General features: G+C 37.5%; 1 protein-coding gene across 2 annotated transcripts; it reads left to right on the top strand.

Moving 5' to 3' along the window:
* The first annotated feature begins 42,540 nt into the window (after positions 1-42,540).
* Positions 42,541-131,167, top strand: ATG4C (autophagy related 4C cysteine peptidase). Of its 2 annotated transcripts, XR_004302133.1 has the most exons (12): positions 42,541-42,845; positions 67,246-67,385; positions 75,892-75,975; positions 88,497-88,730; positions 90,624-90,954; positions 93,191-93,261; positions 97,186-97,322; positions 103,330-103,408; positions 104,067-104,143; positions 112,075-112,194; positions 127,248-129,008; positions 129,767-131,167. XR_004302133.1 is itself a non-coding variant. In XM_032427377.1 (11 exons), exons 2-11 carry the CDS (start codon positions 67,310-67,312, stop codon positions 127,413-127,415), a joined length of 1,377 nt encoding a protein of 458 aa, XP_032283268.1. In that variant the 5' UTR covers positions 42,541-42,845; positions 67,246-67,309; the 3' UTR covers positions 127,416-129,605. The 2 variants fall into 2 exon arrangements, 1 of the variants encoding a protein (XP_032283268.1); XM_032427377.1 differs by lacking the exon at positions 129,767-131,167 and having other exon boundaries at positions 127,248-129,605.
* Positions 131,168-144,179: the final 13,012 nt, after the last annotated feature.

The raw sequence follows: 144,179 nt of genomic DNA, 5'->3' as shown, positions 1-144,179 counted from the left end.
GTCAGAAGGCCTCAGAACCAAGAAAGCTGATGGTATAGTTCTAGTCTGAAGGCCAGGAAACTCAAGGTCCAAAAGAGCCAATATTTCAATTTGAGTCGTCTGAAGGTAGGAAACAACTTATATCCAGGTCAAAGGCCATTCAACAGGAGGAATTCCCTCTTATTCAGGGGCAGGTCAGACTTTTTGTTTGATTCAGGCCTTCAACTGATTGGACAAGGCCCACCCATGTTATGGAGGGCAATCTGCTTCACTCAGTCTATCAGTTTAAATATTAGACTTGGGGCACCTCGGTGGCTCAGTCGGTTAAGTGTCTGCCTTTGGCTCAGTTCATGATCCCAGGGTCCTGGGACTGAGCCCCTCATCGGGATCCCTGCTCAGCAGGGAGCCTGCTTCTCACTCTCCTTCTGCCCCTCTGCCCTGCTCATGCTCTCTCTGATTGGCTCTCTCTCAAATAAATAAATAAAATCTTTAGAAAAAAATAAATATTAAACTCATCCAGAAACACCCAGAACAGTGTTTGATCAACTATGTGGGCACCATCTGGCCCAGTGAAATTGACACATAAAGTTAGCCATCACACATTCCAACCCAAATACAATGTGTGAAGTTTTGGGAATTAAAGAAAAAAAAAACTAACTATAAAATAAAAGACATTGTGAGACAGCAAATTCTGATCACTGGGTTTTAAATGACATTAAGAATTGTTATTTTGATATTTTCCATTTGTTCCTCTAGATCCACTCTCTAGCCTGCTCTCTCCTCTGGAGGGCTGGCCCTGCGTGTCAACTATATCTCCTCCCTGCCTTTAACTATTAGATGGACTTGGCCAGTGAAAAATAGTGGTAAGAACTCTAGGGAGGGAGGAGAGTAATATCAGGGTATTATTCCCCAGCTTCCTTCCCTGCAAGGTCACATTTTGCTTACTGTGTCTCTTGGACAAAGTTATTTATTTCTCTCAGAGCAGCCAACTCTATAGACTCTTTTTAAAAATATTTTTAAATTTAAATTCAATTTAATCAACATATACTGTATTATTAGTTTCAGAGGTAAAATTCAGTGATTCATCAGTTGCATACAATACCCAGTGCACATTTCTTCAAGTGCCCTCCTTAATGTTACCCCACTCCCCCACCCACCACCCCTCCAGCTACCCTCAGTTTGTTTCCTATAGTTAAGTGTCTCTTATGGTTTATATGAGTGCACTATACCTGTGGGTCCCCTATACCCTCTCTGTTTTCCTCGTATTTCTCCTTCCCTTTCCCCATGTTCATCTGTTTTGTTTCTTAATTCCACATATGAGTGAACTCATATTATAATTTTCTTTCTCTGACTGACTTATTTCGCTTAGCATAATATCCTCTAGTTCCATCCATGTTGTTGCAAATGGCAAGATTTCAATCTTTTTGATGGCTGAGTAATATTCATGTGGGGGGGGGGCGTGTGTGTACACCACCTCTTCTTTATCCATTCATCTGTCGATGGACATCTGGGGTCTTTCCATAGTTTGACTATTGTGGACATTGCTGCTACAAACATTGGGGTGCCTGTGCCCCCCTTGAATCACTATGTTTATATCCTTTGGATAAATACCTAATAGTGCAATTGCTGGGTCATAGGGTAGCTCTATTTTTAACTTTCTGGGGAACTTCCCTACTGTTTTCCAGAGTGGCTGCACCAGTTTGCATTCCCACCAACAGTGTAAGAGGGTTGCCCTTTTTCTGCATCCTCACCAACCTCTGTTGTTTCCTAAGTTGTTAATTTTAGCCATTCTGACGGGTGTGAGGTGGTATCCCATTGTGGTTTTGATTTGTATTTCCCTGATGCTGAGTGATGTTGAGCATTTTTTCATGTGTCTATTGGCCATTTGTATGTCTTCTTTGGAGAAATGCCTGTTCATCTCTTGTGCCCATTTCTTGACTCTTCTACATTCTAGTTATGCTGAGGTAGGAAACCTCATGCTGAGGTAGGAAACCTCAAAGAAAGGTTATGCTGGGTAGGAAACCACTCCCTCCCCTTATCCATATGGCATTGTAGGAAGTACCAACTTAGTCACTTACTTTGGGTTAGTGCACCAAACCTGTGATTCCCCTATACACACCACCTTTAAATAAACCCTCCTAAAGTTATCTTATTTTGAATGTGTCATCTGTTTCCTGTTGAAACCTTGATTTAAGTGTCATAAGGGTTTTGTGGTTGTAAAAAAAAGAGAGAGAGAGAGGGAGAGGGAGTCCTTTATTCCTTGAAAATACACACTGGAGTGTTTATGAATGAAATTATATAAGGTCTGGGATTTGCTTTAAAAATAATTCAAGGGACGTCTGGGTACCTCAGTTGGTTAAGTGTCTGCCTTCAGCTCAGATCGTGATCCCAGGGTCCTGGGATCGAGTCCCACATCGGGCTTCCTGCTCAGTGGGGAGTCTGCTCCTCCCTCTGCCTACCACTCCCCCTGCTTGTCCTCTCTCTTTCTCTGGTAAATAAATAAATAAAATCTTTAAAAATAAATAAATAAAATTCAACATGATTAGGGGCTCCTGAGTGACTAAGTAGACTAAGGGTCCGACTCTTGATTTCAGCTCAGGTCGGGATCTCAGGGTCATGGGATGGAGCCCTGCATCGGGCTCTGCACTCAGCACAGTCTGCTTGAGATTCTCTCCCTCTGCCTCCCCCTAAGCCCCTCCCCCCACTCACCAACATGCTCTCTTTCTCAAATAAATAAGTAAATAAATAAATGAGATTTTTTTTAATTCAACATGATTAATATTTAGTGAGTATAGAGTTTCAGTATTAAAAGGTGAAAAAGTTCCAGAGATCTGTTGCACAATGATATGAATATATTTAACCCTATTGAACTTCACACTTAAAAATGGTTAACATGGGGGGTGCCTGGATGGCCCAGTCGGTGAAGCATCTGCCTTCAACTCAGGTCATGATCTCAGGGTCCTGGGATCGAGACCTACATCAGGCTCCCTGCTTGGTGAGGAGTCTGCTTCTCCCTCTCCCTCTGCCTCTCCCCACCACTCTTGCTCTCATTTGCCCGTTCTCTTTCTCAAATAAGTAAATAAAATTTTTTAAAAAATGGTTTAGAGGGTACATTTAATCTATGTACAACATAAACACACACAAAATCATAATCCAACATGGGTTTATGTTGATGATCGTTGAAGCTGGGTGATGGGGACATGGGGTTCATTGCATCATTCTTTCTAAGTTGGAAAAAAGTCTCAAATTAGCATGATGTCAGACAGGAGAAGACAACCTGCTGATTAGAGAAAAAAGAAAGAGTTGAAAGCTCAGAGAATGAATCTATCGTGTAGCGAGACTGGAAGGTTTAAGCAGCCAGGTTAAGAAAAGAAAGCAAGTAGAGGCAATGTAGGATCAAGGGCCAGCTCAGAACCAGTATCTGTGGTGCCCTACTGTGTTGTTCTTATTTCACTTAACTAAGCTAGGATCTGAAACCTGCTGGGTATTATTTATTCTGGATCTGGGCCCAGCTGAGCCCAGTGTTCTTTAGGAACAGTACGGTAGATCTGAAACAAGCAGGTTTGACACAGAGAAAGGAAGGAGAAGCACCAGAGTTAAAAAGAGTTGGAGTCATGGAAAGGTTATGCTGCGGGGTGCCTGGCTGGCTCAGTCAGCGGAGCATCTGACTCTTGATCTTGGGATTGTAAATTCAAGCCCCACATTGGGTCTAGAGATTATTTAAAAATAAAGTCTTTTTTAAAAAGAAAAGAAAGGTTATGCTGGGTAGGAAACCCTACACGTTTGCAGGTTGTGGGGAATGACTAAGAGGAGAAAGAAAATTAGGTAATATGAGAGAGACACTTTTAGTAACATTGAGAGAAAGAGGTATCTTTCATCTGCTACCTCAGGAGGAAAGAGAAGGATGGAAAGCCATGTAGCATTTCAGAAGTAGAAATCAGGGAAACTGAGACAGCAACATTCTGGTTGCATTCCATTTTCTTAGTAAATATAACCATGTAATGCTAATATATTTGTTTTCTATCACTGCGTAACCAAAGGTGACCATCATACATTTGTCGTATAATGTAACCTGTCAAGGGAGCAACTACTTCGTCATATACATGGGTCCTGCCCACCCCCTGAAGGAGGGCTTATACAGAACATGGACACCAGAGGCGGGCGGTTGGGAGGCCCTCTTAGAATTCTGCCTACCACAGCTAGGAAACTGGTTCAATCTGTTAACCAAGAGATAAGGCCTTGGCTGGGGAGCCAGGGTCCATATTAAAAATTTACCAAGAGACGCAGAGAGTGAAATGGGGAAGGTGCTGAAAGTCACAGGCTCTCTTGATACGGTTGGAGCAGGGAGCTGGAAATCAGAAAGACTGGAGTTTATTTATTTATTTTATTTTTTTTTTTTTAAGATTTATTTATTTACCTATTTGACAGAGAGAGAGAGAGAGCACAAGCGGGAGGAGCGGCAGGCAGAGGGAGAGGGAGAAGCAGGCTCCCCGCAGGGTAGGGAGCCCAATGTGGGGCTCGATCCCAGGACCCCGGGATCATGACCTGAGTCAAAGGCAGACACTTAACCGACTGAGCCACCCAGATGCCCCAAGACTGGAGTTTAGTTCTGGCTCTGCCGTAATCTTACTATGTGACTTCGACCAAATCACAACCATCTGGAACCTCTTTTTCCTCAGCTATAAAATAAAAATGATGAAACTAGATGAGTGTTAAGGTAAATAAAAATCCTCTGTTATCAGTATCATATGGCACTGGGACAAGTATGAAAAAGAGTTGTAGAGTATTCTTTTTCCAAACATTTTAAAGAATTGCACAACTTGCTCTGTTTAGGGACTACTGGGAGTAGCCTTGCTTAATGGTAGCGGAAGAGTAGATGATTACCCCTGAAGAATGCTGCCAGAACCCATAATTATGTGATTCGAAAATAGAATGTTATCTCATACCTTAGCTCTGGTATTTGCTGTTTTCATCTATCTGCAATTTGTTTTAAAATTCATTGCTTTCTTTACTGGTTTAACTCTATAATATCACTAGTTTGTTTTACAATAGGTAGGATATTCTATCAAGACAATTCTGAATCAGATTCTGACTCTGCTTCTCTCTCTGCTACTGCCTCTAAAAACTTACCTACTATCACTGAATTTAATAATCTCTACTGCTCAGAGATTATGATAGATATTTCTGAAAGATTTCATGAAAATAATTGATAGTACAAACATAGTTTAAAAGCTATAAGTAAAAGGCGGAAGATTTATGTGATCTGAAGAGAAACCAGAGTAGAAAGAACTTAAATATGGCTATAAAAGTTTGCTTCTATTTGGCATATTTCTTCAAAGTACATTTTTAAGTACAAGAATTACTTAGGCAGCCCCTTATGGTTGTCAGCTCTGTAAGCTTGTATACTGTTACTTTTCCCTCTATAATGTATTTGTAAATCACAGACCTGGGAGGAATCTGAGAGTTTATCTGGCTCAGTTGAAGTGGAATGAAATGATTTCAACTAAAACCATCCAAGAAGTGGCAGAACCAGGGACAAAACGCAGGTCTCTATATTCCATTCAAATATTACTTTCATGACTCCATGGTATCCATTCATTCATTGACTTATTCACTCACTGAATAAATATCTTTTGAGTGCTACTCTGTGCCAAGGTTTGTGCCGGGACATAGTGATACACTCTGAATGAGAAAATAATCCTTGCTTTCCAGGAAGTTGATAAGGGAGAGGTGGGGAGGGAAGTAGGCAAGCAAACAGGAAATTCTTTGACAAAAGTATGCACAGAGTACTTTGGGAATACATAAGAAAGGACTCTAACCAATGCTTAGGTGGGCAAGAAAAGCTTCCAAGAAGAGGTGACCTGAATCCTAAAGGACAAGTAGAAATGAGCCAGACAGAGAAACCAGTGAGTGTGGGGAATGAGCGTTCCAAGCAGAAAAAACGATATGTACAGATAGAGCTTTGGCTTATTCTGTGAGACTGCAAATGGTTCTATGTAATTCGAGCTTGGCATACGAAGTTGGGAATGATAAGAAGTGAGACTGGAGAGATAAAGCAGAGGCCAGTTTATGAAGGGGTTGGTATGCCAGGCTGAGGTATAATGTACTCCCTGAAAGAAATGGCTTGGGAAGTGGAGGAGGACAGGGAATGAGCTGATCAAATTTGAATTCTATGATTACTCTGACTTTACTGGAGAAGTTAAAAGTGAGGATGGGAAGAGTAATCAAAGGTTGTTGTGTTAATCCAAGGGTATTACTCCATAGATCTGGTTAGTATAACAGAAACCCTCCCTGCCAAAGAAGTGGTATACGTGAGATAAAAGTTTTTTCTTCCCTAAGTCTGGGCAGAAGCAATCCAGAGCTGGTAGACAGCAGTTCCAGGCCATGGAGTCTCAATTGTTGCCCTCATCTGTATGTTGCAAGATAGTTCACCATTACCACAGATGCATTACAGCCTGAGATACAGAAAAATGAAGAAGGGGATGTATTTCCCTTTAAGTTTATGACCTGGAATTTCCACATCACTTCAGCTCCTATCCCATTAGCCAGAATTCAGACACATGACCATTGCCTCGTGCAAAGTTAGCTACAAAATGTAGTTTTTATTTTGTGAGGCCATGTGTCCAATTAAAAAACAGGGGTTTACTTTACTTATTTTCTTATTTTTAAGTAGGCTCCATGAAAAGCATGGAGCCCAACACGGGGCTTGAGCCTACAACCCTGAGATCAAGACCTGAGCTGAGATCAAGAGTCGAACACTTAACCAACTGAGCCACCCTGGCACCTCAACAGGTGTATGTTACCCTAAATAAAGGGGAGAATAAATTTTCTGGGAAACAATACACAGTTTCTATCATCTAAGTACAAAATATAAAGGACCCAAAGCCATCTATAGATTCAATGCAATCCCCATCAAAATACCAATGTCATTCTTCATAAAAATGAAAAAAAAAATCCTAAAATGTGTGTGGAACCACAAAAGACCCAGAATAGCCAAAGAAAAAATCCTGAGGAAAAAGAACAAAGGTAGAGGTATCACACTTCTTGGTTTCAAACTCTACTATGAAGTTATAGTAATAAAAACGGTATGGTATCGGCACAAAAATAGACATACAGCCCAGTGGAACAGAATAGAGAGCCCAGAATCAAACCCTTGTTTATATGGTCAACTAATATTTGACAAGGTAGCCAATGAGGTAAGGATAGTTGCTTCAACAAATGGTGCTGAGAAAACTAGGAAAACATATACAGCAAGGAAATTGGAACCCTATTTCACACCACCCACAAAAATTAACTTGAAGTGGATCAAGGACTTAAACATAATACCAGATGCTATAAAACTCCTAGAAGAAAATGTAGGGAAGAAGCTCCTTGACATTGGTCTTGGCAATGATTTTTTTTTAAAGATTTATTTATTTATTTATTTATTTGACAGAAAGAGAGAGAGCAGAAGGAAGAGGAGCAGAAGAGGGAGAAGCAGGCTCCCCGCAGTGAGTCCGACGTGGGGCTTCATCCCAGGACTCTGAGATCACAACCTGAGCTGAAGGTAGATGCCCAATCGACTGAGCCACCCAGGAGCCCTGGCATTGATTGTTTGGATATGACACCAAAAGAACAAAAAAATAAAAGCAAAAATAAAAAAATGAGACTACATCAAGATTAAAAGCTTTTGTATAGCAAAAGAAACAACAAAATGAAAAGGCAACCTATAGAATGTGAGAAAATTTGTGGAAACCATATATTGGATAAGGAGTTAATGTCCAAAATATATAAAGAACTCACACAATTCAGTAACAAAAAGACAATCCAATTAAAAAAAAAATAGGTAGAAGAAAAAAATGGACTTTTTCCCAAAGAAGTCATCCAAATGACCAACAGGTACCTGAAAAGACACTCAACATCACTAATTATTAGGCAAGTGCAAATTAAAACCACACTGAGATATTACCTCACATCTGTTAGAATGGTTATAATCAAGAAGACAAGAGATAACAAGTGTTGGCAAGAATTTGGAGAAAGGGGAACTCTTGTGTACTGTTGGTGGGAATGTAAATTGGTGCAGTCGCTATGAAAAACAGTATGGAGGTTCCTCAAAAAATTAAAAATAGAACTACCATGTGATCCAGAAATTTCACTTCTGGGTATTTATCTGAAGAAAATGAAAACACTAACTTGAAGAGATGTCTGCCCCACCATGTTCATTTCAGCATTATTTACAGTAGCCAAGATATGGAAACAACCTAGGTGTCCACTGATGGATGGATAAAGAAAACGCAGTAAACATTTACAATGGAGTATTATTCAATCATGGGTAAGAAGGACATTCTGCCATTTGGAACAACATGGATGGAATTTGAGCACTTTATGCTAAGTGAAATAAGTCAGAGAAAGACAAGTACTCTATGATATCACATATATACGGAATTTTAGAAAGCCGAACTTGTAAAAACAGAGAATAAAATGATTACCAGGGGATAGGGGGTGAGGGGACAGGACAGAGGTTGCTTAAGGGTACATAATTATCTGTTGTTCAAGAGTACAGTAAGTAGCAAAATAGCCCCAGAGATATGACGCACAGTACAGTGAATATAGACAATAATATTGTTTTTTAATCATCAAACTTGCTAAAAGACTAGAACTTCATTATTCCAGCTACTGAAAACAAAAGATCACTATGTAACACGATAGAGGTGCTAATTATTGCTACAATGGCAATCATATTACAATATATAAATGTATCAAAGGAACATGTTACACCCCTGGAATTTATACAATGTTACATGTCAAATATATTTCAGTAAAAAAGAAAAGGACCTGAACTAAGGTAGTGGCAGTGAAAATGAAAAGAAGTGTACCAGTTTGGGGCACCTGGGTGGCTCAGTTGTTGAGCGTCTGCCTTCGGCTCGGGTCATGATCCCGCGGTCCTGGGATCGAGCCCCGCATCTGGCTCCCTGCTCGGCGGGAAGCCTGCTTCTCTCTCTCCCACTCCCCCTGCTTGTGTTCCCTCTCTCGGTATCTCTTTCTCTCTGTCAAATAAATAAAATCTTAAAAAAAAAAAGAAGTGTACCAGTTTGAGAGGTAATTAGGAGGTAGAGTTGACTCAGATTGGCTATGAAAAGTGAGGGACAGGACGATGCCAGAAATAATACCCAGGTTTCTGAGTTGGGAACCTGGATGGATGATGGTGAATAACATTTACTAAGTAAAAACACAAAAGAAGAGATTTAGGGAGGAAGTAAAGAATTCAGTTTTGCACAAAACCTAGAGACACAGCAGTCTGAAAAACCTGATTCCCTAAGAGCCAATATGAAAGAACATTTTATTTAGGCCATATCGCTTAAGAGTAGAAAAAAGAAATCATTTGATTTTATTATGTCAGTGCCAGAACTCAAACAATTCAGTTATTAAAGAATCCTTGGTTGTCTGGATAGACCATATATATGTATTTTTAGTCATTTATTTGACGCACTTGATGTATCCTCCTGACTTCCACTGCGGGTGAGCATGCGAGTCCAAAAGAGCTCCCGTCTCTGCTCAGGCAACTCTTTTTATGAACTTTCCATAATAAAATGCTGAAGCCTGGAGTTCTTAAAATCTACAAACTGCTCATTAGTGCTTTGCAAAAACACATTGTTTCCACTTACCAGCACAAAAGAATTGTTTTGGTTTTCTTTCTTTAATTCTAGTTTTATTTGTGTTGTTGCTATTGGATATGTTTTGTTTAAGAATGGTATAAACCATGAGAGTGCTAACCGACAAAAAGGTGAGTCTAACCTGCTTTACACTAAAAAGTCTCTTTGCAGAGAAAATCACCTTTATTACGGATCAATGTTAGGTTGGAGGGCTGATGTCTGAGCAAGTGGGCTTCCTAATACTGAGTCCAGAGTTATTCAGACCTACATACCCAGTTGCAGGCAGGGCAGGAACCAGGGAGACCCCTCCTCTAGCCCCAGCATGGGCGGGGCCTGACCCTGGAGAAGCAGAGAGATAATACATGGCTCCTCTCTTCAGTTATATTCCAAGAAGAAGCTGAGCTGTTCATGCCCAATTTCTTTTTTCAAACATTACCCCCAGGTGGAATGAGTGCAGAGTTGGCAGAAGATCAGAAGCACTATACTAATATATACGCTAATGGGCTCCTGTCAAATGGAAGAAACATCCGCAGCAGGAAAGAAGTATCTTCAATAACTCTGATAGCATACTCACAGGTTAAATACATCTATTTGTCTACCTAGAAGGTCCCAATTGTTTGATTTATAGCTCTTTCTAATATTCTTGATAAAAATTTATTTTTTCCTTTGCCTTATAAAGTTCGAGAAATTACCTGCCTATACTTAGAGTTTTAATAGTACCATCACTTTATCATTACAAAGCAATTATACTAAGCACCTACCTGTATGTAACCTTGGGATAGACACTTTAATCTCATATTTTATCACTGCTATGATTTCAAGAGAGGACATTTATTTTAACAGATTATGAACCATGAGGGTATAGATGAGCTCAATGCTAATGACAGCTCCCAAAGGCCTTTATCTATCTTATTCAGCACTGCTCCCAAGCTTAGTGCCTGGCACATAAAGGGTCGCAATAAATATGTGTTGGATAAATGAATATACTTTCCCCAAATCTCACATTTATTTGGATGGTCCGTATCTAAGTTAGTGTTTATAGAAGAGCCTTCATATTTGCCAAGAAATATGTTCTGGAAGACTTTTCTTTCTTTCTTTTTTTTTTTTTTTTATGTTTTATTTATTTATTTGACAGAAAGAGAGCGAGACAGGAGAGAGGGAACACAAGTGGGGGTGGGAGAGGGAGAAGCAGGCTTCCTGCTGAGCAGGGAGCCCAATGCAGGGCTCCATCCCAGGACCCTGGGATCATGACCTGAGCTGAAGGCAGAGGCTTAACGGCAGACACTTAAAGACTGAGCCACCCAGGCGCCCCTCTGGAAGACTTTTCAATTGGGAAAATCCTCAGTACTGTAGAGATGTTTTTGAGGGAGAGGAAAGCCAAGAAGAGAGAGTTAAAAGAAAAAGTGTGATGCTCCTTTTTCAAGTGGGTATTTGCATATATTCTCTCCCCAGCATTTTCTCCTCTCTACATAGTCCCCCCCCTTTCCTTTCTTTGTATTCTTTTGCTGCTGCTTCCCCCCGCTCCCATCCTTCTCCTCCTCTTCTTCCTCATGGAGAGGACAGGCAGCACCCAGGAAGGAGGAATACCAATTTAGAAGAGCCTGGTCTACACTAGAGGAGTCAGGGACTCTCCGGACTGGGGGGATGGAGCACATTGGAGAAGATGAAAGTCTGCAGCTTTCTAAACCAATTGTGATGTTGGTATTTCTCAGCACATACCTCGCTTGTTAAAGATAAAATAAGAATCACTTCATTTTTCAATTAAAAAAAAAAGATTCCAAGTAACAGATAAGCTGATCAAATTTGCATTTTAAATCAACTGGCTGGTGGATGGAAGATGGATGTGAAAGGGTCAACGCCGGAGACCTGGAGAATGTAGATTGTTGGCAGTCATCCAGCCAAGAAATTTTGAGGGCCTGAGTGGTGGTAGTGATTTTAGGAATGGAAAGGAGGAGACTTGGCTAATTAATGATACAAACTTGGTCTTGAAGAGTGACTAGGAAATTAACCTGGCAGAGAAGTGAAAAAATGATATTCCTAGGCAGGAGGAGAGGCAGGGAGATGTGGAAAAGCAAGAAATGTTCTGAGAAGTAATTAACAAATAAGTCAGCGTGACAGGCACACAGTATCACTATGAGAATGTGTCAAACAAAAACAAGAGCTGGACAGTAAGTAGTTAAAATGGTGAAAACAGGGGTGCCTGTGTGGCTCAGTCGTTAAGCGTCTGCCTTCAGCTCAGGTCCTGGGATCGAGCTCCGAGTTCCGCATGGGGCTCCCTGCTCCACGGGAGGCCTGTCTCTCCCTCTCCCATTCCCCTTGCCTGTGTTCCCTCTCTCGCTGTGTCTTTCTCTGTCAAATAAATAAATAAAATCTTTAAAAAAATAAAAAAATAAAAAAATAAAATGGTGAAAACAGATTTAATTCAGGAACTATTACAATAGGAGAAAAGAGACCTCAGTATAGAATTGGGCTCAATTTAGAATTAAAAAAAAAGTGGGGATTTGTGGCCAAGGATGGGGTGGGTGGGTGGGGATGTCAGTCAGTGGATGGAAAATTACTAAAAGGGTAGAATAATCTTGCTAAAATGACCGAATAGGATTCTTGCTGAAAGCAGGCCAGAATCATCAGGTATCACCTGGGAGATGGTGGGGAATGGCAAATTTGACCAGATATTGAGGGTGATCAGATACCTAAGGTGAGGGATTCCCTCTACGCTGACTTAGCAGGATTCTTGCTACAACTGGTCCATGTGAGCCCAACAAAAATTGAAACTGAAGCCCAAGGTCAAAGCCTAGTTGAGAAGAGAGTTTAGAGGAATCTGAATAAAGTTTGATCAAAAAAAGCATCTTTGTCAGGTTGAGGCCAAAGAAAGAGATGGTTGCGTAGTCAAAATCTAATTCATGAAGGGTCTCCCATGTTTTCTCAGGAGTTTGGTCTCTTTGATAGCTTATGCTTGCAAACTACCCACATCCTCCTTCTTCTCCTTTTGTAAGAAAGAGGCTCTGAACTCCAGCAGATGCCATAAAATCGAGGAGTCCTTGGTAGGAGGGCCAGAGCCCCTCCAGAAATATTCAGAACCATCATCAAGAATCCTCACACAGGGAGGGCCTATAGTTCCTTTGTGAATGACCTTTCAATACTGCAAACCTCATAGCCTAAATCACCACTGAGTGTTATCTGAATATAGGCTGCCCTTTTAGTCTCTAATTTCATTGCATTGACTGAGGCTTTAGTAAGTCTATTGTTGGAAAAGGAAGCATTTGTGCCTCAAGTACAGGAAATCACCAAACAATTAACTTCCATGGACTCGTGCAGCCTGGGTCAAATGCCTCAGTGTGATCGTCTTTGTTTCATGTCAGGCTATTGAGGAAATGTTTTGCAGGTCAGAATCTTGGCTTTAATGTGTTGTTTTGAGTCAATGGGGTCAGCTGTGAGACCTCTAACAGTGATAATTGTCTATAGTAAAATGTGAATATAGCTGTCAGAGGTCTGCCATGAGGAAGGGAAGATTTCAGGGGGGAAGAGAATTTTCTCTAAAATACATTGTAATTTGGATATTTGGAGGTGGGAAGGGCCACCTACAGAGACCAGGGAGAAAATAGCGTGGGAAGAAGGCAAAAGGAGAATAGTTATTACATTTTGTGGGCAGGGAAACATTAACCCCTCGGAGACAAAGAAGTTGGTGTGTGGGGGATAGTTTAAAGGGATGGTTAGAATTTGGGCTTATATAGCATCTTAACAAAAGACAAATTTTTCGAGAAGTGACAAGACAAAGGAAAAGGGGTTTGAATTTCAATTGGGTGGCAGACTGTGGGAAGGCAAACATGGGGGAAATAATGGACGGTAAGCGCTAGTTACTAAAGTTTGTTATGTAGATTCCTTGGGGCTAATAAGGGTCTAGAGTTTTCTCCCATGATTAACCTTTGTCCTGCCGGCAGAGATAGGAAGGGAAATACCTTTACAAATTTAGGTCCTGCTTTTAGGCAAATAAGGGGAGGGCAAAGAGTTTATCTTTTCTTTCTTTCTTTCTTTTTTTAAAGATTTTATTTATTTATTTATTTGACAGAGAGAGAGAGAGAGATCACAAGTAGGCAGACAAGCAGGCAGAGGGAGAGGGAGAAACAGGCTTCCTGCTGAGCAGGGAGCCCGATGCGGGGCTCGATCCCAGGATGCTGGGATCATGACCTGCGCCGAAGGCAGACACCCAACTGACTGAGCCACCCAAGCGCCCCAAAGAGTTTTTCTTATATCTGCTTCTTCTCAGTTACCTTAAGTTTAAAATAAGTGTCTTATTCTGGGCTGGCATATTCTGCCACCCTTCAGCAGCTACTATGTGAACGGGACAAATAAGATCCCTCCTTTTGAGATGCTTACATGCCAGGTGGGAGTGTAGAAGGAGAGAAAAACAATAAATATATAAATGAATGAATGAATGAATGAATGAATAATGAGATAAGGGGTACCTGGATGGCTCAGTCAGTTAAGCGTCCAACACTTGGTTTTGGCTCAGGTCATGATCTTAGGGTTGTGAGATCAAGTCCTGTGTTGGGTTCCATGCTGGGCATGGAGACTGCTTAATATTCTCTCCCTCTCGCTTTGCTCCCCCTTCCTTCCCTCTCAAACAAACAAACAAACAAACAAATAAAAAAAAAACCCAGATGATTTTAGAATGTGATAAACACTGTAGAGGAAATACAGTTTTAAGGTGTGGACTCTGGAATAGTCTGCCTGGGTTCAAGTATTGGCTCTGCTATTTACTAGCTATTGGCTCTGCTATTTACTAGCTATGTGATCTTTGCAAGTTACTCAGTCTCTGGGTTTCCATTTCCTCATTTTTTTTTTTTTTTAAGATTTTATTTATTTATTTGACACAGAGAGAGAGAGCATTCGAGAATGCTCACAAGCAGGGGGAGCGGCTGGCAGAGGAAGAGGGAAAAGCGGGCTCCACACAGAGCGGGGAGCCTGAAGCAGGGCTAGCTCCCAGGACCCTGGGATCATGACCTGAGCTGAAGGCAGACACTTAACCAACTGAGCCACCCAGGTGCCCCTCCATTTCCTCATTTGTAAATGGGGATAGTAATAGTACCTATTTCATAACTTTATGGGGATATGGGATGTGGTGTCTAAATGGGGTTTCTTTTGATCAGATGGGGGCCTGCCAAATGTGGGGCGACAGTTGGGTGCAAGCCGTGGTGCAGGGGGTGAAAGAATTCACCTGAGGCAGAACAAAGGAGATAGAAGCTTATGGAACACACCACAAGGCGGGTCAGGACCGCAGAGGACAGGCTGTCTGCCACGAGGCAGTGGGTGGGGGCTCTTTCTAAAGGGGGAAGATAAGGAGGTACAGTGACATGTGGAATCTTCCCTTTTTTGGTAACTGTGCCTAGTTGTAAGTAGCCCACTGGTCAGTTAGGGCCCATGGATATTTTGAGATGGGTCGCCAGATGGGCCTGTTTGTATTCAGCCAGATGGTCTCTGTGGGTCCTTTCTACATTCTATTGCTCAAGCCTCTTTGCCTAAAAGCAGCCTCTACATTGGGGAGATTAAATGAATGAATGAATTAAATAAATGAATGAATCCATGTGAAGTGCTTAGAAATGTGTGTGCCCCATAGGAAGTGCATACTAAGAGCTACCTACCAGTACTATGAAGAAGACAGTGATATATAACAATAAATGGGGAGGGTGGTGCTTAAGATAGTCAGTGAAGGACTTACTGAGATTGTGGTGATTAAGCTGTTACCCAAAGTATGAGCAGGAGCCTGTCATGATTAGAGTATTTCAGGAGGAGGGAAATCTAAACGTAAAGATCCTACAGCAGAAGAAGCTTAGCATATTTGAAGAAGAGAAATGTGGCCTGTGTGGTAAGACAGTGAGCAAGAGAGAAAGTTGAATTCTATTAGTTTTCTACTGCTGTGCAACGAATTGCAACAAACTCAATGCCCGTTTATTAGCTCACAGTTCTGTCGGTCAGAAGCCTGGGTGGGCTCAGCTGCATTCTCCGCTTAGAGTCTCACAAGGCTGAAGTCAAGGTGTTGGCCAAACAGGACTCTTATTTTTTATCTTATTATTATTATTTTTTTAAGTAAGCTCTATGCCCAGTGTGGGGCTTGAACTCACAACCCTGAGATCAAGAGTCACACACTGTACCAACTGAACCAGCCAGGTGCCCCAGACAGACAGGACTCTTACATGGAGGCTCTGGAGGAGAATTCACTTACAGAGCCATTCAGGTTATTGGCAGAGTTCAGTTCCTGGTGGTTGTAGGCTGGGGGTACTCTCAGCTTCTAGAGGTTGCCTGTACTCTTTGGCTCATGGGCTCTTCCTCCATCTTCAAAGCCAGCAAAGGTGAGTCGAGTCTTTCTCCTGTTTTGAAGTTCTCTGACTTCTGCTTCTGCCTCTGCTTGCACAGGCTCAGGTAATCTGCCCTTTGCCATGTAACAGAACACAGTCACAGGAATAATACAGGGGATGGGGATCATGGGGGCCAAAATTCTGCCTACCATAGGCATGAAATGAATTAGAGATGTAGTCTTAAGCCGGCTTATGAAAAGACTGACAAGAAGTGTTGATGTTACTGTTGTTTTTTTTTTAAGATTTTATTTATTTATTTATTTATTTATTTATTTATTTATTTATTTGGAGCACAGGGGGAGGGGCAGAGGGAGAGAGAGAATCTCAAGCAGACTCCATGCTGAGCAAGGAATCCAACATGGGGCTCAATCCCAGGAACCTGAGATCATGACCTGAGGGGAAATCAAAAGTTGGACACTTAACCAACTAAGCCACCCAGACGCTCCAAGAGTCGATGTTATTCTAAATGCTAAATGAAAACCTTCAGGTTTCAAGCTGACAAGTGTCACGATCTGATTTATATTTTCCACAGATCATCTGGCTGCTGGTGAAGAATGGATTGTAGAGGTTGTAAGCAAAGGCAGCGAGGATACGGCTGTCCCGGTGTGAGATGAAAATAGCTGGGACTAAGAGTGATAGCGGACATGGAAAGAGAGGACAGATACTGGCATTCTTTAGATAAGGTCAGAGGAACTTACTGATCAAAGTAGGTTCGTAAGAGATATGGGAAAAGAAGTGATCAACTTGGAGGATCGTAGTGCCATTGCTGAGATGGGAAAGAATGGGGAATGGTCTGTTAAGGGTGGAGGATGGGCTTGGGAATCAAGAGTTCTCTTTCACATGCGTAATAGGAACCAAGTCTTTTCATTGGTTTCTGTTTCCACTGTTGCCCAGTTCCTCTCCATCACCCACTCCCCTTAGCAACCACAGTAATTCTTATAACACTTCGGTCCTATAATATCACTTTCCTGCTCCACCCCCAAATGGCCTCGGTTCACAGAACGAAAAACAGTTTTTATCATGGTCCACAGAGCCCTCCCCAGTCTGACCCGTGGCTGCCTCTCCAACTTCGTTTCCCATCATTCTTCTCCTTGCTCACTGTGCTTCAGCCACTCTGGCTTTCTTCTATTTCCTCAAATTTTGCAAACCTGTTCCCATTTCTGAGCTTTTACAATTGCTTTTTCTGTAGATCCCGGAAGGTCCACTTCTTCACTTCATTCCAGTTTCTGCCCAAATGTCTCCTTCTCAGATAGGCCATCTTGACCAATCTATAGAAAATAGCAACACTGTTGCTCTAATTCTTTGTCCTACTTTAATTTTCTTTCTAGCATCTATCAACATCTAACATTGTAACTTAAGTTTGTTTCTTACCTGTTTCTCCCACAAGCCTCACCAACAGAGTGTTCAAATTTTTGCCAATCTGACCTACAAAAATTTGTATATCAGTGAGTTTTAATATGCCTTTCTCTTACTATGAATGAAGTTGAAAAGTTTTTCATATTTATTTTATGCAGATTTGTCCTCATTTTAGTAAATATTACATATATATTTTAGGACCTATCTTCCCCTTTAATAAAGTGGGTACTTCTTTATTAAATATGTGTCCTAGTCCATTTGGGCTGCTATAATGAAAATACCATAGAATGAGTGGTTCAAACAACAAACATTTATCATCAAATTTCTCGAGGCTGGGAAATCCAAGGTCAAGGCATGGGCAGATTCAGTGTCTGATGAGAGCTACTTCCTGGTTCATAGATGTCCATCTTCTCTCTGATTCACACACAGAAGAGGTGAGGAAGTCTCTGGAGTGTCTTTTATAAGGGCACTAATCCCATTCCTGAAGGCTCTGCCCTCATGACTTAACACCTCCAAAAGCCCAACCTCCAGATAGTATCACATTTGGGATTAGGTTTTAATGTATGAATTTTCAGGGGTACATGAGCATTTAGTCTATATTAGTATGTTAAGTATGTTTATTTATATACACACCTTTCCACAAAGTATTTGAGAAAGTTTTTAAAAGGCACATATAATAAAGTAGTATATCATAAATAAAAGAAGAAAATAAAGACTAAGAGAAAGAAGAATGCTAATATGACAACCATTGGGGTAAATGTAAATTACTGTGCTTAAATTATACACTTTTCCATGAACATCTTAAATAACAGGTTTAAAATTGTTCTATAATTTGTGTTATAGACACAAAGATGGCCCCAAATTATCCTCACTTCCTGGTATTCATGCCTTTGTGTAAATCCTTCTCCTTGAGTGTAGGCAGGACCTGTGACTTGCTTCTAACCAATAGAATATGTCAAAGGTGATGGAAGGTAACCTCTGTCATTGCATTACAGAAGATTGTAACTTTGATCTTGCTGGCAGATGTTCTCTATGGACTCTCTGACTTACTGGCTTTGATGAAGTAAGTCACCTTATGGAAAGGCCCATGCGGCAAGGAACTGAGGACAGCTTCTCCTGAACAGCACAGGGGCTGAGGCCCTCAGTCCAAAAGACTACAAGGTGTTGAATGCTGCTAACAATGATGTGAACTTGGAAGAAGATCCTTCCCCAGTCAAACCCCAGATGAGAGCCCAGCCCAGCCCTGGCTAACACTTGATTGCAGCCTTGTAAGAGACCCTGAAGCAGAGGACTGAGCTAAGCCATCCCAGATTTATGACCAAGAGAAACTACGACCTAATAAATGAATAGTTTTTTTTTAAGATTTTATTTATTTATTGAGAGACTGAGAGAGAGAGAGAGAGAGCACAGAGGGACGGGCAAAGGGAGAAGGAGAGAGAGAATCTCAAGCGTGGCTTGATCTCATGACCCTGAAATCATAACCTGAGCCAAAATCAAGAGTCAGACACTTAACCGACTGAGCCACCCAGGCTCCCCTATAAATGAATGATGTTTTAAGCCTTTAACAAATGAGTGATATTTTAAGCCACTCAGTTGGTGGCAATATTGTTACACAACAATAAATAACTTATAAAACTATGGTGTAAGAAATACCACATTTCATTATTTTTCCTCAATTAAATTAAATCCTTTGGGCTCTTATCTATCAGGGTTGGTAATTCAGTCATAGTTATTTTTAGAGGGCCCTACCTCATTCTTTATAAAAGAACCCAAGTCTTATGTAACTTAGGAAAAGTGATGGAGAGAAGAGATGTATAGGGAGTCCTCAATCCACTGATTTGCTGCTGAAACACATATTGTCAGTCTTTACACTCTAGTCAAAGGTGGTTGCCTCTGCTGAAGATAGCATCTACTCCCTCTGCCAAATTTGGCAACTGGAATGTTCACCGCAGGGATGATTACAGCTTAGTGCTCAGTCCCCAGGTACACAGAAAGCCATGCCCAACAACATTCCTGCCACGTCCAGGCCACTGTGAGGAAGCAGAAGGAGGAGCCCCACAGCCAGAGGACCTAGCACAGCCTAACTGCCTACTCTGGATATAATCCATCTTTGCTCCGGCCCCTTCTCTCTTAATACCGGAAGCCCTCCTCTTTTTTTTTTTTTTTTTAAAGATTTTATTTATTTATTTGACAGAGAGAGACACAGCGAGAGAGGGAACACAAGCAGGGGGAGCGGGAGAGGGAGAAGCAGGCTTCCCGCCGAGCAGGGAGCCCGATGTGGGGCTCCATCCCAGGACCCTGGGACCATGACCTAAGCCGAAGGCAGACGCTTAACCGACTGAGCCACCCAGGCGCCCCAGAAGCTCGCCTCTTTTAGGCCAGTCCAACAAGTCTCCAAAAACAATGTTTTCTTAACTAGGTGAAGGAAGCCTAGACTGTACCAAATAGAACACAAAGTCCTGGCTACCCTCCCCTTTCCTACCCCTAGACTCTTTCCCAGGAAGGGAGGAACAATAATGTCTAATTTTTTTGTGAAGATTCTATAGCAACTGGAAATTATTTAATTTACATAATTTAATGTAAATAAAAATTAATTTAATTTAAATAATTATTTAATTATGAAATTTGTCATTTAGGTTGCTAGCCACACCATCAGGGCAAGATGAACACTTTTTTTTTTTTCAAAGATGAAAACTTAATTGTGAAGTCCTCATTATTGTGAAAGATTCTGTTTCCTCAAGGGGTGCCTTGGTGGCTCAGTTGTGAAGTGTCTGCCTTCAGCTCAGGTCATGATCCCAGGGTCCTGGGATCGAGCCCTGCATCGGGCTCCCTGCTCAGTGGGAAGCCTGCTTCTCCCTCTCCCACTCCCCCTGCTTGTGTTCCCTCTCTTGCTGTGTCTCTCTCTGTCAAATAAATGAAATCTTAAAAAAAAAAAAAAGATTCTGTTTCCTCAAAACAAAACAAAACAAAACAAAATAAAACAAAACAGTACTCTTCCTAGCTCTAAATTCTACGGGGGATTTTCTTTTTGAGAATAAAAAGGAAACAAAAGGAGAAAAAAAAAGAAATAAAAGGGACACAGTACTACGATTTGTAAGTTCTGGTCTACTTAAAGTCCAGAGGTAGGTGAAACCCTCATGTCAGTGACCCTGGGCCTGGGCTCAGGTATAGGACCCAAATATGTTTGAGGTAAGAAGACTGAATATATGGTAAAAACCATATTGTGGAGGGACTTGCAGGCACCATAAAGAGATAGATTAAAACTGAACCAAATTAGACATTTATATTTCACAAACTTTAAAAAAATATCTGTACTATTTACCACGGTGGTCTTGGCTGCTCTAGTTTCTGATGCTCCTTTAAGTTTTTTTTTTTTTGTCTTTGAAATGCATTGGACATTACAAATGATCTACTTCGCCAAATCTGGGTTCTTCCACAGAGATATGAATTTAGTTTTTCAGCAGTTCAAATATTTTTCCCCCTTTTTCCTTTTGTCATTATCTCTGATAATGCCATATTATTCCTCCCACTCAAAAGCCAAGAAAGACAATCCAACTACTTCCTCCTCCAACTTACTTACAGGAAAGACTAGAAACAATTCTATCAAGTCCAGCTGGGGCAGCAAAATGCCAAGAAGCTTTTCTTAGATTTTTGAATTCTGTGTGACTGTCTCTGTAGGTGCTTTCCAACAATTTGGTTTTATTTTTCTTGAATTCTGTTTTTGCTGCAGAAACCTTCAATTGTCTAACAGTGGTGGCATTTAGTAATCTTTGCCAAGTTTAATTCCAATTCAGTTGCCTGGAAGGTTTCAGTGACCCTGGAATAAGCTTTTGTAAAGCTTGTTTTGTGCAATGGGAAATTGCTCAAGGAAGTACGAGTCAGGGTCTCCCCCTCCCTTCCAGTAAACAGATTGATTTCTTTCTTTTTATTTCAAGATGGAAACAGAAAGCAAACCAAAAAATACGACTATCACCTTTGCTCCTACTCAAGTACAAGTTAGATCTGCAGCATCGTAAGAAGCAGTGCTTGCCTCAGGGAAGTGTATGTGTCTGTATACCCAAGGTCATTGTAGGTGGTAAGCCGGCAAATCTTTTATTTTAATAATCATGTATTGCTGGGCGCCTGGGTGGCTCAGTTGGTTAATCGTCTGCCTTCCGATCAGGTCATGATTCCGGGGTCCTGGGATCGAGCCCCATGTCAGGCTCCCTGCTCAGTGGAGAGCCTGCTTCTCCCTCTCCCTCTGCCTGCTGCTCTGCCTACTTGTGCTCTCTCTCTATCTCTCTGTCAAATAAATAAATAAAATCTTAAAAAAAAAAATCATGTATTCCTGTTAATATGTATTAGAAAAGTATGACAACATTATAAACCATCATTTCATGGATATTATTATTTCAGATTAGGCTAAACAAAAAAGCTCCAAGAAAAATATGAAATAAATAATATGATTGGCATGCGAATCCTGGAAGTGGTACATGAATAATGCTGTACAAACAGTTGATGGTTAAGAAATATTGTCCGATTAAAATATACTGGGATTTGTCTTAAGACAAAACTGTTCTGGGGGCATCTGGGTGGCTCAGACTCTTGGTTTCGGCTCAGGTAGTGATCTCATGGTCATGAGATTGAACCCCATGTTGGGTTCCATGCTCTGCTTAAGACTCTCTCTCCCTCTGTCCCTCCTCTCTTCTCTCCAAAATAAATAAATAAGTCTTAAAAAAGAAAAAAAAAAAAAGACAAAACTTTTGAATCCCAGTATTGCTGCGAAGCAGCTGTGAGCTTTAGGCAAGTTCACAAACCTCTCTGAAACTCAGTGTCTTCACCTGTAACGTAAAGATAGTTCCTACCTTACAGTGTTTTTGAGAGAAACCAGCTACTGGATTTATTTATTTATTTATTTATTAAGATTTTATTTATTTATTTGACAGAGAGCAACACAGCGAGAGAGGAAATACAAGCAGGGGGAGGGGGAGACGGAGAAGCAGGCTTCCCGCTGAGCAGGGAGCCCCATGCGGGATTGATCGCAGGACCCTGGGACCATGACCTGAGCCAAAGGCAGACACTTAACGACTGAGCCACCCAGGCGCCCCCAGCTACTAGATTTATTATTATTATTATTATTATTTTTATTTTTTTAAGATTTTATTCATTTATTTGACAGAGAGAGACACAGCGAGAGAGGGAACATAAGCAGGGAGAGTGCAAGAGGGAGAAGCAGGCGCCACGCAGAGCAGGGAGCCTGATGTGGGGCTCAGACCCAGGACCCTGGGATCGTGACTTGAGCCGAAGGCAGATGCTTAACGACTGAGCCACCCAGGCGCCCCCAGCTACTAGATTTAAAGCAGAGTTTTATAGTGAGCATAGTGTGTACTCATCAAATGGTAGACATCTTTATCTGATTCCTCCTGACTCTGTTTATTGTCGTTTATCTTAAGTAAAAATCTTGTAGCCACAAAGCAAGTAACCAGCTCTCCTGCCCAACATTAGTGTCAGAAAATACTGGTGCCCCTGAGAAACAGGGAACCTAATGAATAGGGCACTGTTTCAGCAATCAGGAGATCTGGCTTTCATCCTGGACTTACTGCAGCCAGTGACTTAACTTACAAAGCAACTATGAAAACAAGCCTTGTGCCTGAAAAAATAAACCATCTCGCTCTTTTTCTTGATGTTTGATTGCCATGGGATTGTTTTCAGAATTAGGAGAATATGACCCAAGTTCAGTTCAGGTCAGCAAACATTTTTTTTTCAGGATTTGATCTGTGTCCGGCACTGTGCTAGCTCTTGGATATAAGAATGAATAAGGCAAGATTCTTGAGCTTTCATCCACTCATTCAGTAAATGTTTATGGAGTACCTAGCAGGGAACAGAAACCTTATAAGGCCTGGGGAATTAAAAAAACGAGTTACTGCACTGATGGAATTTATAATCTAGAGAAAGTTATAGACAGTGATGCATGTTACATGTTTAAGAACTAGCTCTCTACAAAATAAATCAAAGTGTGTGTGTATTAAATTTTATTAAGATAAAGAATGTGTAGCCAGAATTTATAAATAATAATATACACTTTATTGGAAGTCATTATACACAGTTGGTTCTCACTAAACGATTTTGTTGATTTTGCAGAACTCTTAAATCCATGGCAGACCTATGGTTGTAATCGACAAATGAGTGTGGTTCCACCTGAATGTTGGTTGATATTTTAAGTTAAAGATTAAGATGAAGTGAAACAAGGAAGAAGAATGTCAAAACTTCACTTGTTTCTCAATGACTGAGTGATTTCTTCTTGAATGAGATAATAGTTTTCAAAAATTTCAAAAATTACAAAAAATTTTTGGTGCTATTCACAATCTAACTGCTACAGACAAAACACATTTAATTTTAATTTGTATTATTTTTAAAAGATTTTATTTATTTATTTGAGACAGAGAGTGAATGAGAGTGAGTAGAGCACAAGCGGGGGAGAAGCAGAAGGAAAGGGAGGAGCAGATTCACCACTGAGCAGGGAGCCCGATGCGGGGCTCAATCCCAGGACCCTGGGATCATGACCCGAGCCGAAGGCAGACGGCCGACAGACTGAGCCACCCAGGCGCCCCTCCAATAAATTCTTAATGCCTTAATTTACAGTTACCATAATTGCAGATACTTGAAAATCATCCCAATTAAATGAAAAAAATATACAAAAAATTATCTTTCTTTTACCTTTATAATTCAAAGTATATTCAAAATAACGTGTTTTTTGTTTTTTTTGACAGAGAGAGAGAGAGACCGTGCCTGTGAGCAGAGGAAGAGAGAGAATCTTAAGCAGGCTCCAGGCTCAGCACAGAACCCAACCCGGTGCTCGATCTCATGACCCTGAGATCATGACCTGAGCTGAAACCAAGAGTTCCACCCTCAAAGGACTGAGCCACCCAGTTGCCCCTATTGTAACCTTTAACCAAAAATTCAGTGCCAGTTTTGTTAAGTTTAACAAAATGGCCACATTCTTAAGTGTAATTCCGTTGGTAACACGGATTCTTTATACTAGTCTGATTGAACTAAGAAGTTACAGCTGCTAGGCAATTAAAGACAAGCTAAAGGAACTCTAGCCCTGTTTCCAACTATTATCCAGGGCTCTCTAGTCTTACTTCAGTCTGGCTCTTCATTCAGATTCCTTCTCCAGCAGCTTCTGGCCTTTGTCTCCTCTTTCTGGCCATATGTTTCATTGCCTCCTGGACTTGATGATGAAATCTGCCTTCCTTAGGTTGAACCGTGGCCTGGAATTTCACTTAGCCCAGCCCCAGGGAACCATGGCAAAAGACTTCATTCTGTTCAACCAGTCACCTGCTCAAGTTTGTTTGAAGTTAATCTTTAGGGTTTGGAAAAATATTGTCCATCCACAGTTCTCTATGTTGGGGAATTGTGATTCTTACTCTTTTTTTTTTCCTTGTTCTTATTTTTCCCTAGTAAACATGGGGAGGAGCAACAGTAACATTTTATATTTGTATGATGGGCTTCTGTCCTTCACATCCTCTTCAACCAGGGCAACTCAACTTTTCTGTGTTTTATTTCTTAACATCCATAGTAAGATTTTAACAAAGGACTCCTTGGCAAAAACAATGTTTTTAGATCACTTGTGCATTGAGTATTTCATTTAATCCTCAAAACAACCCAGCGAGGCTGATAGCTCATTTTTTAAAATTCTACTTGAGAGATGAGGATATGAAAGCAACAAAATTTTGACTGAGTCTCTTTTATACAGCTAGTTAGCTTTATATCTGGGATTATAATTTAGGGCAGAAGTAGTTATGGTGCAAATTGGGAATTCACGTGGTAGTTTCTTGTGGTTACCAAAGTGTGAACGGATTTTTAATATCCACAATATTCATATCTCTCCCCGATCCTGCTGGGGTCATCAATACCACATTACCCTACCTGAGGATCTGTTGTTTCAACCCTGATGCTTTGGTAATTTTTTTAAGATTAATAATTGGGATTTGTAAACTAGCAAAAGATTTTTTTAATTTAAATGCATGAATTCACGGGCACCTGGGCAGCTCAGTCGTTAAGCGTCTGCCTTCGGCTCAGGTCATAATCCCAGGGTCCTGGGATCGAGCCCCGCATCGGGCCCCCTGCTCGGCGGGAAGCCTGCTTCTCCCTCTCCCACTCCCTCTGCTTGTGTTCCCTCTCTCGCTGTGTCTTTCTCTGTCAAATAAATAAAATCTTTTAAAAAAAAATAAATGCATGAATTCATTTATAGGAAAAATCTTCCAGAGACATGAAAGCTAAAATCCAATGAAGGAATGACCTTTGTTGTGGAAAAACAAAAGAAAGGAAGAAATCAGGTCTTTTCTGGAAAATCTGGGACATCAAATTATTAGGTGTAATATGCTTCCCCCTAGGGATATAGGTCACTTTCAATATTTGCCAAAGCATTAGATCAGCCAGGCACTGGGAAACATTTGTAAGCTTTAATAACTGAGCTGCTTCAATGCGTTTTGGTAGAAGTTTAAAACCTCTCTGGCCCCATTTTATTAAACATATACCTTTGACTATACAACATCTCTCTCCTAGGATATTATTGAGAGAATAACCATCTACTTAACAGTTTTTATTGTGCCTGCAGTGTGTGTACATTGTGTACAGCTGTCATGTTGCACAAATGCAGTGATTAGAGCTCTGGAAAAGGAGTTGGAGATAGAGGAGGAATTTGGAATCTGAGCAGGAAAGGACTTATTTAACTGGCTAAAAGTGTGTCAATCTCCTCTGCTTTGCAAATAAACTGGAACTCAGAGGTAAACTTTAGATCAAAAACAAAAACTCTGGGGTCAACTAAGGAGACGGGTATTAAAAACTAAGAGTTGAAACAAATTTGTTGTAGAATAATCAGAATATACAGATACTTTTTTAAAAAAGATTTATTTATTTTATTTTAGAGAGAGAGTGAGAGCAGGGGGAGAGGGAGAGAGAACCTCAAGGAGACTCTGCACTGAGCATGGAGTTGGACAGGCTCAATCCCATGACCCTGAGATCATGACCTGAGCCGAAATCAAGAGTCGATGCTTAACTGACTGAGTTAACCTGGTGTCCCTGTACAGATACTTTAAAAAAAAGAGAAAATAAAAACTACCTGAAGTCTGACAGCCAGAGATAAGAATTATTAACATTTTAAGATAAATCCACACTTTATATGTATATATACATCTGTACAATAAAAAGCTATACATGCTGGTTTATAACTTGCCTTTTAAAATTCATCAATATATCATAAACATATTTCTATGTCAAATAAGAAACTAAAATGTCATGTTAGTTACTACGTAGTATTTTATTAGGCTATTTTACCAAAATTTGCATAGAAAAATCTTTGTTTTGTTTCTCATTTTTGATATTTATTTATTTATATTTTTAAAAGATTTTATTTATTTACTTTTTTAATATTTTGAATTGTATTTTTTTAAGACTTTTATTTATTTATTTGACACAGAGAGAGAGGGAGACACAGCAAGAGAGGGAACACAAGCAGGGGGAGTGGGAGAGGGAGAAGCAGGCTTCCTGCTGAGCAGGGAGCCCGATGCAGGGCTCGATCCCAGGACCCTGGGATCATGACCTGAGCCGAAGGCAGACGCTTAATGACTGAGCCACCCAGGCGCCCCAAAAGATTTTATTTATTTATTCAAGAGAGAAAGAGAGAGGGAGTGGAGGGAGGAGCAGAGGTGGAGGGAGAGGGAAAGATAATCTTGAGCAGACTCCCTGCTGAGCATGGAGCCCCACATGGGGCTTGATCTCATGACCCTGAGATCATGACATGAGCCAAAATCAAGAGTTGGATATTTAACCGACTGAGCCACCCAGGCACTCCTCATTTCTGAGATTTATAGACATTAAAATGATAGACATTCTTTAATTTTTTTTTAAATGATAGACATTCTTGGGGCGCCTGCGTGGCTCAGTCAGTTAAGCGACTGCCTTCGGCTCCGGTCATGATCCTGGAGTCCTGGGATCGAGCCCCATGTTGGGCTCCCTGCTCAGCGGGGAGTCTGCTTCTCCCTCTGCCTCTCCCCCTGCTCCTTCTCTCTCTCTCTCTCTCACTCACTCTCTCTCAAATAAATAATCTTTAAAAAAATAAAATAAAATGATAGACATTCTTTTTTTTTTTAGATTTATTGATTGATTTATTTATTTGAGAGAGAGAGAGCACATGAGAGGGGGGAGGGTCAGAGGGAGAAGCAGACTCCCTGCTGAGCAGGGAGCCCGATGCGGGACTCGATCCTGGGACTCCAGGATCATGACCTGAGCCAAAGGCAGTCGCTTAACCAACTGAGCCACCCAGGCGCCCTGATAGACATTCTTATAACCAAAATCTTTCGAATCCTTTGTTGGTTCCTAAAGATAAACTCCGGGAAGTGGAATTATAAGGTGTATTGGTTAAGATTCTTTGGTTGTAAGCAAGAGAAATCTGGCCACAACTAGCTTAAGGAACAGGGAAGAATTGACTGATCCACATTCATCCAATAATTGTTTAAAAACCATTAGAGGTTTTGTTCATTGGAAACTATAAGGATTCATTTATCATTTATTTCTCAAGTTGGAATACAGATTGCTCAAAGAAAATTATAAAGATTTTTTTTTTCTTAGTTTCCACCTTAGTTCCTTATATCCATACTCTGATCAATACTCAGCTAAGCAATAGAGGCAGACCCTCTGCAGATCGTCCCAGCACACTCTCTGTGCAGCAATCTCCTCTCTGGTATGCTGCCCTGAAAACTCTAGCTGTCTTGTCCTCTCACGACCCCAGCTCTATCTTCTCAACTCAGAGAGACCATAGACTCCACCTGGGCTCCCCCTCTGTGCAGTGCAGTATGGAAACTCTCTCCAGACAGTAAGTAGGGGTATTCATAGGGCTCACTTTGTTTGTTTCCTCCCTTTAGAAATCATACTATGTTTTTTTTTTTGTTTTTAAGATTTATTCATGTATTTTAGGGCGCCTGGGTGGCTCAGATGGTTAAGCGTCTGCCTTCGGCTCAGGTCATGATCCCAGGGTCCTGGGATAGAGCCTCTCACATAGAGCTCCCTGCTCAGCAGGGAGCCTGCTTCTCTCTCTCCTTCTGCAGCTCCCCCTGCTGTGCTCTTTTGCTCTCTCTGTCGAATAAATAAATAAAATCTTAAAAAAATATATTTATTTATTTATTTTAGAGAGAAAGAGAAAGAAGGGGGAGAAAGCAGAGGGAGAAGGAGAGGTAGAGGATTTCAAGCAGACTCCCCACTGAGCACGGAGCATGACATGGCTCAATCTCACGACTTGGAGATCATGACCTGAGCGGAAATCAAAAGTCAGATGCCCAACAGAATGAAGGACCCAGGCACCCCCCCCCTTTTTTTTAAAGTAAGCTCTACCCCCAACATGGGGCTTGAACTCATGACCTGAGATCAAGAGTTGTATGCTCTACCAACTGAGCCAGCCAGGTACCCTGAAATCATACTGTCCTGTATTGCCTGATGTCCAATGTCTAAAAACCATTTTTCTTATATTTTGTCTGCTTTTTTCATTGTTTTGGAAGGAAGGGTGAATGTGGTCCCTGTTACTTCATCTTGGTCCAAACTAAAGTCTCTATCTCAACATTTTTAGAGTGCCTGTCATGTGCCGGCACTTGGGATCCCTGCTAGAACATATGAGCAAGCTACAGAAAGGTCAGAATTTGAGCTGGCTCCATGGACAGCAGCATCCAGGGATATAAATGCTACCTGATTTTAAGATCTCTGTCTCTCTACTTTTGTTTCTTTCTCTGTCTCTTTCCATATCTTGTGTCTCTATCTTTTTGCACACTGCTGTCAATTTTTCCTTCTTTAGATGATCTGAATTTATGAAGAGTACACAGGCAAAGAGACTTGAAATTGTATTCTTCCGGGGTGCTGGGTGGCTCAGTCGTTAAGTGCCCTCAGCTCAGGTCATGATCCTGGAGTCCCAGGATCAAGTTCCACATCGGGCTCCCTGCTCAGCGGGAAGCCTGCTTCTCCCTCTCCCACTCCCCCTGCTTGTGTTCCCTCTCTCACCGTCAAATGTATAAATAAAATCTTTTTAAAAAATAAAAAAATTGTATTCTTTCAAGCTTAGTTATTTTAGAAAAAGGTGAATATCTTTTTCTCAGCTTCAGTATAAAAAATCTCTAGGAAGGAAAAATAAGCCCATCCCTTGGATGAGTCATTGTGGCTAGGGAAGTAAGGAACTTAAGCTGACCCAGTCCAGATCATGTGCTTTACATTTGTGACCAGGGATCTGGAATCTATTACAAAATAGAGTCACAGGGGAATCATCAGATGAGTAGCCATCATAATTTATGTTTACAATTTTGGGTATACTAATTTTTTTTTAAGATTTTATTTATTTATTTTAGAGAGAGAGAATATCAAGCAGACTCTGTGCTGAGCAATGAACTGGACACAGGGCTTGATCCCACAACTCTGAGATCGTGACCTGAGCCAAATCAGGAGTCTGCACATTTAACTGACTAAGCCACCTAGGCACCCTAGTGGGTATACTATCTTTTTTTATTTAAAAAAAAAAACTACTTTAAAGTAATTTCTGTGTTGCCCAGGTGGCTCAGTCGGTTAAGCCTTAGGCTCAGGTCATGATCCCAGAGTCCTGGGATCAACTCCCGCATCAGGCTCCTTGCTCTCTGGGGAGCCTGCTTCTCCCTCTGCCTGCTGTTCCCCCTGCTTGTGTTCCCTCTTCCTCTCTCTCTCTCTCTCTCTCTGACAAATAAATAAAATCTTAAAAACATAATGTCCAACTTCAACACATTTGCCAATGGTTAGTATTAAGGGGTCAGATGCTTGTTTGATATAGTGCATAAAGAAGCTAAGGTAGAAGGAGGCTTAACGTTTGAATAATGAGTATGGTTCAGAAAAGCAATACACTATAGAAAATCATATGAGGGTCCAGAAGAACAACCGATAACTCTAAAGGGTTTCTAAAGGGAAACATTTATAAAGATAGTTTAGAAAACATCCAAAAAGAACTTTATGATAAGGTAGGGAAATCTTTTCTCATTCATGGACCCACCCAGGAAATTCTTAAGACATCTAGGCTAACTATGTCAAAGCTGGGCAAGAAAAAACTTTAATCTTGGAGTCATCTTTGAATAGTCTCTCCACTTATTATTCTCTCAGCCAATTAATTATCAAGTCCTATCCATTCTCTCAACCCTCTTTGGCCTCTCCTTATTTAAGTCATCTCTCGCTTGGATTACTGCAAAGGTCTTCTAGCTGGCTTTCTGAATCAAGTCTTGCTGCCTATGATGGGATGCTTGTGCTTACTGCCCAACATCCATTTCCACTTCTTCTCTGTAGCTGCACCCAAAAATCTCCTTTTGGGAAAAATTCCTCTCTTACTCTTAACCATATAATTTTGGAGAGATTAATCTCACCTTCAGTTCCAGAAGTGGATTCTTGTGAGCTTAGCTACTTAGTGAATTTCTATTGAATTAATAAAATTACTGATTCACTTATTGATTAGTGAATTCATCTGTTCTTCTGATCATACTGATTACCTTAGGCCAATGAGACACAGTAAAATGTTGGGGACTTCTGGGAGCTAACTTACATATTCTTCCTTTGAATCTCTGTAGAAATGTCATTTTCTCAGGGACAATTTCCCTAATCTCACAATTAAGGTTATCCTCCCTTGTTATACACTTCCGTAATACAAATACATTTGCAATTGTTTAAAATCTGCCTTCCTTTTTAAGAATATACAGTTCCTGGATGCAGGGCTTTCTATCATACTCATTGCTATATTCCCAGAGTCCAGCACAGCGCCTGAGACCAAATACACAGTGAACAAATCCACAGACCAAGAATGAACATGGAACCCAGAATCAGAGAGAAGGCAAAAAATTGTATTTTAAGAAGAAATGAGCATTCTACCAAACCTAGTTTATTTATTTATTTATTTATTTATTTATTTATTTTAAGATTTTATTTATTTGACAGAGAGACACAGCTAGAGGGGGAACACAAGTAGGGGGAGTGGGAGAAGGAGAAGCAGGCTCCCGGCTGAGCAGGGAGTCCGACGCAGGGTTTGATCCCAGGACCCTGGGATCATGACCTGATCCGAAGGCAGATGCTTAACAACTGAGCCACCCGGGCACCCTCTACCAAACCTAGTTTAAACATCAACCTAAAGCTACCTGATCTTAAAGAATCTGAGTATTTTGGGTTAAATTCCAGTTTAGACTGAACTAAGAGAGGAAATGTGAAATCAGAGAGGACAAATATTATGCCTTTCAAGTAAACTTTTTTTTTAAGTTTGCTTGTTTGTTTATTTATTTAGTTAGTTAGTTCAGTATAAGGAGGCTCCATGCCCAGTGTGGAGTCCATTGTGGGGCTCGAACTCACAACTGTGAGATCAAGATCTTAGCTGAGATCAAGAGTCAGACACTCAACCAACTGAGCCACCCAAGTGCCCCATGCTTATTTATTTTTCTTAGTAATCTCTACACCCAACGAGGGGCTTGAACTCACAACCCTGAGATCAAGAGTTGCACATTTTTCTGACTGAGCCAGCTGGGTGACCCTCAAAGTTTTGACTACACTTTCCTTAATGAGCTCTGTGAACTCATCCATGTCTATGCTTGTGCATTATCTATCATTTTGGTATTTTCTTACTCATTAATTCAATAAATATTTATTCACTATCTCCTTTATGCATTGCTATAGATGCTAGAGATGGATGAATAAAATGTGATCGTATAGGGAATTTACAATCTAATTAGAAAGATAGATGTGTAAACAAATAAATTATAATATAACATTGTGGTAAGTGCTGAAAGAAGAAATTAATGATTATTGCTCTCTTTAAACATATTGTATTATTAGTCAGGGTCTTTCAGTTGCAAGTGACAGAAACCCAATATCAAATGGCCTAAGCAGAAAATGGAATCTATTGACTCTTGTAACTAGGAATTCCAGGGAGGGAGCTAAGCTGAGCTACTCAAATAATACTGTTGGGTCTCTTCATTTCTTTCTGGGTTTATGTCTTGCTGTTTAGGCCTCATTTTCTTTTTCTGAAGATGGCCTCTGAGGTAAATTGTTGTGGTGCACTGCCCAGATGCCACCTTTAGGATGCAAGCACTGATTTCTCCCTGCTTTTTGGGAGTGTTGGCTGCTGATGGCTCAAAGCTGAGTCTTTCTCTGTGAATTACCCTTAGACAAAGGGAGGCACCTCATTCCAGGTTATGCCTCCTTTCTGGGAATAACTTGCCTCCACACTGATCGATGAGGGGTTCCAAGCCCTGGCTTCTTGCCTTGATTCAAGACATGTCTGAAGGGCCATCTCAGCTTTAGAGCTACCCATGGGGTCAGTTGAAGGGTCTGAAGAACTTGAGAAGGTCTGACACTTGGCAGACCTATGAATAACAGGGTTGAATTTATTTTAAAATTCTGGTTATATAGGAAGAAATGGAGAGAAGTAAAGAGGAGGAAATATGAAGTAAAATCAAAAGATTGTCCTAATTAAAGACCAAGAGCCTTGCCCTGTGACTTCTCTTTAGGATTCTGCAGATCTTCATCAAGTGCTTCCATGTAAGTGGGTCTTTTGTGAAAGCAATGAAGAGACTGGCTTCCCCCTGGACTTGCTTAGGATGGCAACTGTAGAGCACAGGTATATTTAGGAGTTTAGAGATATAATCTGAAGATAATCTAGAACTTATGTTCTAGAACTTTGCAGAGACATTGGGTAGAGCTATAAACTCTATATGTTAAAAGGTTTAACTGGTGAATATCTGGATATATCTGTCATAGCAACAAATATCTTGTAGAATAAAATATAGCTTTATTTTCTAAATAGTCAAGGAACTAATAGCAAAACTAATAAATGCCATCAATCACAGTAAAAGAAGGGTAAAATGTCATAGAAATAGAAGGATCTTCACCAAAATCCAAGATGGATTTTTAAAAAAGATTTTACTTATTTATTTGTCCGAGAGAGAGCAGGAGAGCACAAGCAGGGGGAGTGGCAGGCAAAGGGAGAAACAGGCTCCTCACTGAGCAAGGAGCCCAATGTGGGACTCAATCCCAGGACCGATCCCAGGACCAATCCCCTGAGCCAAAAGCAGGCGCTTGCCTGAGTCATCCAGATGTCCCTAGAAAAGATGGATTTTTATAAGTCATTACTTGACTTTGTTATAAAAAAATGAGATAGCAAGAAAAATTAAAAGTTCATTTTCCAAGAAAATTTTAAAAAATAAATTAGGTTCATCCATATATCATTACATGTAAAAATAATCAAAATTTTTGTCTCTGATTAAAACATTACCCAAAGTGTTCCCTGAGGTTTTATTCATTAAACAACAACAAACCGGGCACCTGGGTGAAGCAGTTTGTTGGGCATCAGACTCGGTTTCAGCTCAGGTCCTGATCTCGGGGTTGTGAGACTGAACCCTGTGACAGGCTTTGAGTTTAGCATGGAGTCTGCCTGAGACTCTCCCTCTGCGCCCAGCTCTTGCGCTCTCGCTCAAATAAATAAAAATAAATCTTAAAAAAAAAAAAAAAAAAAAAACCCCACAACTATCCTCTGAAGAGGTACCTCTGCAAATGAATACAACTGTGAATTTTAAGTCCTTCTAGAAAATAGACAAATGGATTAATTTCTGGGGAACCATTTCTACCCCGTTACTGGGGTTTTTTGATGGTTGTGACTTGCCTGGGAAAAGCACAAATTTGAACTGAAAATAAAACAGCAAATTAAGAGAGCCATCTACTGGCAGCTCATTGAAATCTGTTTAATTCACTAGGTTTTTATGCTGAATGTACTTCGTAAGTAATACTATGATACACTTTCTTGGATAAATTTAATGTGACCAACTTTCATGCTATTCTTTGTATGAAGGAGGATATCTTTAATATAATAGTTATAACCTGAAACACAGATACCCATGTTTAGAAGTTATTCTTTAAAATTTAGCCAACTTGGCTATTACACAAAGAATGATGATGATAAGGTATATGATGTTTAGTAAAGTGAGTATAATAAGAGCAGACAATATATGTCTAGCACTGGCCCATGTAATTTCCTTATATTAATTTTTGTAATCTTCACAACAGTCTTATAAAGTAGGTGCTATTATTTTTTTTTTTTTAAAGATTTTGTTTATTTATTTGAGAGAGAGAATGAGAGAGAGAGAGTACATGAGAGGGGGGAGGGTCAGAGGGAGAAGCAGACTCCCTGCTGAGCAGGGAGCCCGATGCGGGACTCGATCCCGGGACTCCAGGATCATGACCTGAGCCGAAGGCAGTCGCTTAACCAACTGAGCCACCCAGGCGCCCTAGTAGGTGCTATTATTATCCTCATTTTGTAGATGAGAAGACTGAGCACAGAGAAGTTAGATATCTTGCCCCTAAGTCAAACAGCTAATAAGTGTCAGCACTTGGATTAAGACTCAAGTAATTTGGCTGCACAGTCCATACTCTTTTTTTTTTTTAAAGATTTTATTTATTTATTTGAGAGAGAGACACAGCAAGAGAGGGAACACAAGCAAGGGGAGCGGGAGAGGGAGAAGCAGGCTTCCCGCTGAGCAGGGAGCCCGATGCGGGGCTCGATCCCAGGACCCTGGGATCATTACCTGAGCCAAAGGCAGACGCTTAACGACTGAGCCACCCAGGCGCCCCAACGCAGTCCATACTCTTAACTATAACCAGATACAAAAATATATTGAGTTCATGTTATGTAATCAGCATTGTTATGGCTTATGGAGAGACTCCTGAAATTGAGCTACAGATATAATGCAATTCCCATAAAAATTCTAGCTGACTTTCTTTTTGCAGAAATTGACAAGATGATCCTAAAATTCTTAAAGAAATGCAAGCAACCGGCAGCAGCAAAAACAATTTTGAAAAAGAACAAAATTGGAAGACTCGCGTTTCCCAATTTTGAAACTTATCACAATGTTACAGTAATGAAAGAAAATATGGTACCAGCATAAGGATAGACATATATTTCAAAAGAATAGAGGGGCACCTGGCTGGCTCAGTCGGTGGAGCATGCAGGGTCGAGCCCCACGTTGGGTGCAGAGATTACTTAAAAGTAAGGTCTTTAAGGGGCGCCTGGGTGGCTCAGTTGTTAAGTGTCTGCCTTCAGCTCAGGTCATGATCCCGGGATCCCGCGATCGAGCTCCACATCGGGCTCCCTGCTCTGTAGGAAGTCTGCTTCTCCCTCTCCCACTCCTCCTGCTTGTGTTCCCTCTCTCGCTGTCTCTCTCTCTGTCAGATAAATAAATAAAATCTTAAAAAAAAAAGTAAGGTCTTTAAAAAAAACAATAGAATTATGACTCCAGAAATACACCTATATATTTACGGGCAATTGATTCTCGACAGGAATGCCAACATAATTTAGTGGTGAAGGAATAGTCTTGTCTTTTTAAAAAATTCTTTATTTAATTCAGTTTAGTTAACATATACTGTATTATTAGTTTTAGGTGTAGGAATAGTCTTTTCAACAAATGGTACTAGGACAACTGGAAATCCACATGCAAAAGAATGAAGCTTTACCTCCTATCATATACCAAAAGGAACTCAAAATGGATCAAAGACCTAAATGTAAAACAAACAAACAAAAACAGAAAAAAAACCCTAAACGTAAGACCTAAAACTATAATGTTCCATCTTCCTACCTTGCCAAAAAATACTTTTATAACAACAAGTTGAAAATTTTGTTTAAGTTTATGGTTTTATATAACTGAATGTCATCCAAATATCAAAGATGATTGAATTTAATTATTATTATACATGTTTGTACATCCTGTTGATGAGCTGGGAATATTTGAATTAGTAATAAAACAAAGATATACATAATTCATAAATTATTGTATGCTGTATTAGCTTGCTAGGGCTGCCATAATAAATAAAGTACCACAAATTTAGTGGCTTCACCTCCTTCACAGTGTCCTTTGATGCATGAAAGCTTTTAAATTTTGATGAAGTCCAACTTATCTATTTTTCCTTTTTTGTGCTTTGGTGTCACATCTAAGAAGCCATGGCTAAAGCCAGGTTATGAAAATTTACCTGTATGTTTTCTTCTAAGAGTTTTATTATTTTAACCTTTATATTTAGATCTTTGATCCATTTTGAGTTAATTTTTAAATATGGCATGGGAATATCATATGGTTAGGGATCCAAATTTATTCTTTTGCATGTGGAAATCCAGTTGTCCCACCACTATTTGTTGAAGAGACTATTCTTTTGCCATTAAATGGCCTTGGCATGTATTGCTTTTTTCTCCCTCTAATTTTTTTTCATTGTGGCAAAATATACATAACATAAAGTTTACTATTTTAACCATTTTTAAGTGCACTGTTCAGTAGCATTAAGTACATTCACATTGTGGTGCTGCCATCACCGCCATCTATCTCTAGAACTCATTTCATCTTTCAAAACTGAAACGCTATACCCATTAAATAATAATTCTTCATTCCCCCCTCCCCCAGCCCCTGGCAACCACCATTCTACTTTCTATCTCTGAATGTGACTACTCTGGGTAGCTCATGTAAGTGGAACCACACAGTATTTGTCTTTTTGTGACTGGATTATTTCACTCAGTATAATGTCCTCAGGGTTCATTCATGTTGTATCATGTATCACAATTTCTTACTTTTTAAAGGCTGAATAATATTACATTGTGTGTCTATATACATTTTGCTTATTCATTCACTTGTTGATGAATACTTGGGCATCTTCCACCTTTAGCTATTGTGAATAATGCTGCTATGACCAGGGTGTACAGCATGAACTGCTTTTTGTTAGCAAAAACCTTTCCCAGAAGCTCCCTAGCAAATTTTCCTTCACATCTCATTGCCTGGAATTGTGCCACATGTTCATGCCTAAACCAAAAGAAATGGGCCACAATGTTTGGTTAGAGTCTAAACTTTAGGCAAATCATAATTTAACCTGCAGGCTTTGGGGAAGGAATATCTCTGCCCAGAAGCTCTGGGCTGTAAGGAGGATGTGGAATCCATTATAAAACAAGGATGTGAGTGTAAGTCAGTTTGCACCTTCTGCTGCCAAGAGTCCTGAAAGCTACACACAGTTAGGGTGAGCCTCAGATTTATATAGAATTTCTGCTTTGAAACCTTGAGGCTGGTGAATATACCTCATATTCCTGTCATCCTTGGTCATCATCTTTCTTTTTGTGCTCTCACCTGTGCTTCCCTTTCCCCTGACCCAATCCTCTTACTACTTTTCTCCCTTAGAAATCTTTCCATTCCTTCTCTCATGCTCTAATTTGCTACAACATGATTCTCCTCACAGAATTCACTTCCTGGACTTTTTAAAAAAAAATATTTTATTTATTTATTTGAGAGAAAGAGAGCAGGAGCAGGGATGGGGGTGGGGAGGGCACAGAGGGAGGGGAGGGGGGCAGCAGAGGGAGAGGGAGAAGCAGACTCCCTGCTGAGCAGGTGAGCAAGGAGCCCGTGGACAACTGGGGCTCTATCCCAGGAACCTGGGATCATGACCCCAGCCTAAGGCAGATGCTTAACCGACTGAGCCACCCAGGTGCCCCTCACCTCCTGGTCTTATTGAATGCTGACTTTTCTCTGGATTTGGTCTCTCTGCAACTTTCTTGAATTTATGTGTTTTTATTTTTGTCTTTTTGTTCTCATTTATTCATGCACACCAGGTTCAGAGATGAGTTCAGCTCTCTCCTCATTCTGTAATCCTCTGATTTTATGTAAAAATCCTGTTCCATGAAGGATTTTGAGACATTTGTATATACCATTCTCTACCTTGCCTCATTCCTGGGTTATGAGCTTACATCCCTATCTACCTGGCTCACAACCTTATCCATGCCCAAGGACACCTGGTGGCTCAGTCGGTTGGGCATCTGCTTTCGGCTCAGGTCATGATCCCAGGGTCTTGGGATCGGGTCCTGCATTGGGCTCCCTGCTCAGTGGGGAGCCTGCTTCTCCCTCTACCTGCCGCTCACCCTCTCTCTCTTTCTCTCTGACAAATAAATAAATAAAATCTTCAAACAAAAAAAATCTTATCCATGCCCATTTCTTCAACCATCATCTAAAGTTGATAACTCCCAAAGGTATATAGTGAGCTCAAATCTTTCTCTTAAACTTCATATCTAACTGCCTCCTGGATATAGCCATCTGGCAATTCTTTAAGCATTTCTTTTTTTTTTTAAAGATTAAAAAAAAAGGTTTTATTTTCAAGTAATTTCTACACCCAATTTGGGGCTCAAACTCACAAGTCTGAGATCAAGGGCCGCAAGCTCTTCTGATTGAGCCAGCCAGGTGCCCCAACCATTCCTAACTCAACATATGGAAAATTGGAAAAGCAGAAACCTGGGGGTCTTTCTTGATTCCTTCTCCCCCTCATACCTCCTTTTGATTCTATTATCCTAATATCTCTGACCAATTCTTTTGTTTTTTTTAAATCACTATTTACTTCAGATTTCCCATTTTTTAATATGAATTATGAAAACAATATCTTAACTGTTCTTTTCAGCCCAAGACATTCTCCATAACACTGCAGCCTAAAATGCAATCTAATTATGTCATTCCCTAAATGGTTCCCTATATAACCAGGTTAAAGTCCAAGATTTTTAACATAGTACACAAGACCCCTTTAGGAAATAGCCCCAGTCTGTCTTTCCAGTTTTGTATCCTACCACTTCCTCACTCTCATGTTCCAGCTGTAATGAATTTATGAGTTATTCTACATTGGTTGAGCCTCCCTCTTCTGCAGTTGGTGAATTATTTTTGCCATTTAAATTATCTCAGGACTTTCTCCTCTAAGGTCCCTCAATTTGAGAGTAACTGACACTCCTTGTTCTCTTAATACCTTGTCCATACCTCTATCATAATGTTTATCACACTGTATTGTGGGACCATAATTTTCCTATCTGAATTCTCTTCATATTTCCAGGATTTAGCACAGTGCTGGGTGTTTGGTAGATATAAGCTGTGGCTAGATCGTGTGCGGCATTTCAAGACTAAGGTTTACTTTGCAGCACTTGCTGAATGTGGCTATGTAATGAAAGGGAGGATGGAATAATATTGCATTTAGGAAGGAAGCTGAATCCACTGAACTCACTTTCAAAATTATGAGGATTCTGTAGCTAGGTTGAGGTACAGAGGGCAGTGGAGAAATAGAAAGAGATTGAAGATGTAGGAGAAGTGATGGAAATAAGGTCACTTGGAAAGGAGGAAAGGTTTTAAGTTTTCCTCAAAATATTTTTTTTAGCTTTTGAAGGCCTACAAGTTATTGGTCTCATCAAGGGCTGAGCTCAATTTATCTCAAGATAATATTCTTGACCAGGGATTCATGTTACACATTTACTTATTAAACAGACCTTTCATCTCTCCTTGGGTTCAGAAGGGAAATGGATAAAGAAGTATTCTTGGTAGAAGTTAAGGATTAAAAGTTTACTAAAAAATCTTGAGTTGTATCACAATCAATGCTACTAGGATGGCTGGTAGGGTTTCAAAGTATATACCTGGGATATGATGACATTTTAGAAAGGTCTTGACACTTAAAATAAATGTTGTTTTATATATATATATATATATATATATATATACACACATACACACACACAGAGCAATAAATGTTCTTTCATGTTTTTGAGTGCATTCTGATTAATGAAATATTCTGGTTTTAATACCTGTTTTATTATATAATCTGAATTACTAATTAAGAAAATGAAGCTCGGATGTTAAAAATAGCTTATATTAAAACTACATAGTATGGTGGCGCCTGGGTGGCTCAGTCATTACGCGTCTGCCTTCGGCTCAGGTCATGATCCCAGGGTCCTGGGATCGAGCCCCGCATCAGGCCCCCTGCTCCGTGGGGAGTCTGCTTCTCCCTCTCCCACTCCCCCTGCTTGTGTTCCCTCTCTCTGTCAAATAAATTAATTAATCAAATATTAAACAAACAAACAAACTGCATAGTATGAGTAAGAAGGGAGTGTCAGGGCTTCAGACATCACTCTGAACTCCCACAAACACTTATGGAGAGCAAGTTACTCTGAACAAAGTACTGTGGTAGAGCTGAGAGGGACACAAATATTTAGGATGTGGTTCCTGCCTCTTAGAAGGTATATTAGCTAGTATAAAGTTCCAATTAACCAAATGCATAAGTGATTATTAGTAGATTATGTTACATATATTTTACTTTCCGTTTTCTATTCAGATAAGGCTCTCTTATCATTTCCCTTTTAAATCTTTCCTAACTATCAAAACTCTCTGTGCTTCAGAAATAGACTGTAGTGGCTAAACAAAGTGCTTTGTCCTTAGCAGGACTAATTGTGTATTTGTTGCACTGAAATGAATATCTTGTCCAGCTTTAACTCTCCTATGCTTGGCAATTGGCTGAATTGGAAAGTCAAAGACACGTTTAAAAATGAGGACAGAATATTGCTGAGTATTGCAGCTGCCAAGAATCTCCTTTTAAAACCTAAAGTCTGTTACATAAATTATGTACTCTTTAAACCCTTTTCCATGTTCATTTACACAATTGATCATTGAAATTACTTTAGAATATGCATATCAATTATTTAGCATATTTTAAAAGCTTCCTTAATAACATCTTTAATAAGTGGATGCAATTATGTATTTATTTACTGCAAACAGTTATGAATAACAGATAACCTAATTATAGTTTATCATTACCTCTAATCATTCCAATGGAAAGGTTTCTCTTACTGCATTCGTATTGTTGGTGCATGAGTATGGAAAGCAGCAGATTGTTTTCTGTGATCATAGATTTTAAATATTTACTCGCTAGTGCTGCATAATTCAGCACACTGTAGTTGGAAAGCAGTTTGTATGGTAGTGGATGCCTTGTCGGTGTTACAGAATAGTTTCCCTCTGTGACTTCTGTGTGAGGTTGTAAAAATGGAAAGTATTCTACTTCGTTTTTCTAACCAGTTAAAATCTGTTTAGCTGTAAATCCATAGAAAACCAATGTTTATGGTATATATCAATTTTATTTTGTATAATTACCATATAGTTTAAGAATTCAAGCATTGTTTCTCATGGGCTACTAGTGCACAATATCAAAAATAAGATATATTCATTCAGGGGTGCCTGGGTGGCTCAGTCGTTAGGCGTCTGCCTTCGGCTCAGGTCATGATCCCAGGGTCCTGGGATCGAGCCCCGCATCGGGCTCCCTGTTCCGCGGGAAGCCTACTTCTCCCTCTCCCACTCCCCCTGTTTGTGTTCCCTCTCTCGCTGTCTCTCTTTCTGTCAAATAAATAAATAAAATTAAAAAAAAAAATTCATTCTTGGTACTCTAAATCTTTATGAAAGTAACAAAAAGGCATCCAGACAGCTTGTTTGATACATGCTATCTGTCCTAAGAAATGAAAACAAAGTTCTGTATTTTAAAATATGGAACCACAGGCTATTTAATGAGGCAAGAAAACAGTTATTTTGTTTTGTTTACTCTAATAAATGTTACATTTATGATCTTGCTATATCCTTTGTGTGATTGGTTACTTGGTTGCCTTACCACATAATAGAAAATAAATAGTTCTAGTTATAATGAAAATAATCCAAACCATTAACACGTTAAAAAAGTGAAAAAATTTTAAAATTTAATTTTGAACTTTCAACTCGGCATTCTGAAAGATTTCCTTTGCCATGTGGGTGCACAGTCCGGCAGTACAGATTGTTAATTTTTCACTCCCAGCTCTTAGTATAATTTCTTACGCAATTCAGGAGCATGTGTGGCAGTCCTTGTTTCAACACAATCTTTCAGTACTGCAAAACGACCTAGGATTACACTTTGCAATAATTTAGTATCATACTCCTTATGAGTGTGGATAAAAATTTCCATTTCATAAAAAGCGTTTATACGGTCCTGAGTTTCAATCCTTGAAAATAATCGGAATGTGGAAAATGCACACATTCCTTAATATTTTATAAGTATTTACCTACAGTCTCAACTATAGCTTGGCTTAGAGAACCTTCACAACAGGATAGCACAGAATAGCGGCATTTTTATCAAAGTGGGTCTACATTTTTCCAAGGAATTTAGTGACTCCTCTGAAATCACATCCCGGGTCTGCGACTGTCAGGAGGAGAGCAAAGAATGAGGGGGCGCAGTGCATGCTGGGTCTTGTAGTTCTGGTGCCAAAGGAGAGGGCGTGGCGTGGCGTGGCACGCTGGGAGTTGAAGTCCAATTGTCCCGCGGGAACAGCAAGCAGGGGTAATGTGGATTGTCTATCAGAGACACCAATTACAGAGAGATACTTTCCCTTGGCTCTGCGCTTGCCGTATTGGTGACCTAGGGGCTGGGGTGGCGAACAGTGGGGAAAAAGGATGAAGTGGAGCATGGCTCTGTGGGCCGTTGATGTTGCTACGACTAATCAAAAGGATTTAGTGCCCCGGAAGTGGCTGACCTACTGGGATCGAAGGGGGAGGCCTTTCCTCTTACTACGGTGGCCGGGGAGCTCGAGTGTCTGTGGCTGCGGCGCTGAGGTCGGAGCGTCTGCGTGTGTACTGGCTGCTTTTGGGGCGGCTGCTGCTAGAGCTGGAACATTTCCCGGGTTGGTGGCTCCTGCACATTTTTTTATACTTCTCCAGTTCTGTTTCGGTGAGGGGCGATTTGAGCCTAGCGGAGTCAGGAGAAGGTTGGGACTTAGTGTTTCTGGTCCCCAAGTGACCGGGTTTTTGGGGGACCCTGCCCTCTGTGGAGATCCTGTGGCCAACTGTTTAGGCTCTCTTTGAGGATTTTGGCGCCTCCCTCATCTACTTTCTAGTGTAATTTGTCTTCTGACCCCTGGCCCTTCCTGGGCTCCAAACCTAACAAACCGTAAGCCTTCCTGTAGGCAGCTGTTCCCCTCTCCTTGTAGCTTTTCTTGGTATTCCAGATACGACCTCTTGTCCCCTAAGCTATCGCATCCGTTTAACTTTTTCCCATTAAAAAAAAAAAAACAAAAACGAGAGAGAGAAATGAAAATCAAAACCAAAAATTAGATTCTGAAGGTCTCAATCTTCTCATTCCTAATACCTTTCCTCCTTTTTGGCCTTTGTTACTTCTGCAGACCTTAACACACTCGCTTGAATATCTTAATGCCTTTCCATCCAGACATTAACGTTCACTCCCTTTATCTGGTTCTCACGCATCCTCAATGCTTCCACCTCCATCCCATCTGAGGGCTTTATAGGTTGGAAGTTCGAATACATTCTTAGGATGACTGGTGAATCTGAGAGACGTCAGTGGTCAACTCGGCATATCTTTGCTTATAGAGTTTCTATTTCTTTAAGATTTCTTTGGCTTCCATTTTCGTTTTGTGTTGATCATTTTCCCACAAGGGGTTTGCTGCTACTCTACAGTTAGAGGAGAATACCTTGTCCTACAGCTCTTTGTATCTGAATTACTTAGGTGGGATATTTCCCCCCTCTATTCTTAGTGGGGACATATGTCCCCTGTGGAATTTGCAATGATTTTGTGTCGGTTAATAGCAGATAGACACAAGGGAATGCTCTTTCCTTCTTGCTTGCTTGTGATCTCTTAATTAGATAATGAGTCATTGAAAGTACCCAGAGGGATTGGAAAAGCTTTAAAAGGTAAAGTCTATGTATGTTCCAGTTTACAAATTAATAAAGCTTCTTTCCTGAAGGAAGAGTTTCTAATTGGTACAATAATCTGATGCTATATTGATTTATCAGTTCATTCTCTGTAAAATTTTGGGAACGGTTTAAAGTTAAAAATTAGCCAATATAAGGAATTGATAATGGAGTAAAAAAAGTTTAAAAACCATTTAACTAATGCTCTTTTTCTGTAAAATGGAATGCAAATATGTTGAAAAATTTATTTGTTGTAATTATTTGTGGTATATATATTTTTTAAGATTTTATTTATTTAGGGGCACCTGGGTGGCTCAGTCGTTAAGCACCTGCCTTCTGCTCGGGTCATGATCCCAGGGTCCAGGGATCGAGTCCCGCATCGGGCTCCCTGCTCCACGGGAAGCCTGCTTCTCTCTCTCCCATTCCCCCTGCTTGTGTTCCCTCTCTTGCTGTGTCTATCTCTATCAAATAAATAAATAAAGTATTAAAAAAAAGATTTTATTTATTTGAGAGGGAGAGAGAGAGATGATAGCGAGAGAGCACAAGCATGGGGAAGAGGGGAAAAGCAGGCTCCCCGCCCAGCAGGAAGCACAATGTGGGGCTTGATCCCAGGACTCTGGGATGATGACCTGAGCTGAAAGCAGACACTTAACTGACTGAGCCACCCAGGCGCCCCATGGTGTATTTTTATATATTTTGATACAGCTGGTAAAACAGCATTGTATACTCTTCACTAATACTTTGTAGACAGAAATTTTTGTACTTCCTGGCTTTATGGGGACTGTGTAACTCAAATAAGTTTGCAGTTTTTCTTTTATTCTGATTATTGCACTATGGAAATCCTAATAGTAAAACTTTCGTTCTTCTTTGAGCAGTCAAATATAATCTATACATGTCAGTAAAATATAAATACTTGTACCCTGTCAAATTGGAATTATTCCTAATTAGTCAGAAATGCTTTCAGCCATGCTTATGATTTGGAGCTAAATATATATTTCAGATTTAATTCACTCATAGAATTCTTGATTGGATAAACGATTAAGAGGCTAGATATTATGCAAACTTTTGATATTTTTCCTGAGATTTTATTCATTTTGTAAGCATTTATTGAATATGTCTTGCTATTTAACTATTGTCAGAAAAATCATCAAGGGCGCCTGGGTGGCTCAGTCGTTAAGCGTCTGTTCCGCTCAGGTCCTGGGATCGAGTCCCGCATTGGGCTCCCTGCTCAGCGGGGTCTGCTTCTCCCTATCCCTCTGCCGCTCCCCCTGCTTGTGCTCTCTCTCAAATAAATAAAATCTTTAAAAGAAAAAAAAATCATCAAAACATTTATTGAGCGCATCCTCTTGTCCTCAGCTCTGTACTAGATGCTGTTAAAGCATTATTGGATTTAATCAATATAACAACTCAGTGAGCTGGTGAACATTATTTACATTTAGCAGATGAAGAAACTGAAGCTCAAACAGTTCAAGTCATTTAGTTAGTCCAGTTCGTTTTGACTCTTCCCACTATACCACAGCTGCAAAGATGTGTTCTCTATCCAGGAATATATAAGGAACATTAATTCAATAAGTATTTTTTGAAGCAGCTGTTATTTGGTACATGATATATATTATCTGTTGCTGGAGATATAACAGTGAACAAAAGAGACAAAAGTCCCTGCTCTTGAAGAAAATTCTAAATTGTAGGGGAGAGGAAAGAGAAGGAGGGACAGATAACTGGACTGCTTTGTATCTTTAGTTCCTTGCACACGCAAGTGCACAGTTTTGGTTGAATTTGAAACAGATGTTTAGGGCGCCTGGGTGGCTCAGTCGTTAAGCGTCTGCCTTCGGCTCAGGTCATGATCCCAGGGTCCTGGGATCGAGTCCCACATCGGGCTCCCTGCTCGGCGGGAAGCCTGCTTCTCCCTCTCCCACTCCCCCTGCTTGTGTTCCTGCTCTCACTATCTCTCTCTCTGTCAAATAAATAAATAAAATCTTAAAAAAAAAAAAAAAAAAGAAACAGATGTTTAAATGAATGAAGCTATGACAAGAGTTCAGATATATAGCAAGGAGGAATTAGATAGATCTAGTGTTATTTTAGTGGGACTGGGAGAAAGGAATAGATTTGATAGCTGTTGGTGAAAGAACCAGTAGGTTCTGTTAATATTCAGTGTTGGGAGTAGCGTGGTGGCCAAAGGAGAAAGGGAGGCTAGATTACCAAGTTTGAACTGAGTGGACCAGGTGTGTTATTGATTTACTTATTTCATCAAATCATGAGATTAAAAAAAAAATTCCAAGATGCACCTTTGTTTTATGAACCAGTATGAAAGAAAAAAATATTGCCAATGTAACAAAGATCGTCAACTATAAGATGTATTCATTTTCAGAGTTAGAATGTAAATGTATGATCTAGAAATGATGAAATAAAGTACTCCTTATGGTTGGTGGACCTTATAACTAATTTTTTTCTGTTTATAAATAAACTTGCAATCTTTGACATGCATTCAATCATTTAGCATTTATTAACTGGGCAGTCTCCTAGGTCACAATGATGAAATGGTGAGTAAATACAATTTCTACCCGCATAGAACATATTGTATAACTGGGGAGGCAGACATAAATCAAATGTTCAAAGAAATTTAAAGTTTGCAGTTATTTAAGTGCTATAAGAAAGGGCTTGATGTTATACAGAGGAAAAACTGCTTACAAGAGGGACAGCAGTGCGGATAGGGAGAGGCCAGATGAAAAGAGGAAAATATCCTGGGCAAGATGGTGGTGAAGATGGAAGTGGGTGGATTTAGAGATATTTAGGAGGTGGAACTAGGTGATAGACTGGATGTGAGGAATGAGGGAGAGGAAGGTGGTGCCTAGCTTTTTGGCTTATGTAACTGGATGGATAGTGGTACAGTTCATTGAGAGAACACTGTGAGATGACCAGGTTTGGGGGGACATGGTTTGTTTGTTAATATTTTTTTATGGTGGCATCAGTTTTCAAGGTTAATTTCTTGTTTTTTTCTTTTATGTCATTGTTTGAATTAAGTATACTTGAGGAATGGTGTACCTGAAATAAATTTTTTCAGTGTTTTTTTTTTTTTTTTCTTGAGTGAGCAGGGATAAAGTTCTAGATGAAAGCATTTGGAAATATGTTGGTATTTGTTCTGAATTTATATGTAACATATTCAACCATATATATGAATAGGTATATGATCTTTATTTTCACGTGGGATTATGGGCAATAAATTGGGCATCTGGTTAAATTCTAACTTCATTCAATTAGTGTGTATGTAAATTTAAATGTGTATTAGGGAAGAAAGACATGCTCTTGATTTTTCCTTGAAATGTCTCCTTTGTGTAACTTTTGATAGATGTTGAATCAATACAGTCAGTTTATTTTTTAAATTTTATGTTTCATAGTAAAGCAGTAGAATGTGTAGAGCAGAGAGCATGGCCTCTGGAGTCAGACTGCCTAGATTCAAGGTGTGTTTTGCTATTTACCAGCAATATGACCTTGTAGAAGTTATTTAGTCTTTCCAAGCCTTTTTCCCCCTTAATCTATAAAATGAGGATAATAATAGTATCTGCATTATAGAGTGGCTCTAAGGATTAAATGAGATGATATATGTGCATAGGTTAACAAAATTCCTGGTACAGAGTTTGTGTTTATTATTGTTACAGATATGGGTCTGAAATTATCTGTGTGTCTGTAACAACATTTTCATTATAGAGATCCTTATAACTAAAAGATCTCAATTGGAGAAAAAATTTGCTTGGTTAGTCATATTTGGATTTGGAGTAAATATTATGTAAGATAGTTTTGCTGATTCATAATTGTCCTAGATGAGTTAACACATGTCCTCTTTTAAGTATTTTCATTAGAGATTATGTTTAGTCTACAGCTATAATAGAAAACTAATGGTGGCTTGGTTTGTAATTACTTATTATTTGTTAGGATTATTACTTTTATTTTTAGCCAAACCTTTCTAAACCTCATACTTGCTTTTAGTGCTTATGGAAAGGATAAAAAAGTAGTTAGACTTAATCAGTCAATTTAATTTCCACCCTACTTTTTTCTCCCAACATTTTTCTTTTGAAAGTTTCAAACCTAGGGCGCCTCGGTGGCTCAGTCAGTTAAACGTCTGCGTTCAGCTTAGGTCACGATCCTGGTGTCCTGGGATCTGAGTCCCTGCTCAGTGGGGAGCCTGCTTCTCCTTCTGCCCCTCCCCCCCCACTTGTGCACGCTCTCTTGCTCGCTCTCTCTTGAAAAAAAAAAAAATCTTAAAAAAAAGAAAGTTTCAAACCTATAAAAAAACTGAAAGAATAGTACAGCGAGTACCTGTATATCTTCTGTTTAGATTCAGTAGTTGTTAACATTATACCTCATTTTGCTTTCTCTCTCTCTAAATACACACACATCGCATGCTTTCTTTTTCTTGCTGAACCATTGGAAACTAAGGTGGAGTCATCCTGACACTTCAATCCTAAGTTCTTCATCATCTATCTCCTATGAACCAGGACATTCACCTACATAGCTGTAATGCTATGTGCACACCCAAGTAATTTAACCCTGATTGATAATACTATCTAATGTATAGGCCATATTAAAAATTTGAATTTACCCAGATGTTTATCTGTAATGTCCCTTAAAGCTTTAAAAAAATACTTAAAAAATACTTCCAATTGGGGCACCTGGGTGGCTCAGTCGGTTAAGCATCCAACTCTTGATTTCTGCTCAGGTCATCATCTCAGGGTCCTGGGCTTAAGCCCCGCATTGGGCTCTGTGCTCAGTGCAGCGTCTGCTTGTCCCTCTCCCTCTGCTCCCCCCCCACTTGCACTCTCGCTCTCAAATAAATAAATAAATAAATAAATCTTTTAAAAAAATCCTTCCAATCAGAGATTATGAATTTTCTTAGTTGTTATGCCTGTTTTCTTTTATCTAGAGCAATTCCCACCTTTTCTTTTTCCTCCTTCCTTTTTTTTGTTTTTGTTTTTGTTTTTTGGTCTTTCAAGACTGACAGTTTTGTTGAAGAGTCCAGGCCATTTTGTTTTGTAGAATGCCTCACAAAATGAATTTGTCTGATTGTTTTCCCACAATTTCAGGTTAAATATTTTTTTAAAAACTGTTACATAGGAGATATTGTAAACTTTCCATTTCACCACTTCAGGAAGAATATAATGGCAGTTTGTCCCATTATTGGTAATGTTAAGATCAGTCATTTACATTAGCCAGATTTCTACATCCTAATGTTATCTTTTCCCTTTTGAACTTAATAATTAATCTATGGGGGAAATACTTTGAGATTGTTGGATATTCTGTTTTCCAACAATTTTTTTTTCTATCCTTGGTTTTAGTAGCCATGGATCTTCCTTACCTGAATCAATCATTGCATTGGTGGTTGCCAGATAGTGGTTTTCCAGTTCTCTCAATCCTGCATGTTTGTTGACTGTCTTCTCTAAAGAAGAGCTATTCTTCCTCTCTTCTATTATTTTAGTATCACTATGTACCCAAGAATTCTTTAAAAAAAAATTTATCGGTTATAAATCTGTACCATTCTTCTTCTTCCCTTTTCTTCCTCTTCTAAGATTTATTTATTTATTTATTTTTAAAAGATTTTATTTATTTATTGGACAGAGACATAGCGAGAGAGGGAACACAAGCAGGGGGACTGGTAGAGGGAGAAGCAGGTTTCCCATGGAGCAGGGAGCCTAATGCAGGACTCAATTCCAGGACCCTGGGATCATGACCCGAGCTGAAGGGTCGGGTCATGATCCCAGGGTCCTGGAATTGAGTCCTGCATTAATTTTGTTAATGATTAAATAATTTAACCCTGTATGTTGCTTCTTATGCAGACTGCTTATTTTACCACTTGCAAAGTTGCATTTTAAAGTATGGAGGCTCCAACCATTCATAGTTACCTTGGACCCATCAGAGGTTACCTGACAGGCAGATGCTTAACTGACTGAGCCACCCAGGTGCCCCTTCTTTTTTTTTTTTTGAAGTAGGCTCCACACCCAGTGTGAGGCTTGAACTCATGACCCTGAGATCAAGAGTCTTATGCTCCACCGACTAAGCCAGCCACATGCCCCACCATTATTCTTTTTGATGATTAAATTATCTCAAATTTGATTAGTCAACTTCAAGCCAGTTGCTGTGGCCTTTGCAAACGTTCACCTTGGTATTTGGGCACACTATTATTTTTTTGTACAATAAGACGTTCTAGGCTCACCTTGTATATTCCCTGCCTAGACCTGGATTAGTCATTCTACCATGGAGTCCTGGTTCAATTTAGTTGCAAATGGTACTCAGAAACCAAGATTTGGGCATTGAATATATTCATCGCTACTGGAGTATCATTGCTTTTAGGTCCTTTAAATGGATACACACATGCACACACCCCACACACACTTATAGGATACCTTTAATTCAAATTCAGAACCACAGAATTCATCTTCACCTTCTGGCAGTTCATATTTGTATCTCCTTTTTCCTACAGGGAAAATTCCGATGCAAAACCATATCAGTATTTTTACTCATCTAATCTCCTGTAAAACACTTAAGATAGTTTTGGTATTACTATACTGATATTCTTTCCAACAACAGATTTACCAGTTAAAGATTTCTTTGCCATTTTATGTCCTTAGACTATATCCTGCTAAAGACCTATAGACAAATTATGTGTTCAAAGTTATTTGTATTATATTTTCTGTGTGATTATGTTATCAGCTTAAAATATAAAGTTCCTACTAAACTACATATTAATAGACTCTTTCTGTAAAATAAGTTATCTGGTAAAATGACTAAAGTAGCCATAATAACTTAAAACTTTATCATAATATGTGTATTGTTATAGGGAACTCTAGAACAGTTATATCAGGTAGAAAATATGCATTTTTTTAATCTTTGTAAAGTTTTAAACCCTTAGCTTTATTTTCAAATTGATATACAATTGTTTAAAATTAGAAATGGGAAAATGACATTCAACAGTTCCATTTGTAAGCCAAAACAGTTGTGTGTGTGAACATTTTAAACAATGCTCTTTTGACTGATGATACAATTCAAGCATTAATCTTTAACAATAGACATAATTGTTGAGGGTACTTTAACTCCTTCCTAAGGATTTTGGCTAGTGTTATCCTTATTTACACCCAAAATAGTAAGATTTATATTATTTGTGTGTCCTTGGTCTTTGTGTTTGAAGAATCCCAGTTGTGACTGTATGTGATATTTTTCTTGTGTGAATATTCTCATTGGAAAGGGGAAAAATATTTCTCAATAATTGTAACATTTTATATTTCATTTCTACTGTGGGACATAACCATATTACATCTTAAGTTCTGGTTAGTTATAAACATCTTGCATTTTAGAATGTAAATTTTATTTACTTATTTTATTTATTTATTTGTCAGAAAGAGAAAGAGCACAAGCAGGGCGAGCGGCAGGCAGAGGGAGAAGCAGGCTCCCCAGTGAGCAAGGAGCCCGATGTGGGACTCGATCGCAGGACCCTGGGATCATGACCTGAGCTGAAGGCAGACACTTAACTGACTGAGCTACCTAGGCGTCCCTAGAATGTAAATTTTATGGGGACAGGAACTGGGTTTCATGGCTCATTGTATCTCCCATAGTACCTTACAAAAGTAACCGCTCAAGTACTCGATGAATGAATAAATGTGATATTTTGTGTTTAAATGAGGTATAATTACTAGTCTCAATAATATGGATGCACCTTTTTGTAGCAGAAGTAACTAGTGGAATGGGACTTGGAAAAGATCTTGTCCATATTTACTTGTTAAACAAACCTCAAAATCAGTGTGTCCCAAACTGAATTGATGTTGCTAGTTCTACAATTCAGCTTGCTATTTATATCTCATTTTTTTTTTTTTGAAGATTTTATTTATTTATTTGACAGAGAGAGACATAGGGAGAGAGGGAACACAAGCAGGGGGAGTGGGAGAGGGAGAAGCAGGCTTCCCGCGGAGCAGGGAGCCCAATGCGGGGCCTGATCCCAGGACTCTGGGATCATGACCTGAGCCGAAGGCAGATGCTTAACGACTGAGCCACCCAGGCGCCCCTATATGTCATTTCTTATCCCCTGATCAGTATCCTGTTTGAGGTCCTCATTACCACTCATATAGCAGTCTTCTGACTAATTGAAGGAATTGAGTGTATTTAATGTGGAGAAGAGATGATGCAGTCTTTACTTTTTTTTACTTTTTTTAAAAAAGATTTTATTCATTCATTTGAGAGGGAGAGCACACACGCATGCGTGCGCACGAGAGAGAGAGAGAGAGAGAGAGAGAGAGAGAGCGCGTGCTTGCGCATGAGTAGGGGGAGGGGCAAAGAGAGAGGGAGAAGCATACTCCCCACTGAGCAAGGAGACCAGTCTCAGGACCCTGGGATCATGACCCCAGCTGAAGGCAGATGCTTAACTCACTGAGCCACCCAGGCGCCCCTGGAGGTCTTTAGATATCTGATGGGTTATCAAATGGAAGACATATTAGTTTCAGAAGGCCCAACCAGGACCAGTTGGTGGAAATTATAAGGTCACAGGACTTTTGGTTCCAAATGTCTTTCAAGCAAGTGAAATTGTTTAAAATTAGCTGGAATAATATAGTTATGTGGATACTCTAGAACAGTTATGTTAGTAAAGAAAAATAGTTTAAATAAAATAGTATCAGGCTTTTAAACTTACAGCTGAATTTTTAGCTCAGTACAGAACTCATTAAGCACTGAACTCTGTTTTGGAGGTGTTCACTCAGAGGCTGGGTGAATGCACTTGGCTAGGATGTTGTAAAGGAGATCTTGCTATTGTATGGGTGGTTGAACCCAATTAATGATTAGTAAGTGAGTTTGAACCAGATAGCAGATTAGATTCCTGGGGATGGGAGTGATATTTTTTTCAATCTTTTAAGTTTACACATTTTCTTTCGCTGCTTTCTTTCACTGTTCACAGGTTAGGGGAGATTAGGGATAGATTGGAATGTATTATATGGGAAAATGGTTAAGACCTGTTATTAATATTACTACTTACTGGTTAACTAAGTACTTTGTAAATTCCCTTTCAGTCCTGAGATTCTGACATCCCTCAGTTCTTGTAGAGGTTAGGTTAATTTTGTTAATGATTAAATAATTTAACCCTGTATGTTGCTTCTTATGCAGACTGCTTATTTTACCACTTGCAAAGTTGCATTTTAAAGTATGGAGGCTCCAACCATTCATAGTTACCTTGGACCCATCAGAGGTTACCTGACATAATTAAAATTTAGTTATCAAACTAGAGTAAATATTATATGCTTCCTAGAGATAAGATCAAGGAGATCAAGGAATGCTTAAAACAGCCCAGATTTCATTAATACTTCTTACTATAATTTTAAGTAAGTGATTGAAGTCATTTAAACTCCTTATATCCCATTTAGATTGTTATGATGACCAACTTTATAGTCTGTGAATGTGTAATATTCCGTGCTGCACAAACGGAGTTTTTTTTTTTTTAATATTTTATTTATTTATTTTGACAGAGAGAGCACAAGCAGGAGGAGTGGGAGAGGGAGAAGCAGGCTCCCTGCTCAGCAGGGAGCCCGATGCGGGGCTCGATCCCAGGACCCTGGGATCATGACCTGAGCCGAAGGCAGATGCTTAACTGACTGAGCCACCCAGGCGCCCCTCAAATGGAGGTTTTTGATTGTAGGACCTTGGTACAAGTCACGTGTGAGGGTAAATGAACGCTCAGTACTTAGTTTCTTCTTTTTAATTTTTAGATTTAAGAGAATAATGCATAAGTAGTACATTTTATTTGTCATTGTAAAGTAGCTGTGCATTGATTTAGTGTTTTTAACTGGAGGGTGTATTCCTGAGGAGTTGTAAGAATGTTTATAAGCTGTATCCTTGAGGCAAAACTATCTTATTAGTCCCTTATTAATCTTTTTGCTATCAGCTCTTTTATCCGTCTTTTATTATTATTTTTTTAAGATTTTATTTATTTATTTGAGAGAGAGTTAGCGAGAGAGAGAGAGAATGAGTGGGGGGTGGAGAGGGAGAAGCAGGCTCCCCAATGAGCAGGGAGCCTGATGTGAGGCTCAATCCCAGGACCTTGGGATCACGACCTGAGCCAAAGGCAGCCGCTTAACCAACTGAGCCACCCAGGTGCCCCTTATCCCTCTTTTAAAAGCCAGTTTCTGGGGCGCCTGGGTGGCTCAGTGGTTAAGCGTCTGCCTTCGGCTCAGGTCACGATCCCAGGGTCCTGGGATCGAGCCCCGCATTGGGCTCTCTGCTCAGCGGGAAAACCTGCTTCTCCCCCTCCCACTCCCCCTGCCTGTGTTCCCTCTCTTGCTGTCTCTCTCTCTGTCAAATAAATAAAATCTTAAAAAAAAAAAAAAGCCAGTTTCCGATTATGTGAGTCCTGCCCTTATTATATTGCTGTTCCTTTGCTCAATCGTTTATCTTTACTTCTTACTGCCATCTACTTTGCCAAACCCCTAGCTCTGAAAGAAGACAATCCAAATAAATGCTACCAGTGTTCTCTCTTTCTTCATATTTGTGACTTTTTAAAAAAAGATTTTATTTATTTATTTGACAGAGAGATAGAGCACAAGTAGGCAGAGCAGCAGGCAGAGGGAGAGGGAGAAGCAGGCTCCCCGCTGAGCAGGGAGCCCGATGTGGGGCTCGATCCCAGGACCCCGGGATGATGACCTGAGCCAAAGGCAGACGCTTAACTGACTGAGCCACCCAGGCGCCCCCGTATTTGTGACTTTTTAAAAGAAATAAACATGCTGGGTTTACAAACAACATTTTTAGACTACACGTTCAGTGTATGAAGATAGGAGATTGGCAAATATAGGAAAAGAGGGAAAAAGAAATGGATACGGTAATTGATGTTTCTGCAAAGAACTGAGATGAAGAGAAATAAGAGAGCACAGATGACACGCCAGCATACTGAGAGACATTCAAGGTCAGACAAGGGATTAATATTTGTTACTAAAAATGCAAGCAGGTAGAAAAGGTTACAGTAGGTGAAAACTTAGAATGGACCTCACAGTTCATTTTATTTGATGGTATAGCTAAAAGCACATAAAAAATTCTAAATCAATATCTATATTTCATCTTGCTGCAGAATACCATTTGGGGAAGATGCCCAAGCATACGCAAATCCTGTAAGTCTGCAGTGTTTTTGTCGGTTGTACTATGTGACTGAGATATATTCTGTAGAGTCAGTCCCTAAAGTTCTGTCAGGAGCTTTTTCTGGGCTTTAAATTCTCAGTGGATAAAATATTCTTCTATCTATTGCCCTATGGGAGAGGCTGATTACCTTCATCTGCCCTTCAAGGACATTGATTTGAGTACCCTTTACATTTATCAGTTAATAATTTATCGACTGTCTTAATGCATGGTTATGGTTAGAAAAGTGACTCTCTAAAAATGACATCTGGGTCTCAATCGATGATTTTCATATCAAGTGTTGCAGCTCTGCATTCCAAAAGAACTCTGCTTAATGTTCACTCTGCTTTTCACATCATTAACAGTAAAGTTGAGGAATAAACCTCATCTGGTAGCTTTATGTTTACTAAGATAAAATAAAATAGAGATTTCTCCTCTTTACTGCTATTTTTTAATTAAAATGGATTTGTCAGAAGGTAAGCAGTGAACAGAAATATGGGAATGGTGGATGGTAAGATTTATTGTAGTATGCATTAATAAAGAAAGTCTACTTGAAAAAATTACTAATTTCTCTAAAGTTTAGGAAATAACCGTAAATCCCTTCTTAAAAAAAAAAAAAGAAAAAACCATAAATCCCCCCCCTCCCCATTTTTTTAACCATAAATCCCTTCTTAAAAGTGTTTGGAGGGATGCCTGGGTGGCTCAGCTGGTTGAGCGTCTGCCTTCAGCTCAGGTCATGATCCCAGGGTCCTGGGATGGAGCCCCGCATCGGGCTCCTTGCTCAGTGGGAGCCTGCTTCTCCCTCTGCCTGCCTCTCTCTCTGTGTGTCAAATGAATAAATACAATCTTAAAAAAAGGTGTGTGGAAATTGTGAAGAATGTTATTTTGATGGTTTTCTAGACTAAGGCTCTGACATTACATAAACTAAACAAGAATTTTGGCCTATCAGTTTGATCACTGGAGCAGTGAAACCAGGTTTTTTTTATTTTATTATTATTATTTTTAAAGATTTTATTTATTTATCTGACAGAGAGAGAGATAGCGAGAGCAGGAACACAAGCAGGGGGAGTGGGAGAGGGAGAAGCAGACTTCCTGCTGAGCAGGGAGCCCGATGCGGGGCTCCATCCCAGGACCCTGGGATCATGACCTGAGCCAAAGGCAGCTGCTTAGCCGACTGAGCCACCCAGGTGCCCTGAAACCAGGTATTTTAGATAACAAAAGAGATTGAAATATACTAGGTAATGGGTAAATCATCACTTTATACCTGATAGAATGAATTTTAATTCATTTCTAATTTTTTAAAAATCAGGAAAGCTTTTGGAAAGGGAATTTGTGGGTGAGGATAGTTTAGAATTTTTAATGGTACTACTGCCCTTAAAGTTCATTGTGGTTTCATTTGTGTTTTTTGCTCATTTGTAGTTAAACTAAAAGTATTGTTTTCTTGCCTTTCCTTGGCTTATCTCACCAACTATAAAAAAGACATTTTAATAGACTGAATGGACTCAATTATTAATTTATTCCTTTTCCTCTTTCTAAATCTTAACTACTATTTTAAGGAGAAAAAAAATTATGAATTAACTAGGGATATCCTCCAAGTCATTTTATTTAGCCAGAGCTGCCCTAGGGGATTGCATTGAGGAAGTTACATTTTCTACATGACTAAATAGCTGAATCTGATGTCTTTAAGAACCGGAAGAATAAAATTGTTTATCTTAAAAAGGAAAAAGCACTGTCTCAGCATTTTATCTTTCTTAGAAGCTGCTTAGGATTTTGTAATAGAATGTCTTCTCTGTAGGTTTCTTAGTCAAGCAGTTTCAGGCGCATTTGTAATTTCCTGTATTCAGTTTTTAATTCAGCAATTTATTTTTGAATATTATTTTAATGTAAACATTCAATGTAAACATTCAATGTAAACAATTTAAATAACGAAAAGTACAAAAAATAAAGAAACGATGACATTTCATCTCTTAGTTCCTCTTTTAGCATGGACTTCTGGACATGGTTTTTGCATATTTGTGTGTGTGTGTGCAACTCTATACACATGTAGAGTATATATGCATATAGGTGTGTAAATTATATTCATGCTATTCTCTCTTCCTTTTCCTCACCCTCTATAAAGTTAGGTAAACTTTTTTATTTTTTATTTTATTTATTTATAAAAGGATTTTATTTATTCATTTGAGAGAGTTACAGAGAGAGAGAGCATGAGCAGGGGGAGAGGGAGAAGCAGACTCCCCGCTGGGCCGGGCGCCCGAGGTGGGGCTCCATCCCAGGACCCAGAGATCATGACCTGAGCTGAAGGCAGATGCTTAACCATCTGAGCCACCCAGGCACCCCTAAACTTTACTTTTTTAGAGCAATTTTAGGTCCATAGCAAGATTGAGCAGACAGAGTTCTATATACCTCCTAACAAAATGTAGAACTTTCCCCACTCTCAACATCTCGCACCAGAGTGGTACATTTGTTACCGTTGAACCTACACTGACACATTGTTATCACTCCAGGTCCGTGGTTTACATTAGGGTTCACTTTTGGTGTAAATAAATGTATAATGACCTGTATCTACAACTGTAGTACTATAGAGAATAGTTTTATTGCCTAAAAATCCTCTGTGTTCTTTCTACTCATTCTTTACCCCTATTGCCCCCATCCCTCACAAACACTGATCATTTTACTATTTCTGTAGTTTTGCCTTTTCCAGAATATCGTACTGATGGAATCATACAGTTTGATATACAGTGGTCTTTTAAGTTTGGCTTCTTTTACTTTGTAATATACATTTAGTTTTCCTTAATATCTTTTTATGGCTTGATAGCTCATTTCTTTTAAGTGCCTGAGTAATAGTCTACTGTCTGGATGTATTACAGTTTATTTATTCATTCACCTACTGAAGGACATCTTAGTTGCTTCCAAGTTTTGGTAATTATGAATAAAACCGCTATAAACATATGTGCAGGTTTTTGTATGGATTGTTTTTATTTCATTTGGGTAAATACCAAGGACCCCAATTGCTGAATCATATGCTAAGAGTATGTTTAGTTTTGTAAGAAGCTGCCGAACTGTCTTCCAAGTAGCTATAAGATCTTGCGTTCCTATCAGCAATGAATGAGAGTACTTACTGCTTGACATCCTTGCCAGCATTTGGTATTATCAGTGTTTTGGATTTTGCGCATTTTAATAGGTGTGTAGTGGTATCTCTGTTTTAATTTGATTTCCCTGATAACATATGTGGAGCATATGTTCGTATGCTTATTTGCCCATCTCTATATCTTTGATAACATATGTGGAGCATATGTTCGTATGCTTATTTGCCCATCTCTATATCTTTGGTGAAGTGAATCTGTTAAGGTCTTTGGCCCATTTTAAAATTAGGTTGTTCATTTTCTTTTCTTTTTTTTAAAGATTTTATTTATTTTTTTGAGAGAGAGAGACACACAGCGAGAGAGGGAACACAAGCAGGGGGAGTGGAAGAGGGGGAAGCAGGCTTCCTGCTGAGCAGGGAGCCCGATGCGGGGCTTGATCCCAGAACTCTGGGATCACGACCTGAGCCGAAGGCAGACGCTTAACGACTGAGCCACCCAGGCACCCCTGTTCATTTTCTTATTGTTGAGTTTTAAATGTTCTTTGTATATTTTGGATAGCAGTCCTTTAGCAGATGTGTCTTTTGCAAATACTTTCTCCTAGTCTGTGGCTTGTCCTTTCATTCTCTTGACATTGTCTTTCACAGAGAAGTTTTTAATTTTAATGAAGTCCAGCTTACCAGTTATTTCTTTCAGGGATTGTGCCTTTGGTGCTGTATCTAAAAAGTCATTGCCATGCTATAGGTCATTTAGGTTTTCTTCCATGTTATCTTCTAGGACATTTATAGTTTTGTGTTCTACATTTAGGTCTACGATCCATTTTGAATTAATTTTTGTGAAGGGTGTATGATCTATTCTACCTCCTTTTTTTTTGTTTTTTTGCATGTGTATGTCCAGTTTTCCAGCACCATTTATTGAAAAGACTGTCTTTGCTCTGTTGTATTGCCTTTGCTTCTTTGTCAAAGATCAGTTGACTATATTTATGTGCATCTATTTCTGGGCTCTCTATTCTGTTCCATCAATCTATTTGTCTATTCCTTTGCCAGTACCAATAATGGCTTTGTCTGATTTTGGTATTAGGGTAATTCTGACCTCATGGAATGAGCTAGGAAGTATTCTATTTGCTTTTATCTTTCGGGAGAGATTGTAGAGAATTGGTATAAATTCTTCCTTAAATGTTTGGTAGAATTCAAGAGTGAAATCATCTGAGCCTGATGCTTTCTTTTTTGGAAGTTTATTAATTATTGATTCAATTTCTTTAATAGATATAGGCCGAATTAAATTGTCTATTTCTTGTGTGAGTTTCGGCAAACTATGTCTTTAAAGGAATTGCTTCATTTCATCTAAATTATCAAATTAGCAAGCATAGAATTGTTCATAATACTCCTTTATCCTCCTTTTAATGTCCATGGGATCTGTGGTGATGTCCCCTGTTTCATTTCTGATGTTAGTCATTTGTATCCTCTCTTTTTCTTAGTTAGCCTGGCTAGAGGCTTATAGATTTCACTGATCTTTTCAAAGAATCAGCTTTGGTTTTGTTGATTTTCTCTACTGATTTCTTTCTTTCTGCCTTAATTTTTATTATTTCTTTTTTTTCTGCTTACTTTAGATTTAATTTGTTCTTTTTTTTTTTTTAAAGATTTTATTTATTTGAGAGAGAGAATGAGAGAGAGAGAGAGCATGAGAGGGGGAGGGTCAGAGGGAGAAGCAGACTCCCCACTGAGCAGGGAGCCCGATGCGGGACTCGATCCTGGGACTCCAGGATCATGACCTGAGCCGAAGGCAGTCGCTTAACCAACTGAGCCACCCAGGCGCCCCTAATTTGTTCTTCTTTTTCTAGTTTCCTAAGGTGGAAGCTTAAATTATTGATTTTAGATCTTTCCTCTTTTCTAATATATGTAACTTTTATGGGAATTTTCTGCATCTCACAAATTTTAAATTGTATTCTTATTTTCATTCAGGTGAAAACATTTCTTAATTTCTCTTGAGGTTTCTTATTTGGCCTTGTCTTATTTGAAGTATTTTGTTTAATGTCCCAGTATTTGGGAAAATATCCAGCTAACTTTCTGTTACTGATTTCTTGTTCAATTCCATTTCAGTGAGAACAAATATTATATGATTTCTGTTCTTTTAAATTTGTTAAGAGGTGTTTTATGGCCCAGAATCTTGTCCATCTTGGTGAATATTTCATGTGAACTTGAGAATAATGTGTAATCTGTTTTTGTTGAGTGAAGTAGTCTGTCAATTATGTCCAGTTGATAGGTGGTGCTATTTAATTCAACACTGTCTTTACTGATTTTCTGCCTGCTGGCCCTGTATTTCTTCTGTTAGAGGGGTATGAAAGCCTCCAGCCTTAATAGAGGAATCATCTGTTTCTTCTCACAGTTTTAGCAAGTTTTGCCTTAAATATTTTGATGCTCCCTGGATATCTTTTAATGGTAATAAATATAGATCTATGTCATAATATGTATATACCATAATATATCAGATATTTGTGTCTATTAGCACACCAGTGTGCCAGGTATAAGGATACAGTAGTGAACGAGACATATTCTCTGTACTCATGGACTTTTTAATTTGAGAAATTATTATGTAAAATGCTTGTTTCTTCAGGATCATTAATTTCATCTCTTATGATGATGAAAAAAGTATGAAATTCATTTAATGTGCATTACTTAGATTTAATAAGTTTGAAAATATTTTCCTATGTTTATTGGTCTTTTTCTTTTAGAGTGCCTGGATTTTTTTTCTATTTGGATGTTTTTTCCCTTATTGATTTATAGGAGCTCTTCGTATATTAGAGACATTCAGTTCAGTTTTGGGGGAATCAAAAGTTACACATGGGTTTTCACTAAACAGGGGGTCAGTGCCCCAACCCCTGCATTGTGCATTATTCAGGGGTCAACTGTATATGAATTATTAAACTAGCAACAGCTTAACTAGTTTGACCTTATAATAATAATTTTATTATTCTTTTTTTTTTTTTTTAAAGATCATTTATTTATTTATTTGAGAGAGTGAGAGAGAATGAGCGGGGTGGGAAAGAGCAGAGGTAAAGGGAGAAGCAGACTCCCCACTGAGTAGAGAGCCCAATGCGGGGCTCGATCCCAGGACCCTGGGATCATGACCTGAGCCGAAGGCAGACGCTTAACAGACTGAGCCACCCAGGCGCCCCTAATTTTATTATTCTGATCTACCCTATGTACAATGGCAATAAAAGTATTCTTAGAGCATAGTCAAGGATATGTTACAAAAACATTTTAAATGTTTCATGTTTGGGGGTATAGTTATTCTGAGTAAATAGTCAATAAGCAGGAATTTTGAGGAAAAATAGTAATAATAAAAGAGTAACCTAACAAATTATTCTACTCTAAGTTCCTTGAGGTTAGAAAATTTTCTTATTAATTTCTGAATCTGTCACAGCATCTTACCTTGGCTATTTATTTATTTATTTATTTAGGAGCCATTTTCTAAGGTACAGACTTTCCCCATACAAAATATCTTACTTTGTCTTTATGTTCTTCCCACCACTTTAAGGGATCATTTTTACATTCTTGCTAAGGACTGTCTAGGGTATTCCTGGTAACCAATGTTGCAAACTGTTTGAACCAAAGTATTCCCCATTACCTACTTTCTTTCTGACTTAGAAAGAAAATACAAGGGGGCACCTGGGTGGCTCAGTTGGTTAGGCGTCTGCCTTCGGCTCAGGTCATGATCCCAGAGTCCTGGGATTGAGCCCTGTGTCGGGCTCCCTGCTCGGTGGGGAGTCTGTTTCTCCTTCTCCCTTTGCCTCTCCTCCTTGTTCTTGCTCTCTCTCTCTCAAATAAATAAATAAAATTAAAAAAAAAAAGAAAATACACGTGTGTATATTCTCTTACTTTAAATATTTTAAATTTAAAAGACTCATGGTTGGTGACTTTTTGGGGGCTATTTTTTTTTTTAAGATTTATTTATTTATTTGAGAGAGAGAGAGAGAAAGCAAGGGGAGGGGCAAAGGGAGAGGGAGAGAGAGCATCTCAAGCAGACTCCCATCTGAGTGCAGAGCCTGATGCGGGACTCAATCCCATGACCTTGAGATCATGACCTGAGCCAAAACCAGAAGTCAGACGCTCAACCAACTGAGCCACCCAGGCACCCTGGTTGGTGGCTTTTTAACAATAAAAATTTTATGTATTTATTTATTTATTTAAGATTTTATTTATTTATTTGAGAGAGAGAGAATGAGAGACAGAGAGCATGAGAGGGAGGAGGGTCAGAGGGAGAAGCAGACTCCCTGTTGAGCAGGGAGCCCAATGCGGGACTCGATCCCGATACTCCAGGATCATGACCTGAGCCGAGGCAGTCGCTTAACCAACCGAGCCACCCAGCTGCCCCAACAATAAAAATTTTAAATTCTAAAAATTACATCTGTTCTTTGTATAAGATTTAGAAAAGGTGGGCAATAGTGGTATAAAAATAACCACACACAATTTTATATCCAGAGAAACTTGTCAATTTTTGATTTCTTTCTAACTCTTCCCCTGCCACTTCTCCAGCTAGTATCATATGATGCATAAAGTTTTAGATTCTGCAGTGTTTCCCCATTATCACAAACTTTCTGGACACTTTATTTATTTATTTGTAATTAATTATGTTTTAAAAAGATTTTATTTATTTGAGAGAGAGAAAGAGCGAGCACAAGCAGGGGGAAGGGGCAGAGGGAGAGAAAGAACCAGACTCCTCTCTGAGCAGGGAGCCCGATGCAGGGCTCGATCCCAGGACTTGGAGATCATGATCTGAGCCAAAGGCAGATGCTTAACTGACTGAGCCACCCAGGTGCCCCTGGAGACATTTTTAAAAAAACATTTATTTATTGGGATGCCTGGGTGGCTCAGTCGGTTAAGCATCTGCCTTTGGCTCAGGTCATGATCCCAGGGTCTTGGAATTGAGTCCCGCATTGGGCTGCTTGCTCAGCAGGGAGCCTGCTTCTCCCTCTGTCTGCCATTCCCCCTACTTGTGCTCTGTCTCTCTCTGACAAATAAATAAATCAAATCTTTAAAATAACCCATTTATTTATTAGAGAGAGAGCAAGAGAGAGCGAGTGCACACAGCAGGGGGAGGAGCAGAAGAAGAGGGAGAGAGAGAATCTCAAGCAGACTCTCTGCTGAGCGTGGAGCTCGATGTGGGGCTCAATCTCATGACTCCAAGATCATGACCTGAGCTGAAATCAAGAGTCAGACACTTAACCAACTGAGCCACCCAGGCACCCCTTTGGAGACATTTTTAATGGATATGTAATCATTCATGTGGATGCACATTTTATAAACCTTTCTCTGTACTTCTCCAAATTTTGTTAAATTACGCAATTTTCTGGAGGAAAATTTCTAGTTGTCAGTGACAAAGTTTCCAATTGATAGACTTTTACAGCTTGTAAAAGTGCTACTAGTGATATACCTTATTAATTTATCTATTCACTGATTCATTTAATAAACATAATTTGAGAACTAATCACATGCCAGGCAGAACTCAAGGACACTCAAAAAGTTGACCATCTAGTTTAAGAGGTAAGAAGTAATTACAGTACAGTATGATGAATGCCATCATAGAGGAGGACATAGGATCCTATGGGAGTTAAGAGCGGGACATCTCTTTTAGTTTGAGGTATGGAGTTGGGTAGAAATCTTACAAGTCTGACCAGAGGAGGTGAAACAAGCTGGGTCTTAGAGACTCATGATAATAAGGTAGTCAAAAAGTGAGGGTGAGCAGGAAGGCCTTCTAGGTTGAGGGAACGGCACATGCAAAGACATGGAAGCATGTCCAGTTTAGGAAGCTTTAATATTAATATTAAAAATGGCTTCAGTGAATGGTGCAGTAAGGGAGTGGCAAGAGAGGAAGCTAAGTAAAAGGGCAGATGTAATTTCTTTTTTTTTTTTTAATGTTTTATTTATTTATTCATGAGAGTCAGAGAGAGAGAGAGAGAGAGAGAGAGGCAGAGGCAGAGGGAGAAGCAGGCTACCCGCCTAGCAGGGAGCCCGATGCGGGACTCGATCCCAGGACCCTGGGATCATGACCTGAGCCAAAGGCAGACGCTTAACCATCTGAGCCACCCAGGCGCCCCAGATGTAATTTCTTGAAGGGCCTTGAATATTCTCAAGGCTGAAGGTGTAAACGTAAGGCAAAGTCCTTGAAGAACATGTTTGTAGCTCTAATTCTCATTTATACATCAGCAGTTCTCAAATGAATAGCTCCCGCTCAGACCTCACCTTTAAGCTCCAGATCTATATATCCAACTGCCTAGTTGGCCTCTCTAGAATATATCTAGAATCTAAGCTCCATGAGAGGAAGTATTTCACTGCTTTTGTCCTAAGCTGTATCTGCATTGCCTTGTACCTGGCAATAACATATTGAATAATTAAATAAATGGATGATTCTTTAATATATCTCTCAGAGACATCTCAAACTATATATAAATTAAATTCATGATCTTCCTTCTCTAACCTGAACCTCTTCTGATGCTCCCTATTTCAATGGTTGGCACCTTTTATTTAGTTTCACAAGCCAGGAACATGGGTGTATCTTTGGCATATCTATCTTTCTTGCCTTCTGTATTCATTTAATCACCAAGACATTGAATTTTTGACACATTTCCTTATAATGTCTATTTATCTCCCTCTCTGTTGCTCCATTCCAAGGTATTATCATCTCTCTTCTAGTCCTGTAAAGTACTGGTGAACTCTATAATCATGTACTCTTCTCCTTTGCAATCTATTCTTTGTGCTGCTCTGGGAGTCAGACCCACAGAATCAGATTCTAATATTCCTGTTTGAAACCAATTGTTCTTAGGATAAACAACAAGATTCTTAGCATGGTGTACAAGGCCGTGTGTGCTCTGGCCCAGGTCAAACCTATAGCCACATCTCAAGCCCCCTTTTTGGATTTTTTTGTGCTCTAGTCACATTGACTTTTAATATTTTTCCAGTGGACCATGCTTTCTCCTGCCTCAACTGTACTGTATCATTAGTAGCTTTTAGTACATATTATAAAATGGAATGTCTATTGTTAGAGAAATAAATGTATCAGTACTTTTGAGTAGATATTTATAACCCTAAAAGGGCAGTGTTCTGTGCAGCATTCTTTTTTTTCTGTGCAGCATTCTTTTCTTGATAAGTAAACTATCTGAATTATTGCAAATAAGCACAAGCATTTTAAGGTATAATTTGTTCCTTTTTCAGATTATATTGCACATCTCAATTTTCCCTCAAGTCAGTTATAAAACAAATATCTGTAAGCTACATTTATTTTTATTTTAAAGTAAGAAAACATCTTCTGTTGTAGATTTAAGCCATTCTATTTTTTTAATAAGATTTATTTATTTGACAATGGAATATTATGCAGCCATCAAAAGGAATAAGATCTTGCCATTTGCAACGACGTGGATGGAACTGGAGGGTATTATGCTGAGCGAAATAAGTCAAACAGAGAAAGACATGTATCATATGACCTCAATGATATGAGGAATTCTTAATCTCAGGAAACAAACTGAGGGTTGCTGGAGTGGGGGGTGGGGTGGGAGGGATGGGGTGACTGGGTGATGGACACTGGGGAGGGTATGTGTTCTGGTAAGCGCTGTGAATTGTGCAAGACTGTTGAATCTCAGATCTGTACCTCTGAAACAAATAATGCAATATATGTTAAGAAAGAAAAAAAGAAGAAGAAGAATGTAGCAGCAGGGGAAGAATGAAGGGGGGGAAATCGGAGGGGGAGAAGAACCATGAGAGACAATGGACTCTGAAAAACAAACTGAGGGTTCTAGAGGGGAGGGGGTTGGGAGGATGGGTTAGCCTGGTGATGGGTATTGAGGAGGGCACGTTCTGCATGGAGCACTGGGTGTTATGCACAAACAATAAATCATGGAACACTATATCTAAAACTAATGATGTAATGTATGGGGATTAACATAACAATAAAAAAATTAAAAAAAAAAGATTTATTTATTTGAGAGAGAGAGACTGCATGTGTGAGCGGGGCGGGGGAGTGGGAAGGGAGGGGTAGTGGGAGAGAGAAAGAGAGAGAATCTCCAGCAGACTCTCCACTGAGTGCAAAGTCCCATGTGGGGCTCGCTCTCAGGACCCGGAGATCATGGCCTGAGCTGAAATCAAGAGTCCCACGCCTGACTGAGCTACCCACGTGCCCCTAAGCCATTCTATTTTTTTTTTTTTTTTTAAAGATAACACAAGCAGGGGAAGTGGGAGAGGGAGAAGCAGGCTCTCTGCTGAGCAGGGAGCCCGATGTGGGGCTCGATCCCAGGACCCTGGGATCATGACCTGAGCCGAAGGCAGTCGCTTTAACAGACTGAGCCACCCAGGCATCCCAACAATTAGGTTTTATATGAAAGTAGTGACTTAATCAGTTTAAGTGGAATCCTCCATTCTAAAGATAGTTGTCATTTCTTTTTTTTTTTTTTTAAGATTTTATTTATTTATTTTTATGAGAGAGAGAGAGTGCACAAGCAGGGGGTGGGGTAGAAGGAGAGGGAGAAGCGGACTCGATCCCAGGACCCGGGGACTACAACCTGAGCTGAAGACAGACACTCAACCAACCGAGCCACCTAGGCGCCCGATAGTTGTCATTTCTTATAAGATTTAAAACCACCTTCTCTCATTACAAATAAAACAAATCTTGAATAGTCTCACAAGCACCAAAGTGGAGTTGTTTCACTAAGCTAATTTATTGGTTTTTTTTTAAAGATTTTATTTATTTGAGAGAGAGAGAATGAGAGAGAGAGAGCGCATGAGATGGGGGAGGGTCAGAGGGAGAAGCAGACTCCCTGATGAGCAGGGAGCCCGATGCAGGACTCGATCCTGGGACTCCAGGATCATGACCTGAGCAGAAGGCAGTCACTCAACCAATTGAGCCACCCAGGCGCCCTAATTTATTGTTCTTAATTGTGAGTACTTGGAGGAGATTATTGTTTGGTTTTGTGTGATAATTTTTATTGTATATTTGGTATCTAATGTTTTTTGTAATTAAAATATTTATAGAATATATATATTCTGTTATGTAAAATGAGAAATTGGTTTGCTCATTTGCAGTTCAAATTGTATTTAATCATAAGTAAAACTTTAGCAGTATTGTACCATATAATATGTACTCATTACTTATTTTTCTTTAATTTTTTTTCTTTTAGTACTAAAGATTTAACTTTACAGAAGAATGCAATCAAGTTATGGCTTTTTCTTTAGAATTTGAATATGGAGGCCACAGGAACAGATGAAGTTGACAAGCTAAAAACTAAATTTATATCTGCTTGGAACAACATGAAATATAGTAAGTATCATTTAAAAATTGTATACATCTAAAGAAATATTTGAAGACAAATATCATCTGCCTTATTAAGTCACTCACAATTGCTTAAGTTTCTCTTTGAATGAAATATTTCTGTAAGGAATGTGGATAAGCCTATATCCTTAAGAAAGAACCACATATCATCATAAACATTGTCTAGAAATTCAGGCATACTACGTGGTCCTTTTTTCTTTGAACATTCAGAAGCAGAATTTATTTAAGTGATGATAATACCTCAATTTTTCAGACTCAGTTTCAGGCAACCAGGAAGCAAGCAAAATAGACCTTTGAACACACAAAGCAGACAGTATAATGTTTCCATACTGATACCTATGAATTTCTCTTAGGAGTACCCTTAGACCTTTATTTTTAACTTAGTTATTCTTGGTTTGCAAACAAATCCAATAAGGATCATATGGTGGTTTTGAAACCCCCCTTGGACTAGAAACAAATTAGAGATGAAGAAACTTTCAAAGATGGAGAACTACTTAGCAGAACCAGTTGCAACAGGAAGAAGTTCATATCCATAAAATAGGAATGATAACATTTAGCAAAACCCCTTCATAATGCAAATTTGGGTAAAACACAATTGACAGTTGGCTCCTGGTTCACTAGAAGGCATGGCCAGCTAGCTATTTAGATAGTTATAACTTGATAATAATGAAATATTTCATTTTGAAAACTATGGACATTGATTTTTTAAAAAATTGAGATATAATTTACATACTAAAAAATTTACCCTTTTATGATTCAGGGGTTTTTAGTATATTTGTAAGATTGTACACCTTCATCACTATCTAATTCCAGAACAATTTTATTACCTGTAAAAGCAAGCCTGGACCCATTAGCAGCTACTCCCCATTCCTCCCCACATCTCTCCAGCCCCTGGCAACCACCAGTCTATTTTCTGTCTCTATGGGTTTGACTATTGTAGACATTTCATATAAATGGAATCGTACAACTTGTGGCCTTTTGTGTCTGACTCCCTTCATTTAGCATAATGTCTTTGAAATTCATCCATATTATAGCATGTATTTATCACCACTTCATTCCTTTATGTGACTGAATAATATTTTATTGTATGGCCATACCGCATTTTCTTTACTCATTTATTAGTTGATGGACATTTGGGTTGTTTTTGACTTTTTGGCTAATACAAATAGTGCTGCTATGAACATTATGTACCAGTTTTTGTGTGACTATATCTTTTCGGTTCTCTTGGGTATATACCTATTAGTAGAATTGCTGGATCATATGTTAACTCTTAAGTTTAACTTTCTGAGGAACTACCAAGCTGTTTCTCAAAGTGGCTGCACCATTTTACATTCCCATCAGCATGTTTGAAGGTCTCAATTTCTCTACATCCTCACCGACACTTTTTATTGTCCATCCTTTTTTTTTTTGTTAAGTTTTTTATTTATTTAAGTAATCTCTAAATCCAATGTGGGGCTTGAACTCACAACCCAGAGATCAAGAGTCGCATGCTTTTCTGACTGAGCCAGCCAGGCGCCCTATGTTGTCCATGTTTTAAAAAAAATTTTTTTAAAGATTTATTTATTTTAGAGAGAGAGAGCATGAGTGGGAGAGGCAGAGGGTGAGGGAGAGAGAATCTCCAGCAGACTCTGTGCTGAGCACGGAGCCTGACATGGGGCTTGATTTCACATGTCCCCAGCCGAAACCAAGAATAGGGTGCTCAACTGACTGAGCCACCCAGGTGCCCGGTCCATCTTTTTTATTCGAGCCATTCCAGTGGGTGTGAAGTATCTCGCTGAGTTTGATTTGCATTTCCTTGATGAATAATGATGTTAAGCATCTTTCCATATACTTATTGGCTATTTCTATATATTCTTTGGAGAAATGTCTATTTAAATCCTTTATGCCTAGTTGAAAATAGAGTTACCCTATGACCCAGCAATTGTACTACTGGGTATTTACCCCAAAGATACAAATGTAGTGATCCGAAGGGGCACCTGCACCCCAATGTTTATAGCAGCAATGTCTACAATAGCCAAACTATGGAAAGAGCCTAGATGTCCATCAAAAGATGACTGGATAAAGAAGATGTGATACACACACACACACACACACACACACAGGAATATTATGCAGCCATCAAAAAATGAAATCTTGCCATTTGCATTGACGTGGATGGAACTGGAGGGTATTATGCTACGTGAAATAAGTCAACCAGACAAAGACGATTACATATGATCTCACTGATATGAGGAATTTGAAAAACAAGACAGAGGATCATAGGAGAAGGGAGGGAAAAATGAAACAAGATGAAACCAGAGAGGGAGACAAACAATGAGAGACTCTTAATCTCAGGAGGCAGACAGGGTTGCTGGAGTGGAAGGGGGTGGGAGGGATGGGGTGGCTGGGTGATGGACATTGGGGAGGGTATGTGCTGTGGTGAGCACTGTGAATTGTGTAAGACTAATGAATCATAGACCTGTACCCTTGAAACAAATACATTATATGTTAATTAAAAAAAAAAATAAAGTTACCAGGTTTGTTACTGCTGACAGTTACAAAAAAAAAGTAAATCCTTTGTGCCTTTTTTAATTGGGTTGTCTTTTTATTATTGAGTTGTAAGAATTCTTTATATATTCTAGATATAAATCCCTTAGCAAATGTATGATTTGCAAATATTTTCTCCCATTTGGGGATTGTCTTTTCACTTTCTTGATAGTGTCCATTGAAGCACAAAACTTTCACATTTTGATGAAATCCAATTTATTTATTTTTTTCTTTGGTTGTTTGTGCTTTTGACATCATATTTAAGAAACTGTTGTCTATATCAAGATCATGAAGATTTGTACCTATGTTTCTTTTTAAGAATTTTATTATTTTAGCTTTTATATTTAGGTCTTTGATCCATTTTGAGTTAATTTTTGCATGTGATGTGACGTAGAAGTCCAACTTCATTTTTGTATGTGGTATTTAGTTGTCCCAGTACAATTTTTTGAAAAGAATATTCTTTCTCCTTTGAATGGTCTTGACACCCTTGTCTAAAATCAGTTGACCATAGATGTAGAGATTTATTTCTGGACTTGCAATTCAGTTCCATTTATCTACACATCTGTCCATGTGCCAGTACCACACTCTCTTGATTACTTTAGCTTTTTGTAAAATTTAAAATTGGGAAGTGTGATTCCTCCAACTTTGTTCTTCTTTTCCAAGATTGTTTTGGCTATTCATATAGAAATCTAATTTCTATATGAATTTTTGATCATCTTATCAATTTCTATAAGAAATCCAGCTGAGGGGCGCCTGGGTGGCTCAGTCGTTAAGCGTCTGCCTTCGGCTCAGGTCATGATCCCAGGGTCCTGGGATCGAGCCCCACATCGGGCTTCCTGCTCAGCGGGAAGCCTGCTTCTCCCTCTCCCACTCCCCCTGCTTGTGTTCCCTCTCTCGCTGTGTCTCTCTCTGTCAAAGAAATAAATAAAATCTTTAAAAAAAAAAAAAAAAAAAAAGAAATCCAGCTGGGATTTTGATATAGGTTTGATATAGAATCTGTAGATCCACTTGCAGAGTATTGCCATCTTAACAGAGTGTTGCCATATTAAGTCTTCCAATCCATGGACATGGGATGTCTTTCCTTATATTTAGGCTTATAATTTTTTTCAATGATGTTTTGTGGTTTTCTACGTATAACTTTTGTACTTTTTTGTTAAAGTTATTCCTAAGTATTCTTTTTTAAGCTATTTTAAAATGAATTGTTTTCTTAATTTTATTTTAGTTTGTTTGTTGCTGGTATATAGAAATTCAGTTGTTTTTTGTAATCTGATCCTGTGTCTTGTAAGCTTGGTGTTCTATTTTATTAGCTCTAACAGGTTTTGTGGATTCCTTAGGGTTTTCTGTATGTAAGATCATGTTCATCTGCAAATAGAGGCTTATGCTCTTTTTAAGCCATTTTATCTGGTGAATAGGTTATGTGATGAAGATTTCATTTGTAAGTTGAAAATTGTCATATAGGTACTAGATAACACATTTTAGTAGTATCCTAGGAATTGTTACTTAACCTATTATTTACATATGTGTTGTTTTCCTTATCTAGATATTTAAGTGTCTATAGTAAAATTATGGTAATCTCTAATCTCTAAAGAACAGATTGTTCAGGGTAACTAAGTGTTCTAGATAGCTTCAAGTTACAAAGTAGTTATTTTTTGTTTGATTTTATTGGTGAAAATCATTCTAAAATGTTTTATGTATTTTCCTTGCTTAGAGTTTGTGTAGTATGGGTGGTGTAGGAAGGACTAACATTGATTGAACACCCATAGTGCATTAGCATTTTGTAGATCATTTATGTATCTTCTTATTTAAATCTCATATCTTTTCTTTCTTTTTTTTTTTTTTAAGATTTTATTTATTTATTTGAGAGAGAGAGAGTGAGAAACAGCATGAGAGGGGAGAGGGTCAGAGGGAGAAGCAGGCTCCCTGCTAAGCCAGGAGTCCGATGTGGGACTTGATCCCTGGACTCCGGGACCATGACCCGAGCTGAAGGCAGTCGCTTAACCATCTGAGCTGCCCAGGTGCACCAAATCTCATATCTTTCTGAGACAGATATCTTTCTGAGGTGTTTTTTTTTTTTTTTTTTTTAATTAGAAAACTGAGATTCAGCGACATATTCGTAGTCACATATCTAGGTAATAACTCTTAAAACTGGTATTCAAACCCAGCCTGTCTTGCTCCTCAGTCTGGCTGTTTTCTGGAAACAGTGAACATAATTTAGGATTACTTTTATCAATGTCAATATTATGAAATGATGAAGGAACTCGAAATGGCATAGCACTTAAGATTTAAAAGACTGTGGACCTCACTTATAAAACTATTTCATTTTTGCTTTCTTCTCCTCTCCCCCCTTTTATTTACATGACTTTATGAGGCATGTAAACTTGACTTCCTTTTTAAAATAGTAAGTAAACCATCCTTCTTCTGTATATTTCTGATCCTCCAGAAAATCATTATCATCTGTTATTTCTGTGTTCTTTGGCTTGTTTACATCTTTTAAAGCCTTGTGATTTTCAAGTTGCTGACTTAATGGACTATAGGGTTTTTTATAATATTTTGTTTATGGTAGCTAGTCTCCAAAGATGGTCCTTAGTAAGGATCTTTAATCACATCTTGTGTTGTTTCTTTTCTCATTGAATCTGGGCTGGCCTATGCCTTATATTAACCAATAGAATGAGATGCAAATGAGGCTGTGTCAATTCTAGGCCTGGCTGTTAATAGGCAACTTCTGCTTGCTCTGTTTTGGATCTCTGAACTGTTATGTAACCAGCTTAGGTACTCAGCTGGAGAAATCACATGGAGAGTCCACACAAAGAAGAAAGGCCCTGAGACTACATTAGAGATAAAGCATCAGCCAACGCAGTGTCTCAGTTGAGCCTCTCCATCTGATTTTTACAACATTAGAGACTCCAAGCAAGACCAGCAGGAGACCTGCTCAATTGAGCCCAGTCAACCCACAGAACTGTGTGATATAAGAAAAAAAGTTGTTTCAAATTATTAAGTTTCGGAGTGGTTTGTTAAACAGGAACAAATAACTGGAACAGTGTTCTGGTTTATCTCTTAATTTTTTTTGTAATTGAGAGAAAAGTAACATAAAGTGAGATGAACAGATCATAAGTATACAATTTGCAGAGTATAACTATGAAACTAACAATCTAATCAATATATAGAAAATTTCCTTCACCCCAGAAAGTTTCTTCCTTCTTCCTTCTGGTCAGTGCTCACCCCTCATAGACAGTCACTGCCCTGTGTCAATTTATTTAATGGCTTTTTTGCCAAATTTACTTTCTTAATTTATTTAGTTTTATTTAATTAGTTTTTATTTAGAGGTCATAATGACATTTAATTTGTCTCTGTCCCACCTCCCTGCTGCTATAAATTGAGATTTAGAGGTAAAAAGTGGGGGAGATTGAGGAATAAAATAAAAATATATTCTTGAGTATTAAGAATTCTGATGAATATATATTTTTCAATATGTGTAAGAAGCACTTATTCATAATCATACTTCTTATTCATGGCTCTTTCCTATGCCCCAGGCTCTGTTATCCTATACCTTTATGGATTTTACATCCTTCATTTTTCAATCTCTGTGTGCCAGAACATCCTGGTTCAGCATCAACAAGCTAGGGCAGAGATAGTGGTATATTTCTTACAATGCTTTTAAAAAGATAAAATGAAAATTGGTCAACTAAAACTAACTAATTTAAAGAGAAAAAAGAATACAGACTAGTTGCTTGGCATACTGGTCTAATTCAGCTCTGACATGCCTGTGGAAAAAGAGAAAAATGGCTGGACCTTATCAGAAGTTCTGAGTCTTCTTTATGTACCTAGCATCAAGGAGTATTAAAGGAAGTCAATCTATCATGAGGGTTAGGTCCTGCCAGGATTTGCACAGGAAGTACAAAAGTGAGAGTATGCACCATGTGAATGACGGTTGAGCTTTAAAGCACTATAATCTGTGCTCATGTAAAATGTGGATCCTTGCAGTGCCTCAGGCTCTAAGAAATCAGATTCGCAACTTCTCTTTTTTTTGAGGAAGGACTGGTGACTGGTAGGAGGGGGTAGGCAGAGGGTAAAGCATAGAGAGAAAGAGAGAAGTTCCCCCTTAAAGATTGTTTCCTTTTATTTGAGGTTGTTTTTATGAAGTTCTTCAAATTTGCCTTAGAAATGATGTTGTACGGGAAGGAGTTATTACTATTTTGGGGATTAGAATCATTCCAGTGCAGTACTAATAATATTTCTAAGACATAATGTTTGTAAAGTGCCTAGCCTAGTTCCTGGTATACCGTAGGTGGCCAGTGAATACTAACTTCCCATTGGAGTTTAGAGAAGAGCATCAGAGTCAAGTGAGAGAAGGAACAAATGGCTTAGAAACGCATACATGAGCCAGAAGAAGAAGTAGGATTTAGATAGGCTGATATTGAGGAGGACATTTTGATAGTATGACCCAGATAGCAAGCCCCACTTTGAGTATAGGTGAAAAGTAGTAGAAAAGATGACTGTAAAGGTAATTTGTATCATATTTTGGAAAGTCTTTAGTATCACTGAGAAGTTCATAATAAATCTGTTAAGTAATGAGTCACTGAGGATGGTTTTTGGGCAGAAGAGTTACCCAATCAAAGCTGAGCCACGAGGAGATTAATTTGGCAGTGACATGTGGCATATGCTAGAGTGAAGAAAGACTGATGGCAGAGTATTGCAGTAATCCAAGCTGCATGAAAGCCTGATTCGTGTGTTTGATTTTCCATTCTTTTTTCCAGCAAATTCAAATACTTGCATCATCTTTATTATGAACACACATTTTTATTTATTTGTTTTTTATATTTACTTGTATTATAGCACTTTGGGGGGCACTTTCATAAGAATCACTGATTTTAAATTTTCTAACAACTCTTCAATATAAATGGCAACCCTCTTGGTTCCCCTCCCTCTTCGGTAGCTTTGTACTCTGTCATTCAATAAACTTTACTATCACTCAATAAACTTTGCTTTGCTGCCCAAAAAAGGAAAGAAAAATAAAAGAGTAGACCTAAATCTGTTGACTCCCAATTTCAGATTCTTTCTGTTTATATGCTCTTGCATTTTAGAAGCAGCTTTTAAGGCTACCATTCGCAGTCAGGAATTTCATATACTTGGGAATATTCAGGAATGTAATGGACAAGTGTTTTTCTCAGGAAATCGAGAACTATTAATGGTACCATAAAAAACCAAGAGGAGGGGCACCTGGGTGGCACAGTTGGTTGAGCAATCAACTCTTGGTTTTGGCTCAGGTCATGCTCTCAGGGTCGTGGGAAAAAAAAAAACAAGAGGATACTACCTTTTAGACACATACAGTTTAGTAGGAAGAAAATTGGAAGAATTAAGAGTTTGCAACTACAGTTGGGGATTGGGAATTGGGAGGTGGAAAACTGAGATGAGGATCTCTGAAAGATTTATTCACTACTTTCAGAGATCCTCAGGTGGCTGACATGATGGGGTTATAACATTTCCCTAGGAAACTTCAATCCACATTTATCAAAAGCACTAGTGTATTGTGTTACCTTGTCCCTAAATTACTTCATTGGAATACTCAATTACTTTAAATATTTAATTATCTAAGATGGAAGGAAATATAAGAAATTGGTAACATTTGTTGCATTTGGGAAAAGAGATTGGTGTCCGAGAAACTAGAATAGAATTTGTACCTTTTAAGTTTTATACCATCAGAACATTGTGTTGGAAAATAAATTAAAATTAAATTCTTTTCTCATGTCCTTTATGTGGATAGAATGTGTTTAAAATACTTAACTGTGTATGAATGTCACATAAATGGCCTGTATTTTCAGTTCATTGTCCATATATTTTGCTATTCTTGCAAAAAAATGCGTGTCTATAGTTGAGAATTAATGATTTGAAATTAAGAAAAAGGAATGCTGCTAGACTCTTAGTCTGAAATCCTTTAATTGCAAAACTACTTTTCTCTTTTCTCCTTTAGGTTGGGTGTTGAAAACAAAAACATATTTTAGTAGAAATTCGCCTGTATTATTGCTTGGAAAATGTTACCATTTTAAATATGAAGGTAAGTGCTAAATTTGTAACCCATTTAAAAATCTTTGTAGAAATTCATTGTGTAACTGTTTTCATTGGTTTATTTCCAGATTAATCTACTTTTGGCATATTTCTTTTTGTTTCTTACTTACACTTTTTTATTGTAAAACACACATAACATAAAATTTGCCATCTTAATAATTTTTAAATGTATAGTTTGGTGGTATTAAATACATTCATAATGTTCTGCTAATAACATTACCACCATTTAGCTCCAGAACTTTTCATTTTGTCAAACTGAAGCTCTACCCATTAAACAATAACTCCTCAACCTTCTCTTTCCCTCAGCCCCTGGCAACCACCATACTACTTTTTATGCCTGTGTCTTGGTATATTTCTTTTAAGAACCTGTATTTTATGTAACACAAAATATATTGCCATATGGTTTGGGTTTCTAGTAAACTCCTTGAGGATGAGAATCATGACCTCTTTTGTTATATCCCTCCTAGTTTTGGACTTATAATAGTATGAATGCTAAGTAAATATTATTTGAATTGATATCTTAATATTCTCTATCAAGTTCTCTGATAATTTTAAAGTATATGCTAATAATTAAAAGTATCACCTTAGTTAACCTAATAATGGTAGATTTTCCAATTCTTTTTTTTTTTTTAATTTTATTATGTTATGTTAGTCACCATACAATACATCATTGGTTTTTGATGTGGTGATCCACGATCCATTAGATTTTCCAATTCTTAAGGATGCTCCAGTTTCTGAAATTAATTGACTTTATTTGATGTTTTTAAGTTTCCACATTTACTCATCCTCTTAATAATTATCATATGTTTTCTTTTAATAATTATTATGTATTTTCTTTTAATAACTTATATCACTTAATGAGTACCTTCTGTGTGTCAGGCATCATGCTAAGCTCTTTGTGAAATGTCTTTAATTCTTACGACAAGCCTACAAAGTTGATTCAAATATCCTTACCTTATGAGTATGGAAACAGGAGATTAGAGAAGTTAAGTAATTTGTCCAAAGTCACACAGGCAGAGCTGAAATTTAAACCAAGACTACGTCTCACTTTACGACTGATGTTTTTTCTACTATATGTCTTTGCTTGATTTTGTGTGTATGAGTGTGAGTATGAGTGTGAATGTGTATGTATGTGTGTAAGAGAGAGGAGAGAATGTATGTGAGAGTATGTCATTATCAAGGCTTTTATTTTTGGTTGACCTATTTTGGCATATCATTTATCAGCAATTTTCTAAAACCTTTTAAATGTCGTGTATAATAACAGCTAACATTTATTATTTATTATGTGCTAGGCAGCATTTAATTTACATGTTTAACTGATTAAATCCTCACAGCATTCTTGAAGGATGAATAGCAAGGTGATGGACAAAGAAGGGATGCATTTTAGGTAAATAGAATGGCACAAGATATTAGAGAGTATATTTCAGAAACAGAGATGTCCAGTGTAGGTATGGTGGGAGAGAGTTCTGAAAAGAATCAAATTATGGAGGGGCTTCTTGAATGCAATACTAAAAAGTTATGTCATTTGTTTATAGGTAGAGGAGAATATGGGCTTTGGGGTCAGACATAAGTGCTTTGAATTTTGGCTCTTTACTAATTAGTTGTTACTTTAGGCAAATTATTTATTCTTCCTAAGTATTAATGATAACTGTTTCATAAGGGTTTAGTGATGTGCCTGGTACATATGAGCATCTTAAATAGTATTATTAGTCATGATATAGGAAATTGGAGAAAATATGTGTTAATTGACTACATTATCAGGTAAGGCTTCTGGTCAACAATAAGCTATAAGTAGTTTAAGTGTTCGGGGACTCAAAAGTTATACATGGACTACAGGGTTGGGGTTGGAGCGCCTAACCCCACATTGTTCAAGGATCAACTGTATTTTGCTTTGGTTTAGGAGTGGTGATAAAGGGAAGGAGAAAGGTGTGGGGATCTGGAGGGAGAAAGGAGAGGAGCTAGAAAGGTGGTAAGAGGCTGCGTGTTTAATGAGACATTCCCTTGTTGACATCCCCTGATCTTAAGTAAAGTCAGGTAAGCTTATGAAATGCTTGATCTAAGAGGAGTTCTTTTGGAAAGGGGATGAATTTGACATGTGGAATGAAGAAGACAACTCATATTGTAGTGCCTGGACACAGGGAGGACCATTAAAGCTTAAGCTATGGAGACTTAGCAGAAATCTTAGGCGCTAGCTTTGGACTCCTACATGTCACAGAATTTTTGGCATAAGCAAGGTTTTCTAAGTTTTCAGAGAGATAGAGTGGGGTGCCCAAGTTGGCTTCTTAATTGCAATGATTGTTATTATCTTAGATTTTTGAGCAACAAGAATGCCAAATTTCAGTGTAATCAGTAATCATATATTGAGAATGTACTGGTTAGGACATTGATCTTGCCCAGAAGGAGCACATAATAACCATAACTAAATACATGCTTTGGAAGAATAACTGATAGAAGAATGATTGGAAGTCAGTTAGTAGGCAAGATACAATGACTCTGATATAGGGTAGTGGAAATGGAAAGGAGGGGATGGATTTGACATATTTTAAAATAGTATCAACAGCATTTAACAAATGACTGGATTTAGTAACATGAGAGACAGGAGATAAAGAAGACTTAGAAACTACTGTCTTGGATGATAGGTAGTATTAGTAACCAAATGTGCTATACTAAAGGAAGCATGGGTTTGAGGGTACATTTAGTGTTTGAAGTAGACTATTTAGAAATGAACAGTCTGAATGAAGTAGGCTGTTTAGAACTGATCTGTATTTATTTTCAGAGGTGGCCTTTGAGGCCAAAGGGTAAGGTCATATTGATGGAAAGTATAGGTAGAGAACATCCATCTTTAAGGATATCCTGATAAGGAAGAATTAGTGAATGAAATTAAGAAGAAATAGGCAATATATAGGACAAAAACCCACAATGGTATATTATCATAGAGACCAGAGGAAAGAGAGTTTCAGGGAGAGTTTCAGGACAAAATGTCTAATGCTCAAAAGAGGCTGAGTAGGAAATAGCCTCGGTAGAGGCTCTAGGGTTTGTTAATGAGAAATTGCTGATGACTTTTGAGAGAGCAGTTTCACTAGAGTAGTAAAGATAGAAAAGTAACAGTAGCTAACCTACATTTACTGAGTGTGGGTCTGTGTTATGCATTGTTTTTTTTTTTTAAAGATTTTATTTGAGAGAGAGAATGAGATAGAGAGAGCATGAGAGGGGGGAGGGTCAGAGGGAGAAGCAGACTCCCCACTGAGCAGGGAGCCCAATGTGGGACTCGATCCTGGGACTCCAGGATCATGACCTGAGCTAAAGGCAGTCGCTTAACCAACTGAGCCACCCAGGCGCCCGCATTGTTTTGCTTTAAGGAGCTAGGGGGTTATGATATTTGGTAGAGAAGAATTTCTTATTTTTTAAAAAAGATTTTATTTATTTATTTGAGAGAGAGAGAGACGAGCGGGGGTAAGGGCAGAGGGAGAGAGGCAAACAGACTCCCTGAGCGGGGAGCCTGACACCGGGCTCGATCCCAGGACCCTGAGATCATGACTTGAGCCAAGGTCAGATGCATAACCGACTGAGTCACCCAGGTGCTCCAGAGAAGAACTTCTTATATAAAACATAAAATTACAGCCTATACAGGAAAATATTGATCAATTTGACCAAATACAAATTTAAAATATCTACATGACAGAAGACACTATAAACAAAGTTTCATAGCAAGCCAGAGAGAGAAGATATTTGCATGCGCTCTTTGATTCTCTTTTTGTGTGTATAGATATCTGTGTGTGTATCACATGATGATCTTTCTATCTCTCCATCTACTTCTTAAACAAAAGGGTAGTCTCCAAAATAATAATGAACTACAAATTAATATGAAGCACATAAACAATCCAAGAAAAAATGAGCCAAGATAATGAACAGGTGCTTTTTAAGTAGAAATCTGAATGGCCAAATATAGGAAAAGGCTATGTTAGTAATAAAGGGAGTTCAAATTAAAATGAGATATTATTTCTTAGTCATCAGATTTGCAAAAATTGAAAGGTTCCATGATACCAAATGTTAGCAAGGATGTGAAGAAATAGGAACTCAAGCACTGCTGATGAGAGGGTAAATTGGTACAACCTCTTCATGAAAAATTTGAGAGTACTTAGAAAAATTGAAAATATACACAACTTAGGACCCAGCAATTTGACCTTTAAGTATTTACCATAGAGAAGTTCTCTGTATGTGTGGAGAACACGTGTACAAGGATGTTTATTGTAGCTTTATTGAAATAAAAAGTTGGAAACAACTCAAGTATTCAGTAGTAGGAGATTTGATGAATAAGGTTATTCATTTATTCCACAAATATTTATTGAGAGTCTTATAATGTGCCAGGCACTGGAGTTAATGCTGAAAGTATGACAGGCATAGTCCTTACTCTCAAGGACCCTACTGTCCAGCAGATGAGAGACATTAAACAAATAAGTACAAAAGTTATCAATCCTGTTATGATATTTGTGACGAAGCAGAAGTATAGGCTGCTATAAAACTACAGAAGGAGACCAAATTGGAAAGGTTGCTAACAGATGTATTTCAAAGTAGCTTAAACAATAAGGGGATGTATTACCATACACAAGCAGAAGTCCTATGTAGGGATGGCTCTAGGTTGGTTAATTCAGTGCCTCTCTGACATCAAGAACACGTGTTCTATTCATCTTCTGACTGCTAATCTCAGCATGTTGGCCTTATCTTCACCTACCACTCTTTAAAGTAGCAAGTGTTTATTTCAGCACCAAGCTAGGATATATGACTGATATGACAGAATCCACTGGAAGAAAGACTTTTTCTTCTTTGTATTATTTCTTTATTACAAATATTGAATTTTTATTATGTTAATAATTTTATATTAAATCTTTAAATTTTGATATTATGAATTATTCACACATAGAGAAGATAAAAACCTTGTGTATATACTTTTGAGAGTAACAAAACTACTCAACAAGAAAAATACAATATTGCTTTTATTTATTTAACTTTTAGTTCAAGTATAATTAACACACAGTGTTATGTTAGTTTCAGGTATATAATATAATGATTCAACAATTATATCCATCACTCAGTGCTCATCACAATATGTGTATTCTTTTTTTTTTAAGATTTTATTTATTTATCTGACACAGAGAGAGAGACAGCTAGAGAGGAAACACAAGTTGGGGGAGCGGGAGAGGGAGAAGCAGGCTCCTGGCTGAGCAGGACCCTGGGATCATGACCTGAGCTGAAGGCAGACGCTTAGCTGAGCCACCCAGGTGCCCCTCAATATGTGTATTCTTGATCCCCTTCGTCTGTTTCACCCATCCCCCCAACCACCTCCCCTCTGGTAACCACCAGTTTGTTGTCTATAGTTAAATCCGTTTTTTTGTCTCTTTTATCCTTTGTTCATTTGTTTTATTTCTTAAATTCCACATATGAGTGAAATCATATGGTATTTGAGTAATTTTTTATCTTTGTGTTTTATCTTTATCTTCTTCTACCCAATTATAGCCCTCCCATGCCAAAAAAAACCCGCTATCGCAATGTTACCAATGATTTTGTATTTCTTGTTTCTGATTTTTTGAAAATGGAATCAAACTATATTTTGCTTCTGTTACTTGCTTATGGCTTTCAAGTTGTGTTTTTAAGAACTATCCATGTTGTTACAGGTAGTTCTAGTTTATTTTTATTGCTGCATAATATTCCACTGTATGAATTACTACAAATTATTCATTCTATTATTGATGGGCATTTGTTTTTAGTTTTTCACCATTATAAAAAATGTATATAGTATTTTCTTGCATCATTTATTGATTTTTAATTCAATTCCACTGTGGTCAGACAAAATACTTTCAATATTAATCAATAATAAAATGAGATCTTATTTATTTGAGAGAGAGAGCAAGAGAGTGTGCGCACAAGCAGGGGGGAGGGAGAGGAAGAGGGAGAAGCAGATTCCCCGCTGAGCTGGGAGCCTGATGTGGGGCTCAATCCCAGGACTCTGAGATCATGACCAGAGCCAAAGGCAGATGCTTAACCAACAGAGCCACCCAGGTGCCCCGATAGAACGAGATCTAAAAAATGTTCAAATTTCTGGAAATTAAGTGATACACCTCTATATAACTCATTTCTTCATGCATGCCATTTTTTAGTAAAAGTTATGATTCAAAAAGTTCCGAATTCTGGGATTTTATTTCCATAACATTTGGGCATAACCCTGGCAAGATCTAGAGCAACACAGATCCCTAAAAACAGTAGACATAGTACAAAAACCAACAACACACATAGGAAGACCACTTGATGTCTTACTTTCATGCCCTTCCTTATGTTCCACAAAGAGATCCCTAGGCAAAAGTCCATCCCTGAGATGGCTTCAGGTCAGAAAAAGCTTTTATCATTTTCTAGCCTCTGTGCTACCCTCTCTACTTTTTAAAAAGTGTTTTTTCCCTTTTTTCTTTTTTTTTTTTTTAAAGATTTTACTTATTTGACAGATAGAGACATAGCGAGAGAGGGAACACAAGCAGGGGGAGTGGGAGAGGGGAGAATCAGGCCTCCCGCCGAGCAGGGAGCCCGATGCGGCGCTTGATCCCAGGACCCCAGGATCATGACCTGAGCCGAAGGCAGACGCTTAATGACTGAGCCACCCAGGTGCCCCTCCCTTTTTTCCATGTACTATTTTCACTCCTAAGGCTAGAGATTGTCTATAGATGCTCCTCAACCCAAAAATTAGGAAAGAGAGAGCCTCATCTCTGTTCAATTTATGTTAAATAATTTTGGCCCCTATGATAGAACTGGTATGCCAGAGATAGCCTCAAATTTCAGTTTTTTCCTTAACAGTCTCTGGGCCCATCATGTCCTGAATCATCTAAGAGAAAACCTAGAAAAATCCTAGCCAGATGGGGGCATGGTGTCTGTGAAAAGATTAAGCTTACTTAGAATGAAATAAAATCCTTAATTGCTTCTCTCACAGATAATCTGTAAAATTAAATTTTGGTATTTCGTCAAGATAATACTAACTGGTAGGACCATTTGGATTTATATACTACAAATATTTTTTGGTAGTGTATTTTATTTATCTATCTATCTATCTAAGCCACCCAGGAACCCTTATAGTACAAATATTGACATAACAATGCACAACAGCGTATCTTACACTGGGAAGGAAGAATTGTGTAATATAAAATGAAGAGTTTGTAGCTCAGGAAAGGTAGCAAGATGAATTTAAAAGCTTGAAAGATCATGCCAGATTTAGCCTGGTTAAAATAATCTAATTTTTTGCAAATGTGTCCTAATATTAGTAGAAATAAAATAATAGAAGGCAGATTATCAAGTTTAAGAATCTTACACTTATTGTGGCACCTGGGGGGCTCAGTTGGTTAAGCTCCTGTCTTCGACTCAGGTCATGATCCCGAGGTCCTGGGATTGAGCCCCACATCTGGTTCCCTGCTCAGCGAGGAGTCTGCTTCTCCCTCTCCCTCTGGCCCTCCCCACTGCTCGTGCTCACACGCTCTCTCTTTCTTTCAAGTAAGTCAATAAAATCTTTAAAAAAAGAATCTTATACTTATTTATCATTATGAATAAATTCACTGTAGATGACTCAGAGGCTGGTAGGATGAAACTGGTACTTCCTAAGCACTTAAGATTTTTTTCTTTATCACCAGTTTGGAAAAATTTGATTATGATATGCACTGGTGTAGTTTTGTTCATGTTTCTTGTGCTTAGGTTTTGTTGAACTTCTTGGAACTGTTGATTCATAGTTTTCATCAAATTTGAATTTTTTTAAAAAGATTTTATTTATTTGAGAGAGAGAGAGAATGAGCAAGGGAGTGGCAGAGGGAGAAGCAGGAGAAGCAGACTCCCTGTTGAGCAGGGAGCCTGATGTGGGGCTCGATCACACGACCCCAGGATCATGACCGGAGCTGAAAGCAGATGCTTAACTGACTGAGCCACCCAGGCACCCCTCAAATTTGAAATTTTTTCAGTCATTTTGTCTTCAAATATTTTTTCTTTCCTTCCCTTTCTTCTCTCTCCTGGGTCTCCAATTATACATATATTTTCATGGATGAAATTCTGCCACAGCTCACTGATGGTTGTTTATTTTATTTTTAAAAAAAGATTTTATTTATTTTAGAGAGAGAGTGCGAGTGGGGGGGAGGGGAAGAGGGAGAAGGAGAGAGAAAATCTCAAGCAGACTCAGCGATGAGCGCAGAGCCCGACTTGGGACTTGATCCCATGACCCTGAGATCATGACCTGAGCCGAAATCAGGAGTTGGACCCTTAACTGACTGAGCCACCCAGGCGCTCCTGCTGGTCCTTTATTTTTAAAAAATTATTCTTCTATAAAAAAAAATAAGAAAAATAAAAATTATTTTTCCTCTCTGTGTTGTATTTTGGATCGTTCTTATTGCTGTGTCCTCAAGTTCACCAGTCTTTCAGTCTTTTCCTTAGCAATGTCTAATCTGCCATGAATCCCAGTCATATATTTTTCATCTTGGACATTGTAGTTTGTATATCTAGAAGTTCCATTTTTTTTGTCTTCCTTTTCTCTAGTTACCTTTTGGAACATATATAAAATAGTTGTAATAACTTTTTTAATGTCCCTGTTTGCCAATTCTAACATTTGTATTAGTTCTGGTTCAGTTTTTATTGATTGAGTATTCTCCTTTTGGCTTGTGTTTTCCTGTCACTTTGCATGCTTAGTAATCCTTGACTGATTGCCAGACATTGTATTATTTGCCTTGTTGGGTGCTGGATATTTTTGTATTCCTTCCAGTATTGCATTGTGTGCATGTGCCAAACTTTATCTGTTTTACTCTTGGGGGGCATTTGGGTAATTTTCAATTTTTGGCAATTGTTAAGACTGCTGCTGTGAATATTCTAGTACATGTGCTTTGGTGAATGAGCATGTGTATGGATTTTCATTCAGTATGTATACCTGGGAATGTAATTGCTGGATCATAGGGTATTCATATGGTCAGCCTCAGTAGGTACTACCAAATACTTTTATAAAGTAGATGTGCCAATTGGTATTCCTACTAGGTGTTTGTAATAATTCTACTTGCCTTATGTCACCATTACTTGATATTTTTCTTTTTTATTAGAGCTACATTTTGATTTTATGTTTTTTAAGATTTTATTTATTTATTTGACAGAGAGAGACATACCGAGAGAGGGAACACAAGCAGGGGGAGTGGGAGGGGGAGAAGCAGGCTTCCCGCCAAGCAGGAAGCCCGATGCGGGGCTCGATCCCAGGACCCTGGGATCCTGACCTGAGCCGAAGGCAGACGCTCAACGACTGAGCCACCCAGGCGCCCCTACATTTTGATTTTAATTTGCATTTCTCTGATAACCAATGGAATGAGCATATTTTCATAAACATTTTTCCATTTGGATATATCTTCTATTAGATTATCTATTTCTTATTGATTCATTCCTAAGTTTTCTTTATATATTCTAGATATGAATCCTTTTTTGAATTTATCTATAGGAAATGTCTTCTTCTAATCTATTATTTTTTCATTCATTTAATGTTATCTTTGGAAGAAAAGTAGTTCTTAATTTTAATATAGTCTGGTTAACTATTTTACCTCCTTAAATAGTTACTACTATTGTGTTCTGTTTAATAAATCCTTGCTTAGTTTAGGACAAGATGTTCTCTCTAGTATTTTGAAGCTGTCATTTCTTTGTTCTCTCTGGTTTTTTTTTTTTTTTTTAAGATTTTATTTATTTATTTGACAGAGAGAGACACAGTGAGAGAGGGAACACAAGCAGGGGGAGTGGGAGAGGGAGAAGCAGGCTTCCTGCTGAGCAGGGAGCCCGATGCAGGGCTCGATCCCAGGACCCTGGGACCATGACCTGAGCTGAAGGCAGATACTTAACGACTGAGCCACCCAGGTGCCCCTCTCTGGTTGTTTTTCAGATCATTTCTTTGTCTTTTGTGTGAACTTTATTTTACTCTACTTGGAATTCATATCTTTCTTAAAATCTGAAATATTTTCAACCACTTTTTATTTATATCTATTCCCCATTCTTCCCATTCTTTCCAGCATCTCTGATAAATCTTTGTTAGATTTTTTTTCGTGTCTCTGAAATTCTTTGTTTTTTCACATATTCTATTACTTTGTCTCTCTGTGCTGTATTATTAGTAACTTTAGCTTTTAAATTATCTCCTAAGTGGTGTATAATTTTCTGTTTAATCTTACACCAAATTTCTATTTTTAGTTATTATATATTTCATTTCTAGCAGTTCCGTTTGGTTTTCTTTTCTATGTGCCTGGTCAATTTTAATAGTCTGTTTTTTTGTTATTTGTCTAACCTTCAGTACCCTTCTATTTTTTAAACATATGCATACTTACTTTATCCTGTATCTGATAATTACAAGAGCTATAGTCTTTGAGGGCTCATTTTATAATTTGTTTACTTGTAATTACTTCTCATATTAGCTTGTTTAATTGTGATAGTCAGCCTTGATTGAACCCTCAATGTTAATAGCAGTTCTCTTCTGTTTCCTTTATCAGCTTTCATTTCATTCTTCGTTGTGGTTCTTTGTGACTTCCCATGCTTCGTAAGGCTCTGATCTCACATTTCTCCCTTCATAAAAAACAAAAGCAAAGCAAAACAAAAATTTAAAAACCCTCTTCCTTTGGTTCCATTTATCTTACATTCACCTGACAACTGTTTATTGCACATCTACTATGAACTGAATGAATTCTGTGCTAAGTGCTGAAGCTTTAGGGGTGCAGAAGAAAACATTCCCTCTCTTCTAGTGTACTTGAAGTTTGGAAGGGAGGCAGATGTAGATAAATATTATAGATATAATTAATTAAGATTGTGAAAAGAAAAGTCAGTCAAAGAATGGGATAGTAGGGGCAGTATTAGTATAGTGGAAAGTCAAGAGGACAATGAAGTTCATTTAGTACTAGCAATTTTCCAATAATATTTAGAGTAAATTTTTTTGGGGTGGAGGGGGCAGAGGGAGAGAGAGAATCCTAAGCAGGCTCCACACCCAGCCCAGAGCCCGATGCAGGGTCCATCTCCTGACCCTGAGATCATGACGTGAGCCAAAATCAAGAGTCAGAGGCTTAACCAACTGAGCCACCCAGGTCCCTGTAAATTTTATATTTGGAGTAAATTTAGAGTAAACATTTAGAGTAAATTTAGAGTAATTTTAGAGGCTAGATCTTAAAAGGATGAAGAATTAATCACTTTGTCAAGGTAGGAGATTAGGAACTATATGTTTGGCAAGCCACAGGATGAGGTGCGAGAGTTATGTACTGTTGTATCAAATTTCAAACAAATTTAAATGTCTCTAAAGTAGAAATTTTGGACATATTTGTAGGGCCATGTTCAATTTCTAGGCATTTTTATTTGTAATTAACTTCAAATATTGAGAGAAATTCATTGATAATGGGGGCTTGGCAGTCATTCTTTTTATTGTCATTGAAACTGTATGCCACAAGTTAGCTCCATTAAGCTGAATATTATGAAGTTTAGGTGATTGTAATTTTTTCAGAATGAACTTGAGGAAGGATAGGTGCAGCAAGGATAAAGAATAAAAGCATGATAAAACTGCTTTAACATCCTGCAGAAGGGCATTGGAAATTGAACTCCTTGGAATTGAAAGTTGTAGGCAGATTTATCTATCCACCTGTCCACCCACCCAAACCAAGTAACATTTATTAGGATCTACTTGTTTTAGGCACTGTGCTATATGCTGAGGTTGTAAAGGTGACTAAGATATTTTCTCTAGGAATAATCAAGCAATGTCCGTTCATTTTGAGAGAGTAATCAAGGAATGTTAGTTCATTTGAGCCCCAGTATTTTGTAAATTATTGGGCAAACAGTGACCACAATTTTTACATAGAAATTGTATTACAGATAATCAATTTGAAAAAGCTTTTTAAAATGATATATGTGGGTGGGAGCAGTTTTTAAAAAAATGTATTCAGCATGAAAGGGTAACTATATATTTAGGAATTTTATATTCTTACTCTTTAGCTTCTTAGTTTTGATTTTATAATTTGAGTATAAATATTCATGACAATAAATACAATGTGCACATTTTATTTGATTTTTAGAACTAGTTTATGTGATTACATTCAGTTTTACATATTGACAAATCATATTTTATTTGCAAACCTCATTTTAGAGAGCACTAATATGTATATCCTGAGCCAAATGAGGCAAAAAGAAAAGGTATTTTTATGTTATCCCCTCATAAAAGAGTTGATTGTATTTGGAATATAGGATATTATTATTAACAGTATTACTGATGAAACCTTTTATTAGCTAGTTCAAGAGTGTACAAAACATTTCAGCATCCATTCTCATTTGATTTTCATAATAGCCTGATTAGGCAGAATAACATTTATCTTCATTTAAATTGAAAAAAAGTGTTAGAAAAACTGTAATATACTTCATATCTTATGGACAGTAATGGGAACATAATACCATTATTGATGTTTCTTTGCATATATTTAGACTATAGTTTATATTTTTATTTTGTAGATGAAAATAAACTGTTACCTGCAAGATCAGGATGTACAATAGAAGATCATGTAATTGCAGGAAACGTAGAAGAATTTCGTAAAGATTTCATTTCAAGAATATGGTTGACCTACAGGGAAGAATTTCCTCAAATAGAAGGCTCAGCTTTAACAACAGACTGTGGTTGGGGCTGTACATTAAGAACTGGCCAGATGCTGTTGGCTCAAGGACTCATACTACACTTCCTTGGTAGAGGTAAACCAAATCTCTGTTTTTGGGGGGATTTTTGTTTTGTTCTTTGTTTTGGGGAGGCAGGGACAGAGAGAGAGGGAGAGAGAGAATCTTAAGCAGGTTCCATGCCCAGCGCAGAGCCTGACGTGGGGCTCAATCTCAGAACCCTGAGATCATGACCTGAGCCAAAATCAAGAGTCAGAGGCTTAACCGACTGAGCCACCCAGGGGCAACCTGCTTGTTTTTTTTAAATTTGAACTCCAGCTTGCAAACTGTGTAAAATTTCTTATGGTTAATTTCTTGGCTTCCTGATGTCTTCTAAAAGTTGTAACTAATCTAGCATATTCCATATTTATTGAACTAGGCTAGGTATGACTTACATGTAAGTATAAGTTTTTAGTAGCCTTTGGATTTTTTGTTGTTGTTGTTATTATTTAGTTCTTTTTGATTGAATTATCTGGATCATCTCCAGTTCAGTAAATCTTGAGCAGGTCAATGGCAGTGACTTTGAGCAGATAGCTGATATTTTTATATTATTTAAATCTTAAGAAATTTAAACCGCTTTCTTTATTTTCTCTCTGTATATCAATAATGCTTTAAAATGTTTTTATCTTTACAAATATGATTATAATCAGTTAACTTGATTAGGCATATTCTTAATAAGGTTATCATGCTTAGTCTTTTAAGACTTTCAAAAATGTCATTGATACTTCTTACATATATCTATTTTTAAAAAAGAAAAACCTTTCTTACCATTTTTAATAATTTGTACATTTGTAGGAAGATTTTAGTTTAGTATTTTAGGCTATCATATATGGTTATTACTAAGTATTATCACATTTTTAGAGTGTTAGATAATTTCCCTGCAATGCATGGCAAATATTTGGTAACCTTTCTATAGGGATTATTGATGAGATTATTTAGAGAGAATGTTTATTCAAGAGTGGTATGGATAATACAAAGAAAAAGAATTTTTAAACTTTCTCTAGGATGATTTATTTATAGTCTTGTGCAATCATGGGCAAGAATTGGGATTTTTTTATAGTCCTAACTAGTTCTCTGAATCTATGATTCATTTTGTTAACTTAAAGTTACATGTGTGCTTGGAACTGTCTTGTCATAAAAACTGTTAAGTAGTGAATATAGTTGGTTTTGGGGGTATCTTTGATCTTTAATGACTTCTATTTATTAACTTTTCATTTACTAGAGAATTGATATTACTCCCTAAACAATGATTATTTTGAAAGGATTGTTTGAGAAAAGAACAAAGAAAAGAAATTTAAAATTTCCATGGTTAAGACTTCTATTTTAACATATAATCAAAGCAAAATCTACTTTCTGAAGTTATTCTCTCATTAATGTTAGTGAATATGTTTATTGTGCGTTTGGGTAGTCAAGATTGGATATCTGATAAATAGTACTGGTAAGGGAGTATAAAAGTCCTCATTCCATTTCAGCACTGTCAAAGAAAAGAAAAGAAAGAAAAGCATTTTCCGGAGTTGTTTATTTGTACCTGAGTTTACTATTTTTTTAAAAATTATTTCTCAATATTATTTTTTAAATTTTATCTCAAAGCTTTATTGAGATATAATTTACATAACATAAATTCACTCATTTAAAGTGAACAATTCAGTGGTTTTGGTATGTTTCCAGGGTTCTGCAACCATCACCATCACCTAATTTTAGGACATTTTCATCATCCCCAAAAGAAACCTCATATCCTTTGGCAGTCACTCCCAATACCCTGCTTGCCATATGCAACCATTAATCTACTTTCTGTCTCTGTAAATTTGCCTACTTCTGAGTTTACTATTTTAGTTTAGTAACCTGTATGACTTTAAATGCTATCTACTTATCTTAGTACAATTGTTAAAATCTATTAAAAGATCTGAACACCTTGCTTTGGAACTACTATAGCTTGGACCTGGCCTGATGCTTTGAACATTGAAAATTCAGACTCTGAATCATGGACTTCCAACACTGTAAAAAAATTTACTGCATCATTTGAAGCATCACTTTCAGGGGAAAGAGAACTCAAAACCCCAACAGTTTCTCAGAAGAAAACAATCAGGAGATATTCTGATGATCATGAAATGAGAAATGAAATATATCACAGGAAAATCATCTCTTGGTTTGGTGATTCCCCTTTGGCTCTCTTTGGTTTACATCAACTAATAGAATATGGAAAGAAGTCTGGGAAAAAAGCCGGAGATTGGTATGGACCAGCTGTGGTTGCTCATATTTTAAGGTAAAATTGTATTAAAATCTTTCATCTTATGACAGAGGTCCTTAGGCTCAGAGATACTGATTTTTGCAGTGCATATATGTAATTGGAACTTTTAAAGTCTTACTGTTTGAGAATATTCGTAAGGAAGCATTCATTTGCTAAAAACAAGACATTGCAACTCTAGTTACATTTAATATATCTGTGACAAATTTTTCCTTTTTTGTTCATGGGGATAGATATCCAGGGTCTCTTTCTAACCAGATTTTCATTAGACTACCTTATTGGAATGTTCTAAAAACTAACAACTCTTTCAACCTTGGAACATGCATAACATTATAGTTGTTTTTTTTTTAATAGTGTAACCTGGGGGCTGTAATGTACTGATAGTGTAATGAAATGTCAAGAGCTAAAATTGATGTTTTCAGCATTTCTTTGCACACATCAAATTCTTGTGAATTGTAAATGTGTGGGACTATTAATATTATAATTATATCATAGTAAAAGTAAAGGGTCTGTGACATTCAGAGTAGTTAGAAAAAGTCGAAAGTCAAATCTCACTGTACCTCAGCCTTATATGTGCCATTTGGATACTGCTTAATTTAAAAAAAAAATTATCTTATTTGTTGTGTGCCCCGTTGTTGTAAATGGAATCATTAATATGTCACCCAAATATAGTATGTTATAGTAAGTTTACTCCATTTAAAATAATACATAAATTAGAAATTATTATAAATTTTTTTGCATATTAGCTGGCTTTTATATTTTATAGGCCAGATGCTTACAAATGGAAATGTATTTGTCTAATGTTATTAAATGGATTGTTAATAATAATATCAAGTCCTGCTTGGTATGATATTTATAAAAGCATAATTATAAAAGCTTAGTTTCTACTCTTCACGGTATTATGTTCTATACCCCAGGGATCAGAACACTTTTTCTGTAAAAGGCCTCATGGTAAATATTTTAGACTTTACAGGCTATAAAGAGCTCTGTTGACCATTTTTCTTTTCTTTTTTTGTTTTACAACCCTTCAAAACTGTAAATGCCATTCTTAGCTTGCAGGTTGTACAAAAATAGGCCACAGGTTGTATTTGGCCTATGGGCCATAGTTTGCCAATCCCTCTTCTAAATTAACACATACAAACATAAATAATAAGTCATGTGAAATTAAAAAATTATAAAGATACAGTTAAATAAAAATATTTCTATTTCTCTAATTTGTGTAATTTCTTTTTACAGATATTGTGACTTTTTTCAAATCATGTGCACCATTGAGAACATTATATTCATTCAGAAATATTTTTCAACTTGCAGTTTTACTTATAGAATTCTAAGACTCAAAATTAGGAAATTCATTTGTTCAGGTTACATAGGTTTTTGAGTGAAGGGGGAAAAAAGTCATGCATTTATTTATTTATTTATTTTAAACATTTATTTATTTATTTGAGAGAGAGTGAGCGGGAGGAGGGGAGAGGCAGAGGGAGAGAGAGAGAGAAAAAATCTCCAGCAGACTCCCCGCTGAGCATGCAGCACATCTGGGGCTTGATCTCATGACCCTGAGATCATGATCTGAGCCGAAATTGAGTCCAAGGCTTTACCAGCTGAGCCACCCAGCCACCCTGTAACTTATAGTTTAATGTTCTTTGAGTAATTTATTTTTTAAAAAGATTTTATTTATTTGACAGAGAGAGAGAGAGAGCAAGCACAAGCAGGGGGAGCGGCAGGCAGAGGGGGAGGGAGAAGCAGGTTTCCCGTGGAGCAGGGAGCCCGATGCGGAGCTTGATCCCAGGACCCTGGGATCATGACCTGAGCCACTCAGGCACCGCTTTTTTGAGTAATTTAGTGTAATACTCTACTTAGAAAGGATTGACCAGATTTTGATACCATTCAGATAATAGTTTTGAAAGCAGACACTATAGGTTAAATAAGTAAAAAAAAAAAAAAAAAAAAGATGGCTTTCTTTCCCCTTAAATCTTTATTTTTTAAAAAATTTTTTAAAAAGATTTTATTTATTTATTTGACAGAGAGAGACACAGCAAAAGAGAGAACACAAGCAGGGGGAGTGGGAGAGGGAGAAGCAGGCTTCCCGCCGAGCAGGGAGCCCGATGTGGGGCTCAATCCCAGGACCTCAGGATCATGACCTGAGCCAAAGGCAGACACCTAACAACTGAGCCACCCAGGCACCCCTCCCCTTAAATCTTTAATTATTAACTGGAAATGTTAGGCTTTTAAAGGATGATACATGTTGTTTTTTTAGAAAAGCAGTTGAAGAAGCAAGACACCCTGATTTACAAGGAATAACTATTTATGTTGCACAAGACTGTACAGGTGAGGAATGTATATAATTCTAATTTTTATCTGATTATTTGGTTATACCTTTTTATTTAGATTTAATTGGCATATGACATATTAGTTTCAGGTGTACATTATAATGACTTAATATTTGTATATATTGTGAAATGATCACCACAGTAAGTCTGATTAACATCTGTCACCATACATAGTCACAAAAATCTTTTTTTTTGTGATAAAAACTTTTAAGATCTACTCTCGTAGCAACTTTTAAAAAAGTATTTTATTTGAGAGAGAGAGAGCACAAATGGGAGGGGCAGAGGGAGAAGGAGAGGGACAAGGACAAGTAGACTCTACGCTGAGCAGGGAGCCAGATATGGGGCTTGATCCCAGGACCCCAGGATCACCACCTGAAACCTGAGACCAAAGGCAGACGCCCAACCGGTTGAGCCACCCAGGTGCCCCCTTAGCAACTTTCAAATATAACAACATAATATTATGAACTGTAGTCCCCATGCTGTATGTTACATTCTCATGACTTATTTATTTTATAGCTGGAAGTTTGTATCCTTTTTTTTTTTTAAAGATTTTATTTATTTATTTGACAGAGAGAGATAGTGAGAGAGGGAACACAAGCAGGGGGAGTGGGAGAGGGAGAAGCAGGCTTCCCGCGGAGCAGGGAGCCCGATGTGGGACTCGATCTCAGGACCCTGGGATCATGACCTGAGCCGACGGCAGACGCTTAACGACTGAGCCACCCAGGCGCCCCTGGAAGTTTGTATCTTTTGACCCCCTTTCCCCACTTCACCCTCTTCCCCACCCCCTGCCTCTGGAAACCAGCAATCTGTTTTCTGAAGGGAAGGCTCATTTGATTAAAGTATCTATTAGGTCAGAAGAGTCAGAGATAGGGATGGTCATGTGTGTGCTGCCTCAGAAAAATTAGAGAATTTAAAGGTTTATAATTAGAATCCATTACTGAGTAGTTTGGAAAAAGTAAGATGATAGAATTGAAATATGGAAAGAACTGTTGTTGCGTTTTTGTACCTTTGGTTTAGATTGATTATGGGAGATAGGGAAGCTGCTGAACGGAAGAATTTGATAGCTCATAACCTAAATTTGGAATTTAAAGGGAAGAAGTGGGGCACAAGGGGCAGAATTTGTTAATCAGCTAACTGTACAAGAGCAGAAGAGTTTGGTTTTCTTCAAACAGGGAGTTTGAAGAAAGTTTTTTTGTTGTTGTTGAACAAAACAAAATAAAGTTTTGTCTATATTTGGTTCTACAAAATCCTCCCATTTTCTCTTGAAGTATTCTACTTAGGCTGTCACACCCCTCACTCTACCCAAACTGCTCTCATCAATAATTTAATCTCGGGCGCCTGGGTGGCTCAGTTGGTTAAGCGACTGCCTCCGGCTCAGGTCATGATCCTGGAGTCCCGGGATCGAGTCCCGCATCGGGCTCCCTGCTCGGCGGGGAGTCTGCTTCTCCCTCTGGCCCTCCCCCTCTCATGTGCTCTCTCTCTCTCATTCTCTCTGTCTCAAATAAATAAATAAAATCTTTAAAAAAATAAAAAATAATAATTTAATCTTGCTAAAAATCCAGTGGTCACTTCTCAGAGTCCTCACATCACACAATCTACTAGCAGCATTTGACACAGCTGACCACTTTTTCCTCCTTGTAATGTTTTGTTTACTTCATTTCTAGAACGCTACTTTTCAGGTTTTCCTTCTACAGTGTACACTCCTTCACAGTGTTCTTTGCTGATTTTCCTTATCTCACTGATCTCTAAAATTGCACTCGGCCTTTAGACCTCTTCTCCTGTACACAGATTTGAATTCACCTGGTCTCATGGCTTTACAGGACCATCTATATGCTGTCAACTCCCAAATTTATAGGACCTCTCACCAAATCCAGGCTTTTATATCCATAACTGCCTACTCATCCTCCCCGCTTGCATGTTTAATAGATATCTGACACTTACCATGTCTAAAACTGAATTCCCGATTCTCCTACTCTTTCCCCTCCTATAGTTGTCTATAGTATGTCTTTGTAAATGGTATGTCTCTTACTCTGTTTACTTATACCAAAGCCATTCAAATCACCTATGAGTCCCTTTTTTTCTTCTCCCATCTTGCATTTAACATATTAAGGAGTTCTTTAACTTACTGATCACTTTTAACCAGCTCCACATGACCATCCCATGATTGTTCCCTATCTTCACAATTACTGCCCTTGTTCAAGCTACTATCATCTCTTGTTAGATTACTGCGGCTACTTTCTTTTCTTTCTTTACTTTTTTTTTTTAAGATTTATTTATTTGAGAGAGAGAGAGAGAGAGAGAGCATGTGAGCGTGGTGAGGAGGGGGAGGGACAGAGGGAGAGCCAGAGAGAGACTCTCAAGCAAACTTCCCACTGAGTGTGGAACCCGATGCAGGGCTTAATCTCAGGACCCTATAGATCATGACCTGAGCTGAAATCAAGAGTTGGATGCTTAACTGACTGAGCCACCCAGGCGCCCTATTTTCTAATTGTTCTCTGTGCTTCAGCCCTTGCCCCTACAGCCTGTTCTCAACACAGGAACCACACTAGTAAAGTGTAAGTCAGATTAGGACATTCCTTCTCTTAAAAACTCTTTAATAGCATGCTGTCTCACTCAAAGTAAAAACTGCAGTCTTTAAAATGGCCTTTAAGAGTTCATGCAATCTGGGGGCACCTGGGTGGCTCAGACGGGTAAGCATCTGCCTTCGGCTCAGGTCGTGATCCCAGGGTCCTGGGATTGAGACTCTCATTGGGCTCCCTGCTCAGCGGGAAGTCTGCTTGTCTCTCTCCCTCTGCCCCTCACCCTCGCTCGTGCTCTCTCTCTCTCTTGCTCTGCTCTCTCCCAAATAAATAAATAGATAAAATCTTAAAAAAAAAAAAAGTTCACAGAATCTGTCTTCATTCTCCCCCAGTGTTTCACTTTATCTCCTAACCTTATTTTGTATTATTTTACACCTTGCCAACTTCCCTCCAGAAACACAGGCCTCTTGTTCCTGGAATATGCTGGCTATGATTCTGCCTTAAGGCATTTGCATTGACTGATCTTTATACCTGGAATGCTCTTCCCCCAAGTTTTGGCATTTTTTGGTTTCTTACTTCGTCTTGACTTAAATGTTATGTTTTTCCTAAGGCCCTCCTTACCACCTTATTTTAACCCCCCATGCCCACCCCCCACGCCTACATTTCCTAGCCATCTTTCTCCCTTTTTCTTCAAAGCACTCATCACCATCTGACATCTTTTTTAAAGATTTTATTTATTTGAGTGAGAGAGAGCGTACACAAGTGGGAGGGAGTGGCAGAGGAAGAGGGAGAAGCAGACTCACTGACGTGGGGCTTGATCCCAGCATTCTGGGATCATGACCTGAGCCGAAGGCAGATGCTTAACCGGCTGAGCCATCCAGGCGCCCCAACCATCTGACATATTTTTTTTTTTTTTTTTTTATTCACTTGAGACACAGATACAGAGAGGGAGAGAGAGAGCATGAGCAGGGAGAGAGGCAGAGGGAGGAGGAGAAGCAGGCTCCCGCTGAGCCAGGAGCCCGATGTGGGGCTCGATCCCAGGACCCTGGGATCATGACCTGAGCCGAAGGCAGATGCTTAACCATCTGAGCCACCCAGGCGCCCCTGACATATTTTATATTTTACTAATTTACTGTCTATTTCCTTATATTAGAGTATATGATCTATGAGGACAGGGTTTTCCTCTATTTTGCTCACTGGTAAAACCCTTAATGCCATATAGTAGCTACTCAATAAGTATCTGCTGGATGTATAAATGAGGTAGACATTTTTTAACTCATTGAGACCTTGATAGTGATATCAGAGATTAGATGACTGGCCATTGGGGAGGAGGGATTAGAGTAAAAATATTTCTGAAAATCATTTTTATAAAATTTAATACATATTTATTGTATTTTTCTCAGTTTACAGTTCTGATGTAATTGATAAACAGTGCACTTCCATGGCCTCTGATAATATAGATGACAAAGCTGTTATTATTCTAATCCCTGTTAGACTTGGTGGGGAAAGAACCAACACCGACTACTTAGATTTTGTAAAGGTATGAAATAACATTTTTTTTAAGGCAATGCTAGCTAATATGAAAAATACAGAAGGTTTGCAGTCTCTTTTTTCTATGAAATTGGTAGTGATGATTTTATAAAGCTTGATATTAGAAATTTTAAATTTCAGATTGTAAGATCAAATATGATTTGAAGGGTATGATGTTCTATGATCAAGTAAAAAGCCTTTTAAACTTCTTGTAGCTAATCAAGGAGACATAGATGCAGCAATAATCATAATCTATAATATGTCTACAGTACCCATTATCCCTATTTGTGATTGTTTGAAAGTATGTACCTTTATTTATAAAACCCACATTAAACTATTTTGAGATAATTATTGAAACAAACTGAGTTTGCTGTTATCGCTGTTTTATCTCTTAACTTGATTCCTGTGCCACCATAAGGTCAATAAATAGAATGACTATTTATTTATATAGACGGAAATGATGAAGATAGTATGGGGGAAGATTCCATCTTGGTTTTCTTTATATTAACCAGTTAAAAATCTGTTCTATTTGAGAACACATAATTCTTTTTTCCAGATGAACCTGTCTAATTATATTGTCTTGTTTTGGGCACCAAGACGTTCAGTTGTCACACAACTTTAACTTAAAAGAATTTTTTAAAATTTCAGTATAGTTGACACACAATGTTGCATTAGTTTCAGGTGCACAACATAGTGACTCAACTTCTCTATATGTTATGCTGTGCTCACCATCTGTCACCATACAATGCTCTTACAGTGTCCTTGACTATATTCCCTATGCTGTCTTTTATGACTGTGACTTTTTCATTCCACAACTGGAAGCCTGTATCTCCCATTCTTCTTTACTCATTTTGCCCATCTCCCCCGCCTCCCTTCTCTCTGTATTTATAGATCTGATTCTGTTTTTTGCACAAAACTTTAACTTTTGAAATACTTAGTTTTGGTTAAGATTATAGCATTTATATTATTTTCATAGTTTTAATAAAGTTTCTCTTCTTTTCAGGGCCAGAGATGGACTTGCTCTTTGAATGGAGTGTTATGGCATATAGTAATCTTGAAATTTGTCTTTTATGTTTCAGTAACAGTTTGTTCCCCGTGTGAAGCCTCATGGTCCATGTGTATATGGGTGGAACATATATCCTCACTATAGACTCTGCTGTTTCTAAAAATCTAGAGCAGTTATTTTCAATACATGAGATACGGAAGTTTTCTAGCTGGTATATTGGCTTTTCGTAATAGTTACTAAAATTCTGCAGGCGTACATGTTACTAATAATACCAATACTATACGATATCGATAACATATGAATCCCCTAGGTAGAAGTGGGGTTTTGATTTCTAACATGTGGACTCTGTAGTAAAGTTAATGGTAGAATGTGGGAAGTTATGAACCATTTCATCTAGCAAATTCATTGAGGGTTTTGGGACTTCTGGCATGTTGCCACGTCTCAGTAGGTTGTAGTCAAGTCTGAACTAGATTCCCTCTGCCTTTTCTATAACCATGAAAAGACTAGAAACTGAGACAATCTTGGAACTCACTCCTTTAGCCAAACCCCGATTTCTAGTGGAATGGGCTGCAGATGGCTTCAAGGCATGTTTCATCTAGCTGACGGCTTTGCTACTTGGTGGTATTAATATTTTTTATCAGATGGTAGGACTGCCTCATGCTCTTGAATGATTTATTAGAGCCTGAAGTGTAGTAAACAAACCATAGTTAGCTATTAAAGTGATCTTCAGTACCCAACATATAGGAGTTGCTCAACAAATACTTGTTAACGCTCATATTTGTGTAATACTTTTAATACAGTTATATTTCATTTTGCCTTCACAACAGCTAGGAACTATCTTATCTTTATAAAACAGAAAAGACAGATGTTGAGTCATAAGTTTAAGTTCAGATAGCAAACTGGTAACCGACCAGAATTTTTGTAATTTTCATATTTTTCCCTAAAATATGGACTTTTATTTTTAAAAATATTTTATTTATTTATTTATTTAGCATGAGTGGGGAAGAGGGGCAGAGGGAGAGAGAATCTTAAGCAGACTCCCTACTGAGCGCAGAGCCTGACGCAGACTTACGACCCTTAGATCACAACCTAAGCCAAAACCAAGAGTTGGATGCTCAACCACCTGAGCCACCCAGGTGCTCCTAAAATATGGACTTTTAAAAATGTAATCCTCTTTGAGCTTCTACCAGTTTAATTTATACATTTTATACATTTAAATTTTTCCAATTATCGGCAAAAAATGGCAGAAATGGCTGAGTGAAGTAGATTATATGCTATGTGTTATGTTTGCTTAGGGGTTGGTTGGGTCAAAAGCCAAAATGATAACTTGTAAAGAGGCATTCACTTGGAACTGAAAAAATAGAGTGTCTGGTGGTCCTAAAAGAAGAATAATCTTCTTCCTCTTTCAATTCTTCTTCCTCCTCTATTCTCCTTTCTCTTTCTTCACCTCTATCTCCACCACCATTCCACGCTTCCTACTCCATCTCCCTCTCCCTCTCTCCCTCCACTTCCTCCTCCTTCTTTGTCAGCAGTTGTATTTTTTCCTGCCAAACCATTGCGCTTGTACTCTCTAAAATTCACCACTCAGTTCTATTTTTCAAATTTATTAATCAAGGTAATTCTAATCTTTCAGAGATGGTACCATCCCCTGCTACTTTCTGTGAGGAGAAAGAAACTTGGTGTGGTGCTTTATCAGCTCTTAGCTCAGGAAGTTTATTTATTTATTTATATTTTAAAAGACCTGGAATGGGGAAAATCTAATATGTTCTCCTTCTCCAGCAAGACAAATTAGGACTTTTCTTTTTGACTGATTACTTCAGTCTTATTTATTGCTTCATGGGTATAGCTCAATAAATTCTCACCACTAGATAACTGTGAAGAAGCTTTTTTAGGAACTGAAGAGTGTTTCAGGTTTCCAAAGATACAGTCTCTTATATGTAATGGCATTCTAGTTCCTCATCTGCTTCTAAGTGTTTATTGCTAAATCTGCTCTAGTCTGTTGCAAAGGAAATATAGATGTCAGGAACCAAAGTCTTTATTCCATTACTTGGAGTCATTCTTTTTTGCTGAGGAGAGTCATTGATGATTCTTGCTATATATATTTTGTCTTTTCTTGGCTATGAGGGACTAAGAACTTTCACTTCCTCATGGTTCTTTCTGTCAGAAACATTGTGTGTCAGCTGATCAGACTGCCTCAAGTTGAAGTAAGGCACTCTCCAATTAAGGATTTTTATTTGAGGGGAAAAGAACAGAACAACAGACTATTAATGGAATCATAATAAAAATAGAATAATAACATTTTATTATTTTCTGTATAATTTCAGCTTAATTTGTTAGCTCTAAAATTTTAACCTATGCCTTCTTTGTTTTATTTAACTTTTTTAGTTGCAGTTCTCCTTTCCAAAAAACCTCTATGATATTTTCACATGACTGAAAATATACAAAGGTGTTATTTTCTCTAAAGGGTTATTTATAACAGGGAGGATCTGGAAACAAATACTCATGATGGAGATTTTAAAGCATGTTGTGCTATTTTCATAAAATCGAATATTTTACAGCCATTAGGTATTATACTAGTGATCTATATTTATTAGTAGAAAAAGATGTTTACAACATAATGAGTGACTCAAGTTAAAACAGCATATGTAGTGTGAAGCCTCATACGTAAGATCGTATTCATAAGTCTCTACGTGATCTCTATGTAACATAGATCAAGTTCAAGAAGGTGTTCCCCAAATATTAATAATGATGAGCTCTGTGTGTTGGGGTTTTGGGAAATTGTTAGTTTTTTAAAAAAAAATTAGTTTATTTAAGTAATCTCAACACCCAATATGGGACTTGAATTTATGACCCTGAAATCAAGAGTTGCATGCTCTTTTGACTGAGCCAGCCAGGCACCCAGGAAATTTTTACTTCTTTTTTTAAGTAGGCTCCATGCCAAGTATGGAGCCCAAAGTGGGGCTTGAACTCAGGACCTTGCAATCAAAACCTGAGCTGCTATCAAGAGTTGGATGCCTGACATACTGAGCCATCCAGGCCCCCCCAATTTTTACTTTTTAATATATACTCTATGGGTGTTTTTAAAATAACAACCAGATATTATTATTTTTTAAAGATTTATTTATTTATTTATTTATTTATTTATTTATTTATTTATTTATTTTAGAGAGAGAGAGAGAGTGCGTGTGGCAGGGAGGGGCAGAGGGAGAGGGAGAGAGAATCTCAAGCCGACTCCATGCTGAGTGTGAAGCCCTATGTGGGGCCCCATTTCACAACCCTGAGATCACGACCTCAGTGGAAACTAAGAGTCAGGCGTTCAACTGACTGCACCACCGAGGCGCCCCAACCACATATTATTTTTAAGAAAATAATTAAAAAAAAAACTCCATGGTTTGATTACTTGTTAAAGGGGAAAAAGTATTAGTTCATATAGTTTATATTTTTATTAATTTATTTTAAAGATTTATTTATTTTGAAAGAGAGAGAATGCAGTGGGAGGGGCAGAGGGAGAGGGAAAGAGAGAATCTAGAGCATACTGACTGCTGAGTGTGGAGCCCAATGCGGGGTTCCATCTCACAACCCTGAGATCACGACCTGAGCCGAAACTAAGAGTTGGATGCTTAACCGGCTGAGCCACCCAGGCACCGCATGTACTCGTTATTTTTATATGTTCTAGATTTCAAAACATTCTGTCATTTAAGAGAAGGAAAGTTTAACTATTATTTAATACTTCTGGGGTTTTATCATTATTAGTGTTTTCTAACTTTATAACATATGCTATATATATATATATATATATGCATAATATAAGCTAAACTATTGACAAGAGTTTACATGATTCCACTGGACATGTTTTTTAAAAGGTATAGAATTATTGGGGCACCTGGGTGTCTCAGTCGGTTAAGTGTAGGGCTCTTGGTTTCAGCTCAGGTCATGATCTCGGGGTTGTGAGATCAAGCCCCACGTCCGGCACCATGCTCAGCTTGGAGTCTGCTCCAGCTTCTCTCTCTCCCTATCCCTCCCCCTTTGCTCCCCTCTAAAATAAATAAATAAATAATACAATACAAAAAGACAATCTTTAAAGATTTTATTTATTTATTTATTTATTTGACAGAGAGAGACATAGAGAGAGAGGGAACGCAAGCAGGGGGAGAGGGAGAGGGAGAAGCAGGCCTCCCGCTGAGCAGGGAGCCCGATGCGGGGCTCGATCCCAGGACCCTGGGATCATGACCTGAGCTGAAGGCAGACTCTTAACGACTGAGCCACCCAGGCGCACCCAAAAAGACAATCTTTAAAAAAAGGTTTAGAATTATTTGGCCCGCTTAAATAGAATTCTGCTTAGAATAGATGCTGAGGGGCACACTAAATAATTTATTGAGGTATCCCTGATATTTTATGATGAATAAATTAAGTTGACTCTAAGTGCAATAACAATTATTAATTGCCTTGGATTAAATTGTTTTCATTCGTCTTTATGTTTATTCCAATAAATGTATGAAATAGCATAAAAATGTGTCAAGTGAATGCTGTTGGTTAGAAAATGGTTTGTAGCTTAGGATTCTAAGACTCAAGATTCAGTGAAAACAGTAATAAGGTCTAAGGACTATTTCTAGTATTTCAGAAAGCCTGATGAAAATACTGTGTTATGATAAGCTGCCCCAGCTACCCGAAAGGCCAAGTGTTTTGGCTCTGGCAGGAGTTTTATTGCCTTTATACGGTGACCTTATTTATTTCTGTATCTGGCACACAGTAATTGTTAATGTTGTTGAGTGACATGCTGATCAGAATAGATGATTTAGTCATGTTAATATTGAGTTATTTAAAGAAAATGGAAAATAGTGTGGTAGATAAAAGGATTTTAAAATATTCGGGCGTATGTAATAACAGTAAATCTGGCGGTGAAAAATTTGGCAACTACTACACATACTACTACTGCTAATACAAATTTGGTTGTTATGAATAATTACCATTTGCCTCTTGACTCTAACTCTGACTTAATTTCTTTTGGTAGGGTATTTTAAGCCTTGAATATTGTGTGGGTATTATTGGTGGCAAACCTAAACAGTCATACTACTTTGCTGGATTTCAAGGTCAGTGATTTAGTAAAATATATTTCTTTATTGTTTTCTTTTATAAGTCAGAAAGTTAATTTGGGATCATTTGGAAACAGGATGATTAACAGAGCAAAATGAGTACCTTATAAATTCATCAGTCCTACCATAGCCACTCATTTGTCATTTGGTCCACAACATAATTGGATTCTGTAAAATGTATGTTTAATTTCTGTTATTGCATAAACAGGCATAATTTATTGGTTTCACTAAACTTCAGAAGACATTGCTGCCACATTCTGGCAGTTACTATTTACATATTTACTTTTTACCAGTTTTAGTGGTGCTAGTTGATGATAAAATGACAAGCAATATGTTCTTCCTGTCAGGATAAAGTAGTGCAATACATTTTTCATATGCAAACTGTAGAATATAATTGTGTGTTTGTGAAAGTAATTTTATCACCAAAAATTAAATGACAGTCTCATCACTTTATAAAAATTCTGCTTATACAAGCATATTTGATTATGCAAAAGTTAATCTGTCCTGTGCAAACCTATGTTTCAGTCAATGAATATCAGTCTGGCAAGCTGTTACTCCCAGGTTTTTTTCAGCTATTCTACATAGAAATTGGATTGTAAGCAGTGTAATAATAAGGTGTTTTTTGAATTACTTGTCTTCTGTTTTGTCCTTGTAGATGACAGTTTGATTTACATGGATCCTCATTACTGCCAATCTTTTGTAGATGTCAGCATAAAGGATTTCCCTCTTGAGGTACTATGGATAAAGAGCTGGTACTGTTTTCTTACCATATGAAGCAAACTCTAAGTATGTAGAGATGTGCTAGACAGCTATGCTTTTATGGTATTACAAGTTAATAATATTTTACTGATTTATAAAACCATACTCCACACAGTGGTCAAAGGTTAAATAATTTGTTGCTGAATTTTAATTTATGACACACTTTCTTCTTCATTTATCTTTGTCTCTAACTGGTTAGATATCCTAGCCCTACCAAAATAAATGATCAAGCCTCCAAGTTATTTTGTAGATAAACAGCTAAATATTACTGAAGAATTTAAAATGTTAGGCATGTTTAATAAAAAGAAAAAGGGGGGGAAGAAAAAGATGATGGAGTTGGGTTAGAATGACAAAGTGACTTGAGACTACCTGCTAAATTATTTTAAGTATAATAGTTGAGTCTTAGCCCCTAGTTGAGTTTTTCAAGAGCTAAGTTGGGTTTCTAATATTTGTTTTAGCTCTGATTTTTTTTTAAAGATTTTTATTTGAGAGAGAGAGAGAGAGAGAGAGCACAAGCAGGGAGGAGAGGGAGAAGCAGGTTCCCTGCAAGCACAGAGCCCAATGTGGGGCTTGATCCCAGGACCCTGAGATCATGACCTGAGCCGAAGGCAGATGGTTAACCAACTGAGCCACCCAGGAGCCCCAGCTTTGATTTTTTTTTAAGATTTTATTTATTTATTTGAGAGAGAGAGAGAGAGAGCACGAAGTTGGGGGCAGAAGGAGAGGGAGAAGCAGACTCCCGCTGAGAAGGGAGCTGGATGTGGGGCTCAATCCCAGGACCCTGAGATTGTGACCAAGCCGAAGGCAGACTAGCTGACTGAGCCGCCCACGTGCCCGTTTTAGGTCTGATTCCTTAACATATCGTTTTCCTTTATGTCGGGTCATTTGTGATCCAGTATTTTATTTTTAAATTTTATTATTACTTTATTTATTTATTTTTTTAAAGATTTTATTTATTTATTTGACAGAGACAGACACAGTGAGAGAGGGAACACAAGCAGGGGGAGTGGGAGAGGGAGAAGCAGGCTTCCCGTGGAGCAGGGAGCCCGATGTGGGGCTCGATCCCAGGACTCTGGGATCATGACCCGAGCTGAAGGCAGACGCTTAACGACTGAGCCACCCAGGTGCCCCTATTATTACTTTAAAAAATATTTATTTATTTAATAATCTCTATGCCCACTGTGGGGTTCGAACTCACAACCCTGAGATCAAGAGTTGTACATTCTACTGACTGAGCCAGCCAGGCATCCCAGTGACCCAGTATTTTAATTCAGAAAATTTTGAGAGTGCATAAGTGAGACATGTTGTTGCTTTTACAGACTTTTAAAATAATCATAATCACTTGAGTGGCATGGATCACTAATTCTCAAGGAAATATGGTTTAATACTTATCTTGGTAATAGTTTCCTAGCTAATATTAATATCTAGTAGTATTTAAAGGATAGATTATGAAAATAAACTGTAAGATTAAAATCTGGTTCTGAGGGGCGCCTGGGTGGCTCAGTTGTTAAGCGTCTGCCTTCGGCTCAGGTCATGATCCCAGGGTCCTGGGATAGAGCCCCACCTCGGGCTCCCTGCTCAGCGGGGAGTCTGCTTCTCCCTCTCCCTCTGTGCTCCACCTTCTTGTGCTCTGTCTCTGTCAAACAAACAAACAAATAAATAAATAAAATGAATCTTAAAAAAAAATCTGGTTCTGAAAGATACATTATAAAACATCCTAGCATCCGGGCGCCTGGGTGGCTCAGTTGGTTAAGCGACTGCCTTCGGCTCAGGTCATGATCCTGGAGTCCCTGGATCGAGTCCCACATCGGGCTCCCTGCTTGGCAGGGAGTCTGCTTCTCCCTCTGACCCTCCCCCCTCTCATATGCTCTCTCTCATTCTCTCTCTCTCAAATAAATAAATAAAATCTTTAAAAAACAAACAAACAAACAAACAAAAAAAAAACAAAACATCCTAGCATTCTTTGTAAACTATTACCTGAACTAAAAGTACAAGTATCTTAAGGCCAGAGATAAGGTTTGCTTTCTGTTTTCTTCCTTCATAGTTTCTTACATGTAGACCTTAATAAATATTTCTAGTTGACTGATACTGTGGGAGGCGTGACAGAATTTTGCTATGTGAACCACGTTGTAATTTTCTTTCAGCTGCGTGGTGGTCTTGTGGCACTGATTCCTGTGTCTAAGTTACATTTCCACTGTGCCATATTAACTCCTTAAAAAAGTAGATATTTGAAACTCAGATGGAAAATTATTCATAGCATTCTAATATTATCTAAAATAGGCGAATTAAAAAATTATTACTGTTGACTGTTTTAACCAGTAGAGAAGGACTATTCTGATATTTTGAAAGATTCTACAAAGGAACCAGGTGAGTGACTATCCTGGTTATGTCTGCACTAGCAACATTAGAAAGGCTGTAGCTTACTATTGGGAGGCAGGTGCATCAATACAAGCTTGAAGTTGGGTGTTGGTAATGAGAATGGAAAAGAGGAAATGATTTTAAGAGACTTTGCAAAGTTTGGTGAAGTTATGTAACTCTTGAAATGCACAGAAGCATTTATTTCTTATACAGTAGGACACTGAGAAAGTGGGTTTAGATTTATATTTTTGAGATGCTGGTAGAGTATCTCCACCTATCTGGGTAATTCCTCTGGACAGTTTTTCATTTTTCTTAGTTCAGGGATTTATCTTAGGCTATTTAGTGAATAGTATCATTTATTTTTCTATGGGAGTGTAATATAAAAACTATAGCAAGTTGCTTTTCTACAGAAATAAAATTTTACTTTTTGCTTTTGATCATATTTTAAGCTTAAAATGCTCCAACTGGAGGTATTTTAACTACCCTATATTATTAGCCATCCTTGGCTTGTTATATAGGTTCTGTGTATTTATGCTATTGAAAATTTGCAATTGATTGACATAATTATATGAGCATTCTAAAACCACACTTATACCTCAATGATTAAAATTATTTTTTTAAAGATTCAATTTATTATTTGGGGGGGAGGGGGAGAGGGAGAGAGAAAGAATCCTAAGCAGACTCCATACTGAGCACAGAGCCTGACATGGGGCTCGATCTCATGACCCTGAGATCATGACCTGAGCTGAAATCAAGAGTTGGATGCTTAACCAACTGAACCACCCAGGCACCCAAAATTATTTTTGAAAGAAACTTTTTTTGATCAATACTTGTTTTTGGTCAATAGATGGAGAAATTAAAATCTTAGCTCTTTTATTCAATTCCATGTAAGTAATCACTTAGTGAGTGCTTTGAGTCCAATAGAATTATGAAAATTTAAGAAAGTATGATATCTGAATATTTGAGATTAAAGAGGAGATTTAGCAGATTACATCTTTTGTTGTTCTTATGGTAGTGAATTCCTACATATTTAGAGTTGAACTTTTAAAATTTTGAAACCAAATCAGACCAAGTATTCTTTTTTATTTTTTTAAAAGATTTTATTATTTATTTGAGAGAGAGACACACAGTGGGCACAAGTGGGGGGAGGGGCAGAGGATGAGGGAGAAATGTGTGTATTTAATAAGATTTCTCGGGGCGCCTGGGTGGCTCAGTCGTTAAGCGTCTGCCTTTGGCTCAGGTCATGATCCCAGGGTCCTGGGATCGAGCCCCATATCGGGCTCCCCGCTCCGCGGGAAGCCTGCTTCTCCCTCTCCCACTCCCCCTGCTTGTGTTCCCTCTCTCGCTGTGTCTCTCTCTATCAAATAAATAAATAAAAATCTTTAAAAAAAAAAAAAAAAGATTTCTCAAACCAGAGACTATTGCTTCATGTTATTTATGATACACTTTCAGAACGACCGGTTCTAACTCTTATAAATAACAAATTCTGTTCTATTATGTTTTTGCATTTTTTTTATTATGTTATGTTAGTCACCATACATTACATCATTAGTTTTTGATGTAGTGTTCCATGATTCATTGTTTGTGTATAACACCCAGTGCTCCATGCAGTACGTGCCCTCTTTAATACCCATCACCAGGCTAACCCATCCCCCCATCCCCCAAATTCTATTCTATTATTAAGACAATATTTGATTTACTAAATACTAATATTCTACTAATAATGCAAGAAAAGTCTTATTAATAGACATGTTAGTCTGTTGTGATTCCTGGGCCCTCAGTTTCAAGTTTCAGATTTTAGGATGTCCACACAGTGGTGATTATTTTAATCTGCCCTAGTAAAATCAAAGAATAGTGACATTAAAGCTTAAGAATGATGTGATGTGATTAGATAGTTAGATGAGTGAATTCATCACTGAAAGATGTACGCTTTATGAATTACACATGTGAACTGCAGTTAGTAGGAGGTGCTTTATAGTAAGGGTATTCTCTAACTATCTTAGGAAGCTCCATCTAAATCACCAAAATAGCATAGCTACACCTAAAAGTATTTGTTTCAGTATTATTTGTATGTTTAGGTAATAGGATCCACTATTCCAAAAAAATAAGCCTAGACAGTACTTGGTATTTAGTAGGCACCTAGTAACTATTTGTTGAGGCAGTGAATAAATAATGTATTGAAAAGTGAAATAAATGGGAATTGACTCACCTTGACTAATTTTTTCACAAACATATTTCATTGTCACGGAAGTGTATCTAGTAAATACTCCCTAAAATGTGTTTATAGAGGGTGCTACTCTTACCAATCTTCAGAATTTTAAAAATTAAAAAAGCAATTGTAAGTACATAGCTCAAAGCATTATCACAAAGTAAATACAGCTGTGTAACACCCTTTGGGAAAATATTTTAAAGTCTAACTTGTTCTGTAATAAACAGAAATGATTCTGAATTATCAATTAATGTTGGCTTGACTTCAGAATCTTCTTGGGTGAGTGAAAAAATATAATTTTTAGTTTTAAAGTATAAAATGCCTCTTTGTAAATATGAGTCCTAGTACTCATAAAGTTACACCCAATAGTAATTTCAGTTTTCATTTATCAGAGATTTATATCTGTGTTTTTGTGAATAATTTAAAAAGATCTTTATAGATACCAAAACAACCAGGAATAACACTGTAGTGTTTGTCATTACTATCTGTGATCATTGAGGCAATACAGTGAAACAACACTAAGCCTATTTGGTTTAGTCTTACTGGTTTTTACATGAAAACATAATTTAGCATAATGTAGGACATCCTTGTAGATGAGTTTAAAAAATACTTTCTTGGACCCTGTAAAAACCTTTGCCCCTTCTTTCTTATCCCCAAGTAGTAAAAACTAAGCATTCCTTATTATTGGCTTTGGAAGGAGTAGGGTGATTATTTTTAGATAGCTTATATGTATGTAGAATAACTTTTTAAAAAAAGATTTATTCATTTGAGAGAGAGAGAGAGAGAGAGAGAAAGAGAGAGAATACAAGTGGGGAGGAGGGGCAGGGGGAGAGGGGGTAGAAGCTGATCCCCTGCAGAGCCTGACACAGGGCTCCATCCCAGGTCCTGGGTTCATGACCTGAGCCGAAGGTAGACGCTTAACCGACTGAGCCACCCAGGCGCCCCTAGAATAATTTTTTAAATATGACCTAGAGCCTTTTGTGCCTTATACACTAATATACTCTTGTATATTGTTAACAAGTTTATGTAGCTCTTCTGTGCCTTTTTAGATTTGTTTTCAATAAAACAGATAAATAAAGCAGGTGAAACAGTGTTGAAAAAAGTCCAACTAAGACGATACTTGTGTTGACTCCTACTTTGGAGACTCGAGTTTAGTTAGGTTGGATCTCACTATATAAAGTAAGTATTGGCTAAGCATTTTATAGAAGTCATAGTTTTGAAAACACATTTGTTTGGCTATATTTACTGCAATGATAGTGGATTTGAATCTAATATATGATTGAACTATCTACAAGGGAAAAAAGCAGCTTGAATATATGCATTTTGCATATCCTCTTGTGATAACATGGGACACTAATTGGATCACCGGGATGGATATAGGGGGAGAGAAAAGAGTGATTTTGACTGATTTACCATGAACATAAGTATGAAAGCCTATGAAAGCCTATGTATTTTAATAGATAGTTTCAAGTTAAAATCCCTTAGTTTTAGGTATTAAATGTTGGGAAATTTTAATTTTATGGGTTCAAATTCAGCCTAGATCATTTTTTTTTTTTTTTGAGAGAAAGAACACATGTGCACAAGCAAGTGGAGGAGAGGCAGAGGGAGAGGGATAGGGAGGGAGAATCTTAAGCAGGCTCCATCCCCAGCGTAACTCAGATGGGGGTTCCATCTCACAACCCTGGGATCATTACCTGAGCCAAAATCAAGAGTCGGATGCTTAACCGACTGAGCCACCCAGGTGCCCCCAGATCATTTCTTTTTTTTTTTTAAAGATTTTATTTATTTTTTTGACAGAGACATAGCGAGAGCAGGAACACAAGCAGGGGGAGTGGGAGAGGGAGAAGCAGGCTTCCCGCCGAGCAGGGAGCCCGATGTGGGACTCGATCCCAGGACCCTGGGATCATGACCTGAGCCGAAGGCAGACGCTTAACGACTGAGCCACCCAGGCGCCCGCCCCCAGATCATTTCTTAATTGAGCTTATTCTTTAATCAAAAAATACAGAATATACAACAAAGAATTTCTCACACCTGTCTACCATCTGCCCAGTTTTCTCTCTGTCCCCTAAACTTGTTAATTTTGGTATATCCTTACAGTTCATTTATACAAACATAAACAAATATGAATATATATATATTTTTTTTTATGGCCCTCCTTTTTTACATGTAAACATTTTTTTATACACAGAAAAACAGACTTTGGTAGCCTCAGTGATTTTTAAGGACAAGATATCTGAGCATTCAAGCAGTTAAAAAAAAATCTTTTAGGCAAAGCACCAGAATGTGGTGGTGAAGGAAAAAAGACTGGAGTGATTAGCTTTATATGCTTCCCTTTTCTTTTGTATTTTCTAAAGATCCCAGACTCTACCAGTTATCTATATCCCATTAGCAAGAGCAGAGAGGCTAGCACAGCTTTCCCAGCCAATATATTATATCTGTGGCACTGTGACCACATGAGAAAAGTGAACTGAAGGGACAGGACTGGTAAGGAGGAGAGCAAGGACCATAAGAGAACAATTTTCAACTGTGTCCCATATGGGAATAAACAAGAATTTAAAGTAAAGCATAGAAGAGGGGGTTGGGAGAATATGCAATTATGTACTGATTGTGTCAACCGCTAAAACTCTGAAGTTGACCTCTTTTCATATCATAATGGAACATTTACATAAATCTGTGTATTTGTTTATAAAGTCTTGGTATCCTTATTAAAGGTTTTTTAAACATTAAAAAAAAAATCTCAAAAAAGGGGCGCCTGGGCGGCTCAGTCGGTTAAATGTCTGCCTTCGGCTCAGGTCATGATCTCAGGGTCCTGGGATCGAGCTCCCTGCTCAACAGGGAATCTGCTTCTCCCTCTGCCCTCCCCCCAACCCTGCTTGTGTTTGCTCTCTTTCTCTCTCAAATAAATAAATAAAATCTTTAAAAAAAAATCTCAAAAAACCCCACCAAAACCCCAGGCTTAATTGAATTTTCATAGAAATAACTAACTTGATTCTAAACCTTGTACTAGCTTATGTATGTCTTTTCCAGTGGCACATTTTCCCTCCCTTCTGCAAGTGTTAGAAATGCACACCACTTTGACACACGTGTTTTCTTTTACAGAATGGCACTAATGCCACAGAAGGTGGAGATGTGAATCGAATGTAAACAATGTTGGCTGTCATGTTTTACAGCTTTGGAGAGTGGAAAGGACCATTTACATAGGACAGACTAAAACACTGTTTGAAAGCATATTTATGAGAAAAGCTAGATGGCAAATTTTAAATTAAGTAATATCTTGTATATATTCAAGTCCATCAAATAAAACCAAATTAATCCTAAAGAACTTTTAAAATTGCAGACATTCCACTGTCCTTCTCCCAAAAAGATGTCATTTCGAAAAATGGATCCTAGCTGTACAATAGGATTTTACTGTCGAAATGTTCAGGACTTCAAACGAGCTTCTGAAGAAATCACTAAGGTACTTTTATTTAAAATATTATAATATTTGTAAATGACCTAAATTTTATTAGAGATAACCTATCAGAGGACAAAAATCTGTAAATTATTCTTTTGTAAATTTTCCCCTTGAATGTTAATATTATTAGGAATATTGTGAACCAGAAAATAAAACTATTTGGGGACTCCTAGCCTTTGAGACTAATGAAACCAACTAGTGACCAGCTGAAAGTATCAATTGCTCCACTAGGTGGCACTGTTGAAATAAAAATCCCTTTGCAAACTAGCCATGTGCAAGCAATTAGGTTATATTTTATTTGAAGAGGATTTTAAAAGGGCAATACCTTAGGGGGTAGAAAAAAATTAATGAAGTATTTGATCAAGCCAAATTGTGCATTATTTCTTGTTAGTCCAAGTGCTTCTTTGATTTTTTTTTAAAGAGAAATGGTATTTTTGGATTTCTCAGAACTGCTTTATAAAATGAGCTGTGTTGTTACCTTCCAATAAGCTTGTCTAATCTGATCTGTTCTACTTATAGGATCTTTGAAATAGGTTTATTTAACTCCCTCTCATTACCTTTAAACTTCTGCATTTTTTTTGGTCCTTGAGTACTGCTAAAACATTTATAGAACCTTAAGGTCTGTCTGTATTTAATACTTTAGAAAATAAAAAGGATTACTTATTTAGGAAGTAAGCACAACTGGATGGCTGTCTTTATTAGTATCAATAATTATAGGCTATCATTTTATGGTAAGTAAAACCAATACTAGACTCATTTTTTGGAATTTTTAACTTGAGCTCAGGTGTAATAGTACTCATTACTGCTTTAATTTCCAGTTAGTTTTCTTCTGGAAAATGGACCTGATGGGTTGAAATTTGATTTTTACAATGTAAGAATAGAATGAAAAAGTTAAATAAAAAAGTTTCATATAAGCTTAGTTTACTTGACCTGCCCTGCAAAAGAGGAAATTTAACAGGAAGATGACAGAAAAATGAATGAGAGGAGAAAATGAGATATGTGAGAACCTTTCCTTATTCTACATTTCTCATAGTTGTCGTCTTTTCATTCTCCTTTTTAACCCAAAGGGCCAAGTGAATGGAACAAAATGTGTCTTCTCCGTTTCCCCCCTCTTTTAATTACTTGAAGTTATTATATACGTTTGTTTAATTTTTCTTTGGCAACTCTGTCTTTATAAAGTATCATGTCAAATATGTGCTAAAATACACAAATCCAGCTGATATTATAATATAGAGTGATGTTGATGACCATTTCCCATTTGAAGCCCTGTTGCTGTTTATGCTAGTTTTTTTTCTCTCTAGGTGAAAATAAGTGTGTTTAAAACTGTAAAGTAGTCTATTCCTGGAATAGAAACAAATCAAATTATTACCAAATTGAAGAAACAAGATGAACAAATGAGTTGCATGTTGATGTTTTCTGATTAAAACTTACAGTTTTTGTGGGTTATATATATATATGTATATATATATAATATATTGCCTATATATTTATAAGTGTATGTATTTATATATATTATGGTTTTTACATGGGAAAAATACTTAGAAATTATTGCTCATGATGCATCAGAGTAATATGCAATATTTAAACAAAGGGAAACCATATTGAAATATCATTTGGAAGTACTGAGAATTTTGCCAGAGTCAATTAACTTTATTTAATAATAGTGTTGTTCTTAAGTTAATAGCTTTTCATAGCAGTATCAAAAACTCTCTTTGTTGATTAATAACTTGATCATTTACTTTTGCTTGGAAGGTTGTAAGTTAAATAGTTTTCCTTTTCATCTTAAAAACTGAACTTGGCAGTTTTATGTTAAACTTACTTTTTTCTCTTTAAAAATTAAAACAATTTAAATTATTTGTTTCAATACAGGATATAATTTCAGTTGTCTCATTTTGAAAATAAAGCTAGGTAGCCGAGATTCTCATGTTTAATTTGTAATGCTGTATGGATGAGTATTCTAATGCCTTATACTATATGATTTTTAAAATATTAATAAAAATTGTGAAATTAATTTAGTGTTTAGCAGAGCTCAGCCCAGCAAGTATCTGAGTAACTACCATGTTGAAAGTATAAAATGACCAAGCCATAATCCCTACTTTTGAACAGGTATAAGGCTTCTGCCCTCAAGTAGCATTTATAGGCCAGGAGAGGGAATAAGACAAGTACATATACATTACATTGAATATGATAAGCACCCATACAGAAATAGAAAAAAATTGACAGAAGAAGGAAGGATGCTGAAATGAGAGCAATGTCACATCCAAGTCAAAGTTCTTTATTGTGATGGTGATATTTAATTTGGTCCTTAAAGTGTAGGCTTAAGGAGAAGGAAGGTTACTTCAAGCAGAGGAAGTAACAAGAGGCAAGGTATTGGAAAAGGAAAATGTAGAGCTTGTCTAGAGAATGGCGATTAGTCCAACTTGTTAGGTGCCAAGGGTACATGTAGAGTAGGATTTCTGTCTTCTGACTGCCTAAATTAGGATCCTCTATGACTTGGGAGTCTGCAGTTCTAACAAGCCTCCCAAGTAGTCTTGTACAACAAATTTGAGAACTACTGGTGTAAGATTGCAACCCAAAGTGTGATACTTGATGTTTTTAGGTAGCACCAGCATACATATTTTAATCTATATGTATTTATTTATATTCATATTAGAAAAATATAACTGGCATATTAAACATGTGATTTCCTGTTAGTGATTTGTACAAGGCTATTTAAGTTAAAAACTATGGAAAGAAAAATAATCATTAATCGTAACAGAGATGGCGTACATAAAAAAATAATGAAGGAAGCATGTATGTGTCCAAGGCTTGGGAAACACTGCTGTAGGAAACAGCAAAGGATGAGGCTAGAAAAGGAAGTTGGATAATATTGTGGAGAGTCTTGAATGCCAAGCTGAAGAGGTCTGTAATTTAGCAATATGTTGATTTTATTAAATTATTTTTTAATTTCAAGCATACAGAAATATAGAGAATAACATAATAAATACCCATGTGCTACCATTGAGCATAAGGAAAAAAAATACGTATATAATTGAAGCATCTTAACCTTTCCCAATCTTACTCTTTTCCTTCCTTCCCAGTGGTAACTATTATCCTAAGTTAGTATATAAAACTCATATTTTATATTATATCCATAAACAACATATATTACTTTGCATGTTATTAAATTTATCAGAAATGGTATGTTTATATGAAAATGTATATATCCTGCAATTTGCTTTTTCATTTAATAGTGACTTAGAAATTAGATCTATACGTATTGGTCTAGCTTATTCATAACTGAATAGTAGTACATTTTGCAATGTACTACTTTTTATTTAAACTGTCTTTTGTTGATGGTCATCTAGCTTGTTTTTCAATTACAAATAATGTTTTTAAGAATATTTTTGTTTATCTCTCTTCATTTACGTGTACTACATTAACTGGGATTATTACAGTAGATACTCTAGATACACACTAGAGTGGAATTGCTGGGTCACAGGGTATGCATATTTTTAGATTTGCTGGATATTGTTAAATGCTCTCCAAAGTGATCATACCAAGCAGTGTATGAAAATTTCCAATGATTCACATTCTTATTAACACTTGATATTGTAAGAGTTTTATACTTTTAACCAATCTCATGGATATAAATCTCATGGATATAAATATATATAACTACATAGTATCTCTTTGTAGTTTTAATTTATATTTCTCTGATTAATAGTGAAATTGAGCATCTTATCAAAGTTTATTGGCCCTTTGGTTTCCCTTTTGTGAATTTATTTATTTCCTTTCTCTAATTCTCTGTAAGGTTATTTGAGTTGAAGGAAATCAAATCAAATTTATAATTCTGGATACTACCACTTGTTGGCTCAATGTGTTGTAAATATATTCTCCCAGGCTACTATTTTCACTTGTTAATGGTGTCTTTAATTTTAGTCAAATTCGTAAATCTTTTTCTTTATGGGCTTTGAATTTTTTATCAAAGAAATCTGTAATAACCGAAGTCACAAACAAATTTCCTACATTTCTTCCAAAAGTTTTACGTTTCACATTTAGAACTTGTATATGTCTTAAGATCTGCATCTTTTTGGGGGAAACATGGATAACTGGTTGTTCTAGCGTTATTTACTAAAAAGCCTAACCTTTCTTCATTGATTTGTAATGCCTTCTTCAAAGACTTGGATGAGGACAGAGCTGTGGGATGGGAGAGGAAGGAACTGTTTTGAGAGTTAGTGAAAGTAGAATCTATAAGACCAAGCAGTTTCTGGGACTTGAGGACAAGTGAAAGGGAGAGCCCCCAAACAGTCTGCTGTACATCTATCTGAGTGTCTAGGAGAAAAAAATTAATAGTTCATTAATATGACAGTTCAGGTAATCAACAAGATTTGAGTGCTCTCACCCCTACCATTCTGCCAAAGCTCCTCTCAGGGTCACTTATGCCCCCCACATTGCTAAGTCCATTGGTCATATCTTAGTCTTCATCCCACCTATCCTAACCTTAATATTTGCCATAGCTGAACACCCACTACACCTTCATACATCTTCTTCATTTGGCTTCTACAACCACTCTCTTGGTTTTTCCCATTCTTCACTAGTTTTTCCTTCTCAATTCTCCTTTGTCTGTTCTTCTCCCCAGTCTCTTAATGTTGGAGCACCCCATGGCTTAGTCTTCAGTTCTCACATCTTTTTTATCTTGGTGATTTCATCTAGTCCTATAGCTTTAAATATCAATTATAAGTCAACTAAAACCAAGATCATGTCTTTAACTCAAACCTCTTTTTCCAATTATAGATTATGTATCTCCAAATGCCATTCAGCATCCTTTGTATGTCTGATGCACATTTCCAAAATCAAATTCTGATCTTCCTTTTCAAGCCTATTTCTGCTCATAATTTTCCTCATCTCATTTAAGGGCAAATTTATCTGCTAAGGCCAAAAGCTTGGAGTTATCCTTACCTCCTTTCTCTCTCTCATATCCTATAACCAATTAGATGTTCAATATATATCTAGAATCAGACCACATTTCATACCTCTACTGATACTATTATGGTCTGCAATGGCCTAATTTGGTTCTAAACCCCCATCCCCAAACCTATTCTTGATTTAGCAGCCTCGCTGATTTTCCTTTCCTCAGAAACCTGCATTGACTTTTCAGTTCACTTATAAATAAAAAAAACTCTTACCATATCCTCCAAGGCCCCAGATGATGTGTATCTCCATGCCCCATTCCCTCACCTCAAACCCTCATCTTCTTGCTCTACCCTCTTTCACTCTGCTTGAGTCATGTTGGCCTCCTTGCAGATGTCTAACCTAATGGCGATGGACTGGAATGCTTTTTTCCTCAGATATCTGTGGGACGGATTCCCTTGCTTCCTTTAATTGAGTCTTGGCTCAGATGTCTCCTCAGTGAGGCATAATCTGAGCACCTTATTTAAAGATGCAGTGTTCCCCACCATTCCCTCTTACCTTGTCATTTTATTTTTTTCTTAGCACTTACTACTTTCTAATACACTATATAATTTACTTATCTATTATATTTATTATCTGTCTTCCCCAGTGGAATATAAACTTCACAAGGGCACAAATGTTTTGCCTGTTTTAGGTCATTGATGTATCCCAAAGCATCTAAAACAGTGCCTGGCCCATAGTAAGTACTCACTATGTTGAATGATGACTGTCTGGAGCTGGGTATGCACTGGTAAACAAGAAAGTTATGACTCCTAGCTTCATGAACATATGTCTAAGTGGACAAGATGAACGTTAAATCCACAAGTGGATAACAAAAATTTAAAATTCCATAAAAATATAGTGTTATGGACAAGAAAAATAGGAAACATATAATTTAATTTGGGGAGTACAAATTTTATAAGATTTATCCGTTGCATTTTCCTTAAGGTCCAGATAAAAGTCTGGGAATCATCCTGGATCCCTTGCTCTATCTCACAACCCATGCCCAAAATTCATCAGCAAAGTCTATCATCTCTCCTTTAGAATATATTTAGAATTTGGTGACTTCTCACCATTACCATTATTACCCTGGTACACCATTATATCTTCCTTGGGATTATTGTAGTAGCTTCTTAACTGATCTCCCTTGTTCTGTCTATAGGATATCTTCTAAGTATAGCAGCCTGAATGATCTTGTTAAAATGTTAACTAACATCATGTTACTTTTTAATTCAAAACTCTACAGTAATTTTTTAACTCAGAGTAAAAGCCCACTACTCTTCCAGTTACCTATAAGGCTTTCTATAAATGGAATCTCCCTCTATCCACCCCCCACCTGACCTTATCCCCTTCCTCTCTCAAGTCCAGCCACACTTAGCTTCCTTGAAAATGCTAGGTGCCCTTCTCTTTCAAGGATTCTGCTTGTTTTCCTGTGCCTGCAGTTCTCTTCCTGCAGATATTCTCACGATTCTCTCCTTCACTTTTTTCAGGTCTTTACTCATCTGTCACCTACTTAGTCTTTTCCTGGCCACCCTTTATGTATTCGTTATTTCATTCTTTCCTTGTTTTAGTTTTCTCCTTAGCATATTCATTTAAGTACACACACACACACATTCTGTTATATCATATATAAACACATTACGTATATTTAATTTATTTACCAGTTTTCTACTCTACTGGAATGTAATTTCAATAAGGGGTATTTGTTGGTCTTGTATATTATTGTTTCCCCAGTGCCTAGAACTGCCTGTCACATTGGAGGAATCCATAAATATTTGTTGAATGAAGGAATGAAAGAGATTTTGTAATAAGTTTGTCTTATAAATTAGCAAGGAGCTCAGTAATTGAATTATAGCAAATCTAGTATGTTTTCACCTATTTCTTCTGTTGTATTTTCTTCTTTTTTAATGGCTGTATTATTTCTTCTCCCCAAGGAAATTAATTATAGTAATTTTGAAATTCTGCTTTTTTTGCGTTTCTGTTTCCTTCTGGATCCTTTTTTGTTTTTGCTTTAATCTTCCAGTTCTCCCTTGGATGCTTTCCCTCAAATAACTGGTGATCTTCTGTGTCTGTTTATACTTAAGAATGAGGCACTAAAGAGGTGAGTAGAAGTTCTGTGTGTTTGAGCATGGCTTTTTAGCTGGTGATTTTCAATATTAGGATGATCAGGTGATGAGTATGCCTTTTCATTGGGTGACCTCCAAGTGTTAGTAAGTGATAATCTTTTCTCTGGAGTTGTCCCATTTTTTTTCATAGAGGAGTTCTACCATCTCCCTGTGAAATGTATGTTGCTTGCTGGTGCTCTAGGACCAAGAAGTGAAGGATGCTGAAGGGCCCTCCAGTTTAATATTCTTAGAGTCTCACTTAAATCTTTAGCTTTTGTAGTCATCACTGTGCCTGGTGTACTAAAGGCCGTATCTTTATTCAGTTTTTCCAAAGAATACATCTTTATTTTTCTGTCTGTAGGATGTCTAGTGTGGAGCAAAGAAGGGTATTGGTTGTGAGGAGGGACCTGGGAATTGAGTCTGTATGTTAGGCTTTCAGTGAGTTTCCTTGTTTTCAGTTTTGTGTCTCACCTCTGTTTTTGTGCTTTTATATACTCTTCGTCTCCAAGTTCTGCAGGGTGAACTTGCTCACTTTTCATAAGTATCCTGCCAACACATCTTTTTCCCAATCCCTGAACTTAGATTATATCTCCTCTGCTCTGCTGTCTTGGAAAAAGGCCTGATGTAGGTTATTGTTATCTTATCTCACATCCTCTATTCCTCCTTTTTTTTCACTTGTTCTCAGCCTAAAGATAATTATAAGATAAAATACTATTTTTTAATGATAAACTTAACTACCTAATAGTACTGATGTTTGAGACCAGAAAATCTCAAATAAAAATGTGAGTATTAGGAAATTGTTTGATTATGGATGTCCACACAGGAAAAAATGTTTACAAGTAGCCAGCTGTCCTCTAGCTATAGAACAAAATTTATATTACAGCCATTGAATCCTAGTATCTAAGAGATCTTAGAGGTTATTCAATCCAAAGCTAACATTTGTGGAGTCCTTACCATATGTTTGATATCGTGCTACACACTTGATATACATTATTTCATTTAACCTACACAAACCTTCTGAGGTAGGTACTGCTGTCCCCTTGTACACATGAGGAATCTTGTACTTACAGAGGTTCAGTAACCTTCATAAAGGTCACAACTAATAAATGATAGCGCTGAGATTCAAAACTCAGACAGTTTAACTTTGAGAGTATGTGCTCATAAGCACTATTCTCTACAGTCTCCTATTTATCCATCAATCCATGTGGTCCAGACAGTTGACTATCTAGTCTTCATTTCAGGTAGTGGTGAGCTAAGTATTTTCCTTGGAAGTCTTCAATTTTTGGACAGACCCTTATTGTTAAAAAAACATTTCTTATATTGAGTTGGAATCATTCTCTATGTAACTTTTACTCTTTCATCTCACAAAGCAGGAGAATAAGTTTACTTCTTCTAGAACAAACATTCCCATTTTCTCCAATGGTATGCAATTTCTCATACCCATTGCTATTTTGGTAAATGTCTTTTTGTAAACACCTTAGTGTGTCAGGTTTATGTTCATGATTATATTTCCCCTCCTAGTTCTATATTCTCCAAGTGAAATCTGAGGGATATTTTTCTTTCATAGGTCTTCTTTACTTCTGGGATTTAATGATAAGAACTCTGATTCTTTTAAAGTCTTCAGGGACTTATTGTTTAGTTGGGAAGACATGAAATGGATATTAAAGTAAAATGACTGTAAAAGTATATTTAGTAAATACTAACATTGTGATAATAATGGCAGCAATAATAGCCAACATATTAGAGGCCAGGAAATCTTCTGAGTACTTTACATATATTAATTGATTTAATCCTTTGCCACAACTTTGTGGCATAGATGCTATCAATACTGACATTTTACAGCCTAAGGCAAATGAGTCAGTCTAGGTAAGTAACTTGCCCAGGGTCATATAGTTTGTAGGTATTAGCCAGGTTCTGAGCAGAGACTAAGTTCCATAGTCCATGTTTGTAATCCTTATGCTACACTAGACAATCTGTATGACTTTGGAGAAAGCTATAAGCACTTCAGAATGAGGTACTTGGCAGTGGGCTGGAGCTTTGAGGACGGACTGAGTTTGTATGATCAGAAAGGAAGTATGAAGGGCAGCTAGATGATAGGAACATCATGAGCAGAAACATTACAGTAGAATGTTATGGACTGTTTATGGTTGAATGTTATGAAGTAGAATGTTTAATGTGGCTAACAAGGGCCTGGATGATCTGGCTCTTGTGTACCAACCATTCTTCCTTTTTTCCTCTACCCTTGAGCCACACTAGCCTTTTTTCTGTTCTTTGAACATGCTGAGTGTACTGGCATCCTAGGCCTTCGTACTAGCTGATTTTCCTACCTGGAGTGCTCTTCTCCTAGAACTCTAATGTGTGGTTGCTTATTGTCATTTGGGTCTCAGCTTGGCCTTTTCTGACCACAGAACCTACAGCAGCCTTCCCGTCCTTCCTTACATTACCCTGTTTTATTTTTATCATGGTTCTCCTCTCTGAATGGTGTGCAAGCACCATTAGTTACCTGTTCTATATCCACCTCTTTTTTGTTGTTATTTTGCTAAGAGAATTCTGCTTTTGTTTGGGGGGACAGTGTACCCAAATATTCATTTTTCTTGGTCTCCTTTGTATTTAAGCACAGTTTGGCCAGTGAAATATAAGTGGATGTGTGCTGGAAGTATCTGGGAAAAATTTTGCTCTTCTGATAAAATGGTAGGTTTAGATGTGGGTCTGTCAGTCCCCTTATATCTGTCTGCCCCTGCCTTGAATGTGAACTCAACACCAGGGGTTTCAGTAGTACTTTGTGATCATGAGGGAAAGGCCAAGAGAATTGTAGGAACTGTTTGACATCCATTAACCAAAGCCAGCAATGTCAGACTTTTTGTTATGTGATAACAATTCCTGGTACCTAAAGCCATTGTTGTATTTTATCTTACTTTTTGTCAGTTGGCACAAAAACCATTCCTAATTAATAAAGATGATGTTATCAATGATAGAAACCTGGAGAAGTCTGGAAGGGAGCTAATTTTGGGAGGCAGAAATGATCATCAGTTTGAGTAGATACTGCAGCATGCCTCTACTTACTGTAGGAAGCGGTATAGTATAGTGGTTCTAACAGAACCAGACTGCTTAAGTTTAAATCCTGGCTCTGTGAGTTACTAGCTGTGTGAACTTGCACAAGTCACTTAACCCCTCAACTGTAAATTATGTATAATAACAAAGCCTAACAGAGAGATGGCTGAAACTGAGAGTAGATAATATTAAAAGATTTTATTTATTTATTTGAGAGAGAGAGCACACAAGCAGTGGGAGCGGCAGGCTCCGCTGAGCAGGGAGCCCAATGCGGGGCTCGATCCCAGGATCCTGGGATCATGAGCTGAGCCGAAGGCAGATGCTTAACAACTGAGCCACCCAGGCGCCCCAGATAATATTTTTGAGAATATAGAATATATAAAGAAGATAAAGGATCAATAATTGATTAATACCTGCATTTTGGGATGTAGGAATAAGTGGAGTCAATGAAGGAGATAGGGAAGAAATAGTTCAGAAAATAGGAGAAACAGGAAAGCAAAATTACAGAAATCAAAGGAAGTGAATATTTTAAGAAAGTAATGCTTAGAAGTATTGGTTGCTGGAAAAATATCAAGAGAATAGGAACTAATAAAAGCCTTTTTTATTTCAGGACCAGAAGAGAGTATTTTCAGTATAGCGAGGGGTAAAAGTTGGGTTACAGTAATTGAGCAGAGAGAAGACAGGAATGAGTATCACATGTACATTTAACTTACTTCAGTTCAACTACATGAACTCTTGCAATAAAACAGGAATGTATTTAACCATGTGTGCTCTTTATTACATACTCTAATATAGACTGTAGTGTGTTGTACATTTATACATGTTACGGAATAGGGTTGTACACACAAGACGATACATAACACCCTTTAAACAATTTAAAGGCCTTTTGAAAATAATTTTGACTATATTGATTTTGACTGTATTTGATTTTCACATTATGGGCTGACTTTAGAACCTAACCACTACATAAAAAGTAGCTCCACTGTGAACATAATGTTGAATATAGACCACATAGATCTAGACTGCTCTGTACTGGGTATAATTTTACATGTGTGGAGGCAGAGACTAGAGGTAAAGGTTTTGACCTGGGGAGAAGAGGTCATCTCCTGGTTCTATTTCTGTTCTTCCTTACACCTTCGAGCATTATGAAGGAAGAAATTGTTTAACTTCTGTCCTCCAGCTTTTTCCTTTGTAGATTTTGAAACCTGTCAACGTAGCACATAGGAAAAATGTGATAAATTATTTGACCTCCTGAAAAATGATTTGCCTTTTAGATAATAAAGCTGCTTTAGTGTATCTTTGATTATCATGTTATTAAAATACAACAGAGGACTTGCCTATTCTAAAATTATTGTTGAGCAAACCACTGAATCACCTTTTGAAAAGCGACTATGAAATAGTAAACTCAGTTATCTTAAATTTTTTTAAAAATGCTTTTCTCCTAACTATCCAAGATATACATGTTAGAAAGTTTGGAAATTAGAAGTGTAACAAAAAAATCACCACTAAGTCTTTCATTCATAGATAACTTAATATTTTATTGTATATCTTTCTAGTCTTTCAAAAATACTTATTTAAAATGATGTTAACATAATTGAGATTAAATTTTAGATATAGCTTTATATCCTGTTTTTTTCTTTTAACATTATATAATAGATTTCCCAAGTTATTAACTAACTTTTGTTATCTTTTATTTTGTATAGTATTTCAATTGATAATACCCTATGTCATATAGATAACCTAGTTTAGAATTTTTTTTTTCATGTAGATTTTATGTTATCCATCATGGAGGGACTTTAAGCTTAGTTTTGACTTGTAATATAAGAAAGGAAAACTAAAGTTTTCACTTTTGACAAAAGTTTTTAGAATCAAATTTTCAAATCAATGGTTATTCTTAAAAAAAAAAAACAAGTCTGAAAAAGCATTCTTGATAGGGTGCTTATGAGCTAGGAAAAGTGTTTAAAAAGCATGTTGATAAGTGATTGAGGCCTAATAACCCAAATAATTCCTTATTAGTTTCTCTTTTTATTGTTGCTGCTGCTGTTAAGTCATCTTGGGAAAGTAATTTAAATCCTTTGGGGCTCAATTTTCCCATTTATAAAATGTGAGTAAGCTCAATAATTTCTAAAGTTTCCTTTGGCATTCCATATTTCTTTGTTCTAAAATTATTTCTTCCCTGCCATATCATATTTATGTACTGATAGGTTATTACTTACCTTACTGCCCAACTCACTTGTCCTTTAATATATATATTTTAAATAGGCTTTATTTTTTAGAGCAGTTATAGTTTCATAGCAAAATTGAGTGAAAAATACAGAAAGTTTCCATATATTACCTTCCCCATCAGCATCCCCCACTAGACATCCCCCCAGTATGTATTATGACTGATGAACCTGCATTGGACACATCATTATTATCACCCAAAGTCTATAGTTTACCTTACGGTTCACTCTTGGTATTATATATTCTGTGGTTTTGGAAAGATGTATAATGATATGTAGCCACCATTATGGTATCATACAGAATAGTTTTCCTGCCCTAAAAATTTTTTGTATTCCACCTATTTATCTCTCCCTTCCTATTAACCCCTGGTAACCACTGGTCTTTTTACTACCTCCATAATTTTGTCTTTTCCCAAACATCATATTGTTGGAATCTTACAGTTTGTAGCCTTTTCAAATTGTCTTCTTTCACTTAGTGATATGCACTTAAGGTTCCTCCATGTTTTTTTTTTTTTAAAGATTTTATTTATTTATTTGAGAGAGAGAGAATGAGAGAGAGCACATGAGAGGGGGGAGGGTCAGAGGGAGAAGCAGACTCCCTGCCAAGCAGGGAGCCCGATGCGGGACTCGATCCAGGGACTCCAGGATCATGACCTGAGCCGAAGGCAGTCACTTAACCAACTGAGCCACCCAGGCGCCCTCCTCCATGTTTTTTATGGCTTGATAGCTCATTTCTTTTTAGTGCTGAGTAATATTCCATTGTCTGGATGTACCAATTTATTTATACATTCACCTACTGAAGGACATCTTTGTTGCTTCCAAGTTTTGGCCATTTTGAATAAAGCAAGTTTTTGTGTGGACATAAGTATCAGTTCATTTGAGTAAACCTTTAATATATTTTTCATTTGATAATCTTTAAAATATTTTAAATAAATCAAGAAAAGTTAGAAAAACTGTAATTCTCAAAGCCTAAATCAATAAATACACATAAGGGGGCCTTACACTATGAGTGAGTTTGCAAAAAGTAGGTACATTTTGTAATTAAAGGACAAAGGGCCCCTTTCTGACATTTTGCCCTGGGTCACAGATTTGAATCTTAGTTGATGACCCACTAATAAACCTAAATGACTTCTTTATTGATCTTGAAAGAAAGGATGAAGAGATGATAATATTAGCTTTGTTGTGCTGATTTGAAAATGATACAATGCCCATTAGATACTGGACTTTAACTAAAGTGACATTAAATGAACATGAAATGACAACAATTTTCAACTGTATTCCAGCCATTGGCTGGAGGTGAAAGAGGCTTGATCACATTATTTTTATTTTCTGCACTTTTCCTTCTTTCTTCCCTTTTTTATTTTGTAGAGTGTAAATAAAATAAATTTGAGCAATGTATACTTTAGGAGAGCAATATGAATTATCGGTTATGATTTTCATTACATCTAATTTTTCTAAGTACTTGATTGTTTTTAAATGGTTCATTCTCATTCAATTTAAAAAATGTATTTCATATTAACTGTCTCATTGAAATATTTTAAGTTTAACACTGTATCTGTATGCTGGGGCTACATATTTATTTTAACCACATTTTAAGAGAATCTATAAATGTAATATATAAGAATTTGATGATCCTTCAGTTGAATATTGACATTTGGGAGAATTTAGTTTTTACCCCTGAAATTATCCTTTAGAAACAAATTATAATTAATTGATCATGATTAATGATGTGTAAATACTGTTGATATTTTTTCAGCATTCTCTATAATTCACATAAACTTTTCAGAATCCTTATAGGTCCTTGTTATCTATAGAAAAGTTTGTTTCTATCAAAATGTCATTCAAAAATTTGATTCATTTTTGATGAAAATTCTTTTAATTTTTTAATAGAACTTAATTAACAGAAAGATTTAAGGTGGTTTAGAATGGGTTGTTGGATTGTTAACAAATCCAAAATTGATAGAGGTTATAAAGGTTGTTGGTCTCCCCACAAAATTCCAGGTACTACTTTTTTCACTTCTGAATTATGTAGCTTTAAGAAGGTAATATGTAAGGTATGGATTATTACTATGTATAAGAACACTATTTTTCATGTTTACCAAATTACTGCAGAAATATTTTTTCAAATACGTGACTCTGAAAAGACTCAATTTTTAAAAATAACTTTTTATTATTGCTTTTGGTCAATTTAACAATCCTCTGAGGTAAGGAGATTGGGTATCTTTTGCTGCATTTTGTAGATGATAGTCAGGTAGAGTAATTTTGTCCAAGGGCTCATCAAGGTAAGTTGTAGAATTGAGATTAGAATGAACCTTCTGACTCAGTTTAATGGTTTTTCTTCTGTGTAATGGTCCCAGTCTTTCACAATATTTTACTATAGTCAGTGATACCATTTTGTTTTATTGTCTATTACTACCAAAAGAAGATGAATCTTGGTTCTTTAGTAAACCTTTAAGTCAGAAGGTGATTAGAAGACTTACTTTGAGGGGGGTAGGATGGGAATGATAATGTACTTAATTTTTGATGGTCTACTCTTAATGGAGAAGCAAGTATTTAGCTATAAGTAAACTCTACAATGCTGATGAACTTTTTGTCTTTTAGCCAGAACAGTGAAACAGTGGTACTGGATAAATGTAAATGAGAGAAACTAACGAGAGATTCAGGGCTAAAACATTAGACTTCATCATGTGGTCCTACTATGCACTCTTGCATCCAGTAAGGGATTTTTCTGTACTTTCTGTTACAGATGCTGAAAATTTCTTCTAAAGAGAGATATCCCTTATTTACTTTTGTAAATGGTCATTCCAGAGACTATGATTTTACATCTACTACAACCAATGAAGAAGACCTTTTCTCAGAGGATGAAAAGAAAAGATTGAAAAGATTTAGCACAGAAGAATTTGTCTTGCTCTAAAGATTAGTACATTTGTGCTTGTTGAGAAGAACTCTTCTGCAGGGGGAACAATGAAGAGAAACAAGTTTACTTGAAACCGGCTTATTTTCACAAATATCTTAATTTTATATGTTCTTTAAAAAAAGAACATTTGGAAATATACAAGTTTTAAAGATATTTTTCTGAAGGAGAAATGATTTAATGAATCTTTATTTCTAATAAATATCAAGTGATTCTGGCTGCATTCCTCTTTCCCTAAGATCTGCTAACGATAACTCTAACTTAACTATAAGCCTTCCAGTCTTCAAATTCTTCCACCTGAGGCCACTAGTCTCCTGAAGGTTTTTGATATAGGCGCCAAAATTGGGATCACCAAATAGGTTCAAAAGCTCCTATTTATACTAACAACCAGAAGACCAGAGAATGAATCTTGAGTGCTGCATAGCCTCTGTTATTAATGCAGCCAAAGGATACTTATGGATGTATCTGGATATATTAAATAGCAATTGTTAGCTGTGATATGCATACAATTATATAAGTAGAATTGTGAGTTAATGTAATACTTAGCAATATGATTTTATAATGGCTCCTCATTTTGCTTGCTATCAAGCCTTCTCTGAGGAGTGAATATAAAGTATTGGTTTTCCCCAGAAATTTAAAGGTTATGTTATTAATATTAACTTCATCCAATCAAATCAGATAAAGGCAATTTTGAGATAGTAGCAGTTGTTTGTTTCCTGTCTCAAAAATGGAATTTTATGGGAATTCTGCTTACTATGGAGTTTTTAAACCTAAAGATAAGTACTAAGAAGGATATCAGTAGATGCTCCTCTATGTGATTTTTGCTATTTGTATAAATCAGTGTAGTGGTGTTTAGAAGTTGAGTCTATTTATAAGGTAAATCTGCCTTAAGTGTATTATGTGTTACTGAAAGGCAAATTTGTGATATAAAAATATAAGAGTTATTATTCAGCCAGGATTTTGTACTTTAATAAAGATGTGAGAACATAAAATACCTTTGTTTGGTTTTAATAGGATTATTTTAGTTCTTTAATTTGAAAAAAATCATTGTCTCATATGAAGTCTATTTATTTATAATGAAGGCAAGTAATATTGTTTCTCTGAAAGCAAAATATTAACTTATTTTATGGAGCTTTCATGTTTCAGTGTGGAAAGGTGACTTATAAAGACATAAAATTGTGTATCATTTAAAGTCACTGATCTCTTCCATCAGAAAGCCTGTTTGTTAGGTTTAGAGTTGCATGCAAAACTGAAACAGAGGGGGCAGATTGCTTTAGTATGTCTGATGAGAGAAATCAGGTTTGGCATTTCCCTATGAGGACAGTTTATTGAATTGATATAAATGGCCTGAAATCTAAAATTTTCCTTTACTCCAGATAAAATCTAGACAAATTAAGTCCAGTACTAATTTTTCTAGAATGTCAAAGCATTATAGGAATAAGAAACCAGTAGTATGCCCGATTTTATGCACTGCAGTTGTCTCGTCTAAATTATTGCAGTTTGTTCTTTATATACACCTGCAGTATTCACAGGATTTTACAACAAACACATCAAATGAGAGTACCCATACCTTCAAATGAATCAGAACTGATTGTAAGTATTCTCTTACAAGAACTATATAAAAGTTTAGACTTATACTATTGCATTCTGTTATTTTCTCACCATCTTTGGGGATCATTTTAAGTAGGTTATAATTAGACCTGGCCAAAGTTGAGGTGAGAGGAGGCAGAAACTTCCTTTACATTGAATTACATTGAAAATACTCAGAATACTGTACAGACAAAACAAACCAATCTTGAATACAGTTATCCCCATGACTGAGAATAAATGTGTAGGATCGGATATGATCAGCATAATATGCACATAAAAAGTATTCAATATTGTGTATGAATGAATGTATGCATTCATGAAAATCGAGATAGGCTGATTGATTTATCTTGCCTGTTTATTCAACTTCAGCTGAGGACCAGCCAAAAGTTGTGCTAATCTTTTATTGGAAAGGCAGCAACAAAACTACATCATTAGATTTAGAATAGAGGTCCTGTATATTCTGGTTTCAGACTTTGTTTTGAACACAGATTTCATTTCAAGTTCTGACAGCCAGTAAACTTGGTCAATAAAGCTTATGGATGATCTCTTTCAGCCTGGAATAAAGGAAAGTAAAAAAAAAAAAAAAAAAAAAAGACAAGGTACTAAGATGGGTGTTCTGTTAGAATTATTATAGGAGGATCTTGCATTTGGACATCAATATTAAGATACTAGTTTTACCATTAACATTTCAGAAATGAATTTTTAAAATTCTTAATGTGACTTTTTGATGGTGAAGGTTTCTTTTCTCTCTTCCTCATAAGATTTGACACTTTGAATCCCCTTTTGTCAATATATTAACCACCAGCAGGCAATGTTGAGAGTCATTTGCTGGATGAGTGAATGAAAAGATCCTTTACAGTACAAGTATATCCAAAAGGATTTCCCCGAGGTACTCATTTTTCTGTTTTTATATTAAACTAACCCCATTAAATCTGTATTATTGAGAAGACAACTTTATAGGATTAAAAATTTAGGTCACTTTTGTGTTCTGTTAACCTTAGCATTGTCCAAGGGCAAGCATATCTAAAAGTATGTATGTTAATTCCATCTTGTTTTTAGAAGAATTAAAGGAATAAAAGAGCAAAAATGACTTATCTATATAATATATCCAGTGTTGGGTCAGAAATCTTAATTTTTTAGAGATCTCTAGTCACTTTCTATCATTGCAGGCTGGAAAGCACTGTATTTCTGGTCAAATCATATAATCTAGGTCCCCCCCCTTTTCTCTGCTAATTATTTTGGAACTGGGAAAGTTTCATTTTCATGCTTTATCACAGATCACCTTCAATGGCTTACATTGTATACCTAAGTCTTTTTGACTATATATTCAAATATAACCAAAAAAAGCACACTCTAAGAATTTTCCAGAAATAGGAAATAAGAGAAAGAACAGATAATGAGAAAACACTTTGAAAATATTAAATAGCTATATGAATTTCCACTGAAATAGACATAAGGAGGAAACTAGAATTTTTAGTTAAAATATCCAAAATATATTGATAGAGGCAATTTCTTGAAAAGGATTAAGGGATTACTATTTTCTATAAAAAGAAGAGTAAATTTCTTTAAAAAATTTTAGGAGAATAAATATTGTGCATTATTTATTATAGCCTCAGTATTGCCAATCACCACAATTTAGTGTATTATATTCAGTTGAGCATTTAGACTGAATATTTTGAGATACTGAATTTTTGAAAAAGTGAAACATTAGACCAGAAAAAATTAGAAACATCTCATCCTATTCCAAAATATAAATTTTATATCATTTTATAGTTTGAATCTTAGTTTAGAAATCTTAAGCATTTTTATGTGGTTTTCATGGTTATATAAAGACTTTCTCCTTGCCTATAAGCTTTGAAAAATATTTACATTCAGTATTGCAGACACATTTTTGAATTAGCATTTTCTTCTCTTTCATTTTTATAGTCCTCCTCAACATTATTGGTGGCAAGCAATGGCCCAAAACATTCACAACTAGTTATAAAATTTCACTTATTCTCTCATAATAAGAAAAATATATTAAAAGTGAAGAATACATGTATGTTATTAGGCAGGAAAATTACTATGCTACTCTGTAACCAATTCCTCCAGAAATTTAGAAACTCAATCTTTCCTTATTTATTTATATATTGAAGTATAGTTGACATACAATATTATATTAGTTTCAGGTGCAAAACATAGTGATTCAACATTTATATACATTATGAAATGATCACCATGATAAAAGTGTAGTTACCATCTGTCATCAAAGTTATTACAATATTGTTGACTACATGCCCTATGTTGTACTTTACATTCACATGACTTGTGTTACAACTGGAAGTTTGTACCTCTTAATGCTCTTCACCTATTTTGCCACTTGCCCCATCCCCCCTTTGCTCCAGCAACCACCTGTTTGTTCTCTGTATTTATGAATATGTTTCTGTTTTGTTCATTTATTTTGTTTTTTAGATTCCACATATAAGTGAGACCATATGTTATTTGTCTTTCTCTGATATATATACACACATATGTATTTATCACATCTTTATCCATTCATCTATTGATGGACACTTCTGTATTTTGCTATTCTTTTTGGATTAGTGTTTTTGTTTTCTTTGGATATAAATACCCAGAAGTAGAATTGCTAAGTGGTATGGTATTTCTATTTTTTTTTTTTTTTTTTGGTATTTCTATTTTTTAATTTTTTGAAGAATTTTCATAGTGGCTGCACCAATTTACAGTGTAGGAGGGTTCCCTTTTCTCCGTGTCTTCTCCAACACTTGTTATTTCTTGTCTTTTTGATACTAGCCATTCTGGCAGGTGTGAAGTAATAATCTCATTGTGTCTTTTATTTGCATTGTCCTGATGATTAGTGATATTGGCACCTTTTCATATGCCTGTTGGCCACCTGTATGTCTTGGAAAAATGTCTGTTCAGGTCCCCTGCCCATTTTTTAATTGGATTGTTTGTATTTTTGGTGTTGAGTTATATGAATTCTTTATAAATTTTGGATATTAACCCTTTATCAGATACATTATTTGCAAATATTGCCATCTCTTCAGTAGGTTCCCTATTTATTTTGTTGACAGTTTCCTTCATTGTGCAAAAGCTTTTTAATTTGATGTAGTCCCAATTATTTATTTTTGCATTTGTTCTCATTGCCTGAGGAGACAGAGCCAAAATAAATATTTCTAGGACCAATGTTCAAGAGTTTATTGTCTATGTTTTCTTTTAGGAGTTTTATGACTTCAGTTCATACATTTAGGTCTTTAACCCATTTTGAGTTTATTTTTGTATATGGTGTAAAAAAACTGGTCTGGTTTCATTCTTTTGCATGTAGCTGTTCGGTTTTCCCAGCACCATTTATTGAAGAGACCGTCTTTTCCCCATTGTATATACTTGTCTCCTTTATCATAGATTAACTGACCATGTAAGTGTGGGTTTATTTCTGGGCTCTCTATTCTGTTCCATTGTTCTATGTGTCTGGTTTTGTTCCAGTACCATACAGTTTTGATTCCTATAGCTTTGTAATATAGTTTGAAATCTGAGAGTGTGATACTTCCTGCTTTGTTTTTTCTTGATTGCTTTGGCTATGGGGGTGGTATTCTGTGGTTTCATACAAGTTTTAGGATTATTTGTTCTAGTTCTGTGAAAAATGCTACTGATAGGGATTGCATTGAATCTGTAGATTGCTTTGGGTAGTATGGACAGTGTTAATTCTCCCAGTCCGTGAGTATGGTATGTGTTTCCATTTATTTGTGTGATCTTCTGTTTCTTTAATCAATGTCTTATAGTTTTCAGAGTACAGGTCTTTCACCTCTGTGGTTAGATTTATTCCTAGGTATTTTATTCTTTTTTTTTTTTTAAAGATTTTATTTATTTATTTGACAGAGAGAGACACAGCGAGAGAGGGAACACAAGCAGGGGGAGTGGGAGCAGGAGAAGCAGGCTTCCCGCTGAGCAGGGAGCCCGATGCGGGGCTCGATCCCAGGACCCTGGGATCATGACCTGAGCCAAAGGCAGATGCTTAACGACTGAGCCACCCAGGAGCCCCGGTATTTTATTCTTTTTGGTGCAGTTATAAATAGGATTGTTTTCTTAATTTCTCTTTATGATAGTTTGTTGTTAGCGTATAGAAACATAACAAATTTCTGCATATTAGTTTTGTATCCTGCAACTTTGCTGAATTCATTTATTAGTTCCAGTAGTATTTTTGGTGAAGTCTGTAGGGTTTTCCATATACAGTATCATGTTATCTGCAAATAGTGACAGTTTTACTTTTTCCTTACCACTTGGATGCCTTTTATTTCTTTTTCCTGTCTGAATGCTGTGTCTGAGACTCCCAGTACTCTGTTGAATGAAAGTGGCAAGAGTGGGCAGTCTTGTCTAGTTCCTGATCTTAGGAAAAGCTTGCAGCTTTTCACCATTGAGTATGTTGTTAGCTGTGGGTTTGTCACATATAGCCTTTATTTATATTGAGGTATGTTCCCTCTCTACCAACTTAGTTGAGAGTTTTATCATAAATGGATGTTGGATTTTGTCAAATGCTTTTTCTGCATCTATTGAGATGATCATATGATTTTTATCCTTCATTTTGTTAATGTGGTGCATCACATTGATTGATTTGCAGATATTAAACCATCCTTGTATTCCTGGAATAATCTCACTTAATCATGGTGTATGATACTTTTAAAGTATTATTGAGGGACACCTGGGTGGCTCAGTCAGTTAAGTGTCTGCCTTCAGCTCAGGTCATGATCCCAGGGTCTTGGGATGAGTCCCACATTGGGCTCCTTGCTCAGCAGGGAGCCTGCTTCTCCCTTTGCCTGTTGCTCCCTCCTCCTGCTTGTGCTCTCTCTCTCCCCCTCTATTTCTCTCTCTCTGAAAAATAAAAAATCTTAAAAAAAAATAAAGTATTGTTGAATTTGGTTTGCTAATATTTTGTTGAGGATTTTTGCATCTATATTCATGAAGGATGTTGGCCTGGAATGTATGTATGTACGTATGTATGTATGTATGTATGTGTGTGTGTGTGTGTCTTTGGCTTTAGTATCAGGGTAATGCTCGTCTTGCAGAATGAATTTGGAAGTGTTCCTTGCTCTTCAATTTTTTTTTGAATAGTTGGAGAAGGATAGGTATTAATTCTTCTTTAAATGTTTGGTAGAGGGGCAACTGGGTGGCTCAGTTGGTTAAGCATCTGATTTGATTTCAGCTCAGGTCATGACCTTGGGGTCGTGGGATTGAGCCATGTGTCAGGCTCCACACTCAGTGGGGAGTAGGCATGAGATTCTCTCCTCCTTCTGCCCCTCCTTCCCCACTTTCTCTCTCTCTTAAATATAAATAAAATAAATAAATAAATAAATAAATAAATAAATAAAATCTTTAAAAAAATGTTTGGTAGAATTCATCTTTGAGGCCATCTGGTCCCAGACTTCAGTTTGCTGGGAGTTTGCTGATTACTAATTCAATTTCATTACCAGTAAATTGGTCTGTTCAGATTTTCTATTTCTTCCTAATTTAATATTGGAAGATTGTATGTTTCAAGGAATTTATCCATTATCCATTTCTTGTAGGTTGTCCAGTTTATGGCCATATAGTTGTTTGTAATAGTTCCTTATAATCCTTTGTATTTCTGTGGTGTCATTTGTAACTTTTTCGTTTCTGATTTTAAGTCCTCTCCCTTTTTTTCTCCTGATGAATCTGGCGAAGGTTTATCAATTTTATTTATCTTTTCAAAACTAGCTCTTAGTTTAGTTGATTTTCTTTTTCTTTTCCTTCTCTCTTTCCTTCCTACCCTCTTTCCTTCCTTCCTTCCTTCCCTCCCTCCCTCTTTCCTTCCTTCCTTCTTCCATCTCTATTTATTTCCACTCTAATCTTTATTATTTCCTTCCCTTTGCTAACTTTGGGCTTTTTTTTTCTTCTTTTCTTGTTCCTTTAGTTGTACGGTTAGATTGTTTATTTCAGATTTTTCTTGTTTCTTGAGGTAGGCCTGTATCACTATAAACTTCCTTTTTAGAACTGCTTTTGCCGTGACCCATAAATTTTGGAACATTGTGTTTCCATGTTCATTTGTCTCCAAATATTTTTGATTTCCTCTTAGCTTTCTTTGTTGACTTATTGGTTGTTTCATAGCATGTTGTTTAGCCTCCATATGTTTATATTTTTTCCAGTTTTTTTCTTGTAATTAATTTCTAGTTTAATACCATTGTGGTTGGAAAAGATGCTTGATATGATTTCAATCTTAAATTTACTGAGACTGTTTTGTGGCCCAACATGATCTATCCTGGAGCATGTTCCATGGGCACTTGAAAAGAATGTGTATTCTGCTGTTTTTGGATGGAATATTCTGTATTTGGGAACCCCATCTTGTCTAATGTGTCAGAGTCACTGCTTCCTTATGGATTTTCTGCCAGTATCAGTGATGCAAATGGGGTCTTAAAGTCACCTACTATTATTATATTACTCTGTTTCTCCTTTTTTGCCTATTAATATTTGCTTTATATATTTAGGTGCTCCTAAGTTGGTATTTACAATTGTTATATCCTCTTGTTGGATTGATCCTTTTATCATTATGTAATACCTTTGTCTCTTGTTACAGTCTTTTTTTTTTTTTTAAAGATTTTATTTATTTATTTGACAGAGAGATAGAGAGCACAAGTAGGCAGAGAGGCAGGCAGAGAGAGAGGGAGAAGCAGGCTCTCTGCTGAGCAGGGAGCCCGATGCGGGACTCGATCCCAGGACCCTGGGATCATGACCCGAGCTGAAGGTGGGCACTTAATCGACTGAGCCACCCAGGCGCCCTCTCTTGTTACAGTCTTTGTTTTAAGGTCTGTTTTGTCTGAAAGAAGTAGTGCTACTCCAGCTTTTTAAATTTATTCATTTGCATAGAATATCTTTTGCCATCTTTTTATTTTCAGTCTGTATGTGTCTTTAGGTCTGAAGTGACTTGTAGGTAGCATATAGATAGGTCTTGTTTTTTTTACCCATTTAGTCACCCTGTGTCTTTTCATTGGAGCATTTTATCCATTTACATTTAAAGTAATTATTGATAGGTATGTACTTATTTTATTCATTGTTTTCTGGTTGTTTTTGTAGTTCTTCTCTGTTCCTTTTTTCTTGATCGCTTCCCTTATAATTTATGACTTTCTTTAGTGTTATGCTTGGATTCCTTTTTTTTTTATTTTTGTGGATCTATTATAGGTCTTGGTTTGTGGTTACCATGAGATTCATATATAATATCCACTGTATACAACAGTCTATTTTAAGTTGATGGTCATATAAGTTTGAACACATTCTATTTTTTAATATAAAAATCTCAGAATGTGTATTGAGTAAATACTGAATTAAAAAATTATAGAATAAACATATAAAATACAAGTTTTTTTCCTTTTTTCTCCAAGTTTTTATTTAAATTCCAGTCATTTAACATATAGTGTAATATTAGTTTCAGGTATAGAATTTAGTGATTTATCACTTACATACAACACCAAGTGCTCATCACAAGTGCCCTCCTTAATACCCATCACCCACACAACCCATCTCCCTGCCCACATCCCATCCAGCAACCCTCAGTTTGTTCTCTATAGTTAAGAGTCTGTTTTATGGTTTGCCTGCCTCTCCCCGTCCACCCCATGTTCATCCGTTTTGTTTCTCAAATTCCACATATGAGTGAAATCACATGGTATTTGTCTCTCTCTGACTTATTTCACTTAGCATAACACTCTTTAGCTCCATCTACTTCATTGCAAATATAAGATTTCATTCTTCTTTATGGCTGAGTAATATTCCATTGTGTATATGTGTGTGTGTGTATATATATATATACACACACACACACCACATCTTTATCCATTCGTCAGTTGATGGACATTTGGGCTCTCTCTATAATTTGGCTATTATTGATATGCTGCTATAAACATTGAGGTGCATGTATCCCTTCAAATATTTTTTTAATGATACATCTTTTTTTTAAAAAAAGATTTATTTGTTTTAGAGAGACAGAAGGCAAGAATGCATGCATGAGTGGGGGGAGGGGCAGAATGCATATTTTTCTATCCTTTGAGTAAATACCTAGTAGTGCAATTGCTGGACTGTAGGGTAGTTCTATTTTTAACTATTTGTGGATCTGCCATACTGTCAAACACATTCTAAAAGCACTACATTTTCACACCCCCTTCTACGTTTTCTGTATGTCGTATTTTATATCTTTTTATTGTATCCCTTAACTAATTATTGTAAATGTAATTGATTTGACTACTTGTGTCTTTTTTTTTTTTTTTTTTTGAAGATCTAATTGGCTTTATTTGATGATCCATGAATTGGGCAGCATCCCATCTAGCAAGTAGAAAGGTGCTACTCTTGTTTTCTAATCTTCATATTAACTTTACAAGTGGTTGATCCACTGCATTTACTATATGTTTGCTTTTACCAGTGAGATTTTCTTCTTTCATAATTTTCTTACTTCTAGTTGTGGCCTTTTTCACATTTCTTATAAATCTGGTTTAGAGTGATGAACTCCTTTAACTTTTGTTTGCCTGGGAAACTCTTTAGTTCTCCTTCAATTCTGAATGATAATCATGCCAGGTAGAATATTCTTGGTTGTAAGTTTTTTTCTTTCAATACTTTGAATATATCATGCCACTTTTTTCTGGCCTGCAAATTTTCTGCTGAAAAATCAGCCAAGAAAAATCAGCCAATAGTCTTACGAGTATTCCCTTGCATAACTAGTTGGCTTTTCTCTTGCTGCTTTTAAGATTCTTTAATTTTTTTAAAAAGATTTTATTTATTTTCAGAGAGAGAGAGTACACAAGCAGGGGGAGCAGCAGGCAGAGGGAGAACCAGGCTCCCTGCTAAGCAGGGAGAGAGAGGCAGGCTAAGCAGGGAGCCTGATGTGGGACTCGATCCCAGGACCCTGGGCTCATGACCTGAGCCGAAGGCAGATGCTTAACTGACTGAGCCACCTAGGCGTCCCAAGATTCTTTAATTTTTGACATTTTAATTATTATGTGTCCTGGTGTGGACTTCTTTCATTCATATTGTTTGGAGCTCTCTGTACTTCTTGGACCTGGATGTCTGTTTCCTTTCCCAGGTTAGGGAACTTTTCAGCTATTAATTCATCAAATAAGTTTTCTTCCCCTTTCACTCTCTGTTCTCCTTTTGGGACCCCTATAACATGCATGTTAGTTAGTATGGTTGGTGTTTTTCTAGAGGTCCCTTAAACTATCTTCATTTTTTAAAATTCTTTTTGCTTTTTTTTTTTTTTAAAGATTTTATTTATTTATTTGAGAGAGAGAGAATGAGAGACAGAGAGCATGAGAGGGAGGAGGGTCAGAGGGAGAAGCAGACTCCCTGACGAGCAGGGAGCCCGACGTGGGACTCGATCCCGGGACTCCAGGATCATGACCTGAGCCGAAGGCAGTCGCTTAACCAACTGAGCCACCCAGGCGCCCCTTCTTTTTGCTTTTTAGCTTGGATAATTTCCACCACCCTGTCTTCCAGATCACTGATTCTTATGCATCTTCTAATCTGCTATTGATTCCCTCTAGTGTATTTTCCATTTCAGTTATTGTATTCTTCAGCTCTAACTTTTTATTTTATTTTTTATTTTTATTTTTTAAAGATTGTATTTATTTGACAGAGAGAGACACAGCGAGAGAGGGAACACAAGCAGGGGGAGTGGGAGAGGGAGAAGCAGGCTTCCCGCTGAGCAGGGAGCCTGATGTGGGGCTCGATCCCAGGACCCTGGGATCATGACCTGAGCCGAAGGCAGACACTTAACGACTGAGCCACCCAGGCACCCCTCAGCTCTAACTTTTTAAAAAAATGTATCTTCTTTCTCTGTTGAAGTTCTCACTGTGTTCATCCCTTCTGCTGAATTTCGTGAGCATCTTTAGGACCATTACTTTGAACTCTTTATCAGGTAGTTTGCTTATCTCCACTTTTAGTTCTTTTTCTAAGGTTTTGTCTTGTTCTTTCATTTGGAACATATTCCTCTGTTTCTTCATTTATCCTGACTTTCTATATATTAGGTAGATCAACAAATTTCCTGGTCTTGAGGGAGTGGCCTTATATAGAAGGTGTTCTGTGGGGCCTAGAAGTGCAATCCCTCCTGGTCATCAGAACCAGGCACTCTGAGGGTGTCCCCTGTCCCCTGTGTAGACTATATGTGTGCTCTCTTGTGGTTGGCTGAGACTGAGATGGGTGCACTTGTGGGCAGGGCTAGACCCAATGTGGCTTCCTGCAAGGCCTGGCCACTACTCTTGTGGGCTTGCTGGTGGGCAGAGCTATCCCCATCCTATGGGACAGGGGCTGCTTTGGAGGAGTGCCAGCCAGGGTAGGCAGGTTGGGTGGGGTGGGTCTGCAGGAGAATGCCAGGGCAGGGTGAATGGTGCTAGCAATGTAGATGGAGAATGTCAGAATTGGTACCCACCAATGTTGGCCTAAGTAGGAGGGCAAGAACAATGGTACCCACCAGTGCTTCTGTTCCCAGAGAAAGTTCCTACAGATCCTTGCCCCTCTAGCACTTGTCCTAAAATTAGTCAATAAATATTCATGTATAGCCCAGGCACTTTTCAAACTCCTGCCTCTGTGCTGGGTCTTGGAGTTAGTTTGTGCATGGACCCTTTAAGAGCAGAGTCTTGATTTCCTATAGCTTTCTGGCTGTCCTGGAGTTAAGCCCCACTGATTTTCAAAGCTCCTGGAATTAATCCCTGCTGATTTTCAAAGCCAGATGTTATGGAGGCTAGTCTCTCCAGTGCAGGTCCTCAGGGCGGGAGGTGCCTAATGTGGGGCTTGAACCCCTCACTCCTCGGGGAGCAACTCTGCACCTGTGATATCCTTCCACTTGTGGGTTGCCACACTGGGGTTGTGGGTCCTGACCAGAGGGCATCTCTGCCCCTACCACTCTTCTTGATGTGGTCTTTTTCTTTATGCCTTTAGCTGTGGAAAAGCTGTTCTTCCAGTCTTCAGGCTGTTCTCAGAGAGAGTTGCTGTATATCTCTGTGCAGCCCTGGTATGTCTGTGTGAGGAAGTGAGCTCAGGATTCTCCTCTTCCACCATCTTAAGTTATTTTTCCTACTAGCTCTTCCCTTATTTTAAGTCAACAGTCCGGATACTGTCATTCAAGAGTAAAACATAAAATTCCACGGAGAATTCTCTTCCATTTAAATTATTGAAAATTAAATTAATAATTATAAATGTTTTTGTATATCTTATACTAATATGAGTTAACAAGAATTGGGAATTCATGGGTTTAAAAGATGTTATAAGTAGAAAAGGTAAACAAAATTAGAAAATTCACAGGCAAATACAGCATAGTAAACTGACACAGATTTAAAAAATATGAGTTAAAAAAGTGAATTAAAAAGCTTGTAGGCTGGGATGATTTAAAATTTGATGTAGGCTTTGGAAGAAAGTAAATATTGACCAATCCCAGGAATTGGATATGGGCTGCCATGCTGCATAACTCCAAGGGACACTATCTTTTTTTTTTTTTTTAAGATTTTATTTATTTGACAGAGAGAGAGAGACAGTGAGAAAGGGAACACAAGCAGGGGGAGTGGGAGAGGGAGAAGCAGGCTTCCTGCAGAGCAGGGAGCCCGACGCGGGGCTCGATCCCAGGACCCTGGGATCATGACCTGAGCTGAAGGCAGACGCTTAACGACTGAGCCACCCGGGTGCCCCAAGGGACACTATCTTTGGTATATGTTATGTGAATGGCACTACCTGGAGTTATGCAATGTGGCATCCTTATAACTAATATTTACATACTACTTGCTATTTACTCAGCATAATTGTGATCAATTTACTTATATTAAATTATAATTAATGAATCTAAGATGGGGAATTAGATCTGGGATTAAGGTAACAATAAGAGTCCTGGGACTTGGATGATCACATAATGGAACAGGTCAAGAGAGTTTATGGTCAGGAGTCTAGTTAATAATCAGAGGGTTTTAATGGAAAGATGCACATATATATTTAAATTATTTTCAAAATACTTTAAGTAGATATCACAGAAAAAAGAATTCACCTCACGCGTCTGTTCTCTTAACATATACTTTCAGGTGCCTGGCTGGCTCAGTCAGTGGAGCATGTTGACTCTTGATCTTGGGGTTGTGGGTTCGAGCCCCACACTGGGTCTAGTACTTGAAAATAAAATCTTAAAAAAATACATATATTACTTTCAATTGTCCACATTCCCTTCTGTTTCGTGTTCATGTTTACATTAAGCATGTCTAATAGGTTGAATTTTGATTCTTGTTTTTTAAATTTAATTGTGTTTGGGGGCATCTGGGTGGCACAGTTGGTTAAGCATCTGCCTCTTGGTTTCAGCTCAGGTTGTGATCTCAGGGTCATGAGATTGAGCCCCACACTGGGCTCTGTGCTCAGCATGGAGTCCGCTTAAGACTCCTCTCCCTCTCCCTGCCACGTGTGCTTTCTCTCTCAAAATAAGTAAATAAATCTTTAAAAAAAAATTGTGTTTGATGGAGAGAGCCACCACTTATCAGTCTACTACATTTTGGTTTGTATGCTAACATTGAAGCCCTCTGATTTGCATGGTAGTCTTTTTTTTGTGTCTTGTGACTGGTTCCTAAAACTGACCCACTGTGCTTGGCCAGTTTCATGCCTGTACTTAGAGAGACTCTTATTTTTGTATATTTGACCCTATAAATACTAAAATAGTTGAATCTCAAGGAATTGAACCATAGATGTTTCCAAACAATGTTTTAAGGAAGGTTCTAAGAGAGTTAAAAGCATTGTAAAATGATTTTTAATCATATTAGCTTGACATGATCTTGGATGATATAGTTACAGCATTTCATAGATGTCCTTTATTTTTATTCTTTTATAGTCAAACATATAGTTGACTGACAAAGTGAGCATTTCGTTGAGGCTAATAATTCTTTTTTAAAAAATATTTATTTATTTAGAGAGAGAGTGCACGAACAGGGGGAAGGGCAGTGGGAGAGGGAGCGAGAGAATCTTCAAGCCGACTCCTCACTAACAGCTGAACCCGACATGGGGCTGGATCCCAGGACCCTGAGATCATGACCTGAGCTGAAATCCAGAGTCGGCCACCTAACTGACTGAGCCACCCAGGCGCCCTGAGGCTAATAATTATTTCTATCTTTATATTAATTATATCAAATTAAGGGGCAAAGACCTACATTTCTTACCATGACTTTTAGCACTTTCATTTTTCTATTTTCCTGTCATGTTTACGAAATAAGGGGAAATGAAATATAAAATCCAATATTGTATAAGCTGCTACACAAAGATTGTGACATTAGCTGGCAGGCAGCATCGTCTCAGAGCTCAACGTGCTTGTCAACTGATGTTCAAAAGTCCAAATTTTATAATATTTAAGGTGATTTAGGGGAATCAGATTACATATGAAAATCTAATGTCTTTTTGACTATTATCCTAGTGGGTATGAAGTGGTGTCTCATGGATCTTTTTTTAAGTAACAGCTTTATTAAGATGTAATTCACCCATTTGAAGTATACAGTTCAGTGATTTTTAATATATTCACTGAGTTGTGAATGATGACCACTATCAAAATCCAGAATATTTTCGTTATTCTAAAAAGAAACCCTGTACCTATTAATTAATCTGCTTTCTGTTTGTATGGATTTGCAGACATTTCATATAAATGGACTCCTACAGAGATGTGGCCTTTGTATCTGATTCCTTTCACTTAAGCATGCTACTTTCAAAACTTGTGGCATGTATCAGTGCTTCATTCTTTTTTGTGGTTTAATAATATTCCATTTGATGGATATACCACATTTTGTTTATTCATCAGTTGATGGACAGTGGTTGTTCCTGCTTTCGGGCTATCATGTATAATGCTGTGAACATCTGTGTACACAATTTTGTGCGGACACTTGTTTTCATTTCATTTCTCCTGGGTATATGCCTAAGAGTGTAACTGCTGGTCATGCGGTAGCTCTGTGTTTAGCTATTTAAGGAACTACCAAACTGTTGTCCAATGTGCTATATCATTTTACAATCCCACCAGCACTGTATGAAGGTTCCAATTTTTCTACTTCTTCAACAATGCTTGTTACTGCCTGTCTTTTTCATTTTAGCCATCCAGTGTGTACAAAGTGGTACCTTACTATGGTTTTGATTTGCATTTTCCTAGTGACTAATGATGTTGACCATATTTTCATGTGCTTGTTGGCCATTTGTATATTTTCTTTGGAGAAGTATATATTCAAATTCTTTGCTCATTTTAAATTGGGTTATTTGTCTTTATATTATTGAGTTGGAAGAGTTCTTTGCATATTCTGGATACAAGCCCTTTATCAGATATATGACTTACAAACATTTCCTCCCATTCTGTTCACTTTCTTGATGGTGCCATTTGAAACACAAACGGTTTTAATTTTGATAGAGTCCAATTTATCTATTTTCTATTTTCTTTGGTTGTTTGTGTCATATTTAAGAAACCATTGCTTAATCCAAGGTTAAAAGATTTTTCACTTATACTTCCCTCTAAGGGTTTTATAGTTTTAGTTCTTACATTTGGGTTTTTTTGTTTTTACTCATTTTGAGTTGATTTTTGTATAAGATGTAAGATAAGTGTCCATATTCCTTTTTTTTCATGTGGATATCCAGTTGTTCCAGCACTGTTTGTTGCAAAGACTATTCCTTCCCCATTGAATGGTCTTGGCATTCTTGCTGAAAATCAACTGACCATAAATATAAGGTTTATTTTCGGACTCCCAGTTCTATTCCATTTATCTTTATGTCTATCCTCATGCCAGTACCACACTATCTTAATTACTATAGCTTTGTAGTAAAATTTGAAATTCGGAAGTGTAAGTCTTCCAACTTTCTTATTTTCAGGATAATCTTGGAAATTCTGAATTCCTTGTATTTTCATATGAATTTTAGGATCAGCTTAATTTCTGCAAAATTTTTGTTCATTTTTTTTCAGTTTCTGTTTTTATAACATAAAAGTGTTATTGAATTTTTACATAGTATAAAATTGGCCCCAAACACCAAAGATACATGTTTGGAAAGGAATAAACCAGGTAAAATGCAAGTGGGGTGCCTGGGTGACTCAGTTGGTTAAGTGTCTGACTTTGGCTCAGGTCATAATCTCAAGGTCCTAGGATTGAGGCCCTTATTGGGATCCTCGCTCAGCAGGGAGTCTGTTTGACCCTTTCTCTCTCCCTCTGC

Source organism: Phoca vitulina, unplaced genomic scaffold (assembly GCF_004348235.1).
Source record: "Phoca vitulina isolate PV1807 unplaced genomic scaffold, GSC_HSeal_1.0 scaffold2, whole genome shotgun sequence".
NCBI classification, from domain to species: domain Eukaryota; kingdom Metazoa; phylum Chordata; class Mammalia; order Carnivora; family Phocidae; genus Phoca; species Phoca vitulina.
This window is presented reverse-complemented; position numbering and strand designations above follow the sequence as displayed.

What these genes read in the sequence shown, in the direction of transcription:
- ATG4C (XM_032427377.1), top strand. Translation starts at nt 67,310, where the DNA reads ATGGAGGCCACAGGAACAGATGAAGTTGACAAGCTAAAAACTAAATTT. An exon ending in TAAAGGATTTCCCTCTTGAG is followed by an intron (nt 104,144 to 112,074) that starts GTACTATGGATA and finishes TTAAAATTGCAG; the next exon opens with ACATTCCACTGTCCTTCTCC. An exon ending in CTTCTGAAGAAATCACTAAG is followed by an intron (nt 112,195 to 127,247) that starts GTACTTTTATTT and finishes TTTCTGTTACAG; the next exon opens with ATGCTGAAAATTTCTTCTAA.